At 42.5% G+C, this 103,171-nt stretch overlaps 11 protein-coding genes across 18 annotated transcripts; 4 read left to right on the forward strand and 7 right to left on the reverse strand.

The window, feature by feature from the left end:
* Positions 1 to 804: 804 nt before the first annotated feature.
* LOC110986181 (snaclec macrovipecetin subunit beta-like) lies at positions 805 to 4,984 on the reverse strand. Its single transcript, XM_022247847.2, has 2 exons — positions 3,296 to 4,984; positions 805 to 3,067 (listed from the first exon to the last, which is right to left on the reverse strand). Exons 1-2 carry the CDS (start codon positions 3,645 to 3,647, stop codon positions 2,868 to 2,870), a joined length of 552 nt encoding a protein of 183 aa, XP_022103539.2. The 5' UTR covers positions 3,648 to 4,984; the 3' UTR covers positions 805 to 2,867.
* Positions 4,594 to 13,606, reverse strand: LOC110986176 (monocarboxylate transporter 13-like). Of its 2 annotated transcripts, none has more exons than XM_087146599.1 (4): positions 13,456 to 13,606; positions 6,868 to 7,008; positions 5,909 to 6,703; positions 4,594 to 5,410 (listed from the first exon to the last, which is right to left on the reverse strand). In XM_087146599.1, exons 2-4 carry the CDS (start codon positions 6,956 to 6,958, stop codon positions 5,211 to 5,213), a joined length of 1,086 nt encoding a protein of 361 aa, XP_087002725.1. In that variant the 5' UTR covers positions 6,959 to 7,008; positions 13,456 to 13,606; the 3' UTR covers positions 4,594 to 5,210. The 2 variants fall into 2 exon arrangements, with proteins under 2 accessions (XP_087002725.1, XP_022103523.2); XM_022247831.2 differs by having other exon boundaries at positions 12,978 to 13,606.
* Positions 13,604 to 17,901, forward strand: LOC147796624 (uncharacterized). Its single transcript, XM_087146856.1, has 2 exons — positions 13,604 to 13,739; positions 14,438 to 17,901. Exon 2 carries the CDS (start codon positions 14,605 to 14,607, stop codon positions 17,899 to 17,901), a length of 3,297 nt encoding a protein of 1,098 aa, XP_087002982.1. The 5' UTR covers positions 13,604 to 13,739; positions 14,438 to 14,604.
* An 876-nt stretch (positions 17,902 to 18,777) lies between these two features.
* Positions 18,778 to 38,211, forward strand: LOC147796625 (uncharacterized). The gene is made up of 2 exons (XM_087146450.1): positions 18,778 to 20,649; positions 37,632 to 38,211. The coding sequence occupies exon 1, from the start codon at positions 19,402 to 19,404 to the stop codon at positions 20,392 to 20,394; it is 993 nt and encodes a 330-aa protein (XP_087002576.1). The 5' UTR covers positions 18,778 to 19,401; the 3' UTR covers positions 20,395 to 20,649; positions 37,632 to 38,211.
* Positions 22,142 to 23,416, reverse strand: LOC110986168 (uncharacterized). The gene is made up of 2 exons (XM_087146857.1): positions 22,502 to 23,416; positions 22,142 to 22,207 (listed from the first exon to the last, which is right to left on the reverse strand). The coding sequence occupies exons 1-2, from the start codon at positions 23,414 to 23,416 to the stop codon at positions 22,142 to 22,144; spliced, it is 981 nt and encodes a 326-aa protein (XP_087002983.1).
* hlcs (holocarboxylase synthetase) lies at positions 24,483 to 52,220 on the reverse strand. 4 transcript variants are annotated; one of them, XM_022247821.2, is made up of 11 exons: positions 51,700 to 52,220; positions 42,332 to 42,533; positions 37,610 to 37,961; positions 35,872 to 36,740; positions 34,016 to 34,198; positions 31,030 to 31,298; positions 30,237 to 30,304; positions 29,519 to 29,679; positions 28,178 to 28,292; positions 27,633 to 27,846; positions 24,483 to 26,478 (listed from the first exon to the last, which is right to left on the reverse strand). In XM_022247821.2, the coding sequence occupies exons 1-11, from the start codon at positions 51,771 to 51,773 to the stop codon at positions 26,301 to 26,303; spliced, it is 2,685 nt and encodes an 894-aa protein (XP_022103513.2). In that variant the 5' UTR covers positions 51,774 to 52,220; the 3' UTR covers positions 24,483 to 26,300. The 4 variants fall into 4 exon arrangements, with proteins under 4 accessions (XP_022103513.2, XP_022103514.2, XP_087002570.1 ...); XM_022247822.2 differs by having other exon boundaries at positions 42,332 to 42,814; positions 51,700 to 52,219; XM_087146444.1 differs by lacking the exon at positions 51,700 to 52,220 and adding an exon at positions 43,746 to 43,892 and having other exon boundaries at positions 42,332 to 42,814.
* Positions 52,221 to 52,294: 74 nt separating this feature from the next.
* Positions 52,295 to 63,879, forward strand: LOC110984684 (small ribosomal subunit protein uS9m-like). 4 transcript variants are annotated; one of them, XM_087146446.1, is made up of 10 exons: positions 52,295 to 52,421; positions 55,119 to 55,251; positions 55,870 to 55,973; positions 57,248 to 57,421; positions 58,271 to 58,356; positions 59,853 to 59,928; positions 60,524 to 60,649; positions 61,372 to 61,523; positions 62,255 to 62,424; positions 63,292 to 63,879. In XM_087146446.1, the coding sequence occupies exons 1-10, from the start codon at positions 52,332 to 52,334 to the stop codon at positions 63,381 to 63,383; spliced, it is 1,203 nt and encodes a 400-aa protein (XP_087002572.1). In that variant the 5' UTR covers positions 52,295 to 52,331; the 3' UTR covers positions 63,384 to 63,879. The 4 variants fall into 4 exon arrangements, with proteins under 4 accessions (XP_087002572.1, XP_087002573.1, XP_087002574.1 ...); XM_087146447.1 differs by having other exon boundaries at positions 52,299 to 52,421; positions 55,122 to 55,251; XM_087146448.1 differs by having other exon boundaries at positions 52,317 to 52,403.
* Positions 63,880 to 75,545: 11,666 nt separating this feature from the next.
* On the reverse strand, positions 75,546 to 81,526 carry LOC110984681 (uncharacterized). Its single transcript, XM_022245096.2, has 3 exons — positions 81,371 to 81,526; positions 78,599 to 79,137; positions 75,546 to 77,589 (listed from the first exon to the last, which is right to left on the reverse strand). The coding sequence occupies exons 2-3, from the start codon at positions 79,097 to 79,099 to the stop codon at positions 77,326 to 77,328; spliced, it is 765 nt and encodes a 254-aa protein (XP_022100788.1). The 5' UTR covers positions 79,100 to 79,137; positions 81,371 to 81,526; the 3' UTR covers positions 75,546 to 77,325.
* Positions 81,527 to 82,846: 1,320 nt separating this feature from the next.
* LOC110984682 (uncharacterized) lies at positions 82,847 to 86,700 on the reverse strand. The gene is made up of 3 exons (XM_087146742.1): positions 86,093 to 86,700; positions 84,353 to 85,564; positions 82,847 to 84,250 (listed from the first exon to the last, which is right to left on the reverse strand). Exons 1-2 carry the CDS (start codon positions 86,603 to 86,605, stop codon positions 85,328 to 85,330), a joined length of 750 nt encoding a protein of 249 aa, XP_087002868.1. The 5' UTR covers positions 86,606 to 86,700; the 3' UTR covers positions 82,847 to 84,250; positions 84,353 to 85,327.
* A 4,930-nt stretch (positions 86,701 to 91,630) lies between these two features.
* LOC147796626 (snaclec bitiscetin subunit alpha-like) lies at positions 91,631 to 95,399 on the forward strand. Its single transcript, XM_087146691.1, has one exon. It carries the CDS (start codon positions 92,163 to 92,165, stop codon positions 92,856 to 92,858), a length of 696 nt encoding a protein of 231 aa, XP_087002817.1. The 5' UTR covers positions 91,631 to 92,162; the 3' UTR covers positions 92,859 to 95,399.
* Positions 95,400 to 98,319: 2,920 nt separating this feature from the next.
* Positions 98,320 to 101,200, reverse strand: LOC147796627 (uncharacterized). Its single transcript, XM_087146858.1, has 2 exons — positions 99,864 to 101,200; positions 98,320 to 99,667 (listed from the first exon to the last, which is right to left on the reverse strand). The coding sequence occupies exons 1-2, from the start codon at positions 101,198 to 101,200 to the stop codon at positions 98,320 to 98,322; spliced, it is 2,685 nt and encodes an 894-aa protein (XP_087002984.1).
* Between the last annotated feature and the right edge of the window lie 1,971 nt (positions 101,201 to 103,171).

Raw genomic sequence — 103,171 nt, forward strand, 5'->3', positions numbered from 1 at the left:
CATTGTGTCGCAGGAATCTGGGAATTCCTGTCAGACATCTTGGGGGGATGTGTTAAGTAACAATAGTCTGGAATGTGTATAGGGATTGGACATGTTGGGGGGTACCCCCGGCCTCATTTCTTGTTGGGTATAACGGCCTCTGCTCTAGCGCGTAGTCGGGTAGGTAACTCGTACGTGTCAAGTCAACCACATTTGGTCTTGTTTCCTCTTCCCTTCTCTTAACACGGGTCAGAACTATATTGGACAACTAATTTCAACCGTCGCGTTCATGTTGTTTGCATTGCGTCGTACACGAGTAATAATTTCTATCGTGAATTTCAAAAGAATGCCGATAAACTGTGTTGTCGATGGCTGTTGTCGCAATCAAAACAATTCCCAGGAGAGCAGTTTTTGTACGGATTCCTAAGCGACTTTTCACACCAGCGTTTGCGGTTAGATTTGCAGATGGCACACAATCAAACATTTACGAGGACTCAAAATACATACATGTGCATGTTTATGTACACGTACCAGTACTGACACGTACACGTACAATGTACACCCATACATGTACTACGCTTACGAGGTAAGATGGGACTATATTGCGCTGGCGCGCGTACGTGGACTATTTTCCGGTGCAAATAATGTCGCACGGTCGTCACGCACGCGAAGCGTCGATGCCTTAAAGTCGCAGTGCACGGCGAAAGAAAATGTCGGAATTAATGGAACACCAACTTTAACGAAGTAGGCTAGCTTATAACTATGTAGCGAAAAACTACTTCTACTTTACAGATATATCAAATGGCCAATGGTAGGACAATTACGTCTTTTCAGAAAGATAAATTTTTTAATAGTGCCAAAAAAAAAGGAAAAAAAAAAAGATCATGACCAGTCCGTGTTTTGTTGTCGAACCTCAGGGTCGCCACCATGCCCGTGGCCAACAGCCTCGAGTTGCTAAATCTCTTCCTGAGTGTATGTTCGAACTGACAAGGCAATATTTCTTGTGCCTCATCAGCTCCTTCAATGTCGCTTTCTTTGTCAATTGAATGAGACAAACATGACAACTTATTGCTGTGATCGGAAAAAGCATTAACGCTGGAATTATTGGCGCTTGAGTCTGATTGCACACCCTAACGCTTCTACATAACGTACATGTACATGTCGTTACGTAACAGTAAACAGTAAACCGAATAAAGGACTCCGTCCTATGACGTCACGATTCTTGGGAATTTCTTCAGACAACTTTCGGTACCCGACGACTGTTGTTTAAATTTTGCTCCCAGAAGGGAGTGAAATAGGGTCGTGTAAACTAAAATTTTTAACATATTGCCCCGCATTTTGAAATTATTCAGATGTGTTTTCTTGTCATTTATATTGGTTTATGTGCTGATGCATGTTTTACAAGAAATCTCCCAGCAGGGCCCATCCCCTTTAAGCCAACGCCACAGTCCCTATACAGGGTGTCCATCGAGGATACCATCAAGGTATCATTAGAAAGAATACTGCTTTTACTTTCGGAGATCCTTATACATTATAATCATATCTCATGGTTTGGGCATATTAACTCTTTTCCTCAGGGTTTTTTTTTCTGGGAAACCCTGTATACCACGTACAATATACCGTGTCGAACAGACGGTCAAGCTTATCGGTTGAAAAGAGCATATTGGTCGGGCGGGAGTGCTCATTTTGGTTGGTAGCAATGAGACCGTAACGTGTGCATTTCATAGTCCAGCGAGGAGCGGTTCCTACCGAAGGAGCCTGAGTTGATACTTTGCGCCCTCTCTTGGGGCTCATAGGGTCTGTCCTTTTTACGTCACACTTGTGTTTTTAACAAGTCGCTGCTAAAACTACGGCTGGCCGTCAGTGTAAATGTAAAAGAATTACTCACAAGCAGCTATAGTAATACATGTACTACTAAGAAATAAATGAAAAATTCAACCCTCTTTAAAATTAATGGGACAAAATGTACAATTTGAACGAATTTGAGGCAAGATCGAAAGCCAACCAAAAAGTAACATTTTTGGAAACTCTGGCCGCCCTCACAGGTTATAGACAAAGTGAGAGTGATTTATTAATCTCCATAAAGGGGTGTCTGATCCTCATTCTGGCTTGCTTGGTCGATTCAACGAAGCATCCCCCGGCTAGAATTATTCAGCACTCGTGTCTGTTTGATGTGAAACCCCACACCCGTTTTGAGAAAATGGACAACGCCGTCATATTTTCAATACATAAGTAATTATTGCAATACCGGTAATTGGCTAGTTTATCTGCAAACACCATGCTATTAAGCATGTTCCTGTTGATTCCAACCGAATGTGCCAGTGTTGGAAATACACGACCGCAGTCGAATACAGATAAGAGCACTGAAAAAACAAAGTAATATTCATTGCAAGGAAACTGTTGAGCTCCACGTTTTTGTTTTTCTTTGTTTTCTATTGCTGACAGTACAAGGTAGGCCTACCAGTACTTGTTTTAACAAGGTAATTTGTAAAGTCCGAAGGATCTGGTTATAACAATATAAGAAGGGTCATATGCTCACACTCAGGGTCACATGGTAGACATGCATAATAGCATGTGATTACGGTTGCCAGCGTTACCCGACTAACCTTAATATTGAACTCAACCGTATATACGTGTATCAATTTCTTTCATACACTGGTAACGGTTAGGGCAGGTAATTTATTTACAATTACTTAAAATCGGCCAAAAATGAGACAAACTAAATGAAGAAAACAATTTCTAGACACTGTTTAAAACTGTAATTAAAATTGACTTTGACATAAAGGTGTCTAACAAACCTTATGATTTGATGACTTCAGCCTTAGAGCAGAAAGCTGATAATTTGAGGGGATCGAGAATTTTGTTCATGATTTGAGATAAATTATCTTTTAATTAATGCAAGCCAGACTCGCCATGCTGCTGATATCACCAAATGGCATTTTACACACCGCCCTTTTGTTTGCAGAACCGTCATTCCACCGTCCGTCCATTGGTCGTATGGCAACGTAGTCCTCACCGTAAGCAGTCGGTTCGCCGGGTGACCAGTTGCGATAAGAACCGGCAGTACCGTCTGTCCACACAAATTCACCTGTAAAATGGAACAAAACCAAAACTTTCAGTTCATATTCTTTCTTTCAAAGCCAAATCCACGTCAAGCACATCAGAAAACAAATAATATACAACATGTATGCATCTCATTTGTCTCTGAGCATCGTTGACTGTGTCTTCCTTAGATCTCTCTCCAACGACTCTCAAAGTGTATTTTTGCCATCGAACTCCCCCCCCGCGGTATCTTGAGTATACATTCGTTACTAACCTGGTTTCTGTGCATCGTTCAAACCAATCCAGACCCATCCATGTCGTCCCCCTATCCCGGTCAATGAAGCCAACTGGGCGATGAAATCGTTTTCTCTGTCATCGTGTACCGACGCCAAGTGACCTCTCCCGTTGCCATTAGCGAACCCTTGGCAGAAGGCCTCGGCAGCGTTGAATGTCAGCTTCTCCGGTGTAACTCGGTAGCAGTGGTCGTTGAACAGGACCCATCCTGGCAAGCAGGGCTTGGTGTAGGATGTGGACACGGGAGAGATCAATGGGGATACCAATGCAGACACCATCAAGAGGAACAGCAAAGCCCTCCCTACCGCCATTTTATTAAGAACACAGAACATGCACTACTAGACTGCCAAGGTTTGATCGATGAAAACACCGGATAATTTCTTTTAAAGAATGCGTTGGCATGACAACTTGATCACATTAGCTTCAGGGCTAATTAATCTGCTTAGCTGCATGGACACGACAAAGGCGGATCTAAATCATTTTACGGAATGGGGTAAACAATTATTGTTTGGGTGGCGAAAGTATTGGAACTTCTATGGAACCTTTTACAGTATTAATACCAGTGCTACATTTCAATTCCCTTTACACGCTTTTGAAAGGAGGGAAATAAAATAGACCAAATATCACCTGATTGCTCTTCAATAATGAACGCAGTTGCCCGGATCTGCCCTTGGGCAACTACTACAATAATTAATTCATTAACTAGGACCTTTTATTTTGATTGGATTTTTCTCTCTGGTAGGCCTACCCAGATGGTGTGTGCTCATTTGCTGGTATACGCAAGGAAGTCCATTGCAGTTGACAGATGTGCCTAAATGCGACAAATTCTGATTGGGAAGAGGACCGGAGGGAAATCATCCAACTTTTGTATAAAACAAAAAATGGACAATGATTGAACCGCTCCATACGGACTCCTTTCACGGCAAAATCTAAGGTGCAGGCCTTAAAATAAAATGCATCCAAGTATCATCCGCCGCACGAACAAATGTATGATTTACTTTCATGGATTAGGAATTAATAAGAATCCAAAGAATGAATCTTGTGGAAAACCATGCATATGACATGTGAAGGTAATTGCTCCCATTCACCATACTTTGGAATAGCAAAAGTGGAAAATACCAATGTCATGTTTCGGTCAACTGTATCAAATGCTAAACTCAAATCAAAATCTATGGACTTTGAGTAAAAACAGCAATTTTAACGTGTTCCTTCATCAGGATGACCAAAACAAAGATGAAGTCATTGGCTAATAATAACTCAAACCACACAATCGAGCCCTGTGGATTCTTGGGTCTGTTCAAACTATCATGTGCAGCGCCGTCCGCTGTGAAAAGGTTGGTGGCAACAATTATTTTCGGATGTTGCGTACCTTCGAGCGTCACAGCAGAGTGGATACAGTTAGATCAGTCTAACTACCAGCAACAAAATCCATTCAATAGTTCAGAAGCATACCAACGGGGAAATTTACAACAAATTAATACAAAACAAAGACTACCATGCAGGAAATGAGAGTGTACTCAGTTTTATGATCTATCGCTGACATGGAAAACAGAATAACAAATGTGTAAATGTATTGTTTGGTTTTGTCCTATGTTATGGGTCCTTCTTGAGGGATTTGTTCCAGCTGTTAGTGCCTTTTTAATCGATTGTAATCTCTTTTTTTTTAATGTAATCTATTTCTTGTAACTTTGCTGTCAGTGTGTTGACAATTCACAGGAACATACCTACAGTAAATTTACCACAAGGAAATAGATTACAGTGAAAAAAGGTTACAATCGATTGATCATAGATCATAAAACTGAATAGGCCTACACTTCTGCATCTTTTCCCCTTGAACGCAGACAAATGCGTACGTTTGAGTTCTTGGAAAGCAAACAAGGATAGGAACGGCGCCCTCAAGCAGTATCTTGACCGATGTCTTCCGTCGCTACATGATACACTGCGGTGCTAGTGGCGTCTACATGTAGTTTAAGGCGTTTGTCTTGTCTGGATTTCATTACGGTGACTACAGCGAACAGCAAGAATGCCAACAGAAACAGGGTCCCACTCGTCAAGAATGGGGCTAGGTAGTTCCCAGTGGCGTCATAGATTGTACCTAGAAAGCAACCGCGGAGTCTGTGAGCATGTCTCTTACAAATACACACAGTAGTGTGTTCGAGTGCTAGTGTTGGCGAGGAAAAACAAACACGGTGAGTTGCCATCCGGCACAGACAGTTGTGACTCGATTTCTGGTGTGCAAGTTATTTTTTTTAATTGTAGCTTTTCCAAGGTTTAACAGAGGCTTTCTTTCATTCCGAAATAAAAGTGTGAACTCTTAATTGGAAAACTGCGCTCAAGTAACAAAACTATGCGACCTTTTACACAATTTCTGAATGATGGGGGGTTATGGGGGATCGGAAGCAATTTAAAGCACTCAGCAGCGACAAAGCAATAAAACAACGAATGGCCAAACGGGTAAATTCCGAGGTATTTTCAAGAAAATATAAAGTGATTATCATCCCTTTCATTTTCTGGTTTTTTTTTTTAGCACTTTCTTTTCTTCACTCCCCTTTCCCCTTTTTTCCGGGGGAGGGAGGGAGAAACTTGTACTCACCAGCGAGAACTGATCCGACGCCACTGAACAGATAAAACGACGCCCAAGTCAAGCATATGGCGGAAGGCACTTGCGCCGGGCTGGCGACATTCTTCATGTTCACGATAAGGAGAGGCGAGGAAACCCCGAGGAAGGCTCCAAGGACCAGCGTGTAGAACACCAGGAATGTGTAGCTGTCCGAGACTGGGTTCAGGAAGGAGATCAGAGTCGCCCCGAGAATCACGATCAGCTGGAGCTTGAAGGGGCCGATGTAGTTTCTGTCCACGAGCCAGCCGTGGGTGGAGCGGGTGACCGCCGATATTAGCCCGTAGACGAAGACCAGCATTGCGCTTAGGTCATGGGACCACCCGGCTTCCTTGGACCGCTCCGGTAGATGGAAGAGGTTTACTATCAAAGCCATCGAGTAAGCACACACGGCCACCAGAACCAACATTGCCCTGATATTGCTGAAAATGGAGAGGTATTTCACATGTTGCCGAAGTGTGCCGTCTCCGCAGTTGTTTCGCTTGATACAGGGTCTTCGTCTTTCATCGTCTCGTGGTACATCCTTGAGGATCGACTTCATCGGCCGAAACAGGGCGCAAGCCGCGACCCCGTTCAGCTGCAAAGCCCCGATGATAAACATGGCGCCTCTCCAACCGTAGCTTACGATTAGAAGACGAATCAAAGGTGGGAAAACCATCTGGCCCACGTTCAGCCCTAGCACGGCTAGTCCGTTGGCAAAGACATAGCGTTTCTTGAACGAGTGCGAGATCATAATCATGGCTGGTGACACTGTCATCACAGTGCCCACACCTGAAAAAAAGACGAAGGCAAGCAAACACATCAAAAATACTGACCCCTGTTACGAAGGAGTTCAAATTGAACTCAAATCAAAACAGAGAAAAGGGAAACTATCACTATTATCCACAGAACATCAAAGTCTGCCACTCCTCTGGAGAGATTTCAAGTCGACTTACCGGTCAGCCCATTACAAATGTAAAGCTGGTCAATATTGGAGGATACCGACCCCAGTATAGTTCCAAGACCAGTCACTGCAGCTCCGAGCATAGATACAGGGCGTATGCCGACACAAGACGCTAAAATGCCGATAAAGAAACCTGAAGGAAGGCGTAAATACATGTATTATACTATACCACGAGCAGTTGCATATACAACCATATAGAGGCGTTGCATGGTAGCCATCGTGCGAGGCAGTTGTTTGTTCTGCAGAGCATCGGCGTAACTACAGGGAGGCGGGCACTAGGGCATTCCCCACTAGTGACCCCGCGTGACCCCCCCCCCATTTGAAAACGTGGGAATTATCTCCGTGGACTTTTAATAGCTATGTAGCTGCAGCTCTTGTTTTCCCCTTGATGTGTGCACCTTGGATGCCCTCCAGGCATGTGGCCCTAGTTAAAACTTAAAGTACTACTACAGGGAGACCTCCTTCGGGCATGCCCTGTGGAATGAACCCTCTGTTTGGCTGCTGAAATTAGGGTCCACTACGGATATATCAGCGCAGTAACAAAAATCGAACACTGTGGGGCGGTTTATATGACATCAACAGCAGGTTGACTGAAAATAATGAGCAAGCAGCCAATATATAAACCTGACTGCACGGGCCTCACATCAGCGGTTTTGTCATGTAGCACGTCAAAAACGGACCGAGGTCCTCACTGCGTACGTCATTTCTATGCATGGGGCACTCTGTAGAAAGCCTTAGTAATTAACATACCGATCGGGTCTCAGCATCAAGTAAAGGCACCTTTCCTTAGGTTTTCGCTCGGTCTGCATCTGTTTGCCAGTTTCATTGTTTATGAACGGGATGCGTATTTGGTGTAAGCTTGTAGACCTACGTTCAACTTGGCAACCTACTGGCAACTTCGTACAGCGGGCAATGTACTAAATTCAGAGACTGCATCGTGCGTGTGTTCGATCATGGGTCAATCGAGGTGCCCACCTCTTTTCAATTACACTTTTCAAATAGTATCATCCAGCGGCCCCGGGCTAGCGAGCTGAAGTCCCACGAGGAGGTAGTGGGTACGAACGTATACCGTGTAATAAAATATTGACCCACAATGCAGCATTCGTGATATGGACGTCGTTGCAGTTACCGGAAGTACAGTGGCAGCCATTTTACTGGGTCTAAAGTGTGTGCACAAACCAACGCTATCTATGCAAGACCGCGACGACCTTTGATTTTTTTTTGTCGAAAACATTCAATTATTTCAGTGCACGCATTCGATTACTGCCCATCATCAAACATGCACACTCCACGGACCACCGCATCGAATGGGACCATGGGACAAGGCAGAACTCATAACCCCCATCCAGAACTAGCTCTCGCGAGAAAAATTCAAGAAGCCATCGAGATTTTCCGGCACAACACCGTACCCCAAGACATCGGTTTAAAGCTCAGCGACATCTGGCGCCCCCTACTAGCACCGAAGCAGACACCCACTCCCGTATATGTAACAGAATGTAGGCCAACATATGAAAATATGATTTCCGTGTAGGCCCCCGTCAGTGTTACCCCCGGTAGTACTGCAAAATAAAAAGGAATGTTCTCCACAATTTTTGCACACTCCATCATCATGGAGCAACGTATCCTCCCCGTGTTTCAGTTTATTTGAAAGAAACTAGATATTTTAAAGAATTCTAAGACAAAATCCGATAGAAATCTTGGCCATTCCTGTTGAATGTTGTTCCTGCCAACAATATTGTTTCAGAGGCTGCTGAGAATATGCACATAAGGTGTCAAAAGCGGACAAGCGTTTGATATGCCAGAAGCTAATACTCGGAATTCATTGAATTTTGGGCTTATACGTGTCATGTATTCACGATTTCCTCCGTAACAGACACGAACATTATCTGCAAGAGTTTGTTCTTACCGTGGAGGAAGGACACAAAAGGAGTTTGAACTGCCCGGTCTACAGCTCTGGCAAATTACCGCCGTCTGGCATGCCTGGTATGTAGTGAGCCAGAGACCAGTAAGTGCTTGCTACGCACCATAGAAGCAAATCTGTGCGACGAGTGCTTCAAGGCTCAGTGTTTTGTGTTCTTCACGCGCGTTGCATAGTACAAAATATTCCACAATTAAATCTGCTGTAGGGCAAGTCCTAAGTTAAAATTACACGAAGATCATCATATTCATAAGCATGGAGGAAACACGTGAACCAGTTAGCTTGTTCTTGTTATGCATGATGAAATATTTATTTTCTGAAAATTTCAACTCGACACTTCGAGTTAGGTCACTTCGTGAAATGTGTAGATTAAAGTAACTTATTCAGTCTGGTATCTATACCACGATACCTATTGATCTCATTTGAAGTTCAGTCATTCGGAACCAGTCTTAAGCGCTGTTTGGTGTCATTCGGTGGCTGAACATTGAACCTTTATTTCAACCGAGTTTCTGTAGATGGTTGAACACATGTATATTCCTTGTCTTTTATGCTGAGATTCGAGTAAAACCCAAACGAGGCGCATTTGTATAGTCTGTCAGGGGAACAATACTGTGGCAGCCTCGTCTTTTGAAGTCTGCTACCCACGGTCAGGCTAACCTGTGTCAGCGAGCGGTCTAGCCTTAGAAGACCGCTGACACCAATCCGTGAAGTTGGTAGCAGTTTACTGCCTGGCCCGCAGTGCAGATACAGGGCCACACTTCTTTATTCACAAAAGGATGTGCCTCCACAACGGCGCTTCACCTATCAAAATTACAGCGAAGCTGTGGCACAGCAACGTTATGAAATTACGAGTATTAATTACTGACCCTTTCAAGTTTCAAAACGGACCATCATAAAAATGAACTAATTTCCATTGTGGCTGTGTGATGAGCGATCAGTACGGTGATTTATGTCTCATTTATTTCCATTGCAATGCCAACTCAAACTCGAGTGCAGGGCTTTTTAATTTCCCGCACTTAGGCCTACGCACAACTGTTCTCGGGAATACTGGTCTGCTCAGGTCGACTACCAGGCGGGAAAAGAGGGCAAGTCATGGCTGCTGCGCGTTTTTATAGGGACCGCAAGGCTAAACTGGTACCTGAAATATTGTACAAATAGACATACCTGAAAGCCGAGAACCAACTGAGGTGAAGAATAAGGGGGCAGTTACAATTCAATCCTCCACATTTGTGGGATTCGATAATTTCGTTTCAGGCTGCCCAGCTCAGATCAAATAAGCATTTTATCCGTTTGGTTCATGATAATTTGTGCTTTGTGTTTCTATTTTGTAAGTGTTGATTAAGTAAACCAGCCAGATAAAATCTTAAAGTCTACACAGTTAAAAAGAAGCTAAATGCAATGAATTGTAACAAGCAACAGTCATTTGCCATGTTTCTGGTCAATATCACAAAGCATCCAAAAACCTAAAGAATTATTTGTTACATACTGTAAAAAAAGACACAAGAAATGAAAGACACTCTGATTGATTCTTTCGTCGACTATATTTTATGTAAAAAATCAATCGAAAATTTTCATGTCAATTGGAATTAACGGAAAGCTGTTGATTAATTACCGCATTGACTCACCTGCAGTATTTTGCTTCAGGATTTCAGAGGAAATCGCTGAGGCTAAAAAAAACAGTGGATTTGTAAAACTCTCTAAGCCCAACATTTTATTTTTTACTGAAAGCACTGCTGTTGTGTGCATTTCCCCTCGGATTTTGATGCATTACAGCACTGGTAATCCGCATCGTTGTATAAGGAGCTGTTCTCCAGCTGTTACTCAATTCATACTTCGCTAACGTCATTTAAAAGTCACTGATGTCCTTTAAAGTGATCATGAGACAACTCTGATATTTGGTTTACTTCCTTTGCTAATGTCATTTAAAAGTCACCGATGACCCTAAAATGATTAAGAGACAACTCTGATATTCGGTTTACTTCCTTTGCTAATGTCATTTAAAAGTCACTGATGACCCTAAAAATGATTAAGAGACAACTCTGATATTCGGTTTACTTCCTTTGGTAATGTCATTTAAAAGTCACCGATGACTCTAAAAATGATTAAGAGACACTTCTGATATTTGGTTTACTTCCTTTGCTAATGTTATTCAGCGGCGACCGAGACTAGACGTTGTGCTCACATAACACTTATTCTTCAACATCTCCACTGGATCCCTATGGAATTCAGGGTAATGTACAACCTTCTCATAACATATCGTTCATTACATCAAATTTCTCCTTTATATTTGTCCACACTCATGGCTCCGTATATCCATCCAAATTATTGCCTTGGTCTTTGACCAACTAGCCAACTTCTTTTGGCTGTACCAAGATCTCGTAGGTCCTGGGAAGACAGATCATTCTGTGCAGCTGCCCCACGTCTGTGAAATAACCTCCCTGTACATATCTGGTCGTGCATGTCACAGTGGAAAAGCAGTGGATATTTTTATAATATAATAAATAATATAAGTATTTATAAAGCGCCTTTAATATATATCAAAGCGTTGTATATCATCATTCAAAACATCCCGTCATTATCAAACATCAAACATCATTATTCTTCAAAAGATGTATGTAATTGACAGGCCCTATATTATTGTTAATTCTTTTTAATGGAGGCGTTCAAGTAGGCCTATCTTCAGAAAACTGACCCTGGGTATATATGGATAAATAAGTTTGAATGATGAGAAGATACATTTCGAATAACAGAAAAATAAGTGTTCGTGACTTACAAGAATATTAACAGACATTAATCGTTCTATCTCAGTGTAACTTTGATTTGTTTCTTTTTATTGCAAAAATAAAACAACTCTTTTGCATATTGTTCTTGTTTCTCGATTTTTAACTAATTGGCAGTGGAACACAAATAATCCTTTACATTTAATTATTTTGAGAATTTTGAAGAGTTGCTAAATACATTTTATAGGTTTTATGGGTTTCTACTTACCCCTTTGATGGGAAATCCCCTTCTAGTTTCCTTCAGCTTTTGCGAAGTTTTACTCTAAGACCTTCTTAGTCGAAACATATCAACAAAAACGCTTATGTGCAAACAATAGCCTATAGGTCACTGTCGGCCACCGAGACATCAAAATGTTTCGTTCCCCAAAGTGAACAATCTGTATAGGTCGCTGTTTGCGCTCATAAAATCTGACATTGAAAATTGAACAAATTGACATGGTTTTCGCGCCTCATTTTAACCTTGACTTTAAGATTTTTCCCAACAAAATATCTCATATCGTAATTTAACTATCCAATTTTATAAACTACGAAATCTGTGGCAATAAAAGATAGCATTGTGGGAGAAATAAAGGTCCAAAACGACCCCCCCCCTTTAAGCGCGTTTTTCTCGAAATGTAAAAAAAAACCTGAGATAAGTCAGATCGTGGTACGACCGACGATTTGTTTCTCACAGAATTTTGATTTTAAATTCATTTAAACGGCCATTTACATTTACATGTGTCGTTTGTTTCTATATTATTTTGTCATTTCTCTAATACCGTTTTCTCATCCTGTCTTTTGTACTTTTCGTTTGTACTTATATTTATAGTAAATGCTTATATTTTTCGTTGGTATTATATTTGTGAACGTAAATTTATGTTTCTTGGTTTTATTCATAATTTCCGTTTTGTCTTTTTCGCCCCAATGGCCGCCCATAAGTAGCCACCATCCACTGCTGGAAAATGTTTGAACCGTCGAAAAACTAGAAAAGAAGAAACAGTCTGCCGCGCAGCTGGCCACTACTGCCTATCGACACAGGCAATGCGGGGAGAGCTGGAAACAGAGAAATGAATACACCACCTCACGTACGTGGGCGTAATTCCCAGGGGATGGAAGGTATAAATTCCCCCGCACTATTTGAATGGGGTGGGCTATTGAATCACCCCCCCCCCCGTTTTTTGTGGTTTGCAAAAAAAATAAAGTGGATTGTGAAGAATTTTTGAATTTTCTAGTAGGCTTACTAAAATGCATTCAATATCATTCAAAAACTAAAAAGTCATGAACATGGCATTCCGCTAAATACACATTACACATGATAGATTAATGTTATGAAGTCATAGTGTGCCCCCCTGCTTTTGAAATCTACGTCACTGCCACCTCATGTTTTCCTCGTCCATACTCTTACCAAACCTATGTCCAACTTACACAAAGGGCTGGCAACCACCATGGGCATGCTCAAAAGCCAACTTGCATCGGTGGCGGACAAGTCAAAAACTTCTTTCCATTCGATGTAGAACACACCGAGCGCAAGCAGGTAACCGTTGCTGAGCATGGCGCTGACGTGGGCACCTAGCAACATGGCCCAAGCCCAGCCGTGGTCCGGTACCAGCGCCATTGTAACGTTAGTGCTGCTAGCTGTAGAAACGTGCTCGATGAGACGACAGCCGTGCTAGCAATGAATATCACGGAGCTTCCATCTGTGAACGATTGCCTGCCAAACACATGGGGTCACTATACCACCATTAAAGCAAGAACACGACGGCCATGTGACAATACATACAAACCAACACTCCGAATAACCTGTTTACGGACGTATACGTGCGTACAACCGGTCTTCACAACAATCAACGAAACCGCGCGGGCGCGGTGTGCTTCGTCACGGACGGTACATGATAGCACTAACCGCTTTTGTAATTTCCATACGAGGTTTCCAAGACACCGCTATCTCAGCCTTTACCAGATTTTTTTACCTCCCTCCCCGTGGACTTTGAAGATGGAAGCTCACGGCGTTGAGACAGATAGTGTTCTGCCTCGAGTTCTTCTCTCGGGCTGCTCATCCACAGTAATCTAGTCTAGCGCCCTCTACCATCGCTTTTCACTTTCCCGCTCCATGTCATTCACGTTACTTCACTCGTACATTTTACAACTTGCTACACCTGTTTATAAGCCCTTGTTCAAGCACGATCCGTAAGTTTACCATTTCTGTGTTTCCTTTATAATATATAGTTCCTCTGTAGTCTATTATAAGTCCAATTTAGGGTTTATTTCTGGTATATAAAGCCCTCTCAGTGTTACACTCACCTCCTCCACTCACGTGCGTAGTATTTTGTATACAATTACAATACACACATTCTTGCCAGTGCCTGTTATGTTTTATCGTAAGTTCTGTTTGTGGAACTGTCTGTAATTATCTTGCCTTCTTTGACTTCACAAGTTGATCTTTTTAAATTGAAGCGTGTTATGGAGTATTGCCCTGTTCATGTAATTTGACATGTACATGCATTTTCACCAGTATGTTTAAGCAAAGATTTCCGGTACATTGTGTCCTGTGTTCTTCATTTTCACTACTGTGCATGTTGCATTTTTATCTGTCTGTACGCACAGGACTGTTTGCATTTTATGAGGTTTCATAGTTACATTCCTCACACATTGCATTTTTACCCATTAATTTGTACATGGACTCTTTCTACATGTACATGTATTTACATCTATTTGTGTCCTTTTACATTGACCTACATGTACATGTGTATACATGTACTTTAGGTAGAATAGACTTTTTGCAGTCCTTAGACTTTCTGCATTTTCTACATTTCATTGTGTATTGTTATGGAACTTAGTGACGTATTCCTTGTTACTCAAAATATTTTGTATCTGTTTATTTACAGTTTTACATCGTTTTCCATTAAACGGCTCCAGTATTGGGGCCCACTTTGGAAGAGATGTTTAGGCCTCTGCACATTTGTGTGAACTAATCACATTGAGGGCAGAAGAGTAAAAGGATCGACACTTCACGTCAAGAGCTTCCCCCATTGACTGGTGCTACGTAACAACCATGTCGTCTGCCCAAGGATCCAGTGACTTGCAGAACCTGGAGGTGCGTTCAGAGTGTGGAGCGTCATCTTCCGCTTCACGACGATCTACAAGGTCTCACGTCAGCTTGGCTGCAGCAGAGGCACCTGCTAAAGCAGAGGCTGCACGCACGAGAGCTGACTACACCAAACGTCAGATCGAGATGAAAGTGGAACGTGCACGTTTGGACGCCATGTTGACTGCCTTGCAAGAAGAAGGCGAAGCTGAGTCTGCATTAGCTGTCACCAAGACACTGGAGGCAGCTGCGGAGGCCGAAGCCATCAAGGATGGAGCAAACATTGTCAGCAACCCCCTTGCACCTTCGGCTGAACCGGCACGACGCACAGAAGAGTATATCGACTCACATTTTGAGCATCGCCAAGAACCCCCTGTTGAGCAACCTGGCTCGAAGGCCGCCCCCATTTTCAACGGACAGTTGCATCCAGAAAGCATCACCATTGAGTCTCAGGCCCCTCCGCCGCATCCTCCGCAGAACTTTCCAAGCTTCTCTGCCCAAGCCCCTCAAACAACTGTCGCAATGACCTTTCCACGCCCCTCCCACCTGACAAATGTGGCCGAACATTATCATGCCGACAACAGGGGCCAGACTAATGGACCCGCACCCAGTCGTTCAGATATTTCAGACCTCACGGCCCACCTCACTCGTCGAGACCTGCTCACAGCTGGGCTCAAGGTTTTTGACAACCGGCCAGAGAATTACCGGGCGTGGAAAGCTAGTTTCCACAATGTGACACAAGGCTTGAACCTGAAACCTAGTGAGAAGCTGGACCTACTCACCAGTTGGCTTGGCGGGGAGTCCCTACAGCATGCCACCAGGATCAGAGCTGTGCACATCGACGACCCGTCGGCTGGCTTGAACTTGGTTTGGCAACGGCTCGACAAGAAATACGGGTCTCCGGAGGCCATTGAGGCATCTTTCTTTTCACGTTTGGAGAACTTTCCTAAGATAGGAAACAGAGAATACACAAAACTACAGGAGCTTGCGGATCTTCTCACTGAAGTTCGGGCGGCAAAACTCGAAGGTAAATTGCCTGGCCTCAATTTCCTTGATACAGCCAGAGGAACAAATCCAATTGTCCAGAAACTTCCACACTACCTTCAAGAGAAGTGGGTGACAAAAGGCTCGATGTATAAGGAACAGCACAGCGTTCCCTTCCCCCCTTTTTCCTTTTTTGTCAGTTTCGTCTACTCACAAGCAGAGATGAGGAACGACCCAAGCTTCTCACTCCTCCCGTCTTTTATGACCACATCTGTGAATGACAAACCTACACCTAACCGATCCAAACCCAGGGTTCCGGTTTCCGTCCAGAAGACTGAAATAGAGAGAACCACTGCTCCGTCGTCTGCCTCAAATACGCCACTGGAACCCGAAAGGCAATGCCCTATCCACAAGAAACCTCACTCACTTAGAAAATGTTGTGGGTTCAGGGGAAAGCCACTAGAGGAAAGGAAGTCCTACCTGAAAGAACATGCCATCTGCTACCGCTGCTGTGCTTCCACTGCTCATCAGGCAAAAGAGTGCAAGGCTGCCATTCATTGCACAGAGTGTGACAGTGACCGTCACGTGTCAGCCCTTCATGATGGCCCACCCCCTTGGGCACAAAAGGATCTCGGGCACAATGCAGAGAGCCACGGCGGGGAGAAAGCTCATCCAGAACCTCCCCTGACAACCTCGACTTGTACAGCGGTTTGTGGAAAAGGTGTGCAGGGGAAATCATGTGCCAAGATATGCCTAGCCAGTATTTATCCAGAAGGGCAACCTGACAAAATGAAGAGAGTGTATGTCATGCTTGATGACCAGAGCAATCATTCCCTTGCAAGATCCACTTTCTTCGACATGTTTAACATCCATGGGAACCCATCCCCGTACTCACTCCGTACATGCTCTGGAACAACAAATACTCATGGAAGGAGAGCCTTTGGCTTTACCTTACAGTCGCTGGATGGTGAAGTCAGCATCTCATTGCCACCTCTCATTGAGTGCGATGCCATCCCCAACAACCGGGACGAAATCCCGACGCCAGAAGCTGCTAGTCATCACCCTCACCTGGAGGCCATTGCCCATAAGATCTCGCCACTAGATCTGTCAGCTGAAATTCTCCTGCTGCTAGGCAGAGACGTCATTCAGGCACACAAGGTTCGAAGCCAGTGCAACGGGCCACCAGACGCACCGTACGCTCAACGCTTGGATTTGGGCTGGGTAGTAACTGGAGATGTGTGCCTCGGCGGAGCACACAAGCCTGAAGTCCATGCCTACAAGACTAGCATACTGGACAACGGCCGGCCTACCTGCCTGACGCCATGCAGAAACAAGCTTCACGTCAAAGAAACATTGACAGACGAGACCTTCGAGTGTGTTCCTAAGAGACAGTCGGCCAGCGCAGGTTTTGACATCTTCAAAGAATCTCCTGATGACTACAGGATGGCAGCATCAGTCGAGGATGAGCTTTTCCTATCCATCATGAATAAGGAGTTTGTCCAGGATGACGCCAACAGTTGGGTAGCCCCACTCCCCTTCAGGTCTCATCGGCAGCGTCTTCCGAACAACAGACAGCAAGTCTTCAACCGACTCATGTCTCTTCGTCGTACACTTCTCAAGAAACCTGAGATGAAAGACCACTACATAGATTTCATGCAGAAGATCTTCAGTAATGATCATGCAGAATTAGCTCCTCCACTCCAGCCAGATCAAGAATGCTGGTATCTCCCAAGCTTCGGCGTTTACCATCCAAAAAAGCCAGGGCAAATCAGGATCGTGTTCGACTCCAGCTCTCAACACAACAAAGTATCCCTAAATGATGTACTACTCAAGGGTCCAGATCTCAACAACACTCTCCTGGGTGTCCTCATTCGGTTCAGAGCTGAACCAATTGCAGTTGTTGCTGATATCCAGCAGATGTTTCATAGCTTTCTTGTCAAGGATACCCACCGTGACTACCTCCGCTTTCTTTGGTTCGGAGACCATGACTTGCATGGAGAAGTCCTCGAGTTTCGCATGAGAGTTCATGTATTCGGTAACTGTCCGTCACCTGCCGTAGCTATCTATGGACTCAAGAGAACCGCTGCTGAGGGAGAAGATGAGTATGGAAGTGATGCAAGACTGTTCGTCGGACTAAAATCGTTCCCCAGTGTTGATGAGGCTGTCGATGTGCTGGAAAAAACACAAAACATGTTAGCTCAATCAAATCTTCGTCTCCACAAGATCGCATCAAACAGCGCAGATGTCATGAAAGTCTTTCCCTGTGATGACCTTGCCTAAGAACTTCAGAACCTTGACCTCGGACAAGACCCCCTCCAATGCAGAGAAGCTTAGGCCTTCAGTGGGACTTGTCTACAGACACATTCACGTTCCAAGTGGCAACCAGTGACAAGCCCTTCACCAGACGTGGGGTGTTGTCTACTATCAACAGCCTATTTGACCCCCTTGGATTTGCCGCACCAGTGAGCATCCAGGGCCGCTCTATTCTTAGAGAACTCAACCGTGATTCTCGTGACTGGGATGCGCCCCTCCCCAAAGAGAAGTCTGGGGAATGGGTGAAATGGAAGGACTCCCTCCAGGATCTCCAGCAGCTTAAGATTCCAAGGATGTACACTGCCCTTTCACTCTCTCAAGCCCAGAAGCGAGAGCTATGTGTCTTCTGCGATGCATCTACCAAAGCAATTGGTGTTGTCTCCTACATAAGGACCACCAATGCTGACGGACATTGCCATGTAGGATTTGTCTGTGGCAAAGCAAAGCTGGCTCCAATACCGGAGTCCACAATTCCCCGCCTAGAACTTGGAGCAGCTGTATTGGCAGTAGAAGTTGCAGAAACAATCCAGGAAGAACTGGATGCACATCTGGACGAGGTCAATTTCTTTACTGACAGCAAAGTTGTACTTGGGTATATTCACAACGAGTCCAGAAGATTCTATGTGTATGTCCATAATCGAGTACAGCGAATCAGACGTTCATCCCAAGCAAGTCAGTGGCACTATGTGCCCACGGAACGCAATCCTGCCGACCACGCCACTAGGGCACTCCCAGCAGCTCATCTGTCATCCTCATCATGGCTCACAGGACCTAAGTTCCTGTATGGTGCTACTAGGCATGGTGAGCAAAGCGGAGAGTGCTTCGACTTGATCGATCCGAAAAACGACAAAGAAGTCAGACCCCAGACGACCACATAGCTGTGCGACAGTTGTGTCTGAAGCAGGCCTGGGAAGTGAGCGCTTCAAATGTTTCTCCTCTTGGAGGGATCTTCAGACTGCCATTTCAAAACTCTCCCACATTGCTGACTCCTTTTCCCAGACGGACAATGGCAGCTCATGTCATGGATGGCACCAATGTCAGCAGCACCAAAGGCCAGAACAGTTGGAGCGGGCAAAGGTGACGATTCTCCATTCAGTACAGAATGAGGTCTATGCAGACGAGATAAGAAGTCTCAAGAGTGGGCAGCCGATTTCCAAATCCAGTCCACTCATCAAGCTCCATCCCTTTCTTGACAAGAATGATCTACTCAGAGTTGGAGGTCGACTGGGAAAGTCCAAGCTCTCTAATGATGAAGCTCACCCAGCTGTAATCCCTGGGAAGTGCCACGTCACCACACTTCTCATCAGACACTTCCATGAAAAGGTACGCCATCAGGGCAGACACTTGACCGAAGGTGCAGTGAGAGCAGCAGGCTTCTGGGTCCTTGGTGGCAAGCGAGTCATCAGCAGTTTGATCTATCACTGTGTTACCTGTCGTAGACTACGAGGTAAACAACAAGAGCAGATCATGGCAGACTTACCCCCAGATCGCCTGAGTGCCGACCCTCCCTTCACCTATGTAGGCCTAGATGTGTTCGGCCCATGGTCAGTCACGACCCGTAGAACAAGAGGAGGTCAAGCAAACAACAAACGCTGGGCCGTCATCTTTACATGCATGGCCACTCGAGGTGTACATATCGAGGTGATCGAGGCAATGGACACCTCCAGCTTTGTGAATGCACTCAGACGTTTCTTTTCCTTGAGAGGACCGTCAAAGCTGCTCAGGTCTGATTGTGGGACTAACTTCATAGGTGCCTGCAAAGAGCTTGGCATCAATTCATCAGGACGTCAGAAGGAACAGGTTGAGCGCTTGCTTGTAGACAATAGATGTGAGTGGAAATTCAACCCTCCCCATGCCTCACACATGGGTGGCAGTTGGGAAAGAATGATCGGCACTGCTCGTCGCATCCTTGACGCCATGCTGCTTCAGCTGGGACCAGGCAAGCTAACTCATGAAGTCTTGACTACGCTCATGGCAGAGGTGACTGCCATCATTAACGCAAGACCGTTGTCTCCAGTTTCTACGGATCCCGACCTTCCATTCATTCTCACCCCAGCGACGCTCCTCACGCAGAAGGTCGGTACACCCCCAGTCCCTCCTGGTGAGTTTGATGACAAGGATCTCTTCAGATGTCAGTGGCGACGCGTTCAGAGATTGGCCAACATGTTCTGGGAGAGGTGGAAGCGAGAGTACATCATGAATCTACAAGAACGCCGCAAGTGGAATACTGAGAAACCTAACTTGCAACAGGGAGATGTCGTCCTCATGAAAGACTCTCAAGCCAAGAGGATTGAATGGCCCATGGGGTTGGTCACTAAGACCTTCCCTAGTGGAGATGACAGAGTCAGGAAGATTGAAGTAAAAATCATCCGTAATGGAGAACAGAGACTGTTCCTGAGACCCGTGACTGAAGTCATTCTCCTTCTCGCTAGAGACTCTAGCAACTCATCCTCAGAATGAATGTGTTACATTCTCACTGTGTATTCCATGCTGTTTGTTATTATCATCATGTTCTTTAGATTTGACATCTATCAGATGCCAGGCAGGGAGTGTTCTGCCTCGAGTTCTTCTCTCGGGCTGCTCATCCACAGTAATCTAGTCTAGCGCCCTCTACCATCGCTTTTCACTTTCCCGCTCCATGTCATTCACGTTACTTCACTCGTACATTTTACAACTTGCTACACCTGTTTATAAGCCCTTGTTCAAGCACGATCCGTAAGTTTACCATTTCTGTGTTTCCTTTATAATATATAGTTCCTCTGTAGTCTATTATAAGTCCAATTTAGGGTTTATTTCTGGTATATAAAGCCCTCTCAGCGTTACACTCACCTCCTCCACTCACGTGCGTAGTATTTTGTATACAATTACAATACACACATTCTTGCCAGTGCCTGTTATGTTTTATCGTAAGTTCTGTTTGTGGAACTGTCTGTAATTATCTTGCCTTCTTTGACTTCACAAGTTGATCTTTTTAAATTGAAGCGTGTTATGGAGTATTGCCCTGTTCATGTAATTTGACATGTACATGCATTTTCACCAGTATGTTTAAGCAAAGATTTCCGGTACATTGTGTCCTGTGTTCTTCATTTTCACTACTGTGCATGTTGCATTTTTATCTGTCTGTACGCACAGGACTGTTTGCATTTTATGAGGTTCCATAGTTACATTCCTCACACATTGCATTTTTACCCATTAATTTGTACATGGACTCTTTCTACATGTACATGTATTTACATCTATTTGTGTCCTTTTACGTTGACCTACATGTACATGTGTATACATGTACATTGTACTTTGGGTAGAATAGACTTTTTGCAGTCCTTAGACTTTCTGCGTTTTCTACATTTCATTGTGTATTGTTATGGAACTTAGTGACTTATTCCTTGTTACTCAAAATATTTTGTATCTGTTTATTTACAGTTTTACATCGTTTTCCATTAAACGGCTCCAGTATAGGGGCCCACTTTGGAAGAGATGTTTAGGCCTCTGCACATTTGTGTGAACTAATCACATTGAGGGCAGAAGAGATAGTGTCACTGTAACCCCAAACAACACCAAATATTGAAGTATGTACAGTGTACATGTGCATGATTTCCATTTAATTTAAACACTGTAGGCCTCCGGGGGACCAGTTTTGTTGTGACAAAGACGTATAAAGTCGACAACTGATGGAAAGCGCCATGGTATCCACCTGGATAGAGTGCATTAATACATGTACGTATCGACCCGAAATTAGAAAAACGTCGAAATTCTCGAAAACTGCTGCATTTAAAATATCTCATCCTCCTATGCAGTGCATTCTTAACCAAGTTGTCCTATCAGTCAAATGACCCCTGTGGTTCTATAACTGCGGTAAATCAATCGGCCATGGCTAGGCAGCAAAATTAATGAATGTGCTGAAATATGAAAACTGAACTTCCAAGCGATAAGGGAACTGGACACTTATTCTGTGCATCTAGGGTGGAAAGCTTGCGGTAGCACCATGCAAGGATACGATCTCTTTGTGAGTCTGTATGGTTCTGAAAAGAACCGTGAGGAACTCAACGTTTCGGACAGTATGCTCTGTCCGTCGTCAGGGGACTGAAGAGATGCCGACATGGATTGGGGCTTATAAGCTGACTTGGAGTACTGGAGTGTGACGGATCCTTCTGTGTAGTCAGGTGGAGCGAGGATGCAGCTGGTGGATCCACCTAGGTACTGATGCATGTCAGTTGGTGGTGGGCTGTGGCGGGGGAAGGTTGCCTGGGTATAGGAGACCCATGGGCGGGGGGGGCTAGGGTATAGAGGACCCATCAGACCGGGAGGTGAGCAGGGGCTGCCAGATGTCGCTGATGGAGATTTCTAAGGCTTCTCTAATGCGTCTTGGGTACCACTGTTCGATGCTAGCAATGAGGTGGGCTTCTTCCCAGTTGATGGTGTGGTCTTCGGCGTGGGAATGCTTGATGATGGCTGACTTCTCATAGTCCCCCTTCCTGCCATGGGCTTTGTGTTCTTTGATCCTGGTAGGGAGGTCCCTACCAGTCTCTCCAATGTACACTTTGCCACACTGGCAGGGGATCTTGTATACACCTGGTCGGCGGTGTCGATCTTGCCTGTCCTTATGGGAAGTCAACATCCCGTGGATCTTGAGGGGAGCTGTGTGGAACACCTTGATGTTGTGCTTGCTCAGGATACGCTGGATGTAGTGGGAGGTACGTCCTAGGTAGGGGAGAGTGACAGAACTAGGGGTCTTATCTAGTTGGCTTTGGATATAGGGGACCCTACGGCCGGGAGGGGTACTTGATCTTGGGTCTTGTGTCTCGATCTGCTTGGGCTGGTATCCGTTGCGTTGGAGTGCCGTGATGTGGTGGAGTTCCTTGTGTAGGTGCCCTTGGTCGCAGATGTTGTAGGCTCGGCGGATGAGGGCTCTGTTGACCGATGATTTGATCTTGGGGTGGTGGAAAGAGGCGCTGTTGAGGTATCGGTCGGTGTGGGTGGGCTTGCGATAAACCCTCCGGGCAAGACTTCCATCCTCCCTTCTGGACACCTCAACGTCAAGAAATGAAATGCTGCCATTCCTCTCTTGTTCCGTGGTGAAGTGGATGCTGCTGTGAAGCCCGTTGAGGTGGTCCAAGAAGAGTTGAAGGTTGTCTTGCCCGTGCTCCCAGATGACGAAGGTGTCATCCACATACCGGAGCCAGATCTTGGGGCGGTGGTCTGCTGTGGCAATGGCGGTCTGCTGGAACTCTTCCATGAATATGCCAGCCAGACCCGGGGATATAGGGGATCCCATGGAGGTTCCAGCTGATTGTTCATAGAATTTGTCCCGCAACTGGAAGCTGGCAGAATCGACGCAGGTGGTGAGGAGGTCTTGAAGTTGGTTGGGGGTGAGGTCGGTGCGGTCCTTGAGGCTGGTGTCGGCCTGGAGTCGGTCAGTCGCTATAGTGCTTGCGTCGGATGTGGGAACGCAGGTGAAGAGTGACACGACATCAAAGCTGACCATGATGTCGCCTGGCTGCAGCCGGAGGTCTTGGATGATGGACGAGAATTTATCTGATTAATTATATTAGATTTATATAATACTTTGACCAAAATCTGTTTTGAAATAAAGGCCTACAGTAATTTTTTATGGCTTCATTTTCAGTATTTGAAAGTTTGACTAACATCCTAAAAGGAATAATATATTATGAAGAACATCAGATGTCACCGAAGCAGCAGAAACAATGTCGTCTGCAAACGTGTCGGATCGGCTGGGGTAAAACCTACGTCACCATAATTCGCGTACGTACATTGCCAACGTCATTTTACGGGGTATCAGTAATGCCCTACTTCTGAAAAATGTGCCAGTTAATGTCTGTTGAATGAGGAATTCAATTCGCAAAAGCTTGACTTCCCATCACTTTCTCTTTTGGGTTCTCCTCGATTCTAATTTTTTTCTTCCAATTTAATTTGACGTTACAGTGAGGCATTCATTTTTATTCTTTCAAATAAATCATAATTAGCATTAATATGAGTTCTTTATCTGGATATTATGACAAAACTTCTCTTTCTAAGTGTACTTCTGAAAAAGTCACAAAAATACAATGCTACCGAATCCGCGCCCGTCGTCGACAACGGGAATCTCAAAATATAAGGTGCACAGTACTTTTCAGGCTCCGTATGTTTGATAAGGCTCTCAATATTTGGCGAAAGTTGATCCAAGTCATCATTAGTGCTCGCATCGGACGTTCAACATCGATCGTGAACGAACGGCGATCATTTATCCATTTTCAAGACAATTTCACCGGTTCATTTTTGTACTTAGTCTGTAAAGTAAAGCTTTATGCACAGTCGACATTTTTTTCCGATTTCTCCCTGGAAAAGCTTTTAATTCGCACATAGACCCAGCTGCAAAAAGAAAAAACGTTGAAGTGACGATCGATCGCCGACAGTAAATTAATGTCGGTGCATAATTTCGTTGAAGAGTTTCACGGCGAGAGAGTTGGATGCGCGAAGATTTGTTTGCGCGAATTTAGGGTACTCCACGACACATGTAACAACAGTAATTATTCAGGACGCCACGCACCGACTCCCATAACTGAACCAATCAGCACACATGTATTGTTTAATACATAATTACTATGTGTCCGACTTTGAGGTTGTTCGTTACCACGTTTAGCACAGCACTGCCGGAACAAACACTCCATAAAGCTACCATGCATTGAAAAAGGGAACTTCTTTTGTCAATGGAAGTTCACCTGACAACTGTGTTGTAAGAAAAACCTGTAAGAAAAAAGACTTGGAAGAAAATAACACATGTATATAAAAAATCCAAGGATTCCCTACGACTACTGGAAAAAAAAACGCGTGCACAGGCCTAATATTCAAACTAGCATAATGCTCACTTTTGTAAGCACATGAGCGCCTCGCAGACTGTTCATTATATCTGTGCTTGTGGCCAAATTATTACGATGCAAGCCTCTCACTTTCCATGTCATATGCATGGATTTTTATGTTTACGACCGAAAAAAGCACATGTATAATATATTTACATCTAATTGAAACTGCCACAAAACGATACACGCTCTGCACCCATGTGTTCCAACACACTTCCTACAGGGAGACAACCAAACATCCAAAGATTTGATTCAATTCGAAATTACAATTCCAAGTAATGACGGTTTAGATTACAAGAAAAAACTCTAATGGTTATAGGAATTCAAGAAAAATATTGCCCAAATAAAAATTACTGGGGGGGGGGGAATTACAAAGTAAACCAAATGGGATTTGTAGATATGCAGTTCTTGATGCATTTTTGACTGACTGCAAAAAAAAAACAGTAAGAGATTCTTTTCAAAAGTTCACCGTTTACAGATTTTTAACATCATTAAAGGGAACATTTCTGTTTTAGACTGAATTACTTATGCTGCAGTGTAATTGGCATTAAAATACAAATGACGCAGGAAAAACTCAAGAGAAGTAGGAAGTCACACAGTTAAAATACCTATAATGTCAAAGAACTTGTGTAGTCCAACCTCGAACATTTCCACAGCACACATTGCAGTCAACTTTTACTGTTAATTTCTTTGGTTGTAAACATAGGTGTTTTTTTCGTCTATGTTGATGCGTCTAGTATAAACTGTCTGCATTCAAAAATGTTGAAAAGGTCAAAATTTACACACAACGTGCTTAAATCCTGCAACCAAGTTTAAAAAAAAAAAGGCAACCAAAGAGCCCTCAATTGAAAAGAAACTATAGGTGTGGAAGTTACAGCATTGTTGTATTTCAGTTCTCAATAGGCCAGGCGTCTTGTGTCAAGCCGCTACCAGGTTAATGATGACCATGAGATTGTTCATTCCATCAACTGTTTCACCGGCCTTGTGATATCAACTGTGATTTGACTCTAGATGAGACCTGCCTGTGATGGACTTCAATCCAACAATTGATCTTCAGTCCCGAGAACACAAGGCTCTGATGCGATTCATGAAACTTTTTCAGCCTCTACCTAAATCCAACCAATGTACATGTAGGGTATCAACACCTATGCATGTGGGTGGTCTATTAAGAACCATCATGGTGATTTCCATTAAGAATTTGATGATACAATAATACAACATAATCTTTCTTTGAAGACTTTTATACATGATGATGAAACTGATAACATTAGCAAAATTAAAAACAATAGTTTTTGAAAACCTGACTTTATTCTGACCAGAACTAGTAACTGTAGAAAAATTAAACCCAAAAAAATGTTCAAAAAGGAGTAAAATTGTGCAAATACAGTTAAATGTAACCCTTCTACGGTGGTAGCACTGTCTAATATTTATACATCTTTATCCTCCTTAATGTCACTTTCAAATGAATGTGGGTCTTGGTCTCAAGTTGCGTGCATCTGACCAAGCGAGGGCTCACTGTGTTCTCTCCTTCATCAGCACCAGATTTTTGGTCATGTCAAAGCTGTTGCCATCTGGTTGAACACTGTGTAGCACCCCCTCCTGGTCTCTAACCAAGAGGAAGCCAGACTTGTCCAGTCCTTCTACCGTTACCTCTGGCCCTGACTCATTTTCCAGGCGCACCTTACAGCCACTGTCGAATGTGAGAAAAACATGTACATGTATTTCCAATTGAAACAGTTATCAGTCAGGGAGTGTTTCAAAAGTTGGAACATTCCTGTTCTCATTGGAACGCTCCCACTTGCATCTCAGTATGTTGCCTGGAGCTAGGTCTTGATTGTTGCCCATGCTTAGGGCATGTGGGAATTCACTGTGTTCCCATTTGGAACAAGCTGTTCCCCAGTTACATGAAGAGTGAACACATAGACCACTGCTCCAATTTAAGAACAAGCACTGTTCTCTGAAGGAAAAGTAGATGTTTCCCAATTGGAATGAGCAATTTTGCCAATAAAGCATACTTGTACATGTATCTTGGGCAAGACTGATCCCTTAACAGGGAGCTGGATTTGAGCCCAACACGAGCAACATCATGAGTCCGGTTGCTAGTGACAGTTGATGGACAATGAGACAGAAAGTGCCCTTTAGCACATTTTGTTAGAATGGCTTGTGACCAGACTTCGGACTTCATAACTTCTGAGGACCTGTGAAAGAGTTGTGAGGAACTTGTGAGGTCTTGCGATTGACTTGTGAGGACTTGTGATGAATTTTTGAGGACTTGTGATTTATTTGTGAGGAATTACGATGGACTCTGAACACTAAAGCACAGTGCTGCCCTTCCTCGATGCAAGGAGGAAAATAAAAGTATATGAGGGTGGGGGTCAAAATGACTAGTTCATGGGTAAATAAGGGAATACATAATGTGCTTGGCCACTGGAGATGGATGCGAACAATGCCTGGGCCACAGGTGAGCCCATGAAGCGCAAGACTCTTGACCAATAGGAATGAAGAAACTGTCTCGTATCCAGCCGCCAGCACGTGATTTACTCCACAGGCATTATCAATCTCAGTGGGCATTATCACTTCTCAGTGGGCATAATCAAATATTGATACACATTTACGTTGCACGTAGCTGAATAGGGAGACTGTCTGAGGTATTTATAAATGACTAATCAAGACAAAACACAACTGCATAAAATAAAAAAGAACAGCATGAAATTCTGTCGCGCTATCAAAACACGATACCATAATTGACTTTGACTGAGACTGAGTTCTCAATTATTTATGAAAACCTAAATGTACAAGACTCGCACCTTTTCTTGTACCCCCGATATATTTCTGATCCCATACCTGTGCAGCCATCTCCTATAGTACGTCTCCAGGAACAACTTGGGCCCCTCTCTCTGGAACCCACCAATGAGGCTTTCGATCTGATTGACGGCTCTGGCGATGAGCTGCTCTACGGTCAGCAACGGCAGGTCACTGTTGGTCTGCTTGTTGTGGAGACGGACGAGGTCGTTGATGCAGATAGTGGGGTCACTGTTATCAACGTTGAAACCGCAACCTGTAAGATGAAAAAAGAAGAAATCTGGAATACCGGTACCGAACAAGAAGCGCCAAATAACAAAGATGCCAATACCAGACTACCAAGTAATTCCTTACGTAGCATCCTAAACAATACGCTTATTATATTAAATCTGCTGAAATAACAATGGTGTTGTTGCTGCATAAAGTAATCAAACACTTCTATAGTTAAAATCTGTCCTTGTAAACGCTTAAATCATCCGGTACTCCAATAACTTCTTAAACGGTTCAGAGCAGCAAAAGTTCTGATTGGTGGCTGGCTGTGCCTCCTTCCCTAATATTCTCAGGTGATCATAGTGACAGTGACTTACCAATAATTGCATGGAACACGTTGTCCAAAGAGCTTGAGTTGACGATGACACCGCCCAGTTTCATCTTGTCGCTGTAATAGATGTCGTTGGGCCACTTCAGCCTTAGATCCATATCCTGAGTATAATAGTCGAAGTCAAACACCGCATGGTGAGTTTCAATTTCCCCTCAGGTGTCCAATTCAGCTATAAAAAGTACACACTGCTCTACATTACAACAATATTCCGATTGGAGTGAGACTGCAATCGTGATCGAGTTCGGGCGCAGTGTTCTTGCCCCGGTTTCTTGTTCTCGCACTTGAACGGCGGGAACACGACTCAACAACACTGTTCTCGGAACAGGATCACACACCACCTCCTTATCAGGGTTTTACAGGAATACACAGAAAAACTCGTGAGATTTTGATTTTTGAACAGCTGCAAAAATAGAGAGATGGTTTACAAAGTCAGAGACAACAGGAAGTTTTGCAAAATTAACATTAATTAGTTTTCACAACACAGAAGTGAATGTTCCTGTTTAAATAGAAAAAAATCAGCCCAGTTGTCCAAGCATTAACTATCGGATAGTTTTCTACGACATGGACGCTGCCATGTTGCTTGTCACTAACTACGAGCGATGACCAATTGTACGTTCCCGGCGTTCGAGCAGCCGACCCAAGAACGACAACTCAAGCTGTTCGTGAATATACGAGAACAAGCTGCCCGAACTCCGCCCTAGAGTCCTGTGCTGTGCTCTTCTACAGGGTGCACGTACGCAGTTTGATAGCAGATTTGTGTTCCCATGAGGAACCATTCATAAATGTTCGTACACACACACATGCAAATTTGGGCAGGGACTGCTCCTGAGCCAATGTTAAAGGAACCATGCCTTACTGACATTATGTGATGTCTCCATAAAGGCTTGCTCTTGTGGTATTAATTTTTGCCAGTCAGCTGGACATGTCAATATCCTTCATAAAAAGGACAGCAAAGGTTGCTTGGCATGTAACATATCCCATTAAGTTAACGTTGATGACCAACGTTCAGTTAATTGAAATGGCATTGGTACATGTGAGTTCATAATGCACTCACATGCATGCAGACCTTTCTAAGAGCATGCAGACCTTTTTATAGTCTTGCATATGCAATAAAGAAATAAGAATCTTCTTAGGACAAACGTTAACGTGATTTGGCAGGTGTATTCAATTTAGCAAAGATTTATGCAGTAATGAGGCTGCCTTGTTACACCGACTGGAAAAAGGTTTCGGTACATTTGAGTGTATTAAGACACTCTCGTCATAATACTGCATACACTGTGGAGACTCTTCATGCTTAATGAATGACTTGTCTGAGCTGCTGTCTTACCTGATAGCCTTCAATGGATCTGACAGCCTCCACAACAGCTGCTGAGGCAATGTGCTGCAAGAAGGGCAGCTTGTCGGCAAGTTCCGAGCCGAAAGGAATACGCACATGCAAAGAGAACATGGCGCAGCCAATGGGGCCAAGCCATTTGTTACCACCTCGCCCTACAAAAAAAAGAATTGCAATTCCAACTCACGTTGACACTGATACAGAAAGACAGTTGTAGGGGTAGTGACCATCATATTTTTCATGGTGAAGAATGAGACATGAGCAATGACAATGTATATGACAATGATTATCACAAAACTGAAGATTACGCTGCCAAAGGTACCAGTACATGGACAATGTATTGACAAAATTAGTACATGTAGTAATAAGCACAAATGCGACATTTGGTCGAACACATCATCGTTCATGAGCCAACAGGGAGCAAGCACAAATTGCGCCATCTAGTGGCAGAGAGCTTAAGACAATGCACTAAAATGTGCACACTTTATACAGTACATGTAAACTGTATAACTATGGTTTTACATGTACATGTGCTTGCACAGTTGCTGCTGACAGCATTTAAGAATCAACTGCGACCACTGAATACACACTATGACCCTTGGCTGGGATGGAAAAAAACAAACAATGGAGCAAACGTGATGCAAGAAACGACACGGACAGAAAACAGCAGGAGGATTTACAGTGATACAGTTTTACTTAGAATTGTTCTCACCTTTGCCTTGTGTCATGCGGGTTGCTATGGTAACAACACCAACATCTTCTGGAACCTTGAACATGAAACTGCACAATGAGGAAAAGAAAGATGAAGCAAGGCATCTGAAAACATGAGACGACACACTGCTTATGTACAGTGTACATGTATAGTACATGCATGGAAGTCATGTACATGTTATGCACATACATGTACATGTATTGGTACATGTATGATGATTCCAGGCTCTTTCCACTCCATGTTTTATAACTTCCCTCAACATTTGTAGCATCATAGATGAATAAGAGCATGAATGTTGTTTCAGGACTCCATTACCCTGAAAAGAGAACAGGGGGGGCCTAACATTTTTCCTCTTATCACTGGAGAGTATTTTTTTTCACAAGCCAAGCCCTTAGGGGTTTTGTTTTTTCCAGTATCGCTCTGGGGGCATTTTGACACTGACTCTGTGAAAACGCCACTGCGGGCTGACGTGCACATGACCTTCAACTTCAAAACACCTTAACAACAAAACCATACATATGCCAGATTGATTTAAAACTCCACATTTGTACTGAAAAGGAATGTTTTTACATGCATGCCAACTTTGAAAAAATCGGGCATGGAACAACAAAGTTCTGGGAGGAAGATCCCTCCCAAAACATGCTTTTTCAGGGTTAAACCAGAAACAGATGAAGGGTTTATAACTGTATGTCAACTCCAAAAAACATTTGGAAAATGCCTCTGAATTATAAATGAAATTAAACAGAAAGCACAACTGAGCCTGAGCCTTTGAAAACCAACAAGTTTAATTTACCTTTCAAACAATGTCATAGTTGTCGGCACCACCTCCGTGTACAGCACAACATTTCCCAAGCTCTTAGTTGACAGATTACCCTTGTAAACTTCGAAGTCAAACGAACCACCCTGCGGTGACCTTTGGCCGGTGATGACTGGCAGGAGGTCAGGTGTCACTTTGCCGACCCCACGGGGGTCACTGCTGAACTGCATGGTTAGGAAGCGACTGGCCAGCTGACCGTCGTTGAGGCTTGGCTGGATGGCGCTCATGAAGGCGCGGCCTACTCGCTGTATTGGAAGAGAGTGTGTGTGTGCTAAAATTGAAGCATTGTCATCAAGAGTCAAATTTCCATATTTAAAAAAATTCAACACTGAAAAGACAAATAAGCACATTGAAAAGATAATGGATCACAGTGTGCATAAACTGGTCATTCATTTCACAACTCCTTCTGAAAAAAAAAAGAAGATGAGTGCGTTCCTTTAAGTTTCCTCTCTTTTTTTTGACTAAATATGATCACCTGGGTTACATACACGTACTGCACATGCACATGGCATGCAAGGGTTTGGGCCACAAGGATGTCATTCTACCACACAATGTCAAGCACTTCATGAAGTTATAGCAAAAAAGAGGCTTCACACATGTACAAGATGTTGTAACTCATACAGGTACTAACATGCAAGTAAAGAAACTTGCAAAATGGCCCTGATGAAAGGGCAGCTACAAAAATTTGGACACACAACTTTTAAATACTGGAAAACCTTTGATAGTAATACTGTGTTGCGAAATGAACATGGCATATGAACGTGCTCACGTATTTTTGTCTGCATGTTTAACAGGCACAGGTATACGTGTACGTGTACATGATCTAAATGTACATGTACATGTATCATGTCTATGAGTGGAGTTGTATGGGTCCCAACTATGTATTTCAGTGTCATCCAAACAATGTACAGTGTACCGGTACATGTACTGTACATGTATTGTACATGTACATGTAGCACACTGTACACCAGTTTACATTTACATGTACGTGTATACAGGAAACCACATACCGGTAATCATTCTGACACCACACAAGAAATACCACGGTGGTATAGCGAGAATTATTTTGTCAGAGTAATATTACTCATAGCTTTTATGTATTTAAAGCACACACACATGTACAATACATGTGCACATAATTTTATAACCCAAAGATTAGAGCCAATGCAAACGAAAGCATGTGACAAACAGATGCCCATCAACTGGATTAAATGAAATGAGAAACCTGCGTCAACCTACATATACATGTACATGTATGTACAAGTATGGGCTGACAGGTAAATAAGTTCTTGTCTCTCACAAGACAAGACATAAAATGAATTGCCTTTCGAAGAGTGACATCGACTTAGAGAAGTGGCAACTAGATTCACAGATTTGTGTAATTCCAGGCCGGACGTGTTGGCAGGCAAGCCTGATTCTAGTGCACTTCACACATGTCACGTGTACATGTGGAGAAACAGAACACATGCCCATACCGCACAGCTCACACATTCCGACTAGTTCTCGCTTTCTGATAAACAATGACACCCGATGACACGGCCCTAATTAATCATGAACAAAAATGCCAGTGTTGCAAAGTGTCAGAAATATTAAAACTTGCCTCCTTGTCACATTACATACATTGGCACACCTCAAACATGCGCCGAGCATGATGTATCATACTCCACGTCTAAATTAATGCAAAATTATTTGAAGCATGTCAGGTATGTGTTATAAATATATTTCCATTTTTTCCGTCTTCGAAGATTGATGAGTGTTAACATCTGAGGCCTGCGAGTTCTGCAAGTTAATTGATCCAGATCATGACAGGGAAAAAAATACTCTCCCAAACATTCTGTTCAAGATAGGCTCGAATTTCCAAAATCTGGGTGATCTCTGCTCTGAATCAGAAGCTCGGTTCAGCCAGGGGTCGCTTGCTGGCAGGAATTGTGATCCATCTTACTTCTGGTCTCAAATGAAGACGACACATGTACTGTGGGACATACCGTACATGTACATTGTAAGTTTGACATACCGCACGTAACCTGACATTAATTTCTCATTTGAGGCTGATCAAGCTGAATCTGCTGTACGTGATTAAATCCGACTGTAGTAAGAAACCATTAAGAGGCCATATACATGTACATGCATGGTACATGTACATTTATTTTCTCTTCAATATCTCATGAGACATGTTGTCTGACAGTAATGTACATGTACTAACAATCTTCTGACGGTCACCTGTCAGACCTTTTTGTCTAAGTCCAAGTACATGTACCAGAAAACGTCTTTGACACTTTGCACTTCAACCTGTTGAAAATAATCAAGTTTGCTGACAAGTGTGACAGTAAAATGTACCACTCTTTTATTCTTTGCACATACACTGTACATGTACGTTATCCCCATATCTGCACACATGCAAGTATTTGTACTGTATGACCCCAAGCATCCTGTTCCAGAATCTATATGCACCGGTAAGTACAGTACATGAACAAGGTAAAGACATGTACCTGTACCCAGTCTGTGAATGTGACTTTTGAAAGGATTTGTCCACCAACTCATGCCAGAGTAGTGATAGAGATGTACCCAGATCTTAATAAACATACATGCAGGCAAACTTGATACTAGCTTTAAAACATCAGCCTGTCATTCATTCATCAGCAGTTCTTGCACGTCATTGGAAATTTTTGGAAACTGTAAGATCCTAAAGCTCCAAGTATAGGAAATGTGACTTTTTATGAAACTCGAAAGTTTAGCAAAATTTGAGCCAAAACATGGGCAAGACATTACTCCCCAGCTCACTCATCAGAGAAATAATTTCAAAGTATAAGACAACTGAGAAAAATGTACAAGGCATCACAAATTCTCCTCCAACCCCCTTCCAAGTTTCAATTAGCCAAATGATAAAGAGGTACACGTATGCATACTCAATAAATGTGACTGAGCAAAACATACTCATAGTACATTTCAATGTTACATGTACCTCGTTAACTCCCAGTAAGTAGCCAACGGTCAGTTCTGGCAGCTCTGAGGTCGCGCACTTCAACCCAAAACGACCTAAGAGGTCAAAGATCACCTGATGCCGGGCCTCATTTGACTGCTTCAGTTCTGTGAAAGCCTCTGTGTCTGGAACCAGATTCTCCGGGGAGAGGAGTTGAAACTGGACCTGTTGCCAGAGATATACAGAATAAAAATGCGAGGGTACAGAGCATTTATTGGTACATTACATGTATGTGATACATGTTCATTGCTTCAAAGAGTTTTATGCTTTTAAAAGGACATTGTTTGTCAAGTTGAAATGTTTCCAGTGTAAGGCACTTTTCACCTGAATTGATAATCAAAAACAATAAAAAGACAAACACAGTGTTCAGAATTGCTTTGATCATGTGCATGTACGTACATTTTCATCATGACATGTACGTGTACTAGCCCGCCGTGAGCATGCAGCGAAGTGGTTGTGTTAAAAATGAAAAGATGATTTTGGAGGGCCTGATTGCAGATACATGTACATGATTGTGAGTTTTGCAGGTATCATCTAAATCACATCTGAGCCAGACATAATGACCAGAATTACATGCACATGCACTGTATGATAGAGCGAAACAGTGGATGTGATATTGGACATTAATGACAATCCTGATTTTAATTTCTGGCTCGGATATGCAATTGGTGGTGTGGATGCAATACCGGATAATTGCTACTAAAATCACATCCAGGAGAGCTGCCTTTCTATTTTTGTAGAGTGATCACATCCAAGCCGTTCACAGTGTGCGCTGACGATGATCAACTGCTAGACACCCAGGCAAGCATCACTCGCCCAATTCATTTCAGTAATCTGATAAATTGGGGGCCAACTGCAGGCACACAGCTGTTAACAGCTTTTCATTATGTGGTTATGGGAATCTCAAATGGAGATGTTTCATGGATAGAGATGTGATCGTGATGACTGAAATTTTATCAGCACTACCTGTACAGTGCTTGTGCAAAGTCAGGGTGGGAACTCCATTCTTGAACATGTTGAAAGGGCAAGGCAATTTCTCATTTGCAAAGGGCACTTGTATTAGAAAATCAATTTGTCTATGGGGGCGTTTAAATGAGCATCGAGGCACAGACCAGGGACATCAAGGCAAGTGCCTCATCAGATGCCTCCGTAAAGTTCCTGCCCTGCAAAGTTGTACATGTACAGGAAGAGAGTGGGTTAATAATTAACCCACAACTGATTTCCTGAGCATGTTGAAAATGGAAATGAGAATTCAAAAATAAGTTTTCCCTTGGAAAATAGGGAGAGCATCTCAACCATACATGTAGATCTACTACATACTGGAATTTGTGTTTTTAGTTTGTGGGCGAGGTAAGAAACAAACGAAGAAAGAAACAACTACAGTTCACTGTTTCAGACAATGCAGCCATCCCAATACTGCTACATGTACATGTATACGTGTACATGTACATTATGTAACACACAATTTAACCTTAATTTCACAAAAAAGTTTTGCATTTGAAAATAACTCATGTGCTCCTATGAACCATCTACATGTACATGTACATGAACCGTAAATGTACGTACATATACAGTTTGTTTCTACAAACAACTGTTGGCACTACATCGGTACCCTGTGGCAAACAAACTGTTTAGGGTAATTTCTAAAGTGGTAACTATGCTGCAGAAACATGTCCATGTGTACAACTGTACAGATTCATCCATGATGCAACATCCCAGTAAGCATTCTGGCCATGCTCAGAATTGGATGTACATGTATGAATGGTGCCATCAAAGCCATTACCACACTGAGCACATTCAGTCATGTCACTGAAGGTAATTAGACTTCCTTGACTTACTAGGGAAGATAGGATTTTTCCTGTGCTCCCTTCAAAGGACGTTTCGGCAACAACAGCATTTCCCTGGCTCTCTGCAAGAACCTTCACCTGTCCGTTGGGAAACAAATTTATTGTGGAGGGATCCTCTAAGCACATTGCTCGAAAGGACAGCACCTCATCCCCGAGAGCTTTAGAGTACTCAATGGTGCACACACTCAGGTTTTTTGGGGGAGTGGTGCTTTGCCCCTTGAGCAAGAAGAGGAACCCGCCAGACTTGACATAATCGGTGAACTTCTTCAGCGTGTTATCGGGAATCGGTTCAGTGCCCATCAACAGGAGAAGCAGCATGCAGTTGTCAGCCCACGGATGGGCCAAAGCTTGTTCTGGTTTCAAATGGTAGATAACGTAGCGATCTCTGTGAAGGAATTTCTCAAGAAAAGTCATGGCAATCTTGTACCTGGAGTCGTCCACGTCATCATTTCCCGTATACACAAGAACATTGGGAGGCTTCTGGGAGCCATTACCAACATCCCCAGAGGAGACATCTTCCACTTCTCCCAGGTGAAATTTTGGATGCCCTTTGATGTCCACCAGTACTTCATCGTCAAGTCCTGGGCTTGCCATCTCGACCGAAATGCTTCCGAGATCGCTAGACTCCGACGAGGACTTACGGGACAGTCTTCGCTGCTGCTCCTCAAGTTTCTTGATGAATTCCTGAGAGTGTTTCCTGCGAAGAGGTTTCACGTCCTTTTGGGAGGAACCCGACCTTTGGAAGAGGCTGTTTCCAGAAGGGGAACGGTGGAAAGGAGAGCCGGATGGGAAGGGGGATGGAGAGGGGGTTTTGGGGTCTTGATTGATGAGGCTGAAGGGCTCACCAATTGTATCAACACCTTGGAAAGGATAAAGAAAAAGGATCTCAAGATTAGACTCGGCGTAGGAATTGTCTTTGAGCTAGAGAAATATTGAGTTTTCATAGGAAACAGCACAGGGGCAAGGTTGCATCAAGCATATACAAACAGGACAAGAATGTAGTCATGTACATGTACTTAAGAGTAAATAAACGGTATCCGAGAAAAAACCAAACCCTGAGGAGAGGGGTTAATATGCCCAAATCATGAGATATGATTATAATGTATAAGGATCTCCAGGACAAGCATGACAAAGGACAACCTCATTCACTGGTTTATCCGAAGTGTTACGACTGAGTTTGGATGCCCCATTTTAACCCCTTTCCTCAGGGTTTGGTCTTTTCTGGGACACCCTGTACATGTACAAAAAAAAAAAAACTTTTCTTGTGTAATCTTAGCCTTTTTTCAAAGATTGAAAAGCAAAGACATACGCTGTTGCATCATTCAAAACTGGGCAAAAGCAGGGAAGTAAACGACATGTCTGTACAGAGTACAGGAACCCAAGTAAACCCAGAGTTTTTATTTGTACATGCCCATCAGTCAGGAAAGTTCACCTGAAATACTCTAGCCTGCATGTGAAACTGGCGAGATGCTATCAGAAAACCTGATTAGCCATACATGTATATTACTGTAATATACATGTATGGATGGGTTGGTTACTGTAAAACTTGTCATTTAAACGCATGACCTGCAAGAAACAAAATGAACAGGTTAAAAGGTCCTCCTTGTGACTGCTAACAAAAAAGGGATTGAGAACATGTAAAATATTGATATGTTTTCTCTCAAAATACTCAAAGCCCTTAGCCATACATGTGCATTCTGTTTTCTGTCTCAGTTAAGATTTTACTCACAGACTATCTGCTCCACCAGCAGCCCATCATCGAGCTCCAGCACTCCTTCCAGATAGGCAGAGCCCACCAGTCCAAAGTTGTTGGCAGACGCCTGCACCAGGATGCCGAATGGCTCGCCAGACTTCCAGGCCAATGGGGTGGTCAGTCCTGACAGCTTCACCACTCGCTCCCGGGCGACCTTCCGTAGGTTCAGACGACCCTGGCGGTCCTTCTTCGGTGGGAAGGCCTCCAAGAGGACAAAGACGGAGTCCAGGCTCGAGGAAGATGCTGGGTCTGGATCCCTGTAGGGTGATGCACTCGTGGTGGTTGTTCCAATGAAAGATGTCCAGTCTTTAGACAGATCAACTTGTTGCTGTTGGTGAAGAAAAGGAATGAATTTTAAAAACCAGATTTCCAATTTCATCAAAAGTCTTTCCCCCAAGGCTTTCGATGCAGCACACAGGCACTGTCTCCAGACATGGTGTTGACAAACTAATTTTAAGAAACGTCTCATGTTAAGTTTAAAAGTTACAAAAACTGTATCAATTAATTTCTCTTTGTTCAAAGTTTTAGTTCTACAATAACATGATCAAATAAATGCACTTGTGGCAAATGACTATTTACATGTACATACCAGTATATGTGAGAATCTTTTAAACAAAAGTTTAACACAACCAAAAAAATCAATTTTGAAATATACTGGTACATGTGCATGTACCGGTACCCCCTACAGCATACTTCTGATATGTTTACATTTCTCAACATCAACAGTGCATGCTCGGACATTCTACTGACCGCCAACACAGCCACACGCACCGAGGCTATTTTTACCTCGCTAGGTAAGCACAGCTACCTGACATTTATCCATGAGGAGGTCCAGGGTTCCTGTTTAAACTGGTGTAATATTTCATAGCAATTTATTGATTTGTAGTTCAGAAGGCCAGTGCATCAGGTGCACTCATGGGTCATTAGTCATTCCCAAACGAGATACACATGGACAGCTTCTTACATTTCATCTTCCGGCAGGGCTAACAAGCTTCCTCCCTCATATTAAAGGATCTCATGCCACAGCTAATCCAAAGTGACAAGAGCTATGTGAGAACGTGTACTGTAGTGGTAACTACAGAAGCTGGGAGAAACAGTAAAGTTTGGGATAGGCTTGTGGAATACTGCGTACTGTGGTTCACAAAGAGGCAGTTTCAGGATTCTTGGCTAGAGGGGCAGGATGTTTAGGGAGATTTTTGTTCGGAAAGGGGTTACTAGTATGCACATGCAATTGTCATAGATGGTGAAACCATTAAATCTCTTTTGTCCTCAACCATACATACATGTACATTGTACGTGCACAAAATATTGAATGCCTACGAGTACACGGTTTTGGAGGGTCTTACTGCCTGTACATGTACATGTAGCACATCAACAGCACATCCAAACCAATTACAAGTACATGTACGTACCAGTTTACATATAGGCCTACATGTATTTCACAAAGTGCAGAAATGGCAGCACTGCATGCATATGGTCCATGTACATTAGTACTGTTTATTCTGCAAGTCTGTAGCAAGGTCAGTGGAGATTTAGCACTAACCTAAACTGAACTGAGTCCAGCTCACAGACAAAGGAGCTTACCATACATACATGTAGGCCTACATACCAGTAAGTACATGTACTGTCATGACTGTAGCAGCAGAGTTAATCCAATTATGGAGATAAATCCAGTATACCCACAGAACTGTGGGGTCTGATGTCCACCCCACTCCCAGCTCCCAGGAATGAACAGAGTGGGGTGGATGTCGGACCCCACATACAGTTCTGGGGGTAGATCCAGCAGTAGATGATACCAGGGCAATATGTACAATTAAGCCATGTACATGTGCATATGTACCGGTACATGTACTGGTATACATATGTACATGTGCATGTAGATTGTAGTACAGGCAGTACTGATAATGTATGTAACATGTGGCATTTAGCACAAGGCCAGGAAATGTGAGGCCTGACCCATGTCTAGCTGTACATGTACATGGCGGATGCACACATGCGGTGGTACATGTACTTAAAACTTTAGCATTTGTGTTGGCACAAAAGTGATGTATAGTACATCATAAAAATGAAAGTTCCTGTATACGTAGTAGTACAGGCACATACAAACCTGGTCAAGAAATCAAACCACAGTCCACCAAACCACCTAAGAGCACCACAAAGTAATGGGCCCCAGTCAGCATGCACAGTCCAGAGAGTGGATCAAGGCCATGTGACCTCTAATAATAATGCAGACACTTGTTGTGCATTGTGTGATGGGTTTGTAGCTCTATGGTGTGATCAGCACTGGTCTGGTAGTAAACCCTGGTCCCACCCCCCATGCACACATATTGGAACAGTCTTCCAGTAATTGTGTCTGTGAGGTCAACAAGTTTGTCCAATGGGAATCCACAGAGAACTGTCTTGTCAGCACAACTAATATGCATGTGGGTACTTTATGACACAAATGAAATCATTTACAGGCACAAAAAGCACTGCAATATAAAAACTGAATGAATATAACAGTATGGGTGGGTGTATAAGTGGTTAACTTATTGGGAGAAACAAAAACCCCTCAAACAGGTCTTTTTTTCTAGGGAGTGACTTTAGAAAAATGGTTTGATCACTTCTTGTTTTAAGAAACTTGTGTGTCTCTTTTTCATACCGCTAATCTTCTTGATTTAAGAAGAATTTTTTTCTACCCTTTTCTTAAATAAAGAAAAATGAATTTCAAAACCTACATTTGAGCACTACACTTTACTTCTCTTCCATTGATGACAATTTAAGGTCTCTGAGGTTTGCATCAGATTTCGTATTTAGTATGCAGCTGTTAACAAGGACAGAAAGTATTCTCTCAGTCATGCCTAGTGAAGCTTGCATAGAGTTCAATCCATGTACATGTAGCTGCAACTGTTAACACTGAGCAGACCTTGATCTAATCTTTAATCTTTCCAATCCTTAAACATCTGAAAAAATTAGGTTTAAAAACATAGTCATCCTAAATCTATGGCAACCAAATTCAAGGATGGTAGTGAAAATAACGTTTGAACATACCTGTGGCAGAATAGAAATGACAAAATACAATGAGAAAACGTTTGTGCATGACAACTGAACAAGACCACCAAACAGCGTCCTATATAACTTATAATGCATTACGGACAAAAATTTTTTCTAATATTTTTTGGAGCAAGAATTTTTTCTTATTTAAAGAAAAAATATATGTATTGCAAAAAAGTGCAGGTGTTTCTTAAGGCGAAGCATGTATTTGTGGTATTAATTTCAAAAAAATTAGTTTTCTTAAAACAAGATGTTATTCCTTTTTCCAACAATTCTCATAAAACCAAGTGATTTCCTGAAAAGAAGAACACCTTTCTTGAAGTATTAATTGTTAAACATTTTAAGAAATATATTTCTTACCAAAACGGCCTTTCCTTTGGACAAGAATAATTTTTTTGTTTTCAAGAATGGTTTTCTCATATAAGAAAATTATTTTCGGCAGGAAAATGGGCATTTCCAGGATTTGGTCCCTAGGAGAAAGGTGGCAGAAGCTAATGGGGGAGGGGTGTGGCAAAGTACATTTGTGACTTGAGATGAAAGTCAGAATATTCAAAAACTGAGATATTGGCATATTTGAATTCAGCAGAAAACGAGCTTTCCAATGGTACCGTTATGTACATGTACAAGTACATGTGTGTACGTGAAACACTTGGGATAGTATAAGGTGAGAATGTGCACTATTCTAGTACAGTAACTTTCTGTCTTTGTTTCCGACATTGTTTCAACATTTCTGGCCATGTACAGTATGAATTATGCTATCATCAAAATTGCTGAAAAAAATGAAACTTTTAAATACATACATGTATATGGTCCTGCAAACAAATTGGAATTAAATAGGAGATAAATTACTCTTTCCAGATACTACAAAAATCAAAAATTGCCCTCCAATTCAATATATTTGACTCTAAGAATGCGACTTTATGCTCAATTTGTTGTGACAGGTCACATTTATCAGCAGCAAACTGACAAACAATTAATGGTGGAAGGGGCCAAGTTTGTGAGCATTTTCAAGAAAATTGGTAATTTTTATTCCCTTTCGATCTGTTTTGGTTTCTCTTGCTTTGTCTCTTAGTTTTTTTACCCCCTTTCTGTTTATTTTTAAGTGAAAATATACATGCTGTATGTAGCATTGGCTACCATGAATACCACTGCCTAGTAGATTGCACGTGTCCACTACAGCTAGTGTTCTCAAGCTTTTTTACACAGTAGGGGCCTTACATGTAAGTTAAAAAACATGTACATATACATGTATGCTCTTTATAAAACAACAGTCATGGCCACGTACATGTACAGTGCTCTTTGGCTTCTTGCCATCTACATGTACATGTACCCCCAACAGTTCCAAAGTCATACATTCTGTTGCATCCCAGTATTATGATACCCAATTAGAAACTAAAATGCAATGGAGTACATGAAGACTGAAAACTCCTAAATCCACACTGTGCATTGATTACTGTACTAGCACTTTTTTGGGCCACTATTGTGTAGTGTGAAAATTGACTTGGCTGTCTGAGACCTTCAGACAAACCCTTCCTGCAGTAAATCCTGTAAGTTTTAAATCAATGTATGCATTTTGATGGATTTGGAACGTTGATGGGATTTTAGGGTCTAGATTTCTAATTATTAGTTTTGGGGTAGGGCTCTTTGCTAAGAATTAATACTAACCTTGGGATGTACCACAAGCATCTGTTTCCCTCTTTTCTCGCCGAGAAGCTGTGAGATGATTGGTTGCTCACCCGTCTCGCAAAGAAATGAAGCCCTCATCTTGTCTCCTTCACTGATCGTGCCCTCCTGGAGGATCTTCCGAAAGGCGATGCTGGCCCGGGCGCCATGGCAACGCAGGGCGTTCATCACCTTTGCCTTCTGTCTGTAGTCACGCCAAGCCGTGGAGAAGGTCAAGTAGGCGTAGCACACCGTGAAAAGCATGGCAAGTTAGTCAGGGGCTTACGCAGTCGCATGCATGGTTATGATTGGTCTTGGAGAAAGGAACTGCACATCATGTGTCATGCCATTCAGTTTGACTGTTTGGCAGACGAATGTCGTCACCCAACAGTTTTAGAACCAGATAATCCTTTCATGGGCAGGTTAGTGAACTGGATCGATGCACAATACTCTCAAACATGTCCAGCTACTGGACTCTACACGGATCTGTCGGGCATGCACAAACACAAAACAAAAAGTGAAAAATGTGAGGAGTTATGGTGCAAATACAATTTGAAAAAGATTAAAAATGAACATGAGCAATGTCTCAGGACTCTTTTAAAAATTAACACCATGGAAGGGATGCGGAAAACCCAAGTGAAATAAAAACAGGGGAAATCCAGGAAGTTGGTTTGCTTCTTTCTCATGGATTTTTTTCTTTTTTGGGGGGTTCACTACACCTCTGAAATTGAAAGGATGCAAAAAATCCCTACTGTCAGCCAACTGCAGTAAATTGGAAGCTGAATAAACTTGGTACCGGGTACATAGAAGTACAGGTACTCGTATGCTCAGAGTGATTATATTCAAGGATGCAGCGTAGTCATCCATTAACAAATATTTCAAATAAAGAAACAAGGCATACATGTAGAAACAGCACATCCAAATATCACCTGCATTTGATCAATAGAAGTTCTCACACGTTAAAATTAGCTTGACTGCATGACCACCCCTTGGGTTCCGGCCTCAGAATGCATTGGAACACAGCTGCAAGAATACATACGCTATGTGTATAATAAAGAATGCTAACACTCATTGGCCGAGTTCAGGCGGCCTGTTATTAACATGAGTTTCTTGTTCTCATGCTCAAACGGCGGGGACACGACTCAAGAACACTGTTCTCAGAACAGGACTGCACACCTACATGTACTCCTCGTCAGGGTTTTGCAAGAACAAATCTCGACGTGCAAGGGATTTAGTTTTTGAAGAGCCGCGAAAGTTGCGAGATTGTCAGCAAAGCAGGAGGCGATGGAAATGTTTTGTAAAATTTGCACACATCATAACACTGAAACGAATGTTCCCTTTTAAAGAGTAAAAAATGCTGCCTAGAAATCCAAGCATTAACCATTGAAATGTACATGGACTACCAGTGATAACCTACTGTGTGTTCCTAGCATTCGAGCAGCTGATCCACGAACAACAAATTGAGCTGTTCATGAACATACATGTACGAGAACAATGGACAAGTCGCACCCGGGCAATGCTTTGTTCCAATTGCTCCCCTCTGGAAGACGGTACAGAGTTGTAGCTGCCAAAATGAAAAAAGCGATCGGTGGTTTTATCCTAGTACTGTGCAGGAGCTAAACAACTCATAACTGTAGTTACGTGTATTGTGGTGTTTTAATGTTTAATGTATATTCTTAATCTATTTTGCTACATACATGTATGTATTTTTAATGGTGTATCAATGGTTTTTTTTTTTTAGCAGAGCAAGGACCACTTAATTTTCACCATGTATAATATTTTATATGAGTGGCGAATAAACTACCGGTATAAACTACACTGTATGTACATGTAATGTAACAGCTCAGAACACACTGCCCGAACTCAGCCATTATTTAACCTAACAGTACACATGCAGAATGGCAGCAGTAACAGATCCAGAGGGGGTCAATCTCAGCATGCCCCCATCCTCCCATATTTATTTATTTTGAAATTACATATTTCCCTTTTCACCAACGAGTACTTATTCATTTGCCTTGACTGGTTATATTTAATAAAACAGATATCTCCATAAAAATGTGCCCCACTTTGATTCTGGCACAAAAAATGTGCCCCACTTTTATTCCTGCACACCTCCTACTGGGGTTCCCCCCATTTCTTAACTTCCACATGTTCCCTTTTCTGAAAATGTTGGATCCATAATAAGAAGGAAAGCATCAAATCAACTTGAAATTTGAAGGTGTAATCACATGGACTTTGCAATGGCATCCAACTGGTAGTGAGACTGATTTCTTTTTGTACAAAGTAAGATGGACGTTGTGAGTACCTGTAACATGTGGAACTCTGCACAAACAGCACCTTTAATTACTGTACAAATGTACATGTCCCCAATGTGCCTGGGGTGACCCTGGGGTGACATCACATATTTAGACAGGAAGGGGTGCTCCAGGTAGGGTACACTACCCCAACTGGGTCAAAGCTATGATCATGCAGAGATTAAATCTGCAACATAATTTCCAACTGTCAAATTCAACAAACCACAACATGTACATTTATGTACATTGTACATGTACAATGTACATGTAATTATGTACTGTACATACATGTAATTGGAAGTTAACCTGGGAATGGCACTTTTTCTCTTCCCGGGGAATTCATTTTCATTCCACAAACTGTGAAACACTTGTCCTGAAGTAGGTAAAAGTTTGGCTGATTTTGACAGAAGAGGGAAAAGCTGTTTACACATTTTCCTAAAAGTGGGGGGTTCGAAAAAATTGCCACATGTACATGTGGATTTTCACAAATGTGCCTGAAGTGGGAAAAGTTTTCCACAGATTTTCCCAATGTAAAAAGACAGTTTTCACAGATTTTTCCACATGTGGAAACACATTTCCAATTTATTCATGCAAGTGGGAAATTATTTTCATATCTTAAGAGATATGTGTGTGAATGTGAAAGTGAATTATTTTCACAAAATTTCCTGCAGCAATTCAGTAATACTTTCAAATGCAACGTACTGTGAGCCCTTTGATTCTACCGGTACATAATGCAACAACTTTTTCCAAATGTATATAGTATTTGCAATGGTGTCAACTTTCCCACCACATAAAGCAGCCACTTTTTGGCCCAGCTTTATGGAATTGGACACTTTTCCAAGTCACTAGCTACTGAGTAAGGAGTCACACACCTGTACTAGTACAGTGTACATGTACATGCACTGTGCATCAAAGTCAAATTGGACACTGGACTTTGTGCTTGCACGAGTAAGCATGTTAAGTGTGGGGAAACATGTACATGTACTGTACAGCGCTATAATCAAACATGCTGTTACAAGTTTACAAACAATATGTTTATATGTCAGTACATTTAGTCAAATATCACCATGTACATGTAGATGTACACTATACATGTACTGCATTGTAAGTGTACCGGTCCCCAATGGTTCTACATACACTTTATGTGTATGTGTTCCTATGAGTGAGCAATGAAAAGCATATAATGTATCGGTCTCAGAGCAGCAACTAAAGCCTAAAGGCCATACACTGTAAAAAGTACCGGTATATACATGTATGTATGTAAATATGTACTGGTAACCTTTTATTGATAAACATTACATACATGTACATGTACTTACAATGTACTGTACATGTACGTTTTACCTGCAGTTGAACTTCAAAATGAAAACGAATCACGGTAAAATCTTCAGTCAAGCTGCAAAGACTTCAAATTTATACACTGCACATGTATGTGTCACGTACCTCGCCGATCTACATGTACATGTACTGTACATGTATGTATGCACATGTACATGTACCGTACACATGCTGTAGTAATCTTTTGGTATGGTCTCATTAAAGGCTTGCTCACGATTCACTGCCTAATTAGTACAGGCAGTTTTGAGGGAGGTTGACCATGGGTTGATCTCAAAGCTGGTGCACTCGTCACATTGTTAATGATCAATTCCGCTGCTGTTTGGTACATGTACGTCAAAGGGCTTAGATGTGATGTGCCAAAGAGCAGAGGAATGATTTTTGTATTGGGAGAGAGGGCAGCCTTTAAAAGCACTTGCCAAATTTAAGGGGGCCATGATTACCCAAGTAAAGAAAAGGAGGTGTGGTGGGAGGGGGGGATTTAATTCAATCAAGGTTACCCACAGGACACATGCAGGATAGCATTGGACGTACATGTACATGTATATGTACATGTACTGTACTGTATGCTATTAGGATGCAACATACATGTACATATTTAATTGCTGGTATTCAGTCATTCATGAAGCTTCTGTTCATCCGTCACACTCTATGATCATAATTAATGTCATTTTGAAGGCAATATGTATTAATTAATTGTGATTTTTTTTCTTATTTCTTTTAGATCAGTGCAATGTACATGTACTAGTACAAATCCTTTCTTTGTGACATGAAACAATTTGTAAGGGTGTTGGATGGCTTGTACTTTTCTTCATCAAATTTTACCTCCATGTACATTTAGATCACAGGAGCTATGATTCTACAGGAAATTTGGTTGAATGAATTAAATACAGATTGCTCTTAACAAATGATAAAATAAAGTCCTGAAATTATATGCAGAACTCAAATGAGTCCTTGGAGGTTAAGCCGCCGTTGGCTATTTCATGATCCATTCCACAAATGTTGAAGTCACAGGAGTCCCTGCATGCTTCCAAGCTGGGCCTGGTTATAACTGGCTGTCCCAGGTTGCTTCACTCAAAGACAGTTGCTGATGACCTAACCTCTGGAATTCTCATTAATTCTCCTACATCATTTAATTATCCCTGCAGAAATCTTCCCTAGCATTAAGTAGCACAGTTAGTGTCAGAGAGATGACAAGTTTTTTGTAACACCTGAGGAAAACTACCGGGCAAATGTATACCGTACTAGTACATGCAAAGTACATGTACCTGTACATGGGAAGGGACACTTCACGGCTTCACTAGCAAATCACAGGAGTAGGCAATTTACACTTGAAGCTGAACACTAACAACTGAAATGGGGGACACTCTCACACAACACCCAACATTTAAATACAGACTGCACACTTCATACACCTGAAGAGGAAAACAAGTATCGGTTTACCAGTGCTTGCCAGAGTGCAGACTTTGTTATTTCATTAAAACAGTTTTTGAATCAATTGCAAACAATAAGAAAAAATAAAACACATCTTACGGAATTGCCTTCACCCCAAACATCAATTTTTAACTACTTTTATGTTCGGTAATGGCACCTTGAGGTTTCAGGTTGTACAGGCTTTGAAAAAAAATATTTTCTTGTCTAAAATTCTGTTCTCCACTCAAAACTCCTCCATTTTTAAGTTTCTACAATTTGATGTGTGCATGTACATGTGTATACTGGTATAATGCTCTTGGTCTATGATTACTTGATTCATACTGGGTATATTGTGAAAATTGTGCTTCTTTGCTGCCAAATCAGAAATTAAGCAGGCCTTACCCTGATACTGTCAGTGGTAAGTTGGTTTGCAATTTGTCTTTCATTACATACAAGTCGATTCTAAATTCCTCGAGATCTAGTGCAGGTACGGTACCATCCATCATTTACCAGAATGCGAACATATTGTAGTCCCGCTGTCAATGATGAACATCTACATGCATGCTTGGGATATGTCCTGGTGTACTGGTACATGCACTGATGCATTTACAGAAACCCTGGCAACAGGAGAATTTCCTCCTTTACTCCCTTACCAACCCTCAATTCATCTCTGTACCGGTAGGTCTTCGTTACCTCCTCTGTCCATCTTTCATTTCAGCCCCTCCTCTCTCCACTCCCTCCCCCCCAGCTCCCTTGGTGCCCCAGCGCTGATGTTTCCGAGGAGGCGGGTTTGCGTCACCACAAAATGTATTGATGAATTCCGCTGGGAGCAGCGGTCTTGCCGGGCTGCCGGTCCTTTTATACAATTTAAAAGTCAGAGTTCACTCTCTGGCACCTGGTAAAATAAGACTTGTCTAATATTGGCAATGGCAGGAATGCAATTTGTCATACATAACCTGTACACATGCAGTACCATTTGTGCAGTTGTGCGTACTCATTTCACAGAACAGTACTCAGTACAGTAATCTGCATGATATCTGCATTGTTACTACTCATAGCAATTACATACATGTACATACATGTACATGTACATGCACACTGGTACATGTACATGTACCTGCATGTATATAATACATGAATATATACCTGATGCAGGGTCTAGGGTGTACAAATTTGTTGTTTTGACAAGAAGTCCAACTTGCGTACAACACACAAAAGTTGAGTTTGCAAATTTGACTTCTCAATATTTCTGGTAAATATGTACCTGCACCGTATGGCATAGGTACATGTACAAGTGTACATGTGATTAAAAGTGATAGACTAAAATGCTAATTACAGCCGGTATTTCTGACTTCAAAGATCGTAAGCCATTACACCGGTAATATACAGGTACATGTACCATAGTTAATTTTGCAAAGCAATATACATGATTACATGTACTTTTTAAGTTTGTTCGCCATACGATGTAAGTACTGGGATAATGACAATTTGTCACTGACCCAGAATAACTAACGTTATAACGCCAGTTGAAGTATAGATGTACATGTACCCTCATCTTTGCACACCATATCACTTTGGCCAAAGTAAAGCAAGCCTTGGGTACCAGTACTACGGTCATTGTATCGGAAAGGGGACCCCCTTTTAGAGGAACTTTGGCATTTGGGACATTTTTACCAGGGTCTCGAGGAACATGTGTACATGTAAATGGATGTCCACTCAAAATACACTATGAAGTGAATATTAAGCACTGAAATTATATTCATTTTTCATCATGTTCCTAACATTCTTTAAATCTACACTTGTACCGATATCAAGAAAAAATCTCTCTTTGAAATCAATTTAGTGGTACCGTTAATATTGTAGGTAAATCACAGCTAAACCTTTGATGGTCATTTTCAAAACTTTATTCTCCACATTTTTAACAGCACTCCTGACCCTGCAATACATTTCATTCCTTCTTTAAAGGTTTATGCACATGTACATGTATGTGTGCATGGTACCGGTACCTATACAAATACATGTATCCGGTACTAGTACTTATTAAAAATATGTTCAATTTCAATTTTTATCAATAGCAGAATGTACATGTAAATCAGTGAGCATTTTTGTCCAAGGGGCATTTATACTCAAGTTTACTGACATGTAGTACATGTACAAGTACATGTAGCACTTTAAAAAAACTTTATGTGCATACTTTGTATTAAGGCCACAAAAGGTACTGTCAGACTGTTGGACTTAAATACATATAAAGGAACAATTTACGGATCAGACTTAATACGGGCGATTCACAAAAGTGTGCTTCCAAGGGTTCACATTGCGTGAAATCTGTCAACCCTTTCCAACATTTCGCACAGAGTGATTGGACAACGTAGGTTTATACTGACTGTCAACGAGTTTTAAAACCACGTCCTGCGTAACGGCCAGTTCACAAAAATGGCATAAAAGTGAACAGAAACGCAAATTTGTGAGGTCAGATCAAATTAACGCTGTGAATTTGCAAAAATCAAACATATTTTCAACTTCAGCAAAGGTTTGCTCCCAATTTTTTTGCGACAGCAAATAACTTTTGCATTCATATGTAGAACACGTACGATGCTAATGGGTTTCCAGCATGCAACTTCTCTTGAATAATGCCAGTTTTCTCCAAGTTGAATAGATTGTCTTCGATACAGATTACCAGGTAAGGTGTATTTTCTTACACTTTCACTGGAACGTGCAAGGTGGCCTGACAAAACACTCGTTCTTTTAATTTGGTCAAACCAATCTTTTCATCATTGAACATTCCAGGTTAAACTTAAAGCAGCCAACATTTCCACAGGCCCATGCTGCAAATGTCAAGTGACTGTCACTCTATCATTAAAATCTGCGAGTGTGACTGAACATGCTGAATTACACTGTCATTAATACTGTAGGTGAGGTAGGCCGTGAAGTGCACAGGTTGAACTAAATCTATCAATGCATCATGTTAATTGTAACACAACACAAAATATTACATGTGCCACAAAGAGTCACCTCATGATTTACCGTACATGAACATGTCATTCTGCACTGCAGCCCTAACATTTTTATTATTATTAGGCTGACAATTAAATCACTGACAGGACCAGCTTTCAATAAAACTTCAAAAATTTACTATTTTAAAATTCCTCAATATGAACATTTGTAGAAAATAAAATCCTTCAATTAAAATAATTTCAAAAATCCTATCATCAGGTTTTACATGATAAGACAAATTTTACAAAGAAATATAAAAAGAAAAATTAAAACAGTGTTACAATAAGAACTACAAATGTTTTGTCAGAACGGGAATGGTGGAGTTCTTATATCTCTCGATAAGCCATTTCGAAGTTTCGATTGCGCACACGCCAACCGGCCTTAACAACCCCTTTTTTGGATAAACAAACCGCACCGTTCCATAGCAACGCACGTTTTGCAGTGGGTAGTAAGAAAGTTTTTCGGATTCCCTTTCCGATTCACATCGAATTGCAAAAGAAAAAGGACGCTCTACTGTGTGCCTTGAATATACAACAGGCGACTTCATAATCTCCTCATTTTTTTTGGTAAATTCATATCACTGCAGAAAGTTCAAAATAACTCGATTTAAAACTCGTACATCGTTCGTAGTACTCGTAGGCCTACGCCCATGTCATATCGTAACACTGCACTGTAGGCCTATGTACATTGGCTCATAATTAAGATCCTTTGTCCTATAAAGAGTATTCGTTGGACCCTGTTTACAGGTAAAAAAACGTAACAAAATACGTGCGAGAAAATTTCAACGGCAGTCTAGTAACATACATGTACATGTACATCATGGACCAGAACACGCACGCCAATCCATTTGTAAATATCTCACAAAAGTCCCATTTTGTCCAAGTGATCCAAGCAAAACTGACTTTGTGGGTTGTTAAAAATTTTATTAAAGGTAACACAAAGATCAGCACAAAAAGCTGAAAATTTGGTTTAATTAGGTACTAGCTCAACTACTTCGCACAGGTGATCGACGGATCTCCGCGCAGGCTTCTGCACAACTCCCCAGGCACGAAACGCCAGCTGCCTATACCATGTGGGCTTTATTTATCCAAATTCAATCCCAGAATTCCTTGCGAAACATTGAAATGGCTTATTCTACAAAATGAGATTTCTATTTACCGGAGGTTTTGTCCCACAAGTCTCTTGTAGCCCCATTTGATTTGAAGGGTAGTACATGTAGCATTTGCCTGGATTTTTGGGAGTTAATGAATTTATCTCCAAATTCTAGAAGCAGGCTAAGTTATAGGCCTCACGTTCCTCCCTAGATACTGTAATAATTTAAAGGTCTAGGCCTACCTGAACTGCACGCTGTCAGTGTCGATCTGATGTTCCGAGTCGGACGAGGATCCATTCAGCGAACTGGTTGCCATTGATGAGAATGCCCAGCAATTACATGTACCAGCCGAGTTGACACAGGTGAGGTAGGCTATGGATAGCTTCGGGAGACTTAAATTAAGCTAGCTGTAACTCCTTCTGTTCCTTGCTCTATGGCTTAACCTCTTAACCTATGGACTTGTAATGTAAAGACAGCAACACCCTAGTGGAATGAATGGCCCTCTCCCAATGCCGATGTCGCGGGAAGAGGCCGGCCTTCAGGATTAGCTCATCACGAGAATGGGCCGACGGGAAGACGAAGCAAATCGCACGCACTGTCCAGATGTCCAGGATCGCCGATGAGTAATTTTAAGTTTACACATCGCTAGCATGATCTTGACTCTCTACACCTTCGAATGCACCAACCATGTGTGATATTACTGAGTAGATGTACATGTACAGTAGCCTTAGACTTAGGTAGGCCTGGAGATCGTCGATAATTTTTTTTCTTTCAGGCGGTACGGCCGGCCGGAGAACGATCAGGAAAGTAAACCTGAAGATTTCCCGGGAAATGTAGCGCCACCAAGCGTCCCAATAAATCATTATTGATCATTATGGCGGCGTGCATTGGGCGACAGCTTTGGAAATGTCTCCGACAAAAGTACCACTTTTCCCCTCCAGAAAAGGTCACTGCTGCGTCGTCGGTATGTTACCATTCACTTTAGAAAATTAAACCTTCTATTAGAGGGGGATCGGGACCGAAGTTAGCACAGTGGTCTGGTGGTAGGCCTAGTACGTACGAGCTCGGCGACCCAGGCCCCGGCTGGCATGGCGGGATCAGGTCAACTCGGACCCAAACCAACTCGGACCCATTCCATCTCGGACCCAGGCTAACTCGGACCCATGACCAACTCGGACCCACGCCAACTCAGACCCAATACTAACTCGGACCCACGACCATCTCGGACCCACAACCAACTCGGCCCCACGCCGTTTCGGACCCACCTAGAGTCAACTCGGACCCACTGAGTCTTATGGTTGCATTACACCAAATACGCGCCCGTAGACCGAAATAGCGCTGACTCTTGAACCTCGCGAAGAGGTTGGCCTTCATTTTTTCGTTCGAAATTCAAGATTATGGACAGATTGATCACTTTTCGTTTCAATTTTATGAACTTTTTTATTCGCCATTTCCCGAAGATACCCCCCTAATACTAAAACTATGCGCTCATATGGATGTAGCCGCCTGCCTCTATCCAAAATAGGCCCGCATTGTGGGGCTTTTTGTGAAAGAAATACTCTGAACTGGAAACATCAATCCCAAATTCGGGCCGATTATATAAATAATTGTATGATCCCTCGTGATTATGGCACGTCTTATTGTAGAAAATAAGAAACCATGGGATCACAAAATATTAATAATGAGCTCGCGAGCAGACATACGACGCTTCAAAACCGTCTCCAAGTTTAAGCCAATAGGAAATATTCAAGATTTTTATTTTAAAATGATTTGATTTGTGTTGTTCGAAATTACCAACCTATTTGCGTTATTTGGACAGTCAGTTAAGGCCTGTATGGATGAATTCCTCCATCTGCTTAAATCTTGCCGGTATTGGGGGTGGGGGAGGGAATTAATGGGCAAGGTGGAGGTGTAAGACTTGCCAGGCCCAAAAAATTGAAAAGTGAGGTGGGGGATAACACCATTAGACACTGTAAAAGGTCAATGTTCGTGACATTGATGTATATCTGCAGTATCTGTTGTACGTATGCAGTATATCTTATGTACATCAGAAGGGCCTATCTGTGGCTTTTTATTGCAACAAAAACTTTGGGGGCTGTTTGGTGAAAGTTCATTCGATTTCTGCTAGTGATCTGGATCTGGACAACGGAGAGATTCTGGAAAGCCTGTGCCACTGTCTCCCCGGCCTGCATAACGTGTAGAGAGGACGTTACAGCTTGGCAGCATACAGTGCAAAAGTGTCATTTACCAAATGCTAAAAATGTAAAAGTGGACAAAACAAAAATTTTCAACAAGTTAATCACGCTCCTGGGGTTGGGTCCGAGTTGACTCAGGGTGGGTCCGAGTTGGTCGTGGGTCCGAGTTAGTATTGGGTCCGAGTTGGTTGTGGGTCCAAGTTGGTCGTGGGTCCGGGTTAGTATTGGGGCCAACTTGACGTGGGTCCGAGTTGGTCGTGGGTCCGAGTTGGCATGGGTCCGAGTTGGCATGGGTCCGAGTTGACTCGAAACCGGCATGGCTAGTGCCGGCACTAACGTGCATGACGTGTCGAATGCCTGGCATGTCCAGGCTCGACGTTCCAATAGTGGCATTCGATTCCATGCCATCTGACCATGGAATGGTTCAGTTGTCTGAGATTTCCTCCCACCTCTAAAAAAAGTGAATGTCCTTCACCGTCATGACAGTACATACAGTCGCTACGACCAGACGACAGGTCCTTTATTTCGCCACTAGCTGTAAAAAGCTTGAATACAAAATGATGTGCAATCACGAAGTAGGAAATTTCTAATCAGAAAATAAATTAGGCCTAACGCTACATCATGGAGGTAGAATCACATGTAGGCTATGAAATGGGGTGCCTGGGTGCCATGGACATTATACGATGGAATAAGGGGGTTGGGAAAAAAGGATTTCAAAACAGCAGGGGCGGGACTTTTGGAAGCAAAACAAATGACCCCTCTTTCACCCCTTTTACCATGCTTACATGCAAGTCTCCTCTCCTCTTTTCCTCCTCCCAGCCCCGCACTGCCCTTGACTTTCTCACCAGCTCTCTTTCACAAGGATTCTTTCTCCCAGGCTGGGCCTTGAACCTCTTTTACATGTACATGTAGGCTTACTGCTGTACGTCTTGATTTTCAGCACAGCAGTCTGCACTGCTCCACCAACATGACCAACACAAGCCAGTGGTTGGCAGAATAGGCCAATTTGTTGTACACTGTACTTGTCTATTAATGCAACAGGAATATGCATGTAAAGGGTAAAAGTAGATAGTTAAATAAAAAGTCTTGCAGAATCTTTGTGTTCAATCTTGAAAGGTAGTCAAAGTGAAGTTGAGTACTTCTGTGTAGGTTTCACCAGCGTTTCAGTCTTGACATAATTCTAGAAAAACAAAACAAAATTACTCATTCGTAACCAACACAATTCCAAGCACAGCATCGGTCCTTTAATTCATGAGAATTTAACGGCCCCTGAGTGCGCGCAGCTGCCATCATGCTGTGGCAGGCTGTACATGAAGCTATGCGTCGGCACTGAACCCTAACTGCTCTCTAAACATGTACATGTAACTTGTCAGAAAAGAACTGAGATTTCAAGACACTTCACATTGTATGTTATCGTTCTTAAATAAAATTTGTTTCGTTTATTTTTTTTGGGGGGGGGGATTCAGCAGCATCTTCCCCATCACCATGTCCGTAGAGCAGCAGCATCAACCACACCCCCTGTTAAGGAGGAACCCCAAGAAACCACAGACTTGATGTCAGCCACGATTGCAGCTGCTCAAGACAGACGAACAGCCTACGGTGAGATCTCGGATGCAATCTGATTTTGTTACTCAGCTGAGTTTCAGTCATGCAAGTAAACTCGGACTCTGCAGTTCTACAAATGGCCATTTTTATCATGCGGTCAAGGTCGGGGGATAGTAGAGACCTAGGATGTTTGTCACATTGTCTGCAGTGAAATGAACTTGTGCAGCGTTTGTCAAATTTCACCCCTTATTCACCTCTAAATGAAAACATTGAATCGGATGCCCAAAATACAACGGGGTTAAAGATTAAACCAAAGGCACTTTGTCCAATTTGCAAAGTCCAGGATAAGAGTTTCACCATGTTTTGCCGATTTATCCAATCATGTTCTTTGAACTGCCATTGTGCAGTCAGAGCTTGCAGTGTGGTTCCCGATGAGTTGACTGGAAGAAGGCTGTGTATTAAGTACATGTACGCAAACCTGTACATGTAGCTGGCCATGGTCATTTGTCTTGTTTGCGCTGGTTTGTAACTGTCGCCTGATCTTCTCCAAAATGTTCAAAACAACAGCTGGCAAACGGTGACAATTGAGCCATGCTTAACGTACATTGGTGTGCATGCATGTGTTTGTTCCGATTGAGATTGCATTTTTTTGTATGTTTGTCGTTGGCACAGACGCACTCATCCAGAGAGAGCAGGAAGAATACGAGCGAGGGCGCCGTCACCTGGCCAACATGATGGGCGAGAACCCGGACACGTTCACACAGGAGGACATCAATGTGAGGACCTCAGATTTTATTCATTCATATTGGCCAATTTATAATCAAGCACAGCATCTTATGATCAACAATGCCGTCCTCAGTACAGATTATTTTGCATACTAAAGTCCCGATTATTGAGTTCGGAGGTTTGAATTCAACAGCTGGTAACATGCTGGGACCTTGGGTAGGGTCACTTTATCCCTACTTACTAACTCTCCAGCTAGGAGTGAATGGGTACCTCTGAGGACAGAGGGGTTGTGCTTGATTAGCCAGTCACTGCCTGACATGGCTGCACTAAGCTCTGCACTCCCCAGGCAGCTAGTTAAAGATGATATTAGGAATTATAAGCAGGTATATTAATTCCACCAGATCTTGTCCGTGTTCATGACAGCACGGCCCCTTTAGTTTCCAAAATAATCATCATTTGTCACTCGATAACAATTCACAACACATTGCACCACTGAATGTTGGGCATTTAGTTTCTTATTTTATAGTCACCGTTTTGTACATGTTTCCAGTCAATAGAGATTTTTTACATGGTGCAACATGACGGGGAAAGGCATTTCAGGAAGTGTGCCAGGTCCGTGGACGCGCGTTCATTTTTTTGAATCTCTGTATTTCTGTTGGCAATTTCATGTACCGGTAGGCCGGAATGTTGAGCAACTCTGAACGCATGCATGTTTACGCACACGTCTGAGTAAATTGAATGCTGACCGTCAAAGTGTGACTTAAAATCCTCTCTAATCATCTATTTTTCATTTGGAAGATCTACGTGTACAAATCCAACTTGAATTGTACATGCTCTTGTGAAACCCTGCACCTTTTCCTATAACGAGGAGCTAAAAATCGCCTGCCTCCCAGTTGTGCCTTGTGTTTTGCATGAGGGTGATTCACAGTACTCTAGGCTGTGAAGATATTGCCACAGACAGACAGAGAGGTCATTTGTCAAGTTTACGGTCCACAAAAACATGGCCGCCTTGCCGCGATATGCTTCTGAGCGTATGTCATTTGACAACTTGGGGAAAGATTTGATAGATTGGGATATCCCATGCAATAGAAAATGACCCTTCCGTGGAAACCTCTTATCGCCCCATTGTATCGCCCCATTTCCTTCCAACATTGTAGCCTGCCCATCGCAATCAAAGAAACATTACCCCAGGTTGGAGTTGAATCACGCCCTCCGGACTTGGCAGGTGAAGACAGTCCATGCCAACCTCACCACCTCAGCATAAGAAATTTTCGGCTTTAGTCATCTAAATGAAAACTCGCTGTATGTTTTTTACATCCGCCAGAGGTCGATCCGCTATTTGTTGCCTTCGGGCTTGTTCGAGAAGAAAGCCAGGCCCATCATGCAGCCACCCACCGAGTTCTACCCACCTCAGAAGGCTGCCCAGTTTGCGTCAGATGGTCGGCCCTTTGATTACTTGTTTTACACCGGCAAGCCTAACTACTATAATCTCATGCATGTGAGTACTCCAGATCATCACCATTTTCATGAAGAGACAAATGTGACTCAAAGTCATCACTTTTTCAAATTTTGTTGGTTTTTTTTTTTTGTTAACCAAATCAACCAGGCTGTTTGTGATGCCAATGATTTGGTAATCTAATCGCTATGACCAAATTTATTGAAATATTGATTTCCGTCAAAATTAATCTAAACTGCATTTTTTTTGTTTTCATGGGGTAAATATTTGTACCCCGGAGGGATTAAGTGAAAGTAATGAAGGCAAAATTCACCCAGCCTGTGTTTTTTTCTTTTTCTCAAAATGAGACAACAAATGTCATTATTTTGTGCATGGCTTGCGCAGTTGGCAGCAGCATGTCACCCATGCCGTTTTCCTCATTTCTGAGTTTTCATGAAGCAACGCATTTCAAGTGAATTAAAAAAGAATCCTTCATCCTTACATTCAAGCCAAAGACTGGACAGTAAGTTTCTAGCATTTTATGCCCGTCTAGGATATGTGCTTTCATGCAGTGTACTTCATTAATGAAGTATTTAAGTAAGTTAATCTCTGTGACCTCAATCTTTTTTTACTTGCAAACTTAATTAAACGCATGGTTTTATTGAAATTTTAGTTGAAAATTTGTCACCTGGTGAAAAACAATGACAAAATGTTAAGAACATGAACCCCATAACATTCACCAAAATCACCCAGATGAATGTGACGACACTGTTTAGCTATCTGCTCTGCGATCCGTTTGGTCAGCCACCCAGAAAATCAGAAAAACGCCTCAACAACTTTACCGCTTTGTTCAGAATAGTCGACCTTCAAGGCATAAAGTTTTGATGGAAACATTTTTTGGGCTTGCCATAGGAAACATATGCTGAGCTGAATAGGGTCATAGAAGTTGAAAACCATCACATCAAGAGAGGGACCTTGAAACCAACAGCAGAACAAGTGTGAGTATTCACTCCTGACAGAAAAAGTCGGACATTTTCCGTTTTTTCTTCCTGTGATGCAAGGATTCACTCTCTGCACTTTAAGTAAAATATTCAGAATGGTTTAGATTTTCTAAGTGTATTAACTGTTGTATTAATTGGTACAACGTCAAACCTTGTTTGACGGCCTGTGTTGCCTGCGTGTTTATAACCCTCCAAGGGTGTTTGCGCAGTATAAAGCAGAAGCAAACTGCTACTGTCCATGATTTTCTTAAACAAATGCAGCAAGTAGTGCAGGTGTGTAAATTTTTGGACCTTGTTGGCATGTGGGTTGATTCCAAAAATTAGGGGTCCAAAAATGGGACAATTTCGTGTCCCTGTTACATCTGACCTTTGTTATTTGACATGGAATTATCTCCGGAATTGATTTCAAACTATTAGGTGAAGGTAGCAAGTTACATGTAGCTATAGAGGTTTGCAGTAGCACCATGCAAGGATCTCTTTTTCGTGGTTCTGAAAAGGACCGGAGGGTACTTCCTTATAAACCGGAAGGTACTTCATTTCAGAGCCATACATACTCATAAAAGAAATATCATTCCATGGTGCTACCGCAAACCTCTACAACTAGATATAAACTATTTCAAAGATGGAATCTTTGAAATAGTTATTTGCAGTACCTGCTGCAACGTCTGATGTGAACCAGCCAGCCGACACTGGCAAGCTCGGTGGTCGAGTGGTTAAGACGTCTGCACTAGTAAACAGGAGTTCGTGGGTTCAAGTTTACTTGAGTACGCTTGTGGTTTTTTTCACAAGCCTTCAGGGGCATACACTTAGTATACAGTGTTAAAATACACATCGGGCAGGGTAAAATAAAAAATATAATAAATAAATAAATTTAAAGAAAGATTAAAATCAATAGATTTGCACTGTGGAGAACAAGGGTTGATGTGTGTAGAGCTGCGAGTTATTTGTTGAGTTCTTCTGACTAAACCAGTCCACAAGGAACTATTTTCTTTAATTGGGTGTTTTCCCCTTACGTAATTCTCGACACTGTATCCTCTCTCATCATAGTGGGTTCAATTTTTTCACAAGTTGCAGTGTTTGTAAATATTGGTCATTCTTTAAACTAGGGATGCCAATTTTTGTGTGTCCCTGTCACATCTGACATGTGATTTGTAAGTTCAGCACGCGTTCTCTAATTTCCAAGAGTTATAACTTAATGCAAATTACATACCAAACAAATAGAAATAGTTGGAAAATCAGCTTCAGTAATATTTCCATGTCAAATTACACAGTTCAGGTGTAGCCGGGAACACAAACAGGCCGTGCTTTTGAACTCTGAATTTATAGCATGACCCATGTATGTCAGTGAAGGGCAAAAACACTCTACATGAAAGGCATCGTGTAGATTTTCGTAGCTGGAAATTCTTCAAGTTTATTTTCCCGCCAGCTGCCGACAATGATGGAAGAGTCTCTTTAGTATCCCATATTTTTTTCTTTCTCCTTGTGGTGTTCAGGGATCTTGGAAGAAGCCAGTGGATTGATAAGAAAGCAGTGGAATTGATGATTGTGGAAGAGATCTCAGATCCAGACGTGAGTACCCAGAAAATAAATTGAACTATTTTTAATTTACACATAGCCATCGTCCACAGGTTGCATTTTTTTTTCCTAATTAGATGTTAATGCTTGCATTAAATCTTTAATAATTACCTCCTGATTCTGGTCTTTGTTTAGTACTGCAAAGACCTCACTACGGAGCATTTTAAGCAAAAACCAAAAAAATCAGGATATGCCAGACCATCCGTTCGTTAAATAAATGAGCACCTGCCAAATTCTTGCATGTTGAATCATTGCTGAGGGGTGATTGCCCTTTCCATTGCTCCTTGTGTAGAGGGCATTTTGTATATCTCTCCAAATGGCAAAATGCACACAAAGGGGTGGAGTCAAACTGTTAATGCAACTGTACACCAACGACACTTTGTAAAGATATTTAATGCTCCCGCTTTCGAATATGCGCGGACATTTGGTAAAAAGGGATGAAATTGGCCAAAATTCATGAAAATACTAGAAGGGTGCGGCAACTTTGCCTTGCAAAGTTGTGGTATATATACATGCACTAGTAGAATGGGGACTTTTTCTTGTTTCTTGTGATTGCAAATTGATCGGTTTCCCATTTGTGCATGCACAGTACGACAGGTTCCTCATGCTACTGGAGAGAATCCTGCAGCAGCCGTATGCCAAGGAAGTAGAGGAGTACATCTTCAAATTCCGACGCAAACTGGTGGCCGTCTTGAGCCGCGAAGTTATAGATCCGGTGAGTTTGTGTTGCCTCACAGCAACCCTACTCTGCCCCATATTTACACTAGATTTCCTCTCTCAAAAAGGTATGCAAGTTACGAATGTTTGCCGTTGTGCATGCATTAACTTGTTCTGGGAGGAGTGCGGCCTAGTGTTTGTAGGGTTTGTCAGTCACGATCAGATAGTCAAGGGTTCAAATCCTGCCAACAGCCTGAGTTATGGCCTTGGGCAAACCATCTCACCCCCCTGCTTGCTTCTCTCCACCCAGGAGTAGAAATGAGCACCGGAAGTAGCTGGGGAGCAACCTGGGGTGATCTTGCATCCCATTCATGGGGGGGGACAGAAACATTTTCAATCAATTCTTGGCAGGGAAACCGGAGATAAACGCTGGCCTACTGAACCTTTAAAGCTAGAAACTGAGTTGCAATAAAGGATGTGCCACCTACATGGTGACACATGTACCCGCATGTGTAAGAATTTGACATCAATGAATTGTCTCTTTGAGGCAGTCAGATGACGGTGCAGCAGTGTACTGCTTTTCTCACTCCCGCTGGCTGATGTGTGGAGTCACATAAACATATATGCACGCGGAGAGCCTCCTGCGAAAAGTTTGGAACTCAAATTTTCGTCTGGAAGACTATTCGACAAATCCAGACGTCAGATTTGAAAGCTCATCACTTGTTTCAGAAATGTGGAATCAAAATGAAAGAATGTTGTTGGTTGCCATTGGCTCTTCAGATCCAATTTGATGAGGCCGGACGAGCCTTCGCTGAGGGATATGGCAAAAGGAAGGAAGCCGAGGCCAGTGTGGTCATTAGGGACCAGGGAAATGGGCGGGTTACCATCAACGGACAGAGCTTCCTGGAGTATTTCAATTTAGTGCAACACAGGTGAGTCCTCTTTTCTATTGCAGTGTAAATATGGCCTTCCTGTTATAGGAATAAATCGATCAACAAGGTGGCAAGTTAAACTTGAATAAAATCTGGTACACTGAGTAATATCTTATTGCACAAACACCTAACAATTTGAGTTCCCCAGACTAAAGACACTGTTGCTATACCTCTTGATTCGGGGCAAGCTTTTGCATGGCAACTACCATCTCTGGAATGGACTGGTTCCCTTGTGCCCTTCTTATCCATTGAGAACAGTGTATTGGTGTAAGGCATCTCCTATGCAACTGAGTAAACACTTGACCAGGAGGTATAGCAACAGTGTCTTTAGTATGGAGATTTCAAATTGTCAGGTTCGAGTGAATTTAAAGAACTCGGCATACCAGATTTTATTCAAATTTATGCCAGAAGAGGTAATTAAACTCACAACTGTAAACTTCAGTATTCTTTATTAGGGATGTGGATAATAAGTGAGACAGAAATTGCAGAAACCTGTATGTTTTTGCTGATGGTTTCTTCTTGTAAACACAAATAAAAAAAAAACATTTGCTGTGTGTTATGTGAAATTGCAGATTCCCAGCATGAAAACTTGGTAAGACATGTTCACCTCTGCATGGAGCATGTATAAAATGTACAGTGTCGCTGCACCAAGTGTTGGTATTGTGGTGTTGAGTTACGTATTTTCTTATCCAGCACAGGCAAGTAATTTTTTCTTTCACATTTTGGTGCAGAACTCAAGTGATGTTTCCGTTCCATTTCTTGGGCATGCTGAACCGGTTTGATCTGGATTGTACAGTCAGGGGCGGGGGAAAGTCCGGCCAGTCAGGAGCAGTGAGACTGGCCTCAGCCCGGGCCTTGCGCAGCTTCATCGACGAAGCGGCGGTGGAGAGAATGAGACAAGGTGAGCCTTGACATTAAGTATAGCCCCAACATCCCGTAGGAGATAGAGCGGGGTCCACAATACATCATGTGCCTATTGCAATATTTTAATATTTGAAAAAATCATTTGGAGGTTATATTAAGGGGGGGTCTGTTCAAGTCACCAGTGTTTCATGATGTGTTTTTTTTCCCCTAAAAACATGGAGAGGTTAGATCCTGCGGTGTATGCGGATCTTCGGTCGGGAGGGGGAAGGCAAAAATAAAAGTTTTATTAACTGACTGTCCAATTTTTTCAATCTGTAAAAGAGTCCTCACATGAATCCCCTCCAGAGGGTAGTAGTACAATTTTTAAAATGCTGGTGCTCTCATTCTCAAAAATGTCACCCCTCCGGTTATATCCCGCATTAAGAAACATGTACAGAGAGAGTCAGTATTTTAGATAAAGTGTCTATATTATGGGCAATTTCTGACGTACTGTTATTCGATCGTCAACGTTATTGAGATTTTAACCAAAGTTAATGCAATAAATGTAAGTAACAAGCTGTGCATACAGGTTAGTTTTGATTCATGGACTTTCATCTGAGACTTGCCAGCGCAAGCTCTATGCGGCTGAAATCCGCTCACAATCTCGAAGTGTTCAGAGGGACATCAACTGCGTCATCAACATGCACGGTGTACCAGCAGGCCCACAGCCTCACCCTCTTTTGGGAGTTCAAAATTCACAGCCGTAGTGTTCTTGTTACGCGTTTCAAATTGCAACCCAGCATGCCGTGTACACCGACCCTATCCGGCATGAAGGCCAAAGCGTGTTTTAATGTGCCTTGCTTAAGACCAAAGAGATACTTGTGGTCCCAGGCGGCTCTCAGACTTCCCGTTTTGTTTCTTTCAGCCGGCCTGCTGACCCGAGACCCTCGCGTCAAGGAGAGGAAGAAGCCCGGTCAGGCCGGAGCCCGGAAGAAGTTCACCTGGAAAAAGAGATGATGGCACTTTCAAATAGACGTACTTCAGTGAATAGTCAGAGTTCTCCTTACATCGAGAATCAACTGCAGTTACATTAGGACTCCATTCATTTCACGTTTTCCCCGTTTAATTACTTTCAGAGGTCACTTTCAGAGCAACCAACCCTTGAGCTAGTGTTGGTTTAGCCAGTAGTTTAGAAGAGTTCCATCATAGGGGAATTAATTTTCAATATTCATTCAGGAATAAGGCCTTAAATGTTACCCGTGCCTTGTGAAGTATGAAGTTTTCTAGACAGTTCCATGGTACAATGCCGTCTGCTGGCCCACCCCTACCATCAGCAAAAACAAGGAGCATCAACATTGTCCGTTCTTGTGATGTGCCCCCTTGCTGGTGCCATGTCGCCCTAATGCCCGAAACTGCCAACGGTGCTCTTCATCAGCAAACAATTACGATTGTAAAGTCCCATTTGCATGTATGTAGGCATTGAATAAAAGTGTGGGTGCCTGTGTATTTCAAATGCAGTGCGAAAATGATTATGTTGTTTTGGTATACGTAGACATAGGCCTACATGAACGTGTTTGGATCATGGGTCGTTGGCCAGTCAGACGTCAATTGGAAATGTTAATTACGTTACCACCTTGGGTTTTACCAAGCAGTGGTTCCCTATCTGTGGGCGGCAGTACAAAAAAATCAGTTCACAAGTTTTAGCATCAGTGCGAAGTTAGCAAGATATCTGAGAGAAATATGTATCGAATTGTCTGCACGCAAACTATGAACGATAATTGAAGCTTGGGGTGCGCAGTGTGCGCTTTTAACATTAACCTTTATTAGTGTGTGCAGATATGCCACTCTTACTTCGAGAACTCAAAGCCACGTCGTTACTCCGTGTTACTGCGAGCTAGTACAGTTTAAATGGAATCGTAACGCTATGGTTTTTTAATCTAGACTAACTTGATACTCAGTGATAAGCGAATGCTTCACATCTTAAACAAATGTATTCGATCATCTGATTTTCCTGTGAGAGCAAACTTGAGTAACCTATAGCTGGAATATTGGAAGGAAGCCTTCAAAATTGTCAGTGGTGTCAGCGCGGTGTAGCTATCACACAACCTTTAGTCTGAGTTCCACTTACATAGAAGATCTCAGACTTACGACTTTCGGGAAACAAGCCTTCAAAGTTATCAGCCGTCTCAGAAAATGAAGACTTCTTTCAGTTCTCGGCCCAAAGGAGAATGTGATGATGCGAGTGCAAGAGGCGGACAAACTGAGGGGGTTGTCGGACGCTTGGTGGCGCTGTTTAAATGTAAGAGTGTTGCCGGCCAGTAAAGAAACTGCCATAGCCAACGGTGATAAATACCAGAACTTCAAAAATCAGGAACATACGATTTTCTCAGGTGTTCAAGACGCACATCAAATTAAAGTTTATGATTTTTCATTTTCTTTTCAATTTTCCATTAATTAACTGATGATTTTAAAAATATTTATTTCCACGGAAGGTCACCCCTAAAATGCAGTCGTGAAGCCCCTCGCCACTTTGGAATATTGATGCCTACACTTCTCAAAAAAAATAGACCGTTTTCAGGCACCGATTTCTTCCAAATCTCACTCAGACGCAAGCTGGTATTCTCTTTTCCCACCTAAAGTTCATGGCCCGCAAAATGCTTTATTCCGTATAGAGAATTTGAGTGCATACAAATAATTGTGATTTGGCCCGGGCAAGCACTTTTTGACCCATCTACTGGCCTGCATTCAGAGAGTGGGCATTGTATAGAAAGTCTGGACTCGGAAAAGTCCCTGATCAGCCCCATAGGTTGTTGGCCATCTAGTACCGTGCCAAAAATAAAGTTTTTAAACGCAGAGGCTTGTTCGCCATTGTTAACGAAATAATTTCTGGCAACAGTAGCTACAATTTTACGCAATGAGCCAACGATCACATTTGTATTCGGCTTTGTACGATGGCCGCCGGTGGCTTCAGTGGATAAAGGAGCATGACGATGGCGAGTCAAGACTTTATAATGTCCATGTGTTAGAACTGTATAAACTTCGTTTTCATGGCTACAATGTTGCTGCGCCTTGACTGATGCCCGTCTAAATAAGAGAGTCTGTGAAGTTGACCCCTCATGGTGCGTAACACGAAAAAGTAACGTACAAAAGTTTTTAAAGTAGGTAATTTGTTTCATTTACTGTACTTGTCGATTATTTCTCCCCAAAGGCCTTTGTAAAGCATTTAGTAGCGTTTTATTGCAGAAGACTGAAACTCTAATATAACCTCACCTATAAAAGAATTTGCTGCAAGTCACAACCAAAAATGTAAATTTTCTATAACGACCAGTGCAGTCGGTGTGCTCGTACGCAGACGGAAAAGTTTCGAAATTATTTTATGGTAGTTGTTACGTTAAACCGGTTATAAAAGACCGAAATAATCTTACCAACTTTTAAGGAAATAAACATTGACTTTAAGGAAAATCTGCATTTCAAAAATATTCTTAAGTCTTATCTAACTTGCTGGCAAAAAGTCCACCATGCCAGCTCGAAAAATCTACAACCCAGCGAATGTAGGTACGTAAATCTTGTACATTCTCGTTCTGACCTAAGTACATGAAGTGAAAACAAGCTTGCATAAACAAGAAACCCAGGAACGATGTTGCTGGAAGTGAAAAAACGTCACTCAAGTTGGATTGATTGCATTCAAAATTTTTCACACTAGTTTGGAGAAATTCACACTCGTCAATTTTGTACCTAACCTCAATTCCTCAAAGTGTTGTCATTTGTTTCTCGCTAAATCTTTGTGATTACGTCTTTTGGGATATGTCGCCAATTACATGAACGAGCGATATACTGAACTTGTGTTCAGATGAGCAAATTAGCAACGTACTGCATAAGCTATGCCACTCACTGCATAATAGGCGCAGCCTTTTCATTAATATAAACATGAAGGATTTCTGTCCCTGACCAGTTCCTACATTCCCTGATCTTATTGAACGTGCTCGGAGACAATGGGTACAAGGTAAGTCTGATAAAGCCACATAATGAACATTATTTCCATCATTGCTATAGGTGAGACAGTTTCCATCCCATGAAAACCCATCTGCTAGCTGAACGTTTAGTGGCGAATGCAGCATTCAGGCCTTGACCTGAATTAAGTGGACGTAAAATTTACAGGAAACGTCAGAAGTACTAATTGTCCTGCACATTGAAGTTAACACCACCGAGGGAAGAAAGTGGCACGTGTAGCCAGAGATTAACTTTGGAAACTGAGTTAAATTATAAAGTAACCTCTAATTGTGGGGTGCTTTGCATATGTAACTCTGGCCCACAAATTATGTGTGCAGTACTTGAAGTGGATGCAACTAGGCCTACAACACGGACATATTGATACAACACCATAACAAATTATTTTGTTGCAGAAATCGAGAAACGGCGGTACCAAACAGACTACCTCAGATCACAAGTTTTGCCACCAACACCATAGTACGGTTTTGATATGATTAATCAGTGATGCGTAATCTAGCTGTTTACTTGAAGCCCCAAATTATAAGCCATACAATAATTGACGGCGTTGGCACCTTGATGGCGAGAGCCGACAATAATTTCTCTTCGTCGATTGTGACAAATCCAACGAACCGGTAAATGTTTTAGAAAGGTCTGCTTAGGCAGGGATGGTGTTTACAGTTGATAACGTGCTTGTGACTTATATTTTGTGCTCACGTTTTTATTTTGATCTTCCCTAATGATACGACGGGCTGTTCAAAACAAGAACGAAGCCCACGTTTCACAAATGATAGGCATCGTCCTGCGGTATAAATTTCACATTAAAAATGGGAGTTGTCCCATGCCTTGAAAGGGCTCCCCCAGAAAAGAGAGTTTGTGTTTGGACATTGAAAATTCATGGCAATACTAATATTGTTGACCATAAACATTTCTTGTAAAAAACAAATTATTTTCTTTAGGTTTGAAGTGGTGATTTTATCAAGGTGGAAGTAGAGATGATACCTTTAGGGTTTAAAACATTCCTTCATTCAGTGCACAAGAGAGGTGAAACTCCGTATGGAGTTCAACGACGGCACCGGCTAGATTTTCCAGTGACAGATATAGAAGCTAACCCACACCAAACCAAAACAAATCAAACTTCTTTGTAAAAGGGTAGAACCCCAAATGGCGTCCACGTTGTGCAAAGGGTAAATTTGTATCCTCACGGAGTATTTCCTTTGTTTCCCGTTAACTAAAAAGTGCTGTGCGAAGAGCAATTCTCGTATCTCTTCTGTTTAAACCAGACAAGAATCACTTTCCAGAGTTAAACTGCCGACCAAATATTTAATATAAAAACCAACTTGCGTGGAATAAGCATACCCTGGAAATTTCTCCTTTTCAGTAAATTTTAAAGCTCTGCGGTACCCCTATTCATCATAGACCCCACGGGCATTATCAGCTATGTTCCCAAAATGAAATAATTTGTGGGTGGGTGGGGGTGTATGTGTGTGTTTTGTCGCCGCAAAATAAATACAAAAGTTTATTTTGCCACCGTAAAAGTTTATTTTGCGGCGATAAATTTACACGCGCACCCACACCCACAAATGATTTCTTCATTTTCCAGATAAAGGGCGGCCGATCGGCGTAACATCTAAATTCACCGTGAAGTATAGCATAATAACACAAGGCATTGGGCGCGAAGGCCAACAATGATGTTTACCGTTTCTGGTGCAGACGAAGCGTTGCATCATTGAATCAGTTACTTCATTGTCAGCAACGTACTTCGTCACAAAACCTGCCCTTATAGTGAGGGAGTGGAGTCAGAATACTATTGGAACCATACCAATATGTGCATGATATATTCTTAAAAACTCGCTGCACAATAAATTCCCTTTGAAGGCCAACATGGCAAATGAAGCTTTTAATTAGCTACCTTATCGTCATTGTCCTTTGCCACAAAGCCCTGCTCCTCAGACTTGGCCTAGTGCCACATGCTCACGAAGAGGAAATAATTCAAGGGCACATTATCTACACCACAATTTGAGGCAAAAGGGATTAGAGCCGTAACAGTTCATACAGAAGTCAGGTAAGCAGTCGCGAGAGAGAGAGAGAGAGAGAGAGAGAGAGAGAGAGAGAGAGAGAGAGAGAGAGAGAGAGAGAGAGAGAGAGAGAGAGAGAGAGAGAGAGAGAGAGAGAGAGAGAGAGAGAGAGAGAGAGAGAGAGAGAGAGAGTCCGAGCCATTGCACCAATACTTGATGGTTTTATTACTGCGTTAGTGCAGCGCTGTTAAAAAGTAAAATGCATGGTGTCATCATAACTTCATCATGCATTTGTTATTATGTTTATTAGTTTCTTTTTCACAATTGCTGCAACTGCATCGTACAGATGAAGCTAATACGTTCATGTTAGGGATGTCTGTTATAGGCATCAAATGGTCATGCACTCCCTGTGTCACGTGACCCAACCTTAAAGGTGAACTCTCGACAGGCCATCCCATAAGTTGAAAGTTAGTAGTTAATTGCCAGGGATGGTTACAGATATGCATTGTGTTGATATTGAAATACGACACTTTGGCTTTGCTCCAAGTTAGATCCATAAGTCAAGAACATGCACTAATCCAGATTTTCGTATCCTTACATTACGGCTATTGTAACGTTTCAATCATTTGATTTAACGCTCACCAAGCCAAGCACCACATTTAAATATTGTGCTTAAGGTTATCAACATTTTATGCTACATTTAGAATGACCGTTTTGCCAACTGTTAAGCTGCGCCGTGACATTGGTCCGTGCTTCAACAAGTCTGCAAAATGTTTGAAGGAAGTTCCTCTTGAGTGAGAAAGTACTTGAGACATACTTCCAATTCTAGGAAGATATATTAGTGTGAACTGAGTCTACAATTCAGCATTCTGGGGTTTCCTATTCCTCGTATTCCCGACAGGAGTTACCCCGGTAGCTTATGTCCTTCGCTGATTCGCCTATATCTGGCAGTGGTGGTGAATTCGCCCAAGAAGGCTCTGCTTATTTGCACTGTCAAGGATTTGTTCTTGTAATCGATGGGGTTTTCCCTTGTTACAGAGCCTGCCCAGGTGCTTACCCATACACCGTTGAAAAGAACAAATTATATTCTTAAGTTTCGAAGTGATAACGTCATTAACATGGAAGTGGAAATGATCAAATTTCTTCTTAAAACGTCCTTCATTCAGTGCGCAAAAGAAGTGAGACTGCCGTTTCAATGACGTCAACAGCTAGATTTAATTTCCCAGTGATAGACATTAATAAAGCCCACACCAAACCAAATCAAAACCAAAACCAAACCGCGTTCTAAATGTCATAACTCAACGTTGTATCCATGTTCTGCAATAATTGAATTAAAAAAGACAGACACCCACACTTTACATTTGTATCCTTTTGGGGTGTTTCCCTTTTTTCTTTTTTTTTCTCTGTGTACCAAAAATTTTGGGTGCAAAGAGCAGTTTTCAAATCGTCTCCATTTAAATCAAAATCACTCCCATGGGTTGGAATTTCGATCACAATGTTCCCTACACATGCATAAAAACGTCAAGTTGCTGGGAATACCCTGGAAATTCGCCTTTTCCTCTCTGGCACCCCTATTGATCACGTGCCCACAAGGCACCATATAATTAAAGCCACGTTCCCATTGAACGTTTTAGTTTATTTTGCAGGCACCTAATACACACCAACAAATTATTTCACCATTTTGCAGATACTGCATGGAAGGGGCGGCCATTCGGCGGAATACCTAAATATACTGTGAAGTACGACATAATGGCCCAAGACATTGCGTGCGAAAGCCAACAATGACGTTGATCGCTTCTGGGGCAGACAACGTCTGGCATATCATTAAACCAGTTACTTCACAAGTTCATGGTGGCACTGTACTTTGTTACAAAACCTGCCCTTCTCGTGAGGGAATGGAGTTGGCCTAACCTACTGTTGAAGTGTTGGTACCACATGAAATAGTCCATGAATTCCACATGAATTCCATTGGAAGGCCAACATTGAGTTTTCATTACGTGGTAAATGAAGCGGGGGCTTTGAAGCGGTTACTTCACTGTCATTGTCCTTTGCCACAAAGCGCTGCCCTCTTAGTGAGGTGATTTTATGCCGCAAGCTCACGAAGAGGAAATAATTCAAGGGCACATTATCTAAACCACTGTTTGAGGCAAAAGGAATTAGAGCCATGTAACAGTTGACACAGGAGTCAGGTAAACAGTCTCAAGAGGAAAAAAAAGAGTCCAAGCCATTACACCAATACTGGAGGATATTTTACTGCGCTTGGTATCACTGGGGGTGTTTTGGTGACCCGAACCATAAACGTGTTCCAGCTTCAGCTTTTGGTGAAGTGTTTTCGCGATTTTGTCATGCATCTGACGAATGTAGTTGGTTCAGCGCAGGTTCCAAATGGTGGAATATGAACAATTTTTTCGTCCCTCAGATGTGGAAGTATACTTTTCGGAATTAGTTTTTACATGCAGCGAATCAAAGCGAATCAATTTTCTAGAACATTCGTAAAAAGACAATTCAGCACTGGAGAGAAACATGCCGATTATTGAATGAAAATAATATTCATCAACTGTGTCGTCTGCTTCCATGCGCTCTCTGTCAGATGACATTAACTCTTTCTTGGTCTTGTTTTTGTGTGGCAGTCTTAATTTGTTCCTGGTTATTGCTTTGACGTCTGGTTTGGGGTCGCCAAAACACGCCCCAGTGCAGTATTCGAGTCCATCACAAATCCTTTCACAAGTCCCTCCACCAGTTCAGTCACAAGTCTCTTCATAAGGCCAGTCAACGTAATTTTTTCCTACGAAAGCTAGGGGTAATTATTATGTACGGGCGAGGTTAACTGCAAGCTCTATCGGGTTAGTGGACATTAGGAACTTAAATGCTAATGTAAACGTTAGGCTTTACTTTCTTGTTATAGAAATACCCTCAAACCAACTAATTCCCCATCAAGAAAGAAAATTACTACATACAGACTTGAACCCTCAATATAACGCTCTTCTAACAGCTACCATGCGAGTCGCCAGACAGGCAATTTTGTTGTGTCTTATACTTAAACGCTAACCCCATTTATGACCATTGCCCCAAATCTTCCTCGATTAAAAACGCATGCACAACGGTTAAGATACGTCTATTTTATTACAATTACCCCTAACCTTCCGAGGAAAACAATTACGCCGCCAATCTTAAGTTACAGGCTGAATAATGACAAAAGGATGCTTTTATCACAGCTCATTTGAATAGCTGGTGAATTGGTGTAAGATTGAATGACTTGTGATGGACTTGCGGTGGCCGTGCAGAAACTTTTTGACCAACTGTCCGAAAAGCCCATCCACAATAAGGTCCAAATTTTTGTCGATATTTTTCTCTGTCCTGGGAATTGGCGCTAGTTTTAAGGAAAACTTGTTTACTTGGAGTACTAGCCTTGAGGGGAAAAACGTACAGCATGAATGCCCATTCTTTTTCGTGACCCTTACAAGCTTGAATAATTGTCCTTTATCATTATATTTGAAAACGTTTCCGAAAACAAAAAAGGTGTGTTCCTTATCTTTTATAATAATTATGTCAAAATTTTCTCCGAGGTAGCTGAATCGTTTGCAATGTAATTTTTTTATTCAGGATATTTTTTGGTGATACTCTTCGCCTATTTGTTTGTAAGTGTAGGCCTACGTGATTACATAGGTTTCTGGAAACTTAATGTTAAAGTATAAAGCAGCGGCGTATCCAGCATCGGGGGGGGGGGCAAATTCAAAAGCGAGTGCGGCTTCGGGCTCTGCCAACATTTTGTTCGGCAATTCGGGGAGGAAAAAAATACCCCAGTGCCGACGAATGCACGGTCCCGGCCTCCTTGCTTTCATGTCACGGTGGTGTTGTCTTAGGGTTTTTCGCTTTCTTTCCCGCCCACCAAGGAAGTATTAATGAATCTTAGTATAAAAAAAACCGTCAGGGGGACAAGTTGCCCCCTGCCACTGCTGGCTACGTCACTAGTACCAAGGCAGGAATATGGGAATAAACGCGGACTATGAAACTTGATCCGTACGACGAGATTTTGTATGACATGACCTGTTGTATGGGCCCCAACTGCTAAGCACAAGATATTACGGTAAGCTAACACAGTCACCTCACAAGCAGTAAACACAGCAGGAGGCACACTTACCTCGGAGAAAAAATAAACGTGCTTAACTTAGTGACGTGACAATGGAAATCTCTAAGGGTGCACACCGGCAAATAGGCCAGAAGTCTGTCCCCGAGCTCATTAAAAAAGTTGGTACTCAAAATATTAGGGAGTCCTGAGAGCTATGGAATTGGGAAATTGAAGAAATATGGCACTGAGCCTCTGGCCCAGACCGAGGGCTTTCAATTCTAAGTAATTTGGATGCAGTCGGGCCGAAAGTGGTACTATTTAGCCGTTTTGCAGAGGGATGCATTTCAAAATGGCAGTGAAATTTCCTTTGTTTTAGGGGTGGTCTGCTTTGGGTAAAAACTTCTCAAAGACTCATCGGTCAACCCACTGAAAATTGAAAGGAAAATGAAAAAGCAGAGGTTTAACATCATTTTTCTGTCGAGCCTCGACACCTATGAGAGTTTTGAGTATTTTTAAAATAAATTTGAAATATAAGGATTCATCTTTGGTGTCTATAGGAATTTATTTTTAGGGGTGCACCCTATATAGATCCAGTAAATGGTGCCAACCATGTTGTTTTGATAAGATGAAGGTGAATTTTACTGCTTTCTCTGTAAATGAAGTTCAAATTAAGGCAAAACACATCTGAAAACAAAATAATTGGTACTCTGCACTTTTGAATTCCAAGTTTGTATTGGAAAAAGATCAGAAAACAACAAGCACTGTGCATGGAGTAAACATTTACCGGTGAGTGTGAACCATCAAACATTCTCGTAAACTTTGAGTCATTCACCAGAGTTTCTGCTTGCTCTCAATTTGTTTTCTTCCTGGCTATTTTATTTGTACATCATAGAGATGGAAAACAGATACGGCATTTAGTAGATAAAAACAAGTAAATCCTAATTCTCTGTTTGTGGAAATTTCATTTTAACTTGTGATAAAATCGAGGATATAGAGGGCGGGCAGCATGTCTCGCGTGAAAAGTTAAAACAACACAATGACTGAACTAAAACTTGGTGCAGCCTAATGAAGTGGACAATTTCCATGGTTGCCTTGGCAAAAAGATTAGATTTTAGCCACCAAAAGTATGCTTGACTTTGTCAGTCGCCACTGCAACTGGTGTCTTTCCTGTAAGCCTGAAGTTCACGAATATTTTTACGATTGCTCTTGACCTTGTTGCACATGTCTGCTTATTTTTTTGGTGCCAATTTCACTGTGTTCACGATATTTGTTGGTATATATTGCAGGGCATTTCTTGAAGGGATAGTTGTGTCCATTGCTGATAAGAGCCTCCTTCCATCAGAGGCAGAAATTCTGTGTTGTACAAATCCCGACATTCCTTAGCCGGCCATCACAATCAGGATGTGCTCGTTGGTGTATGAGGACAGCCTTGCAACTAAGTCCACTGCAGAACTGATGTCAGCAAACCGGCATGTTGCTTACACCTCTGTGGCTGGTCAGCTGGACTCTAGCACTGGAGATTTGCTTTTGTCTGGTGCTGGAGTTTGCCAAGAGGATTAATCTCGGCAACTTCGGGACGGAGCAGCATGACGTCCTTTGACTGCATTTGGCTGGTCCTTGAAGAACTTCTGCTCATCTCTATCCCCAGAAAGTTCCTATTTACTCCTGTGTTTGCCTTGCATAGACTGTTGGTGAGTTCATCTGAAATGGACTGTTTGTAAATTTAAGTTTGGCCAGGACAATTTGTGGCCATTCGGGAACCAGCCTGTGTTCTGTTCACAGATTGCACATTCCAATCAACCCTATATTGCTGGAGAACTACAATCCTGGCCAAATCTCGTTGGGCCCCGACCTCAGGCCCCCTCTCCATGTTGGGTCTCAATGTGCGGCTTGCGGTCCAGCTCGAGATGACAACATTAACCGGGGCATTGGGGAACGTTGGAGGGTATTTATGTTTATTGATGTTTGCCCCAACAATTGTGGAGAGGACTGTAGAACATCATTTGATCTATGATGTGTGGACTGCTGATCACGTCCCTGAGTATACCGCGCTCAGAAAGCTATTTTATGCTAATTATAATTACCTAACTCTCCATACCGTGATCATATCTTGAACACATCACGCAGAACTCATTCTATACTTATCACCTATCACAGGATTTTATATCACTTTAAAAAAACAAATAAGGTGGCATTGAAAACTCTGCTTATTGTAGCTTTTTAATCACTCTTTACAGAGCAACATTCTGTGCAGTCAGGTTAATGGTTTTGTTATCTCATTAATATGAACGAGAAAAAGCAATTCTCTGAAACTGCCCAATGGTTAAGCTCGCGGCTATCTAATCGTTAGATGGTGGGTCCAAATCCTGGCGTTTGCTTTTTATTTTCCCAAAGCTTGCTCTCAGTCAGTAGCTATAAGAGACTCTAATTTACCCCCGTCAACTACCAACAGTACCTTAACCAACCGGGTATAAGCTCTTCTGCTGAGCACCTTAGTACAGGTTTGGTTTCCAGTTCATACCCGCTCTCGCAGGTTTTCTCCGGGTACTCCGGTTTCCTGCTGCCTCTAAAACTGGACCTTCTTCCTAACTCCGTAATGTGATGCCGATTAATAAAGTGTATGAATAAACGTACAGTTTTTGGCGCAAATAGCCTGAGATGCTGAAAGCGCCATTTAAACAAAACAACAACCTTAGTACAGGTTCGAGACGTATGGCCGACTCGCCTCGTTTCCTCCCTTGCATGGCCATTCGACCCTTCTTGGGTTAAACGGATGGGCAGGGAGGAAATGTGGTGGGCCGGGAACCCGTGGGCAGTGAAAGGTAGTGGCAGAAATTGGGGAATATGTTCCTTAGAGGTGAGCGGGAACGCACTCGAATTTCTTCCTGTTACTAGTGACCCACACTCATTCTGCACAGTCCGTGGGCGTTTCGCTGTTTACTGTTAGTGAAGTCAGCACCTTCTATGGCCATCACAACGCCCAGGATTATATTTGTGTGTAATACATTATAAATTCATACATTTTCCTGCAGAGGCTTCGTGCAAATTTTCGTACAATTCGTCAAACTCAGAAGAAGAATAAGGCATTCGGGAATTTCATTAAACTGCTTTGCACCGACGAGCTACTCTAATTTATTATACAAACAGTGATTAAAAGGGACTATATTGTACTTGTTACTAACTAAATATGAAAAAAGAAATTTATGTAAGATATATTACCACAGAGAGGTAAACAGATCAAAACTGCCAGATTATTTTTCAGATATATTAATGTCACACTGTGAAATACGGAATCAAATTAAAATGGACAAAAACGCTGTTATATCGATAGGTGATAGGTAACAATTCCGTTTCTGCGAACCGTTGTTTTTTTAGGCTACCGAAGTATATATGATAACAAAAGAGGTTTGTATACAATGCGAAACCCAGAACAAAACTATTTATTTAGACACCTAAATTCAAAGCCTTGGCGTTTTAAGTCAATCTTTACTACACCAAAAAAAGCAAAATAAAACAAACAAGAAACAAAAGTTGAAAGAATAATGTTGCTCCGAAACTGCTCTAAAACTAGCTATACGCCTGTCAGGTCTATCGGAGTCCTTTTTTTGTTTTTTTTTTTTTTGTTTTTTGGTGTTTTTTTTTAGAATGGTGCTAAATATACGCCAAACACCATAGCACTACTAATAATCAGATAGTAATTCACATAAGATTCTAGTTATCTTATAGTTATGTTGGTATAATTATGAAAAATGCAAATTACCCGGATGGGCGTATTGAATGCGGCCGTGAGAGGGTGCCATTCTGCATCTGAAGAAAAAAATATAATGGCTCGGATGTGCCAATAGTTGCGCGCATGGAGGTTTGTATTCTTACGTCATTAATTTAAGCAACCAGTGATAGTAGCGCGCATGCGCCTGTCTTATTTACCAAAATTTTCATTGAAAGGTCCATTTTGTGACTACCTATACACGCACTGACTACGTTCACTCACGCTGCGGTGCGTATCCTGATTTTGGATCGAAATGTTCGCGTTGGAAAATGTCTGAAAAATATACGAGTAAGCAAACGTGCTCTTTGTAAAATGTCGACGCTTCTAAAGTGGACGAAAAATCGCGAAACGTCAGGACGAGCCTCCCCTCCGGCTTCACGCAACTACAGTTTCCCCAAGCCAAGGCCACCTTCCTCAAATTAACAAGGTAATTACAAATCGAGTTGAAATCGTCTTTTTGTACCGAAGTTTGTAAATTATAAAGTTGTTTTAAATCAGTTTGATATACCCCATGCTATCTTAGATCTAAATATAACGCACAAGACAGAAAGCCTACCTTTATGAATCATTCACCTTTTTTTCTACCAATTCTTTTGTGTTCTGCCACCTATTTTGACTGATCGCAAATGCCAGTCTTACACGTCCTACTTTTTTACTTTACATAAAAACTAATATTACTATAACAAGTTGGAAGCCCAAAGTTAGATTTTAAGTTTCTTTATTTAGGAACTACAATATCTGACTACTTACAATGAGCAGAGAAATTGGTCTTTAAAGGAATTTGTTTTTGAACCTGTGACATCTTAGTTACCACACCTACGCTCTAACAACCAAATTAACTTGTCATATTTGATGACACACGCAGTTTTCTTAGGGTCTTTATTTCAAAATTATTGATAAAACGAAGTACTTTGTTTCATGACTGATAATTTTTCTGAAAAAGTTAAAAGAGTCATAGATCAACATAGGGCACAATTGCCTAGTAGAGCAACAGTATAGTAATTAGGAGGGCTCAGGTTCAAATCTCGCTCTTGCTATTATCCGTTATCGATGTCAAGTAAATTTCATAATCATGTTTCGTTCAAGACTGTCACGTCAGTAAAGTAACTGTCATGTTCACGCATATGGAAGCGTTTCGAGGGCGGTCAACTTGGCCTGGAGGTCATCAACACTGCTCTGCGATACAGGGAACGAACTGAGGGCTGGAAACTGGGCCTTTTTCTGACCGGCAAAGGTTACCATCCCACTGAAGGCAGTGATGAACGACTGTGAGGCGGTGATGATTGTGCTGACTTGGGCCGTGGTTGGGATGGAGAACGTTTTCTTACCGCCTTGCACGACTATGAGGGTCTTGGCAACGGCGTACGCATTATCCACGGCCTGTCAAAAACACCAATAAATATTATCGTGACTCCTCCAAAATTATTTCACATCTTTAATATTATAATAATATTTCCTTTCTTTTCTATTGCAACACGTCTTGCAGAAATATTCTGCTCATGCCCACTTCAAGCAAGGTTATGTAGATCCAATTTCAGCCAAACGTAATTATTTTTGTTAAGTACATAGTTTGTAAAGAATTCAGTAATTTTTAATTACTCCATTGTTTTTAAGATTCACATGATGACGTTATCCTGATTTCACTGTATTCACTCATTCAACATTACTAAGAACAACCGAAACCTCAACAGTGTTTAGTTTAGAGATATTGGCCATTCAGTCTTAACAAAGAAAAGCTGATGTGATGGCTCACGATGAGGAACTTGACGTCACGGTGTGGAAAACATTACCTAACACTCTCTTTACTATGTCCAGAGATAGGAGGCTATGCAATGAAAGGCAATGCCGAAATAAGAATTTAGAAGGAACAATCTTTAAAATATTCAGAAATCGATCAATGACGTTATCATGACCTCACTTCATGGTTTGCATTTAATTACCGCTCACAATAAGTCAGACCAAAAGTATTTATCTTACCTGAACCTTAGCTTATGCGTGTGTTTTTGTAACGTTGCAATAGACCTTTTCACTAATAAATTCATAATTATGCACGCATGCGTACAAATGGCCTTGGCGGCAAGAAGTGTGAGCAGGCCATTGAAAACGTACAGGGGTGCGATTTTGATCATTTTCTGTCAGGTTTTCTGTCTTTATTCAGTTTTTTCTTCAGAAACCTCAGAAAACAAGTGAGCAGTCGATCACATAATGTCTACAATTTTCTGTGAATTTTTGATGACGACATGTCATCATACAAAAACTGACAATGAGACAATTCGTACAGGTATACAAAATAATGCAATTCATAAATCCTGACCAATAAATGAAAAGGCTCTAACAATGCACGTAATATAAAAAGTTTTGGGAACCGAAATCCCTCGAACGGACTCACCTGTCCCATCGCTGTGGTGTACTTGGTGAAGATGTCAATCAGGGGTACGGTAAAACCATCCAGATTGATGGTGTCATTCTGGTGGCTTTGCAGCCAAGTTGTCACAGTCTGTGAGGTCTGCGTCAACTCGTTGATGAGGCTGCTCAAGGCGTTGATCTTGTTGTACTGTGCCTTGGCTGCCTGGCTGGCTGTGCTGCTGCTCCCGCTGCTTAACTTTGCCTTCAACTTGGTCAGGGCGACGTTGACTCCGTATAAGATCGCTCCTACCGCAGCGTTCTTTATCACGAACTGGGTGAATTTCTGGAGAGTCAGGGGAACATCTAGATTTTTCAGGTAATCGGCCACCTTGCCAAGTGCGGAGACGCTCTCCTTGACTTCTGCCACTTCCTTTTCAACATTTTCGAGCTCTTCCTCGTCCAGGCCGGCGTCCTCAGCCGATGCCGCTTCATCGTCGATGGCCTCCTCAGCGTCCGTAATGACGTCGATCACCTCTTCCGCCATTGTCAGCAGGTACTACTTATGATACTGAAGTGGAGAATCTGCAGGCAAAGATAATAACCTGTATATCTACGACGCAACACAAGCTCACCAATAAATAGCAATGACACACCAAAACAGACCTTTGCCAACCTCATGGTTTGTGAAGATGTGATTGCCGTGAGTATTTGATAAAGAGAACAATTCACAAAAAAATTGTCAATAGAATCTCATGCAGTTATGTAACACTGATTTTTGAAATGAATGTCGCAAAATGAACATTTTGGGGAAATGATAGTTGCCAACCAAGACTGAACTTTCTGTAACTTTGATTGCTAATACACAGAATGGAGGTGGATGTTTGTACAAATCCATTTAATTCAACAAACGGGTCCAGGCTGATTTTTTTCCTTCCATCCCATGTTTGTTTGAATTGAGGTTGACAGGCTAATTGACATGAAAAAGAAAGAAGTACCTTGCATTCAAATCATAGAGACGAGCAATCAAGCTACCTGTTTAAAGACACTGCACAGAAACAAAATAGCTTTTAAGCTGTGCTATGCTTTACCCAAAATCTCACATACAGCGAAAATGCTTGAAATGCTTTTCATAGTATTAAGGTCATGGCTTCTTTGTTTTTCAAATTTGATTGTTGATAACTTTATTCCGTAATCGGAGATTCGTGTCAAACTTGATTTTTAAGTACACCGAGGCCACAATATTTTCCAACAATATCAAATATAACGTATTAACATAAACCGAATTTGAACACAATTTGTACATAAATAAAACCGAAACAATACATAGTTTGGTAATTAATTATCACATTGTGAAAATGGCTTAACAGTATAAAAAACTAATTATTTACACACATACTATGCAACAAGGTTTATCTAGTAACTTTACTGTAAAAGAGGTGAGTTAAATCCGGTAGAAAAAATGTCTGCAGCGAGCTTTGTTGCTGTGGGGAACGCACAGGCGCATTCAGGATCTATTAATTATTAAACAAAGGGTGAGATGGATCTTTCATAAATTTAGTCACGTTGCGAAGATACCGGGCTTTGACTTAATTATGGATACGAAAAGGTGGTACAATTGGTAGAAATAGTGATGTTGGGGGCATTGTTCATAATTTGTGTTATTGAACATGAAACATCAAATCTATTACATGTAGTTTCACATGGATTCGACAACTGAATCACAAGAAAGAAATATGACCACGATTTGAAGGTGCACAAAATCCCGGCTGCAATTTTTTCCGCCTAAAGCCCTTGAAAGTAAGGCAGCATTGCACAGCGTTTTTTTAACAAGTAAACATCTTTCCATTAACTGAGACAAATTACTTATTGTTTTGGCTCTCAAAAGTAATTTTTGCATGACTCATTAGTAAATGAGAAAAGTTTAAAATGATTTTGCAGTCCCTGTACTGGGAAAAATCCAAAATGAGATGGCCAGTATTTAATTTATAGCATCTATAGTAAAGATGTTTTAATCCTTGGAAAAAAACAACCACATGTACATAAATCGTACCTGCCAAAAGCTAATATTGATCACCTAAATAACTCATCTTCAAAAACATATAAAAAGATTTTATTTTCCGGTTTGAAATTGGCACATCATTCGTAACAATTCACGAGCTCATTAAAAGAATAGTCAAACAGTAAGCTGTTAAAAGACCGCCTATGAAAGTCATGTTTCAGCATATTCTGAAAATAATAAGCAATAAAACGGCTGCAGTCGGATTTCTGAACATAAGTCACGCTACCGTCCCTTTGTGAAGTTTAACAAGAAGCTGTCGTCGGCATACTTGAGAAACGAGGCCTTTACTGCGCTATAGGCTGCACAGCCGCACGCCGATACGTTACTGATATTCAGTTTGCATCGCTACAACAACCCAGGATGCTGACTTCCCGCAAAACGGGAGGTTATACGGACTAAGGGAACATTTTTTCTTCCCAACCTTAAGAAAACCGGAGCACAACCATTCAATATTCAATACCCACTGAATCCTCGGTTGAGAGAGAATGATGTGTTTGTTGGGCCGTTCCTTGTACCGTACTATCACCAAATGGTAGAATGTCAAAAAGGCAAGAAGTGTAGAGTTCGAGTTACTTGAACTACGGGTCGGCCGCACACCTCCACCTGCCTTATCTCACCCCCAAACTGAAAAACTGGCTCTTTGGAGATGAAGGCGCAAGGCGAAGGCACGAGCCAACCGGTATGACCTGCATCGGATGAGCTTTAGCATACTTTATTAATGTACTGATAGCATTATTTGAGCAACATGAAACTTACCGAGAACACGCCTGCGTCTGTCCTCAGCTAGCTGGGGTGTGTGGAGGTTGCCTGCCTGTCGCTTCAACTCTGCACGCACGCGGTGGACTGAGCTTGATTCGCCACTCGGCCTGACAAGAGGGGTGGGTACACCCAACCTAGCACGTGACATAGAACCCACAGGTTTTACGTGCTTAGTTTGCTGCGTGACTAGTAATCTGCTTCTTGATTCAACGATTGTATACCCTTAGTCCAGGGGTTGAACCTTAAACTAGTTAAGCATAAAGCTATCCTATAAAGTAATTTTAACGTGTTCACTTTTTTCAGGACCTTACATGATTTCCATCCAGGCTCGGAGATGTGCAGCCGGTATTTTTTTTTAACATAAAACGTTGAGGTAGCCCGACAAGAGTGCAAATTATAATAATTCAAGACTGGCAGAAAAACCACTTTCCCACAGGAAAGTACATGCATGTTTCCGTAGAATGGTGTGTAATGAAAGAGCTCGCGTCCAGCTGGCGTCCGTCTTCGTGGGTTAGCTGGTGGACCGCTATCAGCATAATAACGACTGGCTAGTCTGCTTTCAGCTGTACTTTTTCACACTGTCAACAAATTGCGGCATTTAACGCCATAACACGGCAATACACGTATATGGACCCATTGGGATCTTAGATTCAGCACCTGTTTTCAGTCATTATTTTTACATTTCAAGATCTGATACGTGCGATATGTCAACATTCTCATTTGCTGACAATGACACTAAAAGTACAGTGGAGTTTATCTAAGTACAGCGTGTAGGAACCTGGATACGCATGATATTAATCAAGCGGTTTTTGTGTTTACACTGTCGGCTTTCAATTGAAATCTGTGGGGGTTCGTCTGGGTCTTTATGTCAATCCGTTCATTTTAGAACTCCAACCGTATATTCTATTTTAAGTCCACGACTTTCCTATACAGCAGCAAAACTTAGTCACAGTGGCAGCCTGCTATTGGAAGACGATGCGTGTCTCTCCTGACATTGGACGGATGACCAGTGGGATTTCAGCGGTATTAGCCATAGTGGTCAGCAGGTGACCGGACAATTATCGGCCGTAACACAACCCACAGCACAGAAGTGAAAAATTGCTTCATGTACCTTTAGTGTATTTTTCTAGAAAAAGATGGATGGCATCCGTACTCATGGGTTAGCCGATGGGCCAAAATCGGCAAAGGACCGACTGACCAGTGGCTTCCAGCAGTCAGCAAATGGTCAGCTGATGATACTGAATTTATCAACAGTTTCAAACATTCTTTTTGGCAATTCTTCAGAATTGATTAAATGAGGTGTTTGTATAACACCACCATGCACCTCTATTAGTTCCCATTGGGATATCCTATTCAACACGATTTTAAGGCAGTACTTTCGAATTCTGACATTTTACTTGTGAAATGTGTCAATATTCTATTACTGGCTGACAGTTACTGTTGACGCCAAAGTAAGGAAACATTAGAGGTCTATTAAAGTTTTGATCAAGAATAGAAGAAATTTAATTATTTTGTGCACTGTTTCTCCCCAGGATGTGTAGCTACGATTGATGCGATTTGAAAAATTATTTCTGTGCACAAAAGGATAAAAACCAAGACAATCCTTGAGTGGGAAGTAAAAATAAAAGGAAAAAACTGCTTCGTGAAAATGAGCTTCAAGTATTCAGAGTTATAACATTCATGTCAAAGCGCAAGTTCTGAACTTTACACCTGCGTCAAACGTCATTGTACACGTTCTTTCTTCATAAGGAGGGATTAATGCGGCAACAATACAGCCTATTTTTTTCTAAAGGCTGTAGAGACCTGGATCTTTAATCAAGCGGGTTTTTGTGTTTACACAGTCGGCTTCTGATTGAAATCTGTGGGGTTTCGTCTGGGTCTTTTGTCAACCCGTACTTTTAGAACTCCAACGTCTGTTATAAGTCTAAAACTTTTCAAATCACGGCACCCCAGCGGCGAAACTCAGTCTCGGTGCATGGAAGCCCGCTATACTAGAAGACGATGCGTGTCTGTCAGGCCTCTGCACTCATCATATCGGTTGGCTTGCTGATCAAACTTGGCAAAGTACCGGACGGATGACCAGTGGGCTTCAGCGGTTACTCACAGTGGCCAACAAGATTATTACTGGACGATTAATACAATGCTGGCAGTAATATAGCAAACCACATTCACTGCGTGAAAGTGCAAAATGGCTTCACATGTTTATGTTATCAGGGTCATTAATAATCACTGTCAAACCTGTGCACCTGCGTCAAGTATTACATTTTTTAGTAGAAAGGATCTAAGTAACCTAAACACCCAGATATTCGCAAGTTTTACTTTCTTTTGTCAGTGCTTTGTGGGACTCCAGAGGTTTATAATAAGTCAGTCACTTTCTAAACTGTACCTCGAGCTGAAAGTTCTTTTCAAGTTCTCCTGACTAACAACAGTGGTGTTTTTCGAAAAGTGGATGTTAAAAAATCCGAATATGCGTGACATTGATAAAACCATCATGTGGGTGCGTTTGTTTCAAATTGAAATCCTGTGCAGAGCTCCTGTGCAGGGTCACCTTTTGCTAATCAGTACTTTTTGGAAATCCAATGATTTTTAATAAGTCCCAGACTCTGAAAATCATAGCCTTATGAAAATAATCACAGAAAGAGATATCTCAACACCAAGATTTTTTCTGGAGAAGAGAACGTAGGCCTATACCCGGGTTTTGACCTTGACCAAGTACTCCTTTGCCGCTATTGTGGGTCTTCTGTCATGATCGACTTAATTTTTTTTCATATGCTGTTTTTATAAGAAGTATTCTCTTTGCACTGGAATTAAGTTTCTGTACGTATCACTGTTTTATGTAGTAACCGATATGTGTGGGTCTAGTGGACGAAAACCAACCTAAATGTACCACCTAGAGTACCACTGGTTCTTTTCAGAACCGCAAATACTCACAAAAGAGATACGTCCATGGTGCTACCGCAAACCTACTTTCTATTCAACCTAAATCCAGAAAACATGAGACAGGGACATGCATACTCCGCAGAAGTAAAATCTTGAACATCGAGTATGGGGTCAATGGCAGGTTTTCCGGCACGCCCTCATCTGTACATCTTATCAATTAACGACAGTGCAGAGTCCATGTACATTCGAACAACTATACTGTTTTGAGATCGTGTACAGAAACAAAGGAAAAACGAACCCTTCATTGTTTTGAAATGTCCGAAAAGAAAGAAAGAAAGAAAAAACACCCATTCAGTGATTGGGTCAAAATCGTTTTGTATACGCACCCGAAAAATACGTACGTTTGACAATGCTATATATTAAAGGAGATGCGACAAGAAATCACACATTCTACGCGTGCTGCAATTTTACTGGCAACCATGAAGTCATCATCGTGCAAAACAAACTTATTTTTTCAATGAATGTTAGCTAATAGTATATGCAGTCATTTAAAGCATGAAACTCTCTCCAGGAAAGTGGAAATATCCGATTTGTCAGAGGCCAAACAACGTTGTGTGTCTGACAATTTTGTTTGGCTCATGAAAATGAAAAAACCCATGTGTTTATGCATTCACTCTATATAGTGGAATAATTTAGAGACGGAGAAATTAACTGTAAATTATAGCAATGCTCAGTTGCGCTTCTATTAATGCATAATCATTGTTTAACTGAAAAATTCAAAAGAAACAGCGTATTAAAAAATAAGCTCCAATACAGTAATTTCAGCAAAATAGCTAAATCTGCTTTTCTCAGAAATAACCAAACCAATGAGGCCGATTCAGCAGAACTACTGGGACTAAGCAAACCTTTACTGAGCACATGCAATATAGTTTTGCTCTTCAAAAATTGGTTACCTGCCACAATGGCATGTGTAATGGTTTTGTTGTCAGTGGTTCCCATACCAGCTGATTCTTGCTCAGCACTGTTTGGCCCTACGCAGCTAGCTCCAAGGAATTGGACCCAGACTACAATGGCCTACGCTGCCACCAGCTGATTGGTAATTGCGGCTACTTGGGTGTTATCGATCGGCATGCTTGCCAGCGCTTTCACCGTGGAAGCCTTTTGGTCCTTGAATGTAACGAGCGACTGGAAACTCTGAGCCACGGTGTCCAGACCCTTCTGTATGGCTTCAACCTCGCCGGATGTGACAGGATCTTTTCGCAGGTTCTCCGCTGCCACTTGTTTCGAAAGAGACTGGAGGACTCCAGATGCCTGCATAGACACATTCAAATGGGCAATAATATCTGCATTATTCTAAAGGACTCTCCAGAAAATTTCATTCACCTACATTTGAAATTTTCAAATGAAATATTCGGCGACACCTTGATTTCAGTTCATTGAAAAAAATCAATATGTTACTTCGAAATCCCATGTAATGGCGGGCAAGTTGACATGCCAAGCTCAGAAGATTTTAGAGAAAAGGCTTTGGGGACATTATCAGTGGAGTGAAAATGCCAGGCGGTCTGAACCCTCCATCACTACCGCTATGCCCTTGATTCTAATGCACTCTTATACCTGCCTATATTGAATATTGTCAAAGTAATTCTTGGCAAAATATGTAAGCAAGACTAAATTCTCCAATAACCTAGTCAGTTCTACCTGCAGCAGAATTTGTCACAGCAAAGTGGATTTGGCATATAATGTGTGAAAGACTGAGGTGCTGATTATAGACACGGCGACTAAAATTGAAATGGCTATATATTGCGTGAAAAGTTAAAAAAAACTTAGGTATTTACGCACCGCTCCCAGGCTCGGCAGGAACGTGGACAGTATGCCACTCAAGGGAACTTGAAATCCCTGCAGAGTGGTGGTGTCGTTAGCATTCTCTTTCAACCAGCTGTACAGATCCTGCATGAGGCTTGAGCAAGTGACCAGAACGCCGATAAGATTAGCCAGCTTCTCGGCCAGAGCCCTAGCCGCGGGATTTGAGGTGATGTCTTTCAAGATCGCATCCGCTGCCTTGAAGACAGCATTGATGGCCTCATACTCAGCCACCAGTTTGCTTATCTTCTCCATTGCAACACTGATCTTTGCCAAGATCTGAGACAAGGCTTCGCCGCCCGAGGCTACCGCTTCGCCCGCCTCGGTTCCGGCTTCAGTCCCGGCTTCAGCGCCTGCCTCGGCGCCAGCACTGATTGCTTCCCCTGCCTCAGCGGCTCCAGCAACTGCTTCGCCGGCTTCTGCGGCAGCCGCTGCTGCCTCCGCGCCCTCTATTATACCGACAATTGCCTCTATGCCCAGAATGATACCCATTATCTCTAGAAACCGTAAGGTGCGTCACTTTCCCAACTGAAATGTTTGGCGAGCTGATTGATCTGTTGAGGCGGCTTCGCAGTGCATGGATCTATATAATAATAGCTCCAGGGGCTACGTGTATGTTGTTGGTTTCGGCTTATACGGGTGACGTCACATAAACCTATACTGACGTATTACCGCATGGTTTGATCATTGCGGGCCTCTTGTCCTGCACGACATAAAATGAAAGGCGCCCCCATATAATTATGTTGTGTCGCTCACACTTAAAAAAATGTCACGGGGGGGCAGTCGATGTCTTTTGGGGGAAACAGCTTACCCTTTCTTATATCGAAGAATAGATTGAGTGGCCACTTGCCTTTGAATAGGCAATGCAAATGAACAGTTTTGGACGCAGATTAAAACATGACTATAGGCATCTACTGTGATGTATGGAAAAGTTGGGCTATAATACCCTCGTTTCATTTAGAGCTTGTTTTATAATGTATGCAGGGATGCAAATTCTCTAGTAAAAAAGTCTCATTGTTGGGTTCAATTTTCGAATTTTACGTTATTGGTACGTAACACACCACATGAGTTTTCTATAGGTGTCAGTTTGAGACATCAGAAATGTAACAATAGACGCAGGAAACAGGCATAAAATAGATATGACATGTTGGACTTTAAAGTACGTAGCTCTTGATTGCGTTCTCTTATCGAGAGCACACTACATTTACATTTAGGACTTCATTTATTTCACGTTTTTTCCTATCACGAAAAACATTGACCTCTTTACACAGAGTTAGGCTTGATGATTTCGAGATCAAGCACCCCTTGAGATAGTGTCGGTTAGCCAATGGTTCAGCAGAGTTTCATCTTACTAGACGTAATTCTTAATATTCGTCTAGGAATAGGACCGCCTATTTCACTTATACCTCATGAAGTATAAAGTCTTCTTTGCGGTTCCAGTGAACAAATCCATCAGCTGATGGTTACAAGTAATTGTAAAATCAATTTATGTGGGCATGGAATAAAAGTGTGGTCACCTGTGAAAGTTTCAGCTGTGTGGACATGTTAACATCTTAGGATCATTAAAGGTCTTTCCCAGCTGCAGTTAGCCACCAGTTGGATATGTTGGCCTGCCTTTTCAGTAAGCCATTGCTTCTGATTATACCAAGCAGTGGTTGACAATCTGTGGCAAGCAATAAACAAGAAAAAACACAACAGACTTTTAGATTTACGCAATGGTGCAAAGTTACCGGGATATCAGAGCGAAATGTATTTGTATGTCAGAAAAACAAGCCATATGAACGATACTTGGAAGCCTGCGATGTGCGGTTTACAACTTCACAGTAACCTTTGGTGTAAGCAGATTCGGAAAAATCCTTTAAAATGATCAGCTGTCACATGAAGAGAGAAGACTCCTTTCAAATCAAAGCAAGAATAAAAAGAATGTGAGGACCAGGGAGCTAGCAGAGGTAAATGAGGGGTTAAGGGTCGCTTGGTGGCGCTACTTACACATAAGCTCCATAAACAACTCTGGTGAGAGCCAGAGTTGCATACACATGTACATCTTCAGAGAGTTCTCATACACTACTAACACTCACCTTGATCACCTGAAGGCAGCAGAATTGAGGCCAATTTCTACAAAAAAAATTAACCCAAACATCTATCAGTGTCTTTCACGGTTTGGAACTCGTTCATCCTGAGTTGTACACAGCGATTCGGTACATAACGCCACCAAAAGGGCCTACTCTTTCCTGTGGTTGTACCTATATGTATTTATGGCTCTGCTGGAATCCCTTTTTGACAACCTTTCTCGAATCTAAAGCGTCCAGTGTTATAATCACCCACCCAAGCAGGACTGCTGTTTGTAAGTCTCCATCCAAATTTTCTGGCTTGAAAATTCGTATATGAATCTGCAAAGAGTAGGCCTCGACCTTAGCACTAGACGGGCGTGCATATTTGAGTATGCTGCAGGCTTGCTAAATGTAAAAAAGAAAAAAAAAGAAAACCCGCTCAGGGTGAAGGATGCTTAAATACGTATGACAAGTCGACCAGTCTGAGTCACCTAATTCGTTCTCTACTCCATTTAATTCTTTTTATTCTGTTTATTGTTGAGTGTGGCAGGTAGGCCAACGGTGCCAGTGGTTCCTTTATACTCTCACGGGCATCCTTTTCTTTTCTTCTACGCTCCTGAATATTTAAATAAACACAGCATTGTAATTTGCCTTTAATCCTGCGCAGTATTAAATATATGCAGGAATGTAGCCCGCCAACCTAAACGCCAATACCCACCATTGTTATTGCACTGCATTTTCCTTGTTTTCAACATACCAGTGATCACCGTGCTCTACTGCCTTTGCCTTTGTTCAGAGTCAAATCGCTCTGCTTCAGAGCTCTCACCCAAAAGCATCAACTAGCGCTTGCCGATTTTATAAGTCTTATCAGCCGTTTGTGTGTTGATGTCTGCCTCAAATACGCAGCACCTAAGCTTGGGATTCTGATTGAGAAAATGAAACCACAGCAAATGTTGGCCGTGAAGGCTGTTCTGGAGGGTCAAGACGTATTTGTCAACCTTCTAAATGGATATGGCAAAAGTTTCAAATACCAGGCCGCACCGTCGCGCTGTGCAGCGACTTCATGAACGATTTCGGGGGTGAAAAAATTGGATTCTCCCTCAATCCTCCGAAATCCTCCAAAACCATCCGAAGGATTTTGGAGGATTGCAGAGGGTTAGGGTTAAAACCTTGGTGCCATCTCATCCAAGTTGTCCTGAAGTGCCTTAGTTGTTATTCAGGGGTTGGAGAGGGCCTCCGGCAGCTTTCCTGTCCAGTAGAGGAGACACCTTCGGCTTCCGTCCACGCTTGCCAATGTTTTTCAGAGCATTGAGCTTCTTGTACTTCTTGAGGATGCACTTCACTGTGGAAATTGGTACTCTGAAGAGCTTGGAAATGGCTTTATAGCCTTTCCAATCTTTGTGAGGATTCACAATGCTCATGTGGAGATCCTCGCTGAGTTTGTTAGTTTTCACCTTGTTCACAACAACTGAGGAAGACTCCACGGCTGTACTTTTATACTCTAGAAGCAAAGTACCGAAAATGGCATTCTACGGATCAATTGTAGTAGATTAAATTCCTAACATATTCCCAGAGGATGTATGCATTTTTATTTATATTCAAAACTACATGAAGAATCTTTGGAATGTGAGGAGCATGTGCACTTCGGAGGAATGCGGCCAAATACCACGACATGCGGAAGGGTATGGATAACTCTGAGCAAGTCAAAATGTAGCGTTCTTTGTTATGCAAATGAGGAAAAACCAAAGCCATTTCTCATTTATACCTGACAGCTAAAAGTATTCAACTATGGCCCAAATATCATGTGCCCACCTTTCATTCTTTAGAAAAATACACAAAACAATAAAAGTGACAAGAAGTTTCAATAATTTCATTGTTAACGGTAGCTATGTCGTTTCAAAGAGGTAAAAAAAGGGTTTTACGCAGGCAACAATGATGATAGTGATAAAACAGTACTACTCCGGAGAGTATGGAATTCCATATGTGCGTCGCCTTTCTGAAAATTCAACGTTTTTTAGAGATTTTATTCCGCTGAAATGATTAGGCAAACTTTTCCGCAGTACATTCATTCTTACATACTATAAAAATGTGCTGACTTGTTTTTATGAAATTCCAGAAAGAAGTCTGCCAGCCGATACAGACATTCCTTTTTTTCCTCTCAATTTCACCTTTGCAAGCATGACAACAAATTAAAAACAAGTGACGAACGACGCACGACGGGTGACACACAACGGGCGACGCACGACGGCAGATATGGAATTCCATAGTAGAGTATTTTGTTTGCATCAGGGCGCAGGAATAATGTTGGTCAGGCGAAGGGTCATATTGCATCAGAATGTGAAAAAAAGTGCTCCGGAGTAACAGGACTCCAGTTTGCGTATCTATCTCATGCCTACCAATAACACGTATACTTGTTTGCAGCTCAAAACACCGACAGGAAAATATCGAAATGACTAACACTGTATATAATTCTTTTCCTGCAGAGATCGAAAAACGGCGACACCACCTTCCCCAGCAGCCGTTGGGCAAGCCATGACTACAACTCGCATTCTGCCGATCAACAAAAATTAACGTTATGGTTTGAGGATTATTGCCTAGTGATGCGAAGTCTGCTACTCGCACAAGATCTAAAACTGTGAACCGTTCAATACTTGACACTGGCTGCTTGAAGGCCGACAATGATACCTCTCGCAATAAACGATCGTGAAGAAGTCAGACGAGCCGGTACATTGTGTGACGCTGGTTATTTTAACTTGGCAGCTCGTCTGATTTTGACAATAGCTATGATGACTCCATTTCCACTTGTGATAAATGTCTGTAAGCAAGGTTTGAAAGACAACCCGATGCTTTGACAAAAAGTTCTTATAATGAGCACAGAGCTCGAGTTATGAAATGTTGAAACCAGTTCCACATGCTGGCTGGGCTAATGGCGGGTTTTTAAACAGGAATTTCAAAATAACAATTGAATGACTTATAATAATTGGCACCACGATTCCATCGGGATTTGGCGAAAACGACCAAGGTTTCCCCCAGAGTTTGGAAATAATTGTTTTTTATGTGCAGCTTTTTTTTCCTGGCCAGCAATTGCAAAAGCTTGGGGAACCGAAACAACATCAAATATTCTCCAGAATATAATATAAAAGCAGTGCTCTGAAACATATTATTGCTGAGTTCTGATCTGCTTGTCCTGAAGAAGGTACTAATACCGAAAAGCTCGGCAATTACATGTTTCAGAGCACTGATTTTACATTACATTCTTGTCAATATTCTGATCACAGTACTACGCAGGCCTTCATATTCATCAAATATTTCCCACTAGTTTTTCCACTCTGGAGGTAAACAATCTAATAAGAAAACCAAACAATTAATATTTTGACCGTACTGTGTAATTCAAGTACCATGCGCGCGTGGAAGTTGGCCTCCACTGATGAAAGAAAATGCCACTCCATTGCCTCTCTAATCGAAGACCAGCAACCCGTGCTTAATAATGCTACCAATTTCAAAACAGGCGTGCTTCCGTCGGTATCACAAGACAAACCGAACGCTGGCTGACATTCATGGTTACTGACAATGACTTGGTGACGTTGTCCATACCAAATCAACTCGCGACGGCGCACTTGGCTTCATTTTGAGGAGGGGAACATGCATACAGATGAGGCAAGTGTTGATTCTTGGTCATAGCTCGATCTGGAACAACGACTATTAGAGGTTAATAACTGTTGGGATTGGAACGCTGACACGTTCGAATGTATGCTTAACGTCAATGTGTGGCCCGCTAAGCAGTTCCTAGCAGGGTTTCTTTTCTGCGCTTAGGATTTTTGCCAGAAACAATTTCCAACGGCCTGGAACTCCTCAAGTTGATGAGGGGGAACAGTTAGACAGCAAACCGTTAATTTTCGAATGTTCGATTCTCTACTTCGCATAGTCCGCAGATTTTTTTTCGGGGCTATATCCAAAAGAAGAGATAGATCTTAACTGTTTTCCCAATCCAAGCTGAAATGTTTTGCCGAGAGCTACTCGCCATCTTTTTTCCTGTCGCCGCAGTGCTCTGTGTAGCTTCTTTCATCTCGGCTGTTCCAGATTGCCCGCCAATGTGGACACCGTGGCAAACTGCCTGTTATCGCCTCACGGGTCAACTTGTTACTTGGAATCAAAACGAGGCGCTTTGTCGGGATATGGGAGCGCAAATGGCCGCACCTCACTCCGAAGAGGAGAATATGTTCATGACCGACATGGTAGCAGCCGCGGGTGGTGAATGGTTGTGGGTTGGTTGCAAAATCTCACATACGGCTTGGAAATGCGAGGGTCAGGCTAGGGGTCAGGCCTATTTCAATTGGAGTATTGGGGAACCTACCAACAGGGATGGTGTTATCCCCTCTACCGATTACTGTGCTTATATTGATATGTACACCCTAGGATGGAACGATATTCCATGCGCACAGGCGAGCGCACCCCAAGCTTTGTGCGTCCTGCGATCACCAGGTCAAACTCAGCCCCAGAGCTTCTCTCGGAGCAGCGACCAGCAGCAACTCACCCGCTGCCTTGTGGATTATGTCAACAGGGAATTCATCACCAAGAGCGCTTCGAGATGTGCCTCGACCTGCCCGAAGGAACCTCGGTGTCACTCCCTCGACATCAAGGGAACTGTTGAAGAGGGGAACGTGTGTCAGCTCAGCGATGAAAATCTCGATTAATTTTGGATTTTTGCCCTTCCCGTCGTGAAAATCTAGCCCCATAAGTTCCAGAGAATCAACGCCTCCTGCATTCCCTACCTTACCTGGGGAAGTGTGCGACCTTTACACTCGTTGAAAAACACTCAACCCTTCAGTTACAGGAAACGTGACTCATTCAAAGTGTCTGAATGGAAAACGTTTTCGTCGTGGAGCACATGAGAGAATTAATCATGTTTATTTAGAATTTTACATAAGGATATTCGCCTCTGGGCGCTCTGCGTCCCTCGGGTGTTCAAAACGTCATATCCCACACCACAGCGGTCAACAATTGTTACGTCATAGGGCCTACCTCTGTCTTCGGGAATTTATCAAAAGAAACAAGCTCTGTATTTCAGAAGAAAATGGATTTAAACTGTCCAATTAACGTAACAGATGTAAATGATATCGTTTGCAAATGCACTATCCCCTCACTTTCGTACTGTACTTCCCAGACGCGAGGTGGAATCGGCCAACGACGCTCTCCGATTTGCTCATGAATATTTATGAGGTGTAGTAAAATGAAATATCTCACGGTGAGTGTGATATGCGGATATGTCGCCTTGTCATGTGATCGTTCCAGGCTAATAAACGAACAGTATCCATTACAGAGGTATGACAAATGTATTTATCGTTTCTGATGTATTGTACAATAGTGCTTTCACATCACCGTCAACCTAAAATGCATTGTATTTTCATGAACACACTAATTGTGTGTACATTTTTCGTCTCTTAATTTAGACTAGTTTGCACTAAGTAATTTAAGACGCTAGGAAGATCTTGTTATGGTGGTACTTCACATGAATTTATGCCGATATGCCGAACAGGTTTCTAAGGGAATCAACATTTCATGTCGCACCGGCCTTACTGTAAACTTATTTTTAACACACACCAATCTTTGCCTTTCACAAAAGCCAGAGCTGTTTCTGAACGCTAAGTTTTACACCGCAAAATACTAATTGAAACAAAGCAGTGTAAAGTCACGGTCAAATGTTCAATTCCCATTCTGATAAGTATCAGAAAGAACACAACACGCATCCTAATTCATTAAACAGCATTTTGATACGATGTAATGCGACGGTATATTATTCATGTAGGAGAAATATTTACCAACGGTTCTTGTATATGAAGGTTCTCAATCTTAAGCACGTCCATAAAACAAGGATACCCAATTGGTCAGCAGTTCTTTATTTTGGAACCGTGCGTGTGTGCATTATGTTTGCGTTGCATTAGCTTACGTCAAACTTACACGAGTAAGCGTTCGTTTAGCCATTACGTGATCTTCGTGCCTGCCCTAGTGACAGCCACCACTACCCCAGCTGGCGAGCGGGTCTCTGGAGGCTGCCCGAGTGTAATGACGTCACGGATGGATTGCTCGAACATGGACATGATGGAACGTGGCGGGGACTTGACCTTTTTCACCGGAATGCCTTGGCGAATACGCAGCAGCATTCGATTAGCCTCATTTCGAGGCTTCCCTTGCGAGTAACACTGGTATATTTAGGGACTCTAATCGAACTCACCCTGTGTGATGCGTGTACGGTTTTAACCCAAGGTCTAATACATGTATTTAGTCACACCATCAGCTGGTAGGGGTCAGACTAGTTTTTATTACATGATGATGTCAATCGTGAAAGGATGCATTCAATTTGAGCAAACAAAGTACATTAGGAAAGAAAGGAAAGCAAGAATAATTTCAAAATTAAACAAACAGTTACTTGTTATTAAAGTAATGGCCAGCGAGATAGTTTTGGCTATTTTGGCTATTTTTGGGCATCGGGCCTTACCACTGGAACAAGACGATTATGCCATTGGTAAACATTCTATGGTAATTAACACAGTCTGTTCAGCAAGAAGCAATCATATGTTATCGGCTTTGATCTACAAACTGCATAGATGATTGTATAATTGATTACAGTTTTGGGAAAAAAATGTATCTGGTAGTTTTCAAGGACAGTGGGGATGCCAGACTTTATAATTAGACTCGGAGTTTCCCTTACCGCACAATACTATCTGTGATGCGCCGTCTTGGAATGTGCGTACATGCGGTTTCTTTCATTTTGAATTTCCAGACTGGTCTTCAAATTGGCGTTTGGTGAGCCTGGCATTGACCTAAAGAGTTGACTTAGCGTCTGGGGAACTGAACCGAGTTGATCTGAACATGAACTCAGTTGAACTTGGTTGAACTGAATCTAACTTGGTTGAACTGAACTGAACTAAGTCTATAATAAATGTTACTGTATGAATTCAGATATTCATAGGCGGTTCCAATATCACCTGGTACGGTACATGTGAAGGTCATTGCTTAATTTTATCACTGCTCATAGCGCGGGATTGTTTGTCAAATTCAGTATTTACTCATGTCTATGTCAATTTTCAATTGAGGAACAAATCGGCAATTAAATTATTTAATAGTTTTCCTGTGTGGTGGGATATATCTCACTCTTTGTCTTAAAGGTTGTAGTGTCTATCACTGTCCTGCCCCGCCCTTGCTATCCGTAATTGATCATTTGGCGAACCTAATTCCTACTACCCGACACTTGGTGCATATACATACCTGCGACGCAGCGTTCCAGGCGTGGGGACAAGGCAGTCATATTTTCACGGGTTGCCGTTTTCGTTGGCTCTTCTCACGTGTTGGATATGAAGGAAACCAGTCCAGAAAGACATAATAGACTTGTAAATGCACCGTAAGTGCCGCCCACACTTCACAAATTGTGTGGTACGTATGTTTTTGTGTTTTACGGTTGTGTAAACCGTGTTGTTTATCATTTTACTGGTCTTTTGGTTACTGCTTTAAAAAAAGAACCACTGCATGGCCCACCCAGCAAGGACACTATTCCAGCCCACTGAATTTGGTAATTTCGAGTTTTAATGAAAACACTCCGCGCGCTGCTTCACGTTAAAATTGAAAAATGCGTACCCGAAAGTGGCACGGCCCCCGATGGGCACTTCGATTTTTCGCTTTTAACGTTTGTGTGGACCAATATCGTACCTCCAATTTCACAAAAGGTGAAATTTAATCAAATTCCAAATATTTTGATTCATAAATGTCGATTTCACGTACGCGCTACAAAGTTCCAAAGACATTTTCTTTTGGTCCGATTTTTACCCGATGTGCAAAATGAAATGTGCCCCCCCCATTTTTAAAACAACTTTTGTTAGGTGAGTGGAGGTAATAACGATTTACTATAATTTATCACTTTTTTGAACTTCTGAATTTCTGTGTGGGATTTTCTGAGATTTTTAACAATATGATGTTCATATCATTCGCTCGTCACCCAGCGCCCGATTTAACATGCTGGGTGCAGAGAAAAGTCATATACCAGGCCAATTTACGATACGCTGTGAACTTAAAAACTGAAGTAGGGGGCCTATACTAATCTTACATGCATCCTTCGGTTAACGACAAGCATGGAACTTGTTGGAGTTGTGTTCTAAAGCACATTAAAAATATGAGTTCACAGTGCCAAAAATCCCACTTTGGGATCACGAACCCACCCCCAGTCTCTGGTCAGGCAATGGTCCTGAATCATTGTGCAGCGTCGGAGCTGGATGACCAGTGAGGATGCTAGCACGGATCCTCGTAGTAGAGTCGTGTGGTGGGCCCCTACCGGTAAGCCCGGGAGACCCATTGCCACTGTGCCAGCGCAGTAGTGTTTTAAGGAAGCACGTTGATTTGGGGAGTTTTTTCGGGAGCATGCTAGAGGAGTGACGGCATATAAATGGCCGGGAGCCAAGAAAACCAAAGAAGAAGGCCCCGTTTCGTCTCATTGTCAGTGTGAAGAAGCACACAGAAGTGGTAAACGTTACACTGGTGGCAGCGGCGGCACGCTGAAGGAGAAGAAGTGAATTTTTCTAAGTGTTTTTCGGCATGTACAACCCGAGTCACGTTGGTCTAGCATCCGACTCGCGACTCGGCAGGGATGCAGGTTGGAATAGGGCTTTAGACACTAGGGTCAGTCTGGTGAACAGGGGAGAACGTCATTCATCACCTTAGATGAACGCAGGTATTTTTTCAACGGTTAACTGAAACTAAAACTATTGTGCAAAAACACGATTCTTCTGCCCTCAATGTGATTGGTTCACACAAATGTGCAGAGGCCTAAACATCTCTTCCAAAGTGGGCCCCTATACTGGAGCCGTTTAATGGAAAACGATGTAAAACTGTAAATAAACAGATACAAAATATTTTGAGTAACAAGGAATAAGTCACTAAGTTCCATAACAATACACAATGAAATGTAGAAAATGCAGAAAGTCTAAGGACTGCAAAAAGTCTATTCTACCTAAAGTACATGTACACACATGTACATGTAGGTCAATGTAAAAGGACACAAATAGATGTAAATACATGTACATGTAGAAAGAGTTCATGTACAAATTAATGGGTAAAAATGCAATGTGTGAGGAATGTAACTATGAAACCTCATAAAATGCAAACAGTCCTGTGCGTACAGACAGATAAAAATGCAACATGCACAGTAGTGAAAATGAAGAACACAGGACACAATGTACCGGAAATCTTTGCTTAAACATACTGGTGAAAATGCATGTACATGTCAAATTACATGAACAGGGCAATACTCCATAACACGCTTCAATTTAAAAAGATCAACTTGTGAAGTCAAAGAAGGCAAGATAATTACAGACAGTTCCACAAACAGAACTTACGATAAAACATAACAGGCACTGGCAAGAATGTGTGTATTGTAATTGTATACAAAATACTACGCACGTGAGTGGAGGAGGTGAGTGTGACACTGAGAGGGCTTTATATACCAGAAATAAACCCTAAATTGGACTTATAATAGACTACAGAGGAACTATATATTATAAAGGAAACACAGAAATGGTAAACTTACGGATCGTGCTTGAACAAGGGCTTATAAACAGGTGTAGCAAGTTGTAAAATGTACGAGTGAAGTAACGTGAATGACATGGAGCGGGAAAGTGAAAAGCGATGGTAGAGGGCGCTAGACTAGATTACTGTGGATGAGCAGCCCAAGAGGAGAACTCGAGGCAGAACACTCCCCGCCTGGCATCTGATAGATGTCAAATCTAAAGAACATGATGATAATAACAAACAGCATGGAATACACAGTGAGAATGTGAGAATGTAACACATTCATTCTGAGGATGAGTTGCTAGAGTCTCTAGCGAGAAGGAGAATGACTTCAGTCACGGGTCTCAGGAACAGTCTCTGTTCTCCATTACGGATGATTTTTACTTCAATCTTCCTGACTCTGTCATCTCCACTAGGGAAGGTCTTAGTGACCAACCCCATGGGCCATTCAATCCTCTTGGCTTGAGAGTCTTTCATGAGGACGACATCTCCCTGTTGCAAGTTAGGTTTCTCAGTTTTCCACTTGCGGCGTTCTTGTAGATTCATGATGTACTCTCGCTTCCACCTCTCCCAGAACATGTTGGCCAATCTCTGAACGCGTCACCACTGACATCTGAGGAGATCCTTGTCATCAAACTCACCAGGAGGGACTGGGGGTGTACCGACCTTCTGCGTGAGGAGCGTCGCTGGGGTGAGAATGAATGGAAGGTCGGGATCCGTAGAAACTGGAGACAACGGTCTTGCGTTAATGATGGCAGTCACCTCTGCCATGAGCGTAGTCAAGACTTCATGAGTTAGCTTGCCTGGTCCCAGCTGAAGCAACATGGCGTCAAGGATGCGACGAGCAGTACCGATCATTCTTTCCCAACTGCCACCCATGTGTGAGGCATGAGGAGGGTTGAATTTCCACTCACATCTATTGTCTATAAGCAAGCGCTCAACCTGTTCCTTCTGACGTCCTGATGAATTGATGCCAAGCTCTTTGCAGGCACCTATGAAGTTAGTCCCACAATCAGACCTGAGCAGCTTTGACGGTCCTCTCAAGGAAAAGAAACGTCTGAGTGCATTCCCAAAGCTGGAGGTGTCCATTGCCTCGATCACCTCGATATGTACACCTCGAGTGGCCATGCATGTAAAGATGACGGCCCAGCGTTTGTTGTTTGCTTGACCTCCTCTTGTTCTACGGGTCGTGACTGACCATGGGCCGAACACATCTAGGCCTACATAGGTGAAGGGAGGGTTGGCACTCAGGCGATCTGGGGGTAAGTCTGCCATGATCTGCTCTTGTTGTTTGCCTCGTAGTCTACGACAGGTAACACAGTGATAGATCAAACTGCTGATGACTCGCTTGCCACCAAGGACCCAGAAGCCTGCTGCTCTCACCGCACCTTCGGTCAAGTGTCTGCCCTGATGGCGTACCTTTTCATGGAAGTGTCTGATGAGAAGTGTGGTGACGTGGCACTTCCCAGGGATTACAGCTGGGTGAGCTTCATCATTAGAGAGCTTGGCCTTTCCCAGTCGACCTCCAACTCTGAGTAGATCATTCTTGTCAAGAAAGGGATGGAGCTTGATGAGTGGACTGGATTTGGAAATCGGCTGCCCACTCTTGAGACTTCTTATCTCGTCTGCATAGACCTCATTCTGCACTGAATGGAGAATCGCCACCTTTGCCCGCTCCAACTGTTCTGGCCTTTGGTGCTGCTGACATTGGTGCCATCCATGACATGAGCTGCCTTTGTCCGTCTGGGAAAAAGAGTCAGCAATGTGGGAGAGTTTTGAAATGGCAGTCTGAAGATCCCTCCAAGAGGAGAAACGTTTGAAGCGCTCACTTCCCAGGCCTGCTTCAGACACAACTGTGGCACAGCTATGTGTGGTCGTCTGGGGTCTGACTTCTGTGTCGTTTTTCGGATCGATCAAGTCGAAGCACTCTCCGCTTTGCTCACCATGCCTAGTAGCACCATAAAGGAACTTAGGTCCATGATGAGGATGACAGATGAGCTGCTGGGAGTGCCCTAGTGGCGTGGTCGGCAGGATTGCGTTCCGTGGGCACATAGTGCCACTGACTTGCTTGGGATGAACGTCTGATTCGCTGTACTCGATTATGGACATACACATAGAATCTTCTGGACTCGTTGTGAATATACCCAAGTACAACTTTGCTGTCAGTAAAGAAATTGACCTCGTCCAGATGTGCATCCAGTTCTTCCTGAATTGTTTCTGCAACTTCTACTGCCAATACAGCTGCTCCAAGTTCTAGGCGGGGAATTGTGGACTCCGGTATTGGAGCCAGCTTTGCTTTGCCACAGACAAATCCTACATGGCAATGTCCGTCAGCATTGGTGGTCCTTATGTAGGAGACAACACCGATTGCTTTGGTAGATGCATCGCAGAAGACACATAGCTCTCGCTTCTGGGCTTGAGAGAGTGAAAGGGCAATGTACATCCTCGGAATCTTAAGCTGCTGGAGATCCTGGAGGGAGTCCTTCCATTTCACCCATTCCCCGGACTTCTCTTTGGGGAGGGGCGCATCCCAGTAACGAGAATCACGGTTGAGTTTTCTAAGAATAGAGCGGCCCTGGATGCTCACTGGTGCGGCAAAACCAAGGGGGTCAAATAGGCTGTTGATAGTAGACAACACCCCACGTCTGGTGAATGGCTTGTCACTGGTTGCCACTTGGAACGTGAATGTGTCTGTAGACAAGTCCCACTGAAGGCCTAAGCTTCTCTGCGTTGGAGGGGGGTCTTGTCCGAGGTCAAGGTTCTGAAGTTCTTTGGCAAGGTCATCACAGGGAAAGACTTTCATGACATCTGCACTGTTTGATGGGATCTTGTGGAGACGAAGATTTGATTGAGCTAACATGTTTTGTGTTTTTTCCAGCACATCGACAGCCTCATCAACACTGGGGAACGATTTTAGTCCGTCATCCACGTAGAAATGACGATCGACAAACAGTCTTGCATCACTTCCATACTCATCTTCTCCCTCAGCAGCGGTTCTCTTGAGTCCATAGATAGCTACGGCAGGTGACGGACAGTTACCGAATACATGAACTCTCATGCGAAACTCGAGGACTTCTCCATCCAAGTCATGGTCTCTGAACCACAGAAAGCGGAGGTAGTCACGGTGGGTGTCCTTGACAAGAAAGCTATGAAACATCTGCTGGATATCAGCAACAAGTGCAATTGGTTCAGCTCTGAACCGAATGAGGACACCCAGGAGAGTGTTGTTGAGATCTGGACCCTTGAGTAACACATCATTTAGGGATACTTTGTTGTGTTGAGAGCTGGAGTCGAACACGATCCTGATTTGCCCTGGCTTTTTTGGATGGTAAACGCCGAAGCTTGGGAGATACCAGCATTCTTGATCTGGCTGGAGTGGAGGAGCTAATTCTGCATGATCATTACTGAAGATCTTCTGCATGAAATCTATGTAGTGGTCTTTCATCTCAGGTTTCTTGAGAAGTGTACGACGAAGAGACATGAGTCGGTTGAAGACTTGCTATCTGTTGTTCGGAAGACGCTGCCGATGAGACCTGAAGGGGAGTGGGGCTACCCAACTGTTGGCGTCATCCTGGACAAACTCCTTATTCATGATGGATAGGAAAAGCTCATCCTCGACTGATGCTGCCATCCTGTAGTCATCAGGAGATTCTTTGAAGATGTCAAAACCTGCGCTGGCCGACTGTCTCTTAGGAACACACTCGAAGGTCTCGTCTGTCAATGTTTCTTTGACGTGAAGCTTGTTTCTGCATGGCGTCAGGCAGGTAGGCCGGCCGTTGTCCAGTATGCTAGTCTTGTAGGCATGGACTTCAGGCTTGTGTGCTCCGCCGAGGCACACATCTCCAATTACTACCCAGCCCAAATCCAAGCGTTGAGCGTACGGTGCGTCTGGTGGCCCGTTGCACTGGCTTCGAACCTTGTGTGCCTGAATGACGTCTCTGCCTAGCAGCAGGAGAATTTCAGCTGACGGATCTAGTGGCGAGATCTTATGGGCAATGGCCTCTAGGTGAGGGTGATGACTAGCAGCTCCTGGCGTCGGGATTTCGTCCCGGTTGTTGGGGATGGCATCGCACTCAATGAGAGGAGGCAATGAGATGCTGACTTCACCATCCAGCGACTGTAAGGTAAAGCCAAAGGCTCTCCTTCCATGAGTATTTGTTGTTCCAGAGCATGTACGGAGTGAGTACGGGGATGGGTTCCCATGAATGTTAAACATGTCGAAGAAAGTGGATCTTGCAAGCGAATGATTGCTCTGGTCATCAAGCATGACATACACTCTCTTCATTTTGTCAGGTTGCCCTTCTGGATAAATACTGGCTAGGCATATCTTGGCACATGATTTCCCCTGCACACCTTTTCCACAAACCGCTGTACAAGTCGAGGTTGTCAGGGGAGGTTCTGGACGAGCCTTCTCCCCGCCGTGGCTCTCTGCATTGTGCCCGAGATCCTTTTGTGCCCAAGGGGGTGGGCCATCATGAAGGGCTGACACGTGACGGTCAATGTCACACTCTGTGCAATGAATGGCAGCCTTGCACTCTTTTGCCTGATGAGCAGTGGAAGCACAGCAGCGGTAGCAGATGGCATGTTCTTTCAGGTAGGACTTCCTTTCCTCTAGTGGCTTTCCCCTGAACCCACGACATTTTCTAAGTGAGTGAGGTTTCTTGTGGATAGGGCATTACCTTTCGGGTTCCAGTGGCGTATTTGAGGCAGACGGCGGAGCAGTGGTTCTCTCTATTTCAGTCTTCTGGACGGAAACCGGAACCCTGGGTTTGGATCGGTTAGGTGTAGGTTTGTCATTCACAGATGTGGTCATAAAAGACGGGAGGAGTGAGAAGCTTGGGTCGTTCCTCATCTCTGCTTGTGAGTAGACGAAACTGACAAAAAAGGAAAAAGGGGGGAAGGGAACGCTGTGCTGTTCCTTATACATTGAGCCTTTTGTCACCCACTTCTCTTGAAGGTAGTGTGGAAGTTTCTGGACAATTGGATTTGTTCCTCTGGCTGTATCTAGGAAATTGAGGCCAGGCAATTTACCTTCGAGTTTTGCCGCCCGAACTTCAGTGAGAAGATCCGCAAGCTCCTATAGTTTCGTGTATTCTCTGTTTCCTATCTTAGGAAAGTTCTCCAAACGTGAGAAGAGAGATGCCTCAATGGCCTCCGGAGACCCGTATTTCTTGTCGAGCCGTTGCCAAACCAAGTTCAAGCCAGCCGACGGGTCGTCGATGTGCACAGCTCTGATCCTGGTGGCATGCTGTAGGGACTCCCCGCCAAGCCATCTGGTGAGTAGGTCCAGCTTCTCACTAGGTTTCAGGTTCAAGCCTTGTGTCACATTGTGGAAACTAGCTTTCCACGCCCGGTAATTCTCTGGCCGGTTGTCAAAAACCTTGAGCCCAGTTGTGAGCAGGTCTCGACGAGTGAGGTGGGCCGTGAGGTCTGAAATATCTGAACGACTGGG

The sequence above is a fragment of the Acanthaster planci genome, linkage group LG15 (genome assembly GCF_054643075.1).
Source record: "Acanthaster planci isolate LZ-2023a linkage group LG15, COTS_SCS, whole genome shotgun sequence".
NCBI classification, from domain to species: Eukaryota; Metazoa; Echinodermata; class Asteroidea; order Valvatida; family Acanthasteridae; genus Acanthaster; species Acanthaster planci.

What these genes read in the sequence shown, in the direction of transcription:
- LOC110984681 (XM_022245096.2), bottom strand. Translation starts at nt 79,099, where the DNA reads ATGGCGGAAGAGGTGATCGACGTCATTACGGACGCTGAGGAGGCCATC. An exon ending in ACACCACAGCGATGGGACAG is followed by an intron (nt 77,590 to 78,598) that starts GTGAGTCCGTTC and finishes TGTTTTTGACAG; the next exon opens with GCCGTGGATAATGCGTACGC.
- LOC110986176 (XM_022247831.2), bottom strand. Translation starts at nt 13,167, where the DNA reads ATGGCGCTGGTACCGGACCACGGCTGGGCTTGGGCCATGTTGCTAGGT. An exon ending in GGTGGTTGCCAGCCCTTTGT is followed by an intron (nt 7,009 to 12,977) that starts GTAAGTTGGACA and finishes GCCTTCCTTCAG; the next exon opens with GTTTCTTTATCGGCATTTTA. An exon ending in CGTCGGATCAGTTCTCGCTG is followed by an intron (nt 5,411 to 5,908) that starts GTGAGTACAAGT and finishes GTTGCTTTCTAG; the next exon opens with GTACAATCTATGACGCCACT.
- hlcs (XM_022247821.2), bottom strand. Translation starts at nt 51,773, where the DNA reads ATGGCAACCAGTTCGCTGAATGGATCCTCGTCCGACTCGGAACATCAG. An exon ending in ACTGACAGCGTGCAGTTCAG is followed by an intron (nt 42,534 to 51,699) that starts GTAGGCCTAGAC and finishes GCGTGACTACAG; the next exon opens with ACAGAAGGCAAAGGTGATGA. An exon ending in TATAGGAGATGGCTGCACAG is followed by an intron (nt 26,479 to 27,632) that starts GTATGGGATCAG and finishes CACATTCGACAG; the next exon opens with TGGCTGTAAGGTGCGCCTGG.
- LOC110986168 (XM_087146857.1), bottom strand. Translation starts at nt 23,416, where the DNA reads ATGGTCAGCTTTGATGTCGTGTCACTCTTCACCTGCGTTCCCACATCC. An exon ending in ATCGACACCGCCGACCAGGT is followed by an intron (nt 22,208 to 22,501) that starts GTATACAAGATC and finishes TCTATACCCTAG; the next exon opens with CCCCCCCCGCCCATGGGTCT.
- LOC110986181 (XM_022247847.2), bottom strand. Translation starts at nt 3,647, where the DNA reads ATGTTCTGTGTTCTTAATAAAATGGCGGTAGGGAGGGCTTTGCTGTTC. An exon ending in GAACGATGCACAGAAACCAG is followed by an intron (nt 3,068 to 3,295) that starts GTTAGTAACGAA and finishes TCCATTTTACAG; the next exon opens with GTGAATTTGTGTGGACAGAC.
- LOC147796626 (XM_087146691.1), top strand. Translation starts at nt 92,163, where the DNA reads ATGTTTTGCCGAGAGCTACTCGCCATCTTTTTTCCTGTCGCCGCAGTG.
- LOC147796627 (XM_087146858.1), bottom strand. Translation starts at nt 101,200, where the DNA reads ATGTCTCTTCGTCGTACACTTCTCAAGAAACCTGAGATGAAAGACCAC. An exon ending in GACAGCAAAGTTGTACTTGG is followed by an intron (nt 99,668 to 99,863) that starts GTATATTCACAA and finishes TGGTGCTACTAG; the next exon opens with GCATGGTGAGCAAAGCGGAG.
- LOC147796624 (XM_087146856.1), top strand. Translation starts at nt 14,605, where the DNA reads ATGTCGTCTGCCCAAGGATCCAGTGACTTGCAGAACCTGGAGGTGCGT.
- LOC110984682 (XM_087146742.1), bottom strand. Translation starts at nt 86,605, where the DNA reads ATGGGTATCATTCTGGGCATAGAGGCAATTGTCGGTATAATAGAGGGC. An exon ending in TCCTGCCGAGCCTGGGAGCG is followed by an intron (nt 85,565 to 86,092) that starts GTGCGTAAATAC and finishes GTGTCTATGCAG; the next exon opens with GCATCTGGAGTCCTCCAGTC.
- LOC147796625 (XM_087146450.1), top strand. Translation starts at nt 19,402, where the DNA reads ATGGCAGACTTACCCCCAGATCGCCTGAGTGCCGACCCTCCCTTCACC.
- LOC110984684 (XM_087146446.1), top strand. Translation starts at nt 52,332, where the DNA reads ATGGCGGCGTGCATTGGGCGACAGCTTTGGAAATGTCTCCGACAAAAG. An exon ending in AAACCAACAGCAGAACAAGT is followed by an intron (nt 58,357 to 59,852) that starts GTGAGTATTCAC and finishes TGTGGTGTTCAG; the next exon opens with GGATCTTGGAAGAAGCCAGT. An exon ending in GGTGGAGAGAATGAGACAAG is followed by an intron (nt 62,425 to 63,291) that starts GTGAGCCTTGAC and finishes TGTTTCTTTCAG; the next exon opens with CCGGCCTGCTGACCCGAGAC.